Source organism: Ascidiella aspersa, chromosome 3, assembly GCF_963924565.1.
Source record: "Ascidiella aspersa chromosome 3, kaAscAspe10.2, whole genome shotgun sequence".
Taxonomy (NCBI): Eukaryota; Metazoa; Chordata; class Ascidiacea; order Phlebobranchia; family Ascidiidae; genus Ascidiella; species Ascidiella aspersa.
Genome location: NC_139449.1, coordinates 3880349 through 4002244, shown reverse-complemented (window position 1 = coordinate 4002244; position 121896 = coordinate 3880349). Strand labels below are relative to the sequence as shown.

General features: G+C 36.7%; 5 protein-coding genes across 5 annotated transcripts in view; 3 read left to right on the top strand and 2 right to left on the bottom strand.

The window, feature by feature from the left end:
* Positions 1 to 326: 326 nt before the first annotated feature.
* Positions 327 to 2818, bottom strand: LOC146158147 (BTB/POZ domain-containing protein 19-like). Its single transcript, XM_083384124.1, has one exon. It carries the CDS (start codon positions 2735 to 2737, stop codon positions 1865 to 1867), a length of 873 nt encoding a protein of 290 aa, XP_083240250.1. The 5' UTR covers positions 2738 to 2818; the 3' UTR covers positions 327 to 1864.
* A 3319-nt stretch (positions 2819 to 6137) lies between these two features.
* Positions 6138 to 29785, top strand: LOC146158146 (uncharacterized). Its single transcript, XM_083383825.1, has 11 exons — positions 6138 to 6330; positions 6826 to 6968; positions 7149 to 7212; positions 7559 to 7638; positions 7985 to 8161; positions 12713 to 13767; positions 18439 to 22325; positions 23564 to 23700; positions 25215 to 25372; positions 28486 to 28628; positions 28978 to 29785. Exons 1-11 carry the CDS (start codon positions 6216 to 6218, stop codon positions 29553 to 29555), a joined length of 6537 nt encoding a protein of 2178 aa, XP_083239951.1. The 5' UTR covers positions 6138 to 6215; the 3' UTR covers positions 29556 to 29785.
* Positions 29786 to 40638: 10853 nt separating this feature from the next.
* Positions 40639 to 57323, top strand: LOC146158145 (C-Jun-amino-terminal kinase-interacting protein 1-like). The gene is made up of 11 exons (XM_083383821.1): positions 40639 to 40951; positions 41535 to 41638; positions 43181 to 43305; positions 48438 to 48589; positions 50603 to 50649; positions 51668 to 51780; positions 52815 to 52930; positions 53799 to 53934; positions 54495 to 54604; positions 55226 to 55369; positions 56874 to 57323. Exons 1-11 carry the CDS (start codon positions 40853 to 40855, stop codon positions 57117 to 57119), a joined length of 1392 nt encoding a protein of 463 aa, XP_083239947.1. The 5' UTR covers positions 40639 to 40852; the 3' UTR covers positions 57120 to 57323.
* Positions 57324 to 110876: 53553 nt separating this feature from the next.
* On the bottom strand, positions 110877 to 117542 carry LOC146158144 (N-acetyltransferase ESCO2-like). The gene is made up of 8 exons (XM_083383820.1): positions 117381 to 117542; positions 116582 to 116765; positions 116119 to 116211; positions 115333 to 115450; positions 114673 to 114769; positions 113705 to 113818; positions 111874 to 112101; positions 110877 to 111260 (listed from the first exon to the last, which is right to left on the bottom strand). Exons 1-8 carry the CDS (start codon positions 117540 to 117542, stop codon positions 111162 to 111164), a joined length of 1095 nt encoding a protein of 364 aa, XP_083239946.1. The 3' UTR covers positions 110877 to 111161.
* A 3957-nt stretch (positions 117543 to 121499) lies between these two features.
* The window catches only part of LOC146158143 (alpha- and gamma-adaptin-binding protein p34-like), an 8845-nt gene continuing 8448 nt past the window's right edge, over positions 121500 to 121896 (top strand). The window contains exon 1 of the mRNA XM_083385344.1: positions 121500 to 121603. Within this exon, the coding sequence (XP_083241470.1) occupies positions 121525 to 121603 (79 nt within the window). The 5' untranslated portion in view covers positions 121500 to 121524. The remainder of the gene's footprint in view (positions 121604 to 121896) is intronic.

The window sequence follows — 121896 nt, the reverse complement described above, 5'->3', positions numbered from 1 at the left end:
TTTTTAGTATAAAACCTACAGATATAGCTAACATTTACCTTAAGGGACGTATGTCTGTTTTAGTTAGGTCTTAAATTTTCTTCATTGAAAAGAGTAGCAGCAAAAGAGAAAAATATTACATTATAATAAATTGTAAAATATTTCTCCGTCTTTGTAAATCAAAGCTATAAGTATGAGTTGTGAATACATAAACAGTTTCGACAGGCTAAAGAAACGCCTTCAATTTTGTAGGTGCTGATTCGTTGGCCAGTAACAACAGCACATAGCCCTGGGGGCATACAATAACTCCAGTATCTGTGATGATTGTTTTCACCTACAACTTTAACAGCAAAATTCACAATTTATTTGCTCAACGTGGTAGCATAAACTGACGGAACATAGCGCACAAAAGCATTTTAGAAGTCGTCATACTGTACAGCATGTACGACAAATAAAGATGGCAACAAAATTTACGAAACGGGCGTCAATTTGAAAGAGTAACAGGCGAAAATTACCCCTTAAACAAATCTAATTCACAACAAAACATTTGGAAAAAACTAGCATAAATTATAGCATATTTGTAATAAAAGCAAAACAAAGTAAAATGTTATGATACTGCTGGTAATGCTATTTAAAAAGCGGGTGGTATATTTAATATAGCAAAGTGAAATTTTAGCAGACATTTATTTTTCATCTTTAAAAAATGTTTTTGCCATCAAAAAGCTGATAAAGTTTTGCCGCGTTTTTACCATATAAATACAGAAACAAAAGGTTTGGTAATGTTTTATGTACTGCATGTCAGAACTATTTTCGTAAACACAAAAGTTCAACGCCGGTTATAACTGTTGGTGTTCAGATATACAAGTAAACGTCTTGTTTTCGCTTTGCTGCAATAATATAGCATATTTTAAAAGCATTTGTTTACACCAGGGGTTCTTAAACTGGGGTCCATGTACCCCTTGGGGGTCCGTGAACTAGTTTTAGGGGGTCCATGAAGGCCTAATTAAAAAACTAGTGTATACTTGAAGTAATTAATTTTCAAAGAAAACACTTTAATTAAAAATTAAACGGTTTTGCACTGAATGTATAGTTAAACTCCATTTAACTTTCACATTTTTCGGACCGAAATAACAGAGTCATGCTGAAATCTATTTGCTTTGTGACGTCAATTTATGACGTAATTTTGGAGCATTTCTTGTCTACCGGGGTCCATGAAAAGCAAAAAAAAATTTAGGGGTCCGAGGTAAAAAAAGGTAAAGAACCCCTGGTTTACACCAAAAAGCATATTTCAACCACTTTATAATTAATTAGTGGTAGGGATGTCCAATAGCCTACTTGATATTTTTATCCGATACCGTTACCCGATATCTTGAACAAAAATATCGCGATTTAATCTGAACCAAAGACGTCACTCCTTTTACAGTAGAAATCACTGTGATAGATCTTAAATCATGCTAAAAGTTGCCATAATAATAAGTATCTGATGGGCTAGTATCGGACGATAATTGACATGGGATATTTGCTCCGATTCGAAAGTATCGGACATCCCTGTTTGGTTGGCATGAACATAAATAAATTGAAAAGAGGAATTTGGCTTTTAAAAATGGGCTTAGTTCTCAGGCAAAACAAATACAAACACTGACAATCTGACATTACGCAATGAGATCGAATAACAAGTGCAGCAATTGTTAGGGCATCAATAACTTGCGCGCAGGCAAGTAAAGAATTAAACAACTAGTTGTCAAAGCTTTTGGTATCACTTTAAGGTTGACTTTGCGATTAAGCTAAGCACTCTAACTTACACAAAAAAAGCGTTTTTCTCGGTTTAAACAGCTTCGGAAACAAAGAAGAGCGATTTTCTTGGTTTAAACAGCTTCAGCAGCAGTTATTTGGTGGGCAGGTAGGCGTGGCTGTCTCTCTTCTTAGTACCGGCGCGCAAAACCGTGCTGTAAGTGTGCGGGGTGTTCTCTTTGAGCGCGTGAAACTTCCAAGCGGCAGCAAGCTGCTCGACAGGAAACAGACCGTCCTTTTTATTCTCCTCCTCCAATTTCTTAAGCTCGTCAGCTGACAGCAAAGGCAGCCTGACAAGGGCTACCACCGAAGCTCCTATCTCCTTAACAGGGCGGTTGGCCAATAGAGCATTGCTTCTACTCCATCTCTTAACAGCAGCTATCACATCCATTTCATCTGCATCCAGCGAATCGCTTCGCAGAAGAGCTCCAAGCGCCTCGGCGGATAGCTGCTGAAACTGCTCCGTTCGCAGCACCTCCACGGCATTGCGCGTTGCAAAGTCAAGCGACTTTTGTAGCATATCGGGCTGGGCGTGGGCCACTGCGGCCGACAGAACGTCGCAGGCCGTTTCGTTGCATATTCCCTCCAGAAGAAAACGCGAGCAGATCCGACGAAGCCCGTCTAGCTTGTACTCAGTGGCTAGCGACATGACGTCGGGCGCTAGGTCCGCCGTAAGCGTGCAGCAGTTGCTGTAGACGTAGTCCATCGCGGTAAGAAAGACTTCAGGGCGTACTTCGGGCAGCGCGAACGGCGGGTCTCGGCCGGCAACTGCGTGAATCGGCTGCGTCGAAAACATGCCGCGAAAGGTCTCCGACCTGGCCGCCAGCACGCACCTGTGAGCGTAAATTAGCTGCCTCTGCGGTCCCACTACGAACATAACGTCGCTGAAGTCCTTATGGTTGATGCAGCGCTTTCGCATCAGACTGTAAAATGCTGTTTGGTCGCCACGCACTAAACGCTCGCCCATTTTTCTTTTGGTTAATTTTCACAACTTTTGCTAACTCTGTAAAGGAACTGTAGGCTTCAGCTGCCGGCCGACTGTTGGCTAATGAACGCAGACCTTTTGCCCAGCTAGGAAAAGCGGCAGGTTTTTTGGAGACTTTATAGCCTCCGGCAAGCCATGGTGAAGTCGCCAGTCGAGTTTAAATCAGATAGTTGACTGGTTGTTACGTCTTTTCGGTTAATCCGCTGCGCGCATTAAATCAAGTTCACGCGAGAGACAACTCATTAGTGACGTCATTTTAAGTGTGCTTACAAATAAAGTGTGTAGCGACGACGTGGTTGTCGGTTCTCTGTGGTTGAAATCGATTTGTGAAAATGCCCACATACTCTTTATTGATTCAACCTAAAATCGGTAAATGAGTGTATGACTTTTCCATTGCGTGGATGACATTTTCTCTCTGCTATGGCGAATTTCACGCACGTTAAACGTGTATACAAGGTTTTCAGGAGGGAAACACGGTACGCCTACCCAATTACTTGATAGGCAGTAACTCTTTTTAACCCTAAATATTTTTACATAGCTACACAAAGTTAAATAAACTAAAGTTATTTAATCTTTTCTATTCAAGGGTGCACAAAGGTTCTTCTAACCTTAAATACGACTTTAAACTTGTACAACTTCCTTTGATTCTAACTTTTACTGTCAGAGTTTTTAAATCTTTTAACCCTAAGTTTTATTTTAAGGTTGGACAATTTCCTCTAATTCCGTAACCTAAACTTTTAGTTCAGAGATCTAACACCCCTGCATAACCAAAGAAAATCGATTTCAGTTTTTTTTTTAAAAACCGTTAATAAATAATTTCTATTTCCTTATTTACACAAACACTCGACTTTGACAATAAAAAAATTATACGGCAAAACAACATGTAAATTGTGGAAAATTTAAATTCTGGCACATTGATATAAGAATGGGTTAAAACGAATTTCACGCACATCAATTACTGTCGGAGGTAAAAGTTACACAAATAAAAAGAGAAAAGAAATACACTCAGAAAGGATATCTTATGAAAATCGAGGACAATTCTAACAAATTAAAAACGATATTTTAAACCTTCGTCTGCCCCTTATTTCTTGTAATCATATTTGCAGGTTAGTAGGCACTTCAGCAATAATTAAAGTATAGCCAAGTCAGCAGTAAGCCCACATTTCAAAATGACTGTCACCATATTTTCGCTTGACCTGTCTTCTACGTTTAGAAATTTTGAGATATTAACCTGGCAAACATTACCTTTGAACAATTTATTTTCATCTTTTTGGCTTTATAAGCATATTAATGACGCCAATATCGAACAGGATCGTGGTACTTTTTGTCCAAAATATCGGGTATCGGTATCAGGATATAATATCAAGTAGCGGGCATCCTTAATATTCAGTAACAATTTATCCTAATTATATTTTTCTGAAATAATTAACTTCGTTTTGAATAGCGCGATACACGTTATACTTACTTTCTGGAGAAGGGAGTATTTTAAATTTAGGGAGCACAAAGGCTTTACATGTAAACAAGGTTTTTTGTTATAAAGGATCATTTTTTTCCCGAATAACAGGCAGGCGAAATTGTTCTTATGAAAGCTACGAAGTTTACTCATGAATGCAACGGAATATAGCAAATCGATGCTGTAAAAAATAAGTACGCCCAGTTTGAAAAAAATGCATAATGCCGGTTCTCTTTCAGTGAACCCATGTAGTATGTCGCTGTACAATAAACTTTTTATTGAGTTTTTATATTTCAGTAATCCAAACCATTGAACCGCCTAGCCCTAATCAAAGTTAATAAATATACTACACGGGAGAAAAACACAAAGAGTTAGACAACTTTACCCTAGTGTGCCATTACCTACTAGAAGGGAGGTCATGTGGCATGAAATATACAAAATTGGCCGTGTGTATAAATTGTTTTAAGGTATCAAAAAAACTAAGCGGCTAAATAAAATTTGGCAATAGGCAGGCAGTTATTGAGCTGTTATTTTTCGTGAAATTGGTTAAACACTGCTTTGTTGGCCACATTTAACCATAGATAGAAGTATTTTTGCTGTATACCCCACACAACTGCACCTTAAAAGACTTGCTTTTGTCTCCAAAGCACCCTGTTACCTTTAGGCTTTCAAACGTTGCCCAAAGACTGATTGCCTGGCTATTAGGTTAGTGTACGTCGATATTGTGTTGTTTGTGTTGTTTCGTTTGGATTCTAGGCGTGTATGCTGTTTTCTTTAAAGCATTGCCTTTGCAGTAAACCTGTGATGAAACTAAAGTTGACAGTGCGACAGGTTTAATTTAAAAAACAAGTAATCATTACCATTGTTGTGATACCAAGGAAGGCTCCAATGTTGACTGACCTACTAAAACCACTCAAGCGTGTAGCCGCATTGTAAACCACGCGGAAGGCAAGGTTTGGAAATTAAAACTTAGAAAGACCAGCAGGTTCATGTTAGATTTGGAGAACCCTTCAACCAATAACTAACAGTGGCTTAAATCTTTCAGCATTGGAGACGAGTAAAATAGACAAACTTTCACTTTAGCTGCTTGTCACGATATCGTCTAGTGCGCATGCGCGTGAGAGACGTCATATTGCAAACTTTGATCAGTGAATAGGAGTTTATTTCCTTTCTAACGGCCGGAATAAAATTTTAGCGCTAAAGTTCATTTATTGAACGTTTTTTTTAGGTTGACTTGGTAGGTAGAAGGTTATTTTTTGTGTTGATGCCTTTGTTGTTGCAAATTTAAAAGCACACTTCTGTTGTGCACCTGTTAATGTCACACATGACGTATTTCAAGCAGTAGTTTAAGTCGTATTAACTTTTTCGCAGTAAACACCTGAAAATCTATTGTTTATTAAAATTTTTGTTACATTTTTACGATAAGGTACGTTTTTAAAATAGCCCAGGTTCGATTTTCAGCATAATTTTATCAAAAAATGCGTTTTTCAGGCGTATAATGCGTTTGCATTCCAACGATGAAATAGCGATTTACGATATAAGAAACCGAATCCTTTTTTTTAGAAATTTGTTTTTCCAGCAGTGTTTAAATAATCCTTAAAAAGCCGTTGTTGACAAAATAACATAAAAATGCGGTTAAAACGTGCCTTTTAGTGTTAACTTAACATAGAAAACTCCTCAAAACAAGGTGTTTGCCCAAATAATGAATCTAACTAATAAATTGTTGACATTCATTTGATATAAGTGTGTAATCTGCGCTAACCAAGTCTACTGCGACATGTAAAAAAGTAATTAAAGTTCTAAACCGGCAACGCTGAGTCAGTTCTTTAGTTTTCCGGCTAACGACTAAACGAGCAAAACGCGTTTGGCGAATTACTCTGAAACGAAATGTTTTGAACGAAATTGACGTGTTATATCGTTTAGGCAACATGGAGAAATAAAATGTTGCCCTTTCTGTCAGTTTTGGTGATTAATTTTATTGCCGAAACCCACTACTAAAGCGAGCATATGCGTTTGCAAAGCAACATGGCCGACACTGCGAACGGCTTGAAAAGTCAGAAAGCTGTTGAACAAACGTCAAGTTTTGAACCAAGTGGAATGGAAAATATTCTAGTGGGAGTTGGTAAGTGCACAGCTAATGTGCTAGTTTAGCAATTGGTCTAAGTTTATGCCCTTAATGGAATGTAAGTAATACGATATGCAAACAAGATAATGCTGCTATGTGACATGTAAGTTTTAGGTTGATGGGCAGCCAACCAAACTTTTATGATGGACTCAAGCTACCAACTTCATAAATGTTTGTGAAATTACCTATTCCACTTTAACTTACCACACCTGATTTTTTATCTCTTTAATATTTTGGCATTTATCATTATAATATTCCCCTATTTTGTTTGGTTTAATGAAATAGATTACCTTAAAGGTAAATCATGTTCTATCTAAAATATGTAATCATTGTATAGTGATGATTATTACCTTGTGTAAGCTGGAGCGTTACATGATTTCAAACCAACATTTTACTTATGTAATAAAAGAAAAGTTTAATCAAGATTCGTTATGGATTTGTTGTCATTTGTTTATGGCAAAAGTTTAGATTCTAAGTGATGTACCTTTTCAGGTGTGTGGAGAACACTAATGATGATCACTGAAGAATATTACCATGAAAACGATTCTTGTGAATCTTCGAAGGTTAAGATTGAAGGACCAGCGGTCAACGAAAAACTTTGTTCCACATGTTATGTTAGACAACAGATTTTATCGGTAAGAAAATTGATGTAAATTTAATTTTGGAAAGCATTTTAGTTGCATTTACTGACGTTTACCTAACATTGTCACTCTGCATTGTGTCAGATTTTATGACAGTTTAAATAAAATACTTTTGCAATTGAAAAACAAGGAGTGTGTTTTTTGTAATGGATTTGTATAAATGGAATTTTTCAGAAAGCCCCTAAACTGCAACTGTCTGACTCAACAAAGACACAGAAAACACCTTCATTTGAGCATGGTAAGGCTTGGTTGTTTAAATAAATACTAAAAAGGCTAAATGAGCTAACAATAAATTTAACTGTGCTAATTTTTGGTATTATGTCATTATGATATGTGTAATATAATGGACATATATAACTAAAGGCTCGGTTGTTCTAAGATTTACTAAAAAAGCTAAATAAGCTAACAATAAATGCTTAACTGTCCTTCATTTTAGTATTATGTTGACCATTATGATCTGTGTAATATAACACACATATATAAAAGTATATCTCCATGTGTGTTATTTTTTGTTGTCTTACATTGTAGATTATATATACATGGAATTATTCCTTATCTATATAAAACCTTATTTTTTTAATTAGTCTATCAAAGTTTTGTCAACCTGTTTACCACAAACACGGATTCGTTAAGCACTCTCAAGCAGACTTTAACTGATATGGCAGTAAGTTGTTAAAAACTATTTAATATATATTATTTTGTTTTTTAGTATATTTTTATGTGAGAAAACATTAGTTTAGTTTTCAACGAAAGCAAAAATTAACCATAATATGTATAATACCACATGATTGGTCTTCTTATTGTTTAAACTGCCAAAACAAGTAAATAATTTCTTAAATAATTTTGTTTGATTCTCAAATATTGAATAATTTTTGTGTAAAAATGCAAGTAAATGGGCCGTGTTGTAAATGTGTCATAAAACAACCGATTTTTAAGTCAATATTTTTGGTAAAATATATATATGTTCACATAAGATTTTAAATTTTAATATTTTTTAAATTTGTGTGCAGCAAAGTCTTCAGAAGGTTAGCGAAAGTTGCGAAGAGTGCATCCTCTCGAAGAATGGTCCAACCATGCTTCAAGTTTCGGTTCCGAGCGAAGTTTCTCATCAAAAGTTTGCAATAAATCCATTTCTCTCCGCACTTTGCCAATGGAAGAAGGCGGAGAGTGAACTTAAGAAAAATCAGGTAATTTTGAGCTATAAAAGCATTGTGAATTAAATGATAATAAACTTCAGGTATCAAATTTTGCTAATTTGGTTGTGACACCCAGTATACTATATCAATTAGCCCCAGAAATGTATTTTTCAATGTTAATACTTGTTCTTATAAGTAATATATATGCTTAAATTACGAAAAATAAAAACCATGTAAGTAATATGCTTAAACTAAGAAAGTTAACTGTTAACAAAATTATTTAAGTCGTGGTAAAACATTACGTCACAGTTTCACGTTTAAGTTATGACGTCATTCATTTTTTAATTGCAAACACACGCTCTTTCTAATTCGACCGTAACGTCTGTTTTAACCAGACGTCAAAAAATTATAGATACTTACAATTACCTATAAAGCAACTTTATCTGAAGCGCAGTGATCTATAATAACAATAGTATTAAACCTACGACACAGTACAGCCAAATGCGCAGTAATATCCACGACGGAATAAGATCCAAACTTGATCAAAACCGTCAGTGATTCACAAAACTTTTTTGCCTTGCCACACACTAAAAAAATGCAAAATTTCGCGGTCACTTTTAACCGATAACGCTATAGTAGCTTCGCAATCGCCCTTGAAACACAACAAACGATATGTAAATGCTTTAATGGTATCAATTTTGTTCTACTAAGTGCGTATTTAAGTCTCTTTTGTTCTACTAAGTGCGAATTTAAGTGCCCAGTTCAGGTGTATGTCTAGTTGTAGTACAAATAACTTGTTTTGCCCTTAACAATCTCTAGAGGCACACTAGTGTACCGCGGCACACAGTTTAATATCACTGCTCTAAACCGATCGAAACAAGATCTAAATAGCATCAAAATCACCTAAAACAGTAGGGAAGGTTTATGGGACGATTGGGTGCCGGCGTTCTGTCACTAGGCTTTCCTGCATGGACGTTTTAAAGCCGCTGTTTTGGCACCGGACTGTTTGCCATTGTTGGGGGTTAGGGGTGGAAAATGTGTGGGGTTAGAAAGTGGCTTAGGGTTAAAATTATTAGTGGGATTAGGGGTGGAGATTTCGGGCTACGTAAAATATTGTTTAGATCAGTGTTTCTTCGACTATGGGTCGCGACTCAAAATTGGTTGGCCAATTAACTGCAGTAGTTCACATGGTTATATTTATTAGGGTTGGTTATGAGCAAGATTGCTCCACAATGGGATAAAATAAACAAACCAATACGAATACATGGCCTATATTAGTTAAATTTAAAATTCCCAATGGTATTGTCCTATTAGTGTTTTTTCCACCTTAAGCTAACAAAAAGTTCAGTAAAGAGAATTGGGTCGCCACAGCTGCGCTGTAATACTTATACGTTTGGTATTTTGTCGCAGCGAAAAAAGGTTAAAAATCACTGGTTTAAATGTTATACTGGCTGTTTAGGTCTTATTTTGACGGGTTAAGGTTGAATTTCGTAATAGAATTTATTCCGACTATTGGGTATTAGTCCGAATTTTGCCTTATTCCGACGATCATGTTAGTCTGATTTTATTTTTTTTAGAAATTGGCAAACGCCTTGTGCATTTCAAAAAGCAAAATAAGTTGTCAATAAGTTCTGCTTTTTTAAGCCACGTTAAACGTGTAATTGTAGGGACCTAACGGTCAAAAATAAATAAACATTCACGCAGCACTTACACGAAAAAAAAAAACAAATATTGTTTGTCGCTCTCATAGCCAAGTCATAAGTGGTGCGTACAAGGCTAAAGTGGTTTAAAATCTTGTTGGTCGCTCGTCGAAATGTGCCAAGTTTGACCTCACAACTTGGTCATTTATGTATTTCACTTGAAGTTCAAGTCGTATTACAAAGTAAGCTTGTTCCGAAATTGCATTGCTACCTACAGCTATACAGGCCACATGTGTATGTAATTTTAAAGTAGAGAAATACCACTTTTTTCGACGGATACTGATTCCCGATTTTTACGTGGTGTGCCAACCGAAAGCGATTCTTTAATACCTGAAAGAGTCAAAATTACATTTAATTAAAAGGACAATTCAAATACTATTTCAGTTGATCTACCTATATTTATGTAACTCTTATTTGCATAATAAATTTTAGCTTGATGATGAACAAAAAAAAATTCAAACAAGATAGGAAAATCGTTTAATTTTTCTGGAAAAACTATATCATATATTCGTGGTAAATATCGGCCAAAATTTACCGATACCGATATTGCGGTAAAAAGCAAAATATCGGCCGATATTTTGGTAAACCGATATCCATCTCTATTCTAAAGCCCACTTTTGTAACTGTTTCCCACGTCTGCTTTGCCTAGCAACTTACAAAGCAAAAATTACCTGTAAAATTCAGTTGGGCGAAATTCTGCTTCGTAAAGCGTTTCCCGAAACTCACAGTCACGATTTTTATAGTTAGGTTTTGGTCAGCACAAAACTGAAAAAAAAACGAGCCCCTACGTTTACTAAAAATATTAGGATATTGGATATTTTCAGCCAGTTGTAAAGGTGTATGCTTGTTATAAACCGGGTAATAATAGTGAAAACACAAAAAAATGCACAGTCGTTATAAAATTTGGCCTGACCAAACTCTGGCTACTTTCAATACATGATTTTCTAACAAAAACAACGTAAAACTATTAATTAAGTATATCTACTATAGCCGTACGTATTTATTTTGAAAAGCCTTTGGTAAATCGAGTTAGCTTCATCAGACAATTTACCAATCTACAAAGTGGTTTTCCGGTGTAAACTAAACATACAAGAGTCAGGATATTGCACTACGTTAGCTAACGACACAGGTTTCATTTCCGTTTGCACTTTCAGCAGTTGTTATGCAATTGCCTAAAACCTAGGCTTTTAATTAATCACTTTGCAAAGCTGCTTTTAAACGTTACAATTAACACGCGAAATCGGCAATAAATTTGGCAAAACAAAATAGACAGGCTGGAATGTTTGCCAAAAACGTGGCTAAATACTTCGTTTATAGCAAAAAAAAAGCAAGGATATTTTTCTAGTTTGCTTGCTTGCAGGTGTACACTTTTAACTTTATTTATCCAATGGTCGTCATGCAAAATATAATCCTGCAGCCAAAACTCATTGGGCAGTGTTCACTTTCGTCACGTGTGTTCTGTTCAATTACCATCGGAAAGCCAAAATCTTAAAAAGTTTACTATGATTTATCGAATATTAGTTAACTTAACAGACCCTTGCAATCCCTCAATTAACAAAAAACGTCACTCAAAATAAACGCACAGTCGTTTATTAAATTTGACTTTAGTGACCGCTGGTTAATTTCGATGGAGCAAACTCCACTTTTTTTTTCAAAAAAACAGCAGCACAACAGATCGCCAACCGGTAATTATCTGCTTAGTTGCTGCTGTATTTGTTTTTGGACCTTTTGTTGAATAAAGCCCGCTTTACTAGACAATAGACCATTCTTTAAGGACCGCAATAAACATGCTGTTCTACCAGACGTAATATACCAAAAAACGCTCTTCTAGTAGTTAGTTATTTTATCTGACGTTGCGGCTTTCTAAGCAGGATGCCTTTATTAGGAAATAGGAATGCAACAATACTACGTTTAACGCCACCCCAAGTAAAACCACACAAAAAAATGAAATAAAAATGCGATACCCAAGGAACTAAATAAAAAGCTTTAAGGACGGACCACTTTTCTAGTGTTAACAAGGTTATACAGCGTTTTTTAGCAACAGTCACCTAAATTCTTCTGAACCAATGTATCCGCTGTCATCAAAGCGTAACCTGAAGCTAGTTAACCCGCAGTTATTTGGTCGCTTTTGGGCCTGAAAGACCAGTGGTTTCAACATTTATAAACCGCTATTCAGAACTCAGCTCGTTCTAAGAAAAAGGCAGCTGTATATTTGTCAATGTACTAAGAAAGTGCATAACCTCTTAAAAAGCTTAACCTTTTTAGCCGCGATATTAGCACCAAATTATTAGTAATCTACTATATGCAGTTGTAGTAAACAACAAAAAGCACACATTGTGCATTGTGACGTAATAATATAGGGGAGTGTGTAATTTTCGCATGCGAACAAAACCTGCGAAGTTTAAATTATGATGTGGAGTCTTCTCATTCCTAATTATTAACGTATTTTCCAACCGATGTCTCATAACGAAATCGTTTTTTTTCTAGTCTAAATAAAATTTCAGTTTATCCACCTATATTTATTAAACATTAATTTTGCATATTGAATTAAAATGGTGCTCAACAAAACAAAATTAGCCAAAAAAAAAATATATAAAGTTTGGTTAATTTTCAAAAAACAAATCATATTTTTTTTTTCCAACTGAAGATGATACAAGTTCGTATCAAAACGTCTTAATCAAGATGCTGTCGATCTACTCGACCTTTTTGGCTTTGAAATTTATTATTAAGCTACATTACAGATCCGTGCATAGTGTACCCAAAATCATATTTCGTAAATATATATTAATATTGGTAAATCGATGTTTCAGTCTATCTCTAGTCAAGAACCTCTGTGATAGACCACTATGGTCCCTTTAAAACGCTCAAAATGTAACATTTAACAGTAAAACCTTTTTTCCAGATCCACTTCTTGGTGTGCTCTGCTTGCCTCGAATCCATCAACTACTCAACAACAAACATGACCGGCGTTAAGCTGCTCCAACGCGCTTCCACAGTGCTCAAAAACCACGCCGAAAGCCAAAAAAGCAACCTACCAAAATCTAACGGTCAACCGCCACTCACCGCGGAGCTACAAAACGCAGAGAAAAACGACCAGCAAAAGCGGCAAAACGGTCCCACCCAAGTGAACAACAATTCCCACCTGAAAAGCTCCTTAATCAAGAAAGAAACCAGCGCGGTTTCGTTAGCGGCAAAGGCCTTCCCAAACGGGGCTCTTCTTGCGACAAACGGCAGTGCTCCCGGGATATTTTCGCACCTGGCGAACCGCCCACCCAGCAACGGTATACTACTGATCCGCTCTGCCACCAACCCGCCAAAAAGCGTCATCTTAAAACCGCGACTGGCGCAAAAATCAGCGACACACCGCCTACGACCGCAGATTAAATTCGCCGGCAAGCGTTTTAATCACTCTCCAAGCCTCACAGCCACCAGCGACGGTCAAAATGGCCAGGTCAGTGCTAAAGTGGTCATCAAAATGACCGACAGCATCGGTCAGTTGTCCACTATGTCGCGCGGGGACCGTTCTATGCTGCGTTCTGCCTTTACGAGCCGTTTAAACAACCCGACAGTCCTGCTGCGCAACGCAATACCTGGACTGGTGCCCGGACAACTGATATCGCTTCCAAATCAGTCGAACCAAAGACCGCAGCGCCTTTGTGCCATCAAAGAACACCTGAACATCGGCGCCATTAAATTCGTTCCCGATTCCGCCAACACCACAGCCGATACGAGATCGTCAAGTCAAAAAAGCGGCCAAAGTCCTGAAAAAATCGTTAAAATTGAGCCAGAAAAGCCCAGAACGCCGCTCAAACTTCGTTCTCCGAGGAAATCTCGGGCCTCCATTACTAGGAGTCCGGCTATGAAGAAAGCTGTCGCCTCGTTTCTGGCCGCGAGTTCTGAAATCGAAGGAGCTAAGCAGGGATCTGCTGGCAGAAAAACGCGCGCTCAATCTTCAAGGTCGGTGTTTTTTTGCTGTATTTTAGTATTGGAGATGTTCGATAACGTCGTTTTGACCGATATCCGATACTCACTGAGTAATGGTAATATCTCTAGTCGTCCGATACTGGATGCTATCGGTGCCAATTTACCAACAGATTCATTTGCGACATTCGTCCTGCTATATAGCTTTTTGGGCCGATACACTGAGTGATAGTATTGGTATTTGTCCGAGACTAGTGTGCTATTGGTGCCAACCCACTATTAAATAAATTTCCGTCACCTTTTTTAGACGTACAGTAGAGTTTTTTATATCTTTTTGTTGTTTTTTTAATTAAGAAATTAAAACATTATATACTTTACATTTAACTTTTGGATAAATAGGCCATCCCTTGAACGTCTTAGATTGGTTATTTGACCATAGTTATAAAGTGCCGAGGTCGATGGTTAGCCCTGGTTAAGGTTTTGAAACACCTAAGACTCAATCAAATACAGCCGATATCTGTAAAGCCGTGAGTGAGTGCGGTTGGAGTTTTTGATGGACAACAAAACACTACCTGGTTTCCCCAGCAGTGCTTTGTTCTTTGGTGGGCCGGCCAAAGTTCAAATAATTTTTCAATTTTTTAGCCAGTTATAGTTAACTTTTGTTGTTTTTAATAAATCCCTCCTCTGTAACGTCCGTGACTTATTTTTTTAAAGCGTGGGCAGGGGAAGGGGGTACAAATTGTTGGGACCTGCGGAAGGGCGGTCACCATGCGTGAAAATTAAGAACCACTGGGTCAGGGGTTAATGCTCGTAGCATAGCAGCTGATAACTAAACCAGCTGAAATAATTTAGTCATTTAACGTTTTTAAGCCAATAGTGTTGGTTATTTAACATTTCTTTGGGCTACTCAGCTATATCCAGGGTTGATATTAAAATAAACATTTTACTGGCCAGTCGTAACCAAATGTCACTTGCCAGAAATGTTTTCCAGATTATTTAAAGCTAGGACTCTCTACCACACGCGCCACGCTTGTTAACTTCGTTTTTGTTGTTGTGTAGTCTACATTACTTTTTTGGCAATATTTGGCCTAAGCGTTTTTTAAACATAAAAGAACAAGTTGAGTTGACTAGAAGTCTTGGACACTAAGTCTGTTACCAACAACCAATTTATGCTTTTAAAGGGCGCTCGGGGGTCAATTAGCACTCGCCCAAAACGAATTGCACTCGCATGGGCGAGCGGGCGAGTACAAAATCCCAACCCTTTGATATCCGTTAACTAATGGTTAACTTTTTGAATGTTTATGCTTCAATTACCATTTTGGCAATAGAATAGACCATACTTTTCTTTTCCTACACGGAGAATAACATTGCCTAATGAGGTTTTACTGCTGAAGAAGAGTTTCTAATACCATTGGATTAAAAAAAGTTGCTAGACCCTCCAGCTAACAAATCTAGAAAAAAGTGCAAAATCTCAACACCTGTATTTCGTAAATTATGTTGTTATTTAAAGTTTTTCAAACACTGCTGCATTTAGTTTGAAGCTTTTGTCTGAACCGAAACTGTCTTACAGTTATAGTTCACGTGACTTGTCATGTGTTTGCACGTGTTAAACATTGGCACGCCTTAACGAATCAGCGTTGAAAGTTCATTGACATGTTTACAGCACTATGCCACTTTTTTGCATGATCTGCAACACACGACAAAATCTACATAGCAACAATATCTAAATCATAATAATCTATAAAAAATTTCTATATTAGGACCAGCAATACAATAATGCCAAATAAGTAGAAATAATCACAACAGAATAAGATCTAAAGTCCTCTAAATAGTACCGAAGCCTGTCGAAATTAGTCCTAATTTTTTTGTAATAGGGTCTAAATGTGTAAAATAACGCCTGAAACTGTAGGGAGAGGGTATGGGACGATTGGGGGCCATCGGTCGGACATCGGCCGTTTTGCCGTCGACGTTTGAGCGCCCTAGTTTAAACGACGCCGTTGTTTTGGCACCGGATTGATTTTGCCTCTGTTTGGGGTTAGAGTCGGGTTTTGGGTGGGGTTAGAAATTGGGTTAGGGTCGAGATAATTATGGATGTTAGGGGTGGGGTTGGGGTTGGGTAAAATGTTGTATTGGCCTGATTCTCATCCTTTTAGTCTTATTCCGACGGATTTAGTACTTAGTCCGATTTATGTCTCATTACGACTATTAGGTATCAGTCGTATGTTTGTCTTATTCCAAACTGTGTTTAATTCCGACGTTAATCTTGTTCTAATTTTGGTCTTACTGCTAGAGTCCTAGATGATATCTGCTACAGAATCTGGTATCTCCTGTAGAAACGTCAGTTAATAACTTCTTTTACACCAAAAGATCGCCCGGTGCCTAGTGAATCTACAACTTTTAATGTTCAACTAGTTCAAAAAGCATGCCTGTTGCCTAAATGGTAGACAATAGTAAAAAAAAAAATTTCTAGTTTGACCCAAAGGGGTTTTGAAAGAAAACTTTAAATAGGTGAACTTATTATCGATTCGAAATTTGTTGGCAGTAGTGCCCTGAAATGAATCGCTTTCAATCTTATCTTTACAACCATCAAAAAGGCAATTTTCTATCTTACAATGAACGTTGTCTCAACCAAACAAAAGCAAAATTAAACGACTTTTGTATGAATCTCGACGGCTGTTACATTAGGTCACGTTACACAGTTTTGCGCCACGCTTTAAGCTATAAATTGAATTTCAGTATTCGGATGTATAGACAAGCAAAACACAATTCCTTTTTGTTCTATATAATCGTTGAGCTAAACCAATGCTTTCAACCGTTGTTTGCTGTAACATAAATTCTAAGCGTAAAGAGCGAAGCTTTGGCGAAGTAATTATCTAAAATATACTTTTTTTAAGTTATGACAAAAGGAACGAATAGCATAAATAAATTCAGATTTAATTTATATGCGCAATATTGTCGTATTTCTACTGCAGGTTTCTCAAATTTTGCCATGTTTACTGCTGCAGATGCAGTTCCCAACTATGCCGAACGGCCATTGATGGGTTGAAATACACTGCGTTAAAGCATTGTTTCTTTACCTGTGAGTCGCAACCCAAAATTGGAATTATATTTGTATAGCCGACTAACGTAGGGCTAGGGCCGTGGTTCTCAACCTTTTTTCTTTCTTGGCCCATTTACGTTGAAAAAAAATTCTGTGGCCCAATAGAATTTTTATGAAAGAAAAAACTGTAAAATAGGTTTAGAACAAAACACAGTAGAACATATTTCAAAACAGATTATTTATTCAACCGTGCATTAGTGAGATACTTGCCACTGAACAATAAATTTACATTCCTTTTTAATTCCTCCCCAAGCCATTATTCCTGTAATATTAAATAAAGTGACACAAATGAAACTAAATCTAGCTTTTTAAAATTGGTCTGTGGCCCACCTCAAATGTTCTTATGGCCCACCAATGAGCCATGGCCCACTGGTTGAGAACCGCTCGGGGATATAAACAACCGATTTTTTATATACGCAATATATGATAATGATTTTTATTATTAACTAAACGTGTAATTCATATAACATTCAATTCATTTGGCTTTTAATTCATAGCACTCTTTTTTTGCATATTGACATTTACATGTTGCTAGTGAACGCCATAAACCAAACACTATGTTAAATCAGTTAGCCATGAAAATGGAAGCAAAGAGGAAATTAGCAAGTTTTTTAATTGGGAAATTCTATATATGCCAGATCATTTAAGACAGAAAAAAATGAAACGAAGACAGAAACAATGATTCTATCAAAAGTTTAGGCTTTTATATTTAGATTCACGAGAGTCCTTTGTTGTCTCGCATTAGAGGAATGGCCCCTTAATACAATTTACCGAAACTCGTCCCTCTATGCAAATGATTAGCAGTATTTTCCGATAAATAGAACATCACAAGCGTATGGTTGTTTCCCGACTCGCTCCTCTATGAGCCTGTGTAACTCAGTTGGTAGAGTGAAGGTTCCAGTATGACCGAGGTCGTGAGTTTGAACCTCACTACAGGCTAGTTTTACGAACAAGATGCAGCAGGCAATGATATCATGGTTGTTTCTTGACTCGCTCCTCTATGAGCCGGTGTAACTCAGTTGGTAGAGCGACGGTCCCGGCTTGACCGGAGGTCGTGAGTTCGAACCTCACTGCAGGCTAGTTGCTTTTTTTAGCCTGCCTTGCTTGCATCATTGATCGATAGATTCGGTGAGTCTGCAATGGCTTTTGGTGTACTGGTGATAGTGCGTATTTTAGTCTAAAATGCTTGCGTGTAGGCCTATTGGTAATACAATTAACTTACTTTCCTAAATTACAAAACGTTTTTGCGTCACACTTCTCTCAAGGCACACAAAGTTTCGCGGCACCACACAGTTTGTCAATCACTGATACAACCTCGGCACCTTTATATCTTTTCAATACCTAGTCCTATGCCCTAGAGGTACGCACTGACCCATACATTGCCTTCTTTTTCTGCTATTTTTGTCCTTTTTTTCTTTCTTTTTATGTTTTATCGCGTTTATCTTCACTTGTATTTTCACACTGATGATGGCATATTGCCGAAACGTCTGTGAACTGCTCAATGTCGCTTCTACCGAATATTATGGCTTTAATATTTTTATTGAAGTTACTAAAAAACGTGTATTGTGTTCCAAAATATGTAAAGGAGATTTATTTTTACTTTTCAGGTCCGCACCGGTAAGAAAGACAATCCCAATCCCGTACGAAGCCCATTACCTCTGCCTGGACACCACACTCAACAAGAAAGGCTGGAAGGCTTACTGGTACAAAAAGTGCCGTTGCGTCAAGTCCCAGCACGCTATGCGCAAGGTTCAGGGGGTTTCCCAGTCCCCAGTGGTCCCCGTCGCCCCTGGGACCCCGATATCGGAACCGGGGACGCCCCAGAGCGATTTGGCGCCGTCTGGGCGCGATTCGAGAATTAAGCCGTGCGTGGTTGGGCTCGATAGAGACGAGTGTAAGAAGTTTCAGCCTTCGGAAAATTTGACGGAAAATGAAAACGAAAATGCGGCTGGAAACACAAATGGATGTTCTTTTGTGGATAAAGATTCTGGCGTAAATTCGGACCAATTACCCGCGGAAAAAATTGGCGATAAAATTAAGCAGCAAGTTGAAAATCCTGGAGAAATGAATGCAAGTCCCGTCGAGCAAACCGGCGAGAATTTAATGCAACAGGATACAAATTCTGCTGTAAAACTGGACCAAAACTCCACCAAAAATTCACACAAAAGTCCGCCGAAAGCTAGCGAAGATTCCGCGGACAAGGATGGAATTTCAGCAGTAAAATTTGATCAAAGTTCATCTGAAGAAATAAGCGTTAGTTTGGCAGAGAATTTGGACGAAGAATTCATCAAGAAATCGGACACAAATTGGACAGAAACAAGCGAAATTTTGGCGGAGAAAAACGAAATTTATACTCAGAAAGACAACGAAACTATGGCTGTTAGTTCGGACGCAAATTCATCAGTAAAGCCAAACAAGGGTTTTACAGAGAAAAATGAACAACCACCACTACCAGAGAAGGCAGACGAAAATTCGTCGGAAACGATAAACGAAATATCAGTTGGGCAAGCGAACGAAAATTTTGCGGAAAGGGCAAACGATTTTTCAACCACAGATTCCATAAAAGCTCTAGAAACTCACATAATGGGGAAAAATCATAGTTTGAATCTCGAAAACGACAATGTAGAAGCCAAACAGCCACTTGAACTTCCAAGCGAACCTATTACTAATTCCGAAAGTCACAATTGCGAAGAATCACTGACACCTGAATCAAACTACGAAGGCGAAAAATACTCAGAATTGACGCCAAATGATCACATCCAAGTCGCTTCTCCCCAAACCAGTCTAGAAGCCATATTTGACGCAGAATACTCTCCTGAAAATATTGGTGACTGTGAAGAGCCGCTAACTCCTGGCCCAAGCCCTTGCATTGACAACGACATTTCAGGTATCTTTGATATTCCTAAAGCTGAAATCAGCACTGGATGCTTAACTGAGACAGTTGTCGATATTCTTTCTAATAAAGTCTTAGACCAGCTACAGTCAAGTCCTGGCCGCCAAAATGACCTTGATGCTCATGCGGCTGAAAACTGTACTGCAGATTCAGGTGACACAGCTAAGATCGGCCAAAAGTTTCTCCAAAGCCAAACTTCAGCTTCCAAAGACCAACATCAAGTCGAAGATACAGTGAAATCGGCCTCCGACGATCCCAGCAGCACAGAAGCAGGTTTAAGCGAATCAAACTGCGCCGAAAACCCTCAAAACCCTCTTGAGCCAACATCAGCGCCTAAACTTTACCAGAAGCGGCCTTTACAACCCACAAAGCCGGTTATACGTGATCCCGCCTTGGTTGCAGAGCGTCGCGAAAAACTCCAACTAGCCTTGAAAACTCTCGGTGAAAACGTGGAGCAGCTTTTCTATGAGCGTCTCACGAGTCATGTGATGTTCACGCAAGTTCACGAGCCAGTCGACAAGCAGCCGGCCTGTTTAGACCTTGTAACCGTTCAACGGGAAAACAAGCCCCAAAACCCCGCGGAACAAAATTCGCGCACCGCGGCTTTGCTCAAAGAGAACTTGGACCCTGCTTTGCGCCCAGCACCCAAAGTGGCCAAACCCTGGCACCCGTTCCGCGATTTGGAGGCCATATGGAACCACGGTAAGCCGCTGGCATTCTTTAACCCACCGAAAATTGGCCGACCGATCCAGTCATTGTACAGCATCAAGCGTCCTTTGGCGAACGGGCTCAGCCGCCTTAAGAACATAAAGAGGAACTTCCAGCCCAGAAAAACACAGCAGCAGCAGCGGATTATCAGCAACAAACCTACACTTTTGTCGCCTTTAAAACAGGAAAACGCCCTAATTGCGAACGAATCGTTCAACTGCAAAATACCTCTTGAGATTTGGAAGGCGCCAGCTACTGGTATTTCCACAGTGGCCGCTAGTTTGTCGAGCCTGTGGGGCGAAACCGTTCCTTATGACGTCACCAGCCCCCCGGCGGCGGCGCCGAAACGCCCGTACGGCGCCGTCGGCATCAAACAACGCCAAATAGACCACGCGTTGGCCGCGCTGTGCAAAGACGATGAGATATTCACTTTCTCAAGTAAGCGAGTTAAGCCCAAGAACGGCCAGACTAACGTGCTTGTGATCAGACGCAAGCCGATCTGCGGCAATTCGCGGCCTGAATCCCCGCCGCCTGCCCAATGTCCTTGTTTGCAGATGAAAGCCGACGCTTACGACAGCGATTCCGGCGTTTCCGAGCCGTGCGCGAGTTCCGAGGGCTGCGGTCCGAACCCCGCCGCTTCCCCGAGCGCGAATTCGAGCAAGATCTTGCTGAAACTGAAGAAGGTGAAGACCGACAACGCGTCGCTGCCTGTCCTTTACACAACCGGCGAATCGGAAACAGAATTAGGCCTGTCGCAAACTGAAGACCTTAAGACCTCCCCTAGCCTTAAACCGATAGATTTTGAGACTACAAACACTACAAACGACCAAAATACCCTTCAAGATCACGAGGAAAGCTTTAGAAACACTCCAGACACAACGCCGTTGAATTTAAGCAACGACGCCGCCGCCTTGCTTGACGACTTGACTTGCGAGGTTTCGCGCCGTCTAGCGGCCGAAGAGCTCTACCACACGCCGCCACGCGGTGGCGCCACCGACAGCTCGCTTTTGGACGAATGGTCGACTCCGCCGACATCGCCGAAGCGCGTGGAATCACCGTTCCACTTCCCGCCAATCGACGCCAGCACTCCACACCACAGTGACGTCACCCGAAATGACGTCACAGATGACGTGTTTGGCGAGGAGCGCGACTACGAGATCGCGGACTGGGAGAGTGGGGTTAGAGGTGGTGACGAGGTTGATCGGTTCCTCTCAAAGTTGACAAGAAGCAGTCTGGACTTCCTGGAGGACATGTTGCTCCTCCGCGGGAGTCCGGATGACCTTCCCCCGCTCCGTTTCGTCATATCGATGCAGGAGTTCAGGCAGAAGAACGGGAGGTTTGACGTCACTCGCAAATTTTCAGAGTCACTGCCGATGGAGTCGCCCGAAGCGCCACGGGGAATCACCCGGTCCAAACCGTGTAGGAACGGTTCCGTGGCGGCGCCGATGTCCCCTGGAGTCAACGAGTTCCGAGGCAGCCCGGTATCCCCTGGTCCGTTCGTCGAATCTCAATCTACCCCTCTTGCAAACGGCGACAGCGTGCAGCTAATTCCTCCTGATCCTCAAAGGGCAAAAGAGCAGGAAAAGTCCTCCAAAGATGCGCAGAGCGCTTTTGCGCATCTCTCGCCGATCCATGATAGGATAAAGAAGACCTACAAGAAGAAACTCCTCCGAAATCACGCTCTTAATGGAGCCTACTGGAGCTCCGGGATTTTGCGTCCGGAAGACGGAGTTTGCTCTGAGGAGGAAAGCGAAGCGAAGCCCTGGATGTTGCGGGAACGGAGGAAACGTGGCGCTTCTTGGAGCAGCGCTGGAAAGAGCTGCGATCCGGCAAATGAAGAAGAAGAGGATGTAGACGTTGAGGAGGATTCTTTAGAAGAGTCGCAAATCAAACGTAAGTATGAGGACAAGTTTTCGTCTTTTATAAGACAGCTACGTTTTTGTTGTTAAAACAAACTCTGAGTTAATCTTTTAAATTTTGGGTAATCCATACTAGGGGTGTCTGATAGTATTGGAATGGAGCCAAAACTCGATTCCAGACTAAAATTGGTACTCGTCCAATATTAGGCTGGTATCAATGCCAATTAATGAACCACTAAAACTCTATTGATTATAAAAATACAACTAAAAAATAACCAAATGCACAATATAATCGCTTGACGTGCAAAATTTAGTTAAATACCTTAATTTTATAGTAAATTTATAAATAAAAAACACTTATATTCAACCCAAGGCATTTGACTTAATGGCCTGGGTCCAAGTCAAGTAAAAGTCAAGTCAAGGCAGTTAACAAAACGCTATAGGTGAAGTCATTTGGAAACAGTGACGAAGTGCACTTTACATTTTACTACACTGATTTAATTGAACAAAAAAAAATATGAACAACCTAATAAAACTTTTACTAAAAATAGGCTTTTCCTTTTTTATTTATTTTACGTTCCGGCTAGCTAAACAACAAAACCACGCAAGAAGTTGAAGCTCTCTTTTTTACCGTATTTTTTTTGTCATTTTACTTTGCGTGGTGTTGCATTCCCTGATGGAGGGATCCTGCATAGTTAGCTAAAACAAATAGGTACTGAAGAGCTTCTTTTTTAGTAAGAGTGTAATTAAGTTGCTCATAATATTTTAGCTGAACTTCTTGGTTTTAATGCAGTTCTACTTAGCATGCTATGCCTGGTAGGAACATGATATATAAATTAGAGATAGACCAATATATCGGTTTACCGGTAATATCGGCCGATATTAGGCTTCTACCGATATATCAGTATCGGTAAATGTAGGCCGATACTTTTGGCGATATTTTAGTAAAAAAATATGACATCATTTTTCCTGTACAACAAACAACTTAGCAATTTTTTTAACAAAAAAAAATTTGTTTTAGCATCACACCAAGTTAATATGCAAAATAATTGTTTAATAATTAATAAAGTATATAAACTTCAACATTATTAGGATTTTATTTTAAATTAATTCAAGTTTTGAACATTTCCCAGGTATATAAAAAAATCGGTATCGGCATCGGGTATTGGTTGAAAAGTTGTAAAAAATCGCGTATCGGTATCCGTCCAAAAAAGTGATATCGGTCGATCTCTAATTTATATATAACATTATTTTTATGTGTCCTTCATACAGCGTCTTACGGACCAAAACGCAAGCGCATAGGTCCAGTCGAATACTCACACTTGTCAGACGAGCTACTCACCAACCAGCTCTGCCGCCTATTCGATGCTTCCGATAAAGAACAACAGAAAGAGTTTGATCATAGAGCGGTAAGCTGTTCGCCAATGGCTGTCTATTTTGTAGTCAGACTTAAAAAACTAGATTTATTTTAGCATTTAAACACTAAATTAGGAATAAAATTAGAGCATTTAATTAGTTTTCAATTTAGATTAGAATTAGATTTGCCAAATTTTTGAAAACAAGAATTTGAAATAGAATTCCATTTAATTCAAATTCAAATAGTTTAAATCGCAGTATGTGGCCTTTTAGAATTAAATTAGAGCGCCTTTAGTTATTCCAAATTAGATAAGAATTACAGAATTCTTGAAAACTTGAAAATTAATTCGACTTTGACTGTTTTTCATTGTTTGGGCTTAGGGGCGAGTATGAGTGGGGTTATAAACTGTGTTAAGTGTGCAAATAATACTGAGGTTAGTGATCAACTTCGGGAAAGTTATTCTGGTCGTTCCGGTTTTATTAAGTGGAGTATAGGTATTAATCTGTTGTAGGTGTTATTCCGATTTATAGTTGTTTGTCTGGTTTTATTAGGACGTCGATGTTATTCAATTTAAGGTATATTTGCTGGAGTCCAATACAAAACTGTAGTGTGCGTATTTGGTTCAAAGCACTTGACCTTCTGCATTTTCCTATATCCATTAAGCCACCTTTAGTGGACGATAGGTATTAATCCGGTGTAGGTGTTATTCTGATTTACAGTAGTTTGTTTAATTTTGGTTTTATTCTGAGTTTTCTTTTATTACGACGTCGACGGTATTTCAATTTCTGGTCTTATTGCCCAAGTCCGATTCACAATTAAACGCACATATTATTTTTGTACAACTCTTTTTTTTGCTAAAACGAAGATCATTCTTCTTTTAAATTTTTTTCAGATTTTTAGCCTTAACTATTGAGTTATAATAACTTCACCCTGATTTTAATTTCTTTGCTTCAAATCGCAGAAAAAACTTCTTGAGCGGCTAAGCGTAAGGTCCATTCGCTGTCCTTGTGTTATTCTTTATGCTTTTTTTTTCAATAATTGCAAAGATGCACAAAAATAAATTGAATCTTTTCTGACGTAGCAATGAAAAGAAGGCAAAATTACAAGCCCTTTAAACTTAGCCTTCGACATTTTTCTTCATACTTTATTTCCTCACGTCCATTAGGCCACCTTCTCTTCCAAAGAAGTTATTACAATTTTCAGAATTAATGCTGGAGTCTGATATGCAATTTAACGCGCATATGTGGTTCAAAGCAGCGATTCTTAAACTTTTTTAATTTTATTCACCCCTAGCATCGATCTCCAAATTTCATTCACCCTTGTTTCATGATCTACTGTATGTATAACAGCACAAAATGACTTGGGTTGTTTCGATTTTTGTTGAGATTAACCCAAGCTAAGTTTTACCATTGCGAGTCTACAATTTCTCGAGTCCAGAAATATAAAGCTACCAAAGCACAAAACACAGTCACCAATTTTTTTGTACTGATACCTGGGGTGAATTCACCTGATTAAGAAACTCTGGTTCAAAGCACTAGTTGTTCACTTTTCTCACTTATCCATTAGGTCACCTCCTCTTCCAAAGAAGCGAGGACCTTCGAATCTCTCCTCGGGAGCCGAGTGATCCTGAGTCAGGTGAAGAGCTGGATGCTGGAGAGCACCTGCATCCAACCTCGTCCCCTCATCAATCCGCTTCTCACTGCCAGGAGGAATCGCATGGCGAGGTATAGAGTTTAGAACAGTGGCAGAAATACAATAATTGAGCGTATAACATAATAAGAATATCAAAGCCCATCTGAAGTATATAACCGTTTTTTCAACATAGTGAGAAAGTCACTTAGTGAGTGGGCTTTAATATTCTTATTTCGTCTTACTACAACCTCTAACCATTATGCTTCTTAACATATAATGTTAGGCTTTAAGCAGTAGCTGTACAGGGAACCCCCAAATTATAACATAACAGGGTGTTTTTGTTACCGGGCGCGTCTTTAACCAATTTCAAGAATCACAAGTAGGGCTGTCCAATAATCTTGGATCGGAACCGCTACCCTATGCCAAGAGTTAATATGGATACCCCTCCCATACTAGAGTGGTATCGTTGCCGACCCCATACTAGATTGCTAGTTAAGTTCAGCCGTAGTATAACGTCTTTGTAACATTATATACTGATAGCTAGGGATATTCAAAGTAGAATCTCCTTGTATTCTAGAATAATAGGTTTCGAATCTAGAATAACGAATCCAGAATAGCGAATCCTAGTATATTTTTATTAAATTATTGATCCTCGATTTTGTTTGGGAAAGGGATTAATCTTAATCTACCTTATAGGGCACACAATCACAGCAATAAATCGCCCAAACAATTTGCTAACACGTGTACATTATAAAAAAAATCTCCCATATGTTTAGCATTCTTAACAACTGTCATCTGAAGCCGTTCTGTAAACTGTAATATGTCAACTGTCCAGGTTGTGTCCAAAACTTATATTTTTGCCAATAGTGAGAAAATGCAACACTGCACACAGAAGTCTTAAGCAATTCGGTCCTGTTTTTGAAAGCATTGTTGAGTCTTAGTGCTTCTTTTGACTAACATGATCTGTTATGCAGTCATATGATGTTCTGCAAAGAATACAAAGTAACTATTGACTTAACGAATTCTTGACAATTACGCTGTGCATAACTGCATAACTTCACTGAATATTGGCCTAAAGTTGACCTTCAGTAACCCCATAGCGCATTTTGTGGACGGCCAGCACGTTTTGAAACGCTATGTTACTTTTGCAACTTAACGCATTTAGGGAAATTGCGAACTCCGCACCAGACATTACACGTTAGCCGCTCGCCCAATAACGCTTGATTGACACTTAATTATTAGACGAACGTTATCGCGAGACGCGGTAATTAGTCGCCCGAAAAAACGCTGACACTGCACTACGAGGTTACATTTAAAGCAAGCACAAATTGGTCGCCGCGGCGACAGGCCAACTTACCACACGCGTTTGTGCAATTAGGCGCAACAATCGGCGGTAAAACATTAAATTATATCGGTTCCAATTACCCGAAATAAACGGCAGAATTGGATTCGAATCCAAGGATTCGATATTCTACTTTGAGCATCCCTACTGATAGCTGCAGCTAAACACCGCAAATGTTTAGTATCACTTGCCATGTTGTTAGAGGAGAAATCGTTTTTACCATGTAAATGGTGGTGTTTTTGGGGACGCGGTTTCCCAAATTTTGGACTTGCAAATTTTTGGTATTTAAATGAAACACTTGCGGTCTCTTAAAACTACTTAGTGGTCACCCAAACCAAACCTTAAAAAAAACCCTGTATGTGCGCATTAAATATTTTCTGGTTCCTTTGACTTAGGCAAACAGCAAAAAAGTGGCATCGGTCGATCTCGAACATATATATAATATTTTTGATAATAATCTTCGTTATACAAATATGACTGTAATGTTTGTTATTCAAAATGAATGCCACAAAATAGCTTTTTAGGTAAAAGAGTATTATATTTTTTTGTAAAGGTACCAATAAATGAATACAAAACGTAAATACTAATTACTAGGATGATACCAAGTGGTAGTATCGGTACTTTTCCGCCATCTTTTGCGATCTAACGAGTTTTCTACCTTTAAATGCAATTTTCCAAGAAAGATTTCTTTCCAGCGCAAAAGTAAATTTCGGCTTATTACCTTAAAAACAATAATATTTCGCTTTACAGTTTGACCAATCTTGCTTGTTTGATCATAGTAATGACGTCATTTGGTACCGGATCGGACCGCGATGCTGTTTTGCTAAAAATATCAACTATCGGATATTCACACTAAAACAGGTGTTCATAAACTGGGGTACATGGACCCCTTGGGGGTCCGTGAACTAGTTTTAGGGGGTCCATGAAGGCCTAATCAAATATTAGTGTATATTTTAAAAGTTGCCATGTTTTCAAAGAAAACAGTTTAATTCTGAAGGCCTATGTATTTAGACTCCATTTCACTTTCACATTTTCGGACCGAAATCAGCAGATTTATGAAGTTTATTTGTTGTGTGACGTCATTTTTGAATTTTTTCCCCACCATGGTCCACGCAAGGCCAAAAAAAATATTTTAGGGGTCCGCGGTAAAAAAAAGTTTAAGAACCCCTGCACTAAAACTATCTAAGTTTTGTTATTCTATAGGGTCTTTAAAATACATTGTAAAAAGAATTGCAAAATTAAAAACACACGATTTCAATACAGAAGCTATCTTCATGATCAAAATGTATGCAATTTGCAAACCTTTACTTTTATGTTGTGGCGGAATGTGTTACCAAATAGTGCGTTATAATTAATAATAATAAATTTCCCTTCCTAATTAAATTCTGTAAATTAGAATCGTGATCGCTTGTCCAACACCATGTTCCCACTAAAACTATCTAAGTTTTGTTATTTTATAGGGTCTATTTTTTTTAAAAGATTGCAAGTAATAATTTTTAAAACTATAAACCCTGATATTTTATTAAGCATTACAATCTTGATGAATCGGCATAAAAACGCCCGATATTTTGTGGACCAATAATATTTGAATATACTGCTGCAAATTGTTTTTCCAGCAAATTTTTTTTAAAAAGACCAACGTTTCGACCAATTACCCGAAATAGGTGGTCGGTGGTCGAAACGTTGGTACTCATAACAAAATTGCCGGATATAATAGCAAAGGTTGGCCGGAAAATCATTTTACAAGTGGTCTAATAATTGTTTCAATTTTTTTACTTAACTCGCACGCTCTGTTTTTCTGCACCACGCCGAAAAATTCGCCCCGTTTCTCGCAACGCAATGACGTCATACTTGCTTTTGCAGCCTGGCCAAATCGAGCGGAGGTCGTTCCAGGCGAGCGAGCAGCGTCCAGTCTTCTACGTCATCAAGTACAATGGCCAGAGAGGCCGGGAGACCGGGGCGTCCCCGAAAGCACAACCCCGAAAGATCGAAGAGGGAAATTAAAGGTTCGTCAGTTTGCTTTTACTGTTTTTATTTTCCGATTTACCATTTTTTTCATAATTTTTTTCAATTATTTCCTGAAGTTTACCTATTTTCTCGGGCTATAAATTTTATTTGAAAAGTTTTTGAATGTCTTCCATTTTTTTGTAAATAAAAAATATACTTTTAAAGACCTAAAGTTATATTGATCGACGTTTTATCAACAAAACAGTTAAAAATTGTCATGGTCAAAAAAAAAATTGTTAACTGAGCTAATTTCACACATGAAATAAATTCAAAAACTATTTAAAGACTTTTGGAAAAACAGGGTTTTACAATAAACAGAAAATAAAGCCCATCATTTTCGTCCCTCAGCAAACACCCGCAACGACGAGTTCACCCAGGGAAATTCCCGTGAACGGGGGGTTTCCCAGCCCCACGACCGTGAGCTCGAGACCCTCCGGAAGCGTCTCTTCACCCTCCGTCACCCCGAATACAGGGGCGACCTGGCCGCCGACCCTGGACCCTGGGAAATACCTGGAATCCCGACCGCCCCATGCCGAAACCTCCCCAGAATTGACGAGGACGCCGCAAACTGCTCAACGGCGGCCGTTTTCACCCCTAACCTGCTCCAGGGTGAAAAGGGGGATTCCCGACCCCCTAGGAAGCGTCGAAGGGTATTCCCCGCCTGTCGCACCCCTCCCTCCGATCACGAATACCTTTACGAGGGGATTCCCCCACCCCCTAAAACGGCCCCCGCCCCAAGGGTGTACTCGGGTCGCGGTCGCCCGCCCAAGAACGTCCAGCGGGTCATCGCTGTCCCAATTGTTACGTCATCGCCAGCTGTGACGGAGGGCGCACGTCAGAACAGTCGGTTCGCCAACAAGCACTCGACCCGCGGCGCCTACTTGCTGAAAGTGCTCGAAGCGGGAGACTTTGACTGTTTTAAGTGAAAAACGCTTGGAGTTTTGGCGAAAATTTTGCGTTTACTCGGCCTATTTTTGTTTCTTGTGGCTTCTGAGCTTTTTTTGATAGTGACGTATCGTCCCTTCCTTGTGACGTAATGGTCCCTCACTTGTGACATAATGGTTCCTTGCTTGTGACGTATTCGTCCATTGCTTGTGACGTAATGGTCCCTGACTTGTGACGTAATGGTCCAACGCTTGTGACGTAATGGTCCAACGCTTGTGACGTAATGGTCCCACGCTTGTGACGGAATGGTCCCTCGCTTGTGACGTAATGGTCCCGCGCTTGTGACGTAATGGTTCCACGCTTGTGACGTAATGGTACCTCGCTTGTGACGTAATCGTCCCTTGCACCGACTGCGAAAGGGTTTAAGGGCAAGGATGCCTGATAATTTTGAATCAGGGCCGATACCTGATTTCAAGTTATAGTATCACAACTCAATATACACACAGCAACGTTGGGAAGATAGCCATAATAATTCCAGTTCAAGTTTCAAGTTAAACACAATATAGGAATTTAAATCTCATCCTGGGTAAAATGTCAAACAATTTATCCTAAAATTTCTGTTTTTAATTGGTTTATTCCTGTTTCAATGTGCTGGCAAAGCAAGGGCTTTGTTACTTGGTTGAGCCACGTATCCCCGTTTAGCTAAATGAGGGTTACCAAACTTTTTTCATACAGACCCGGATAACTGTTTGATTTAAAATTAGGTTTTGAACATGATTAATAAATACTTAAAACATTAAAAAGTGAAATCGCCGTTTAGTTTAAAATTTTCTTAAAATTTAGCTCGAATTTGAACACGATAAACTTTTCCTGTTTAAAAAGTACTAATGGCTGTGCTTTGGCATTACTAACAAATAGGCCGAAAAAGTTGAACTGTCGGCTCGTAGTTTGGCGACCACTGAGCTGAATTGTTCTAACCCGCCACGTCACTCATTCGTCGCTTACTAGACTAAACAGTTTTATGTGGCTCTTCGTGTTTGTATGGATTCAATACGATTGGCGATCGATGTATTCAATGCATTTTTGGACATTATTTGCAGAGCGTGTTGGGGAATTACTTGCTTAAAATTACAACCCATTGCTCAAAATCTTTAGCTATACGTTTCGGTAAAGCGACCAGGCCTTTTGGGGTGAAAATAGTCCAGTTAATGCAGCGGTTCCTAAACATAAGGGTACACGCACATCTTTTACTTTTAAGGGGTCAACAAAGGTACTTTTAGGGGGCTCATTCAAGGCCTAACGTTTAGGCATTTTATAAAAGACTAAAGTCTTAGGGTTTTCTGATAAAAAATATACGACCTTATCACAAAGATCAATGAAACATATGTACGCACATATGTGTGTTAACAACTGGAATATAGCCCTTCTGAATATCATAGTGCAATGGCTTTCAGTGAACTATGATATGTAAGCCGTAATTGTTGGTCAAAGAGCAGCTTCAGAAGGGCTAGATTCCAGTTGTTAACACACATATGTGTGTACATATGTTTCATTGAATAAATGATATGGTACTGTGAATCCCCTTCAATATGAAGCTGCCTGTACTAACACACATGTGTGTACATATGTTTCATTGAATAAATGATATGGTACTGTGAATCCCCTTCAATATGAAGTTGCTTGTACTACAGAGTGAGCAAGCATTGGCGCATGGTTGTTTCTCGACTCGTTCCCTTCTGAGCCTGCATAGCTCAGTTGGTAGAGCGACGGTCCCGGCTTGACAGGAGGTCGTGAGTTCGAACCTCACTGCAGGCTAGTTGTATTTTCTAGCCTGCTCTGCTTGCATCATTGACAGATTCGGTGAGTCTGCATTTCACTCCGACCCTCGTCCATGCAAACCAAAAACTAGGGGTCCGTTTATAAAAAAATGAAGGTTTAGGGATATAGTGCTAAAATACCTTTTGGTGACAATTGCGAACCTCGCATCAGAAACATAGCTCTTAAGTATTTCAGCAGCGTGACCCTCAATTATCTTACTGCGTGTACAATGCTTGTTATTCGCCTTAATAGGTAAAAATGTTACGTTTTGCGCAACGCTCTCCATTTGTGACCTCATATCTGTGACGTCATATCGTTTCGGTACGATTCTGCCGATTTCAGATCCCCTAATTTTACTATGATGAATTTGAAAAAAAAAATTTTTTGTCAATACCCAGCCATGATTTTAACCTTACAACAACTGTGTAGGTGAAATTTACTTTTTACAATATGTTCTACATTTCTCTTTCACAACTGATAGCAATCTTTGTATTTTCGACGTTACCAATTTTTTTTCTCAATAATTAGTACTTAGTTGTTAATTTTTGTTGGAACAGGTTTTACAAATCCTCTTAATAATTTGCAGCCACCAATGGCAACCTTACTTTATTTTCGACCTGGTGTCTATTCGTCTGGGTGAACTAATAAGCGACTTTGGCAATATGACCCTTGTTTTCAATATTCTCCTCATTTTTAAGTCTTTCGTTGTTTTTTTTTGCACGTGCCAATTCCCAGAAATCGTCGCTTTTTAAAGAACATTTTTTTTTTGACAGAACGCGTTTTAAAAACTGTTAAAACGGCCAATTTAATTGACAAAAAAACTTAAAAAGAAGTGTTTTTTAATTTTACAGTGTATATTAACTCGTCACCCTTCTGAAAACAATATCACAAAAACAAATGCTTTTTTAAGGTTGGGTTTCAAAAATGCAAAACCGAATGTTTAGAAGCCTTTGTTATTTTACATGTTTCGTGTTTACTTTCCTTTAAAGCATCACATTTTTGATGGTCCTAGATTCGAGCAAAACAGTAAGACTGTGAGAAAAATGCTGCCAGTTTAATTCCCCCAAATCGTCACTGTTTCAAACTTCTTTTAGAAGCTCTCCCCCGACAACTTTACTTTTTAATGCTCAATTCTCATTTATTTAGCGTTCCTGTATTTGTCAAATCTCTTTGTTAAGCACGCCAATGTAGTTCTAATTTGCGATGGGCATTTCTGAGGCTGCTGCCTTGCTGTACGTTTTAGTTGCTCCAGGAGCTTTAACGCCTTTTTCACTTAAAATGCCTGATTCTAAAATCGCTGTACCTCGCTACGTTTTCATTTCCTTTCGCTATTAAATGGTAAACTTCGAGAATAAGCTTTGCTGCGTTGTTTATAAACAAGCCAATTTGAACTTACTTGAGACCAAGTCAGGCCTTTTTAAAATATGTAAGTAAGCCTTTTTAGATAAATAACAAGTTAGGTCCTGTCAATCCACAATTAGAGCAAGTCAACTCCAAGTAAGTCCTTATCATAACAATTTTAAACCATTAAAATTGGTGAACTAGTCTGATTATGGGCAACAAAAAATGAAGATAAATAACCAAATTAAAAAACTTCTCAACGAAAGCAGATTATTTTAAACCCATATATTTTTTTCATAAGTTTTCAGTCAAGTCATTTGTCCGAAAGACTACTGGAATAGTTTCACCTTTTCTTAAGTAGTTTAGAATTAAAATAACTATTTTTCAGTTTTCACAAATTAAATTAAAATAACCTAATATTAGAAGTTAAACTAAATCTTGAACCATAACTACGTTTATTCAATTTACAATCACTTCGAGAATATGCTCTTGTGTTGTAAACAAGTCATTTTGAATTGATTAAGGTCCAAGTCGAGTCGTTTGTGAAATAACTTAAGTCCAAGTTAAGTCTTTTTAAATAAATAACAAGTCAAGTCCCGGTTAAGTCATAATTATAGAGCAAGTCAAGTTCTTGTCATAAAAAATACACGTTACGCTATTAAAATTAGTAAACTCATCCGATTTTGGGCAATAGTATAAAAAAAATCCTTAACGAAAGCAAATGATTTTAAGGTAAAGTCAAGTCATTTGTCCGAAAGACCACTAGAATAATTTCACCGCTAAACATACTGTGAAAACAAAGTTGTTTAAAGTCTAACTATTTGGCCACACGCACAACATTTTTATTTGGCCAAGCTGCTGTTTATTAGCCGAATATCTTCGAGCTAAATTTGTAAGATCTTAAATTTCCTTCTAAGAGCAAAAGTAAATTCATGAGTGAAATACGAGCAATACTGTAGTTTCGAACAAAGGTTGCTCACTCAGAAGGTTAAAACTTTGAGCAACCTAAAATCACAGCAGAATACTCTAGAAAAGCTAGCAATTCAGTTCAGACACTATTTAAAGATCTTAAAAGAAACTTAAGATAAATAACCAAAATATTTCGTAAAAAACATCTAACGCCGAACCAAGTTTTGAAGCATATTGGTTGGAGGTTGTAGTAAGACGTAATAAGAATATCAAATTCCATACAGAAGTAGGTATCATCATCATTTTGAACGTTTCGAATAACGAATAACTCTTTAGTCATTTATCTGATGTTCAAAATGAATAAAGAGTTATTCGAAACGTTCAAGATGATACCTACTTCTGTATGGGCTTTGATATTCTTATTACGAAACAAGTTATTTGACACAATGACTTTCAAAGTCAGATCATTTGTCCAAAATACTATTGACTTGAGCCATTACAACATTGTAAAGCCGAAAAAACCAAACACATTCAGCAACGGCAATAAGTCAAGTCGGTTATACCGACCCCCAGGTGTATAAGCTGTAGGCAAACCTGTTTTCCGCTAATTGATTACAACGCTTTTAAAACGCGTTGGAATGCAACTTAATTGGAAAAAACTCAAGAAACTAAAAAAACGGGTTGAACATGAACAGCAGCGTTAGTCAAACGCTTGTCAGGTTAATAACAAGAAAGAAAACGTGAGATAAAAAACTAGGATTGGCGAATTTAGGGTATTATATATTTGAGAAGAATTATACAACAAGATTATTAGTGCTAGCAAACGCTATTTTAGTTTTATTAAATTTATATTGCGCTAGTATAAAGATAGAATTTGAGGTAGTATAATAGCAATATTGACAGTTATAAAGCAGCGTTTTAAAACAAAAAATATCGCAATCAGTCAAAGCAAATTGTTATATCGGGGGTCGTTGCGTATTGGTAGCAATATTTTTGTGGCATGTTTACCCTAAATTATATTCCTAATATAAAACAACACCGTTGCAATTAACCGCAATACGACAAACTTTTACTAAACATAGTTTAATTTAAAAAATCCGCCAGATGACGCTGTCAAGTCCGGGGGAAATCCCGAAGATAAGAAGAAAACTTAAATGGATTTAACATTAATCCAGGTAGGCTAAGTTTAAAACGGAGCGAACAAATCGAAAAAAAATATTAGGTTATAGATTTGGTATCTTTGAAAATAAGTCTTATATAAACAACATTCAGTTTGTTGTAGTGTTAGAAAAAAATTATATAAACAACATTCAGTTTGTTGTAGTGTTAAAAAAATATTTTAGGGGTCCGCGGTAAAAAAAGTTTAAGAACCCCTGTTCTAACCGAATACGCAAGTTCGCATGCTTCAATTTAAACCATGATTTTGTAAAAATATCGTCAAAGTCAAGTCATTATTTTAAATTTTCAAAACTCGCCTGATTATGACCAATAACTGAACTAAAAAAGGACAAAACTCTACACAAGTAAATTGTACAGTCAAGTTAAGTATTTTTACCAAAACGAATTAATAAGTAAAGTCTTCAAAACCAGTGACCTATAATTGCACTCAAAGTCATTTCAACAAAATAAAACATCGTGGAAAAATGCTATAGATACTATTATGAATCTTTTTTTTTCAATAGCTTATCGAACATCAACACTTCATCCACTCGAAACGAACACTTTGTCAATCAACGACAAGACAAGTTTTCATCGTCGAAACCCAAGTGATGTAGCAATTTTTTTTTGTGGCCGTAGCGCGTCAACTTCGATTGTTGGATTTCAAAATTTCGTTTAAATGTTTAAGCCTTCAACCGTTAATAACCTCCAAAACACGATTTCTTAATCGGCAGTGGATTTGTAAAAATCCATTTTTATATTTGAATGCCGTATTTACCTACGTCACAGTTTGAACCGCGGTATTTCGCACCTTTGACGTATACAACACGTCACGCTAATAACGCGAATAGCTTCGTAAAAACGTGTTTTTACGTCTTGATTTATTTTGAACTGTGAAAACTTACGCGATTTCTCAGGCTTAATTAATAACGCGTCACTCTTATAAAAGTCGCTATCCAAAGTTCTTGTGTATAAGTGCAGGGCTCCGTATTTTAATGTAACGGGCGTTTTAAACGGTAAAATTTTTCGCAAAATTGTTTCGCCAGCAGCGTAATATTACACACATCTGCAAACGTGCGCACAAATATTATTTTACAAATGCCGATTATTTACTTACTGAATTAACTTATTTATGTACTTATTTCTATCCCTCAATCAAAGTTGACAACGGTTTATGACAAATTTATCAGGTTTTTAAATTATTTTTTTTACAATTTTTTTTATAATTTAGTTAACTTGGATAAATATAATTAAAAATAAAATATGTTTTTGCCAAAACTGCGCTACAGCCATCTTTTTTTATAACTGTAGGCATTTAATTTTCGGCTTTTAATTAGGTTAAGAAGAGTGGCTTACAAAATTAGTAATTAACAAAATTAAGTTTCCCGGGGTATGTACCACTTTTGGGGGGCTAATTATTCCATGTTATTACCCAATTCACTTGCTTATTAAACGAGGGTTCTAATATATAATTAACATGCAACTATAATGTAAAGTAAATGGTCCGGGTTTAATGTAGCGTAATGTAATTATTTATGGCTTTTAATATAATTTTTAATAGCTTTTACCATGAGCTGTATTAGATCATCGGGGGTTCGTAAAATGCTCTTTAATTGCTGATAAAACTTCCCCTGTCAATTTAGGCTTAAGTTATCTTCTACCAAATAAACAAATATAAATTAAAATGTTATTTAGGCATTTAAATTCATTTCGACAATTGTAGAGGGTTTAAACAATAAAAAAAACTTCGCTTTTGTAAACGACGCTTTTTGCGAGTAAAAGTTAAACTTGCGCCTAAATTAAAAACTAGGTAGTTTGGTAAGACAGTTATCAAGAAGCAAAAAAAGTCAGGGCAGGTCAAAAACAATGAAACTTGTAGTAAGAAGAAAAGTCAAAGCAAAGAGAAAGTAATTAGGACTAAAGAGGAATAAATGTGAAGAAGAACGTTCAGAAAAAGAACATTCGATAAAAGAGGACAAAAAAAGAACATCCGGAGAACGAAGAAAAAAGAACATTCGAGAAAAGAGAACAAAAGAAGAACATTGGAGAAAGAAAAAAACAGCAAGTTGCAAGCAAAAGAAATACATTAAGCTGTCAATCCATTGCTTCTAGTGAGTATGAAGATTTAATTTAATTTGCCTGTATTGTAATCACCTCATATTTTTTTTGCAGGCTTCCAACAAAACAGCGTCCTTTACTGCCTCCCAGCGGACGTGCAAACACCGGAGCATGAGAACTTGATTGAACTTATCCATGGTTGGTATACTATTTTTGGTAATTTTGTTGTTTGGTTTGAGTAAGAATGTTGACTTACAAGAATACATTTGGGCCAATAGCATTCCAATTTTACCGATAATTATACTGTTTAAATTAGGCTTGTTATTTATGAAAAGGCAAAATCCCGTAAAAATTCGGGCACTAATGTGTAATAAAATATATTTTGCTTAGATTCATTAAACACTTTACTAAACTGGTTTGGAGAAGGTTAAAAAATTCCTTCTGAACATTAATTATAACGCTAATTTCCTGACATTCAAGGGAAAATCTGTACGTATGGCAACCCTAGTTAAAATGAATTTTGGGGAATCAAAAGTAGGCCACCTGGTTTAAAATCCCTTGTTAAATTTTCAAGGAATGGATGGAAAAGAGTATCAAATCGAAGGAAGAAGCAGCAACGCATTTTAATGGACCCCCAAAGTCAAGGTGAATATTTACATCGTACTATCTCTAGACCTAAACAATGCCTTTATAACAAATATTGCTACCATAGATACTTGGGTGGTTTAGGTGCGCAAGTTAATTTGTTTTAATTTTAGGCGCTTTTTTGCAGTCTTAGCGTAACAGGCCAGCAGTTTCAGTTTGCAGAAATTGTCCATTCATTTACAGAATTTCAAAGTTTTACCCCCTTTGTTGCAGGTTCTTAACAACAGCTGTTTTTCCACAGGTTTAATATTATGCTTTTTTACAGGCTATAGAACTGTTTTACTAAACATAGGTTTTGTCTAAAATATCTGATTGTGGAGACAAGATGTCAAAACTCGTTAAAGTAGTGCGGTAAGTTTTTAACAACGGACAAGTAAGATATTCTTTCTAAATTTAAAATAAATAATAACTATAATGCTTTTTCCCTTGTAGAATGATGATCCCTTCCCATATTTTGTCACAAAACTGCTGCAACTGACTGAATACTGATTTACAACCGGCCAACGCCTTTGTTTAATAAACGAAGGTGTATGCTCATTGTTGTTGAATAAACGGGAAATAGATTTACAGTTTTGTTTTGTATGTAATATAGGACTTCTACTGATCTAAACGTACGATATTGAAGTGCCATCGTTTGTTCACTTTTTTGACTGCGTATAGTTGTTTATTTTTTATGCAAATAAAGAAACGATTGATTGATACGCTGGGTTGTGCACAATATAATGGAAGGCAAGTCTAACCTAGGATTCCGAAATATTTTTGTTGTTGTAAACCAACGTGGGTAGGTTTGGTGCAATATGTTGCTACTGGTGGACCAAGGGGAGGGGGTGTAAAGTTTCGATTTTTTTTGGATTACCATACACGAATCTTAATTTTATACCGTGGTTTGCCTCATCGAGGGTAACAGGCCTAAAACTGACTTAAGTAACAGTTCTCCCAACTTTTAAAACTAGATAAACTGCATTTATCCTAGTTATTGTCCGATAATATCGGATCTGAGCCAATGCCAGATGCCAAATGGTATGATCCTTAATTATTTCGATACTATGGTGGTATCCTTATAAGCAAATTTAAATGGAAACCAGCTGGTTCAACGCAGCGATTTCCACCTTGACAGGCAAATTTATCCTCTAATAATAGGTTAACAAAATAAAGAAGCAAATTTTGTTCTAGTAACTTAAAAAAAGATGTCATTCGTAGACTAAAACTATAAACCAAATACAGGATATATTTATTGTTCGATAAAAGAGAAATAAATATACAATTTCCGTTTTATATGCATTTCGCATGACTTATATTAAATTGCTATCGTTTGTTGATTTTGTTTTGACTTCTTATTTTGCTCTCACCATAACTATTTAACCCCATCTAAAATGCTTATTTCTATGTATGCAAATAAAAGAACGGCGGATTGAGCTACGTTAGGTCGTGCACAAAATAATGAAAGGTAAGTCTGTCATAATTGAAGTGTAATAAGTTTTACAAAAACATATCCTTAAAAGAAGATAAACCTAGTAAAACAGCAGTGTTATACATATATAGCAGCCAATATTGCCAATAAAGAATTGTTCGAGCTATTACAGACCGCTAAAATCCTAATTTAAGAAAATCTCGCTTGTTAAACCATTACTGAACCGATACAGTTAAATAAATATTTCATTAAAACACAGACATAACGGTAAATCGACATAGCGCAATAGCCTTATCTCATGTAAAATATTTTTACTTATAGGAGTATTTACTGGAGAAGCGACAATAATTTTTACTTCACGGAATTTACCTTCAGTAAAAGAACTGCCACGTAGCAACGCATCAATAATTAAGCTGTTTCTTTATAGCAACGCCATTGCAAGAGTTAAAAAAATAAATGATCAGAAGTTAAAGAGAATTTTTTAAATGTTGTCGTTGAGACTAATATTTTCTCGAAGACAAGATGTTTAATTTAACTAAACTTGGAATTAAAGTAAACTGACCTACAATGCTTAAACGAAACAAAATGCCCTAATTTTCAAAACTAAACCTATTTCCAGGCACTTAAAAATACGGCATTCCTTTTACTAATGAGAAAAACGATAAGGGAGCGAAGCAAGAGCTATTTTCAAAACGTTTTACCAATAACAAAACCGACCTGAATAAACGCATACAAAACTGCATTATACAAAGAACGGAAAAACTCCGTTACACAAATTAAAATACCGAATTTTCGAAATCACTTAACAACTTTTCGTAAACGTAAATAGCAGGAGGCGATGATTTAAATTTAAATGGAGGAAAGGGCGACTTGTTTAATTAAACTAAAAACTTGAATAGCCTTATTTTATTTCGCTATATAAAAACAGTTACAAACTACGATGGTTATGGACAAAAATCGTTACTGAAATTCGAACACCTAAAATTAAAAAAATATCCATATAAATATAGTGGATAAAATAATAATGAAAATTATTCGTATTGGGATCTAAGCCTGTTCCAACACTTCTAGTTGTTAAAAGAACCACAAACGTTAAAAAAGATGTAAAACAACTTTATTTAAAAAACAACGGAATGCTATGTAGTTACGCCGAAACGCCAACTTCAGGTTTACTTAAACTTTTTCAAATCTATTTATAGTATTTTGTTGTTTTAAAATAAACTTGTTTTAGATCTGCTAACCTTTGTGGTTCTTTCTGGATCCAGAAAAGTATGCTTTGATAATTTTATATCAAAAAGCTGCGATGTATTGCACTAATTATTAAAACGCAAATTTAAACAATGGTATGAATTAATCAAAAACAAAACTTAACAAAACCATGTGTGCACTAACTATATTACGGTTGAATGACATCAAACAAGCTGTAGCAAAATACACTTATTTAAATCTGTTTAGGATAGTAATCCGTTGTTTTAAAATAAACTTTATTTCTTTTTGGATCGATAAAAGTGTAGCTTGATATTTCAATATCAAAAAGCTGTAAAATTTTGCATTAATAAAACACAAATCTTTGTACAATGGTCTGAATTATAATTGAACACAAATTTTGACAAACAATTTGTACACTTTAAAACGAGACAGCAGCAAAACCAATTTGTCCTTACCTTGTCCGTCAGCAGGCCTTTGCAAAAGAAAAAGGCACGAAATAATAAAGCAACAGCAGCTAAAGACTGGAAGGTACAGTAAGAGCAAGAACACTGCAATCGATATCGACCGGCCCTAACGGCTTTTCCCTTGCAGGCGTACATAGGTGCTGTTTTTTTACAGCACTGGATTACATCATTGTAATAACTGCTGTTAGTTGTATGCTGGTGTGCATGCCCAGACCGCCTTGGCTTAGTTTAGTTTTTTGAGCAGTTTAGTTGCCTTTTTAGTTTGCCAGTGCACGTTTTTTGGCTTATTTTTTTGCTGGGCTCGCGGATACAGCAGTGTTTTGAGATGGATCTGTGTCTTGATGATTTTAACGACCTTGATTTGAGCGACATTTTGCAAGATAAGGAAATACAGGCACACAGCTATATCAACGGATCTTTCAAGGTAAAAACGCAATGCTATATAGGATTAATTTTTGACTGTAACAATGTTTTGATATCGGTCAGAATTCGCGATTGTGTTAAAACAGAAGTACGAATCTGTTGACCATAAAAGCATTTAAACACCGTTTATCTTTGAGAAACGTCCTGTAGTCACCCACCCGAAGTTTAAATTTTTTTCAATTAATCGCTTTACAATAAGAACACTAAGAATTACATACTTTCGATTGAAGGATGTCACAATACTGTTATCAAATTTAAATAAAACAGGAAAGGTACACTAGGTACGGAACTGTAATGTATCTTGAATATGAATAGCAAAGCCAAATAGCTAGAGTTAATCGACATCATCTTGATAGAAATATTTCTTTACGCACTTGTATCAATCAGTATATGATACGTATCGAAACTTCTCTATGAAGATATGTTAATTTACTCTACCTGTTTGACTTTGACATTGATTTTTAACTAAAATAGAAATCAGTCCTTTTGAAATAAGTGCAGTTACTATGTTAATACCTATTCACGACTGGCTATTTAGCGATATCCTTAACAATTAACGCGTAAGCTGTTCACATTTGTTTTAGGTTGCGAAAAGGCGGTCAAGTCGGAAAAGCAAACGAACCTGTTCAGAATCAGCGATTTCAGCCACGATTAAGTCGAACAGAACACAGACAACTCAAAAGAACAGGTAACCCGAATATAATAACTAAGGTTTATAGCGAATCTTTTTTTTCGACGTAGACTTTATTTTCCCTATACCAACTATTCTGTCAATTAAACGAACTGCATACAATCAAACATGATTTGAAAACAATGCTGAAAGTAAGCCGGAACGGTCCTGAAAATTTTCTGCAGATACGCCGCACAGGTAAATTATGCCCTTTTTTATCAGGCGACCACTTTGAATGCAGGGTTCAAAGCAGGGATGTCCAACCTTTTAGCAGAATGGGCCACATTGAAACTTTGAAATTTTCGATAAGCGGCAAAACCTATTACATTTAATGGGTGACGTCATAAGTTACGTCATATCTTGACGTCATAAAACAACTTAACTTATAAATAACTGCTCTTTGAGAGTGAGCTCGTGCGTAAATATGCAAGTAGATATCGGTCTTATCGCGCGTAGCGCGAAAAATTAAGTTTACATGCCGTATCATGTCATGGTAAGACACCTTTGGCCTGATGATACATTTCCTTAAAAAGGTCCGCAAAAACACACATTTAGAAAAACACCAATCTTGCTTAGCAATAATGGTGCACAAAAGTGTTTCGAAGATTAAGCCTACTTTAAACAGTGCGAGTTCTACACGTTTTGATGAGAGTGAAAACAATTGTTTTCAACAAACTGAAAGTGAGAATAAGTGGTGAGCCGCTCGTAAACATCAGGCGGGCCGCGGGTTGGACATCCCTGCTTTAAAATAAAACAATTTGCTTACCGAAACGATGAAACATTTTTTTACCGTGCGGCTATTGTTCGATTATTTTATTGCTCAAATGTGCAAATGAAATACTATTTTAACATGTAGGCTAATATAGAAATATGTACGGCGTACCTGTAAAATTATTTTACAGGAACGCCATTACCGACCGTTCCAGGTTGCTTTTCCACTGCTTGATTGTATTTAACCTAGAATTTCAGTTGCAAATTTGTTCACTATTACATGAAACGATAACCTTCGGTTTCCTAAGGTGGCTTGTTTTGAGGTTCTGTTATGGCGCAACTTTGTGACAAAAAATTATCAAGGGTTCCAGTTAGAATATTCTTTATAATTCCGATAAGAAAATTATTCTACTTTCACACAGATTTGAAATATATTGATTTATTTGAGTGTAATGAAAGGTACATTGATAAATCTTACACTGAATAATTTAGAAGCAACTCTGTGATTTGCAGCGAAAAACAAAAACGCCTAATGTTTGTTGCCATTAATAATATAATGTTTTTGTGTTTTGGTACAGTATTGTTATTCCTTTTGTTTAATGAGTTTTTAACTTAACTATTTATTTTAAATAAATTATATTTTTTAATTAAAGGTTCGATGCAAATTTTACATTGAAATAAAACAAACCATTATTCATAGATTGAAATGTATGTCAATTTTCCGCTTGTTTTTACTTTAATCCGTATCTCGCCTTTTTGAAGTATTTTGCCGACATTTTTCGCTGTGTTCACCGTTTTTCTGTAACGTCTGACTTCAAATTTTAACCTGTTTAAAACTTTCCAACTCAGGCCTGTGCCGGAACGAAGAGTTCGACCGAACACCCTCAAGTTTTTTGCGGAACCCGCCAGACCAGGACCGCTTCCGGTCTCCATAGAAATCAAACCCGCGCGTAAAACACCAACTGAGTATCGGGGTAGGTTATTGCGACTGAATTATACATCTCTGTTGTTGCAATAGAAAACTGTTTAGCAGTGTTGTAAACAATTCATTTTGAAATTACTCAAATTCCAGTCCGTCATTTGTAAAATTACGTAATTCCACGTGAAGTATTTTTGAATAAATAACAAGTCAAGTTCCAGTCCAAGTCATCAGTTGCATAGGTCAAAACCTTGTCACAAAAATTAAACCTTAAACTATTAAAATTAGTAAATGTGTCAGACTATGAGCTATAACTCGACTGAAAAGCGAATTGTTTCAGTGAAACGATCAGGTAAATAACCCAACTTTATAAAAAGCGTCATGTAAAACACTTTATTTCAACGCAAGTCATTCGTTGAAAAGACCTAATTCAACGTAAACAAAACAAGTAAACAAAGCTGAAGACACGAAAACTAGTTTGTAAGAATGCAACAATGTTAAAAATGAGATGCACACGGGGTCTTAAAATATTTTTGTATTATTTGCGTAAGATATTAATCAATGATCTAACACTGTCAGTTGTTCATAGTTTTCGTATCAAAAGTTTGGAACGAAATTCCTCTTGAGTGCACTGTCGAAACAGCAGGGAAGTATGAGGCGTCAATGAAATATTCATGCTATTATTTTTGTTTGTTTTGGGCGTACCTATGTGCCTGTCTCAACAAAGTTTTGCGTTGATCTTTTACGCGCAACTAAACCACTAATGATTAAAATTGTAACAGGTTTTCGTAAAAACAGAATGCTGAAATTACGCAATGGGTGCCATTAGAAATTCATTAGAAATTCTGATAAAAACTTGAAACCTTCAATAGAATCTACAGATCGTATAGCGCAGTGTTTATCAAACTGACACACTGTACTTTTTATACAGCCAATGTGAGAATTAGATACTCTATCCGTAAGATAACTGATATGGTATTTACTTAATACCCTTGCAGTGTAGTTAAGGTGATTGTAGAGGTTTAAATTGTAAGGTTTTATAAAAAGTGGTTCGCGAATGTTCTTTCATTGTTTTAGTGTGCCGAAGCATGAAAAATCGCCTGAAAATCTATCGAACATCGCTTAAATGAGTAAAGATGTTTATACGATATCCAAAAAGAATACAATCTTGTTTGATCTGCTGTTTAAAAATACCTATTCATACCAAAGTTTGCGGCTTTCGTGTACACTTCCAGCCCTGTACAAAATGCCACTTCGTAAGGTACACAAACATAAGCCAAATATCATAATAAGTTTGAATATAATTATTATGACTGATCTCTTCCTTTTTCTCAATGTTTTTACAAATGTTTAGATCTTGCGTAGAACCAATTTCAATATATCTAAGCATGTGAACTACTGCAGTCGGCCACCTAACAAAATCAAACGGTGACTTAATTTTGGGTCACGACCAATGGTTAAGAAACACTGGCTTAATCGTTTGAATGCTGATCATTTACACAAAACTTTCTGACCAGGCCCCTAAACTCGCTGCTACTTAACGGCTCGATTGCATAGTTAATCAAAAGTAAGTTTTACGACCTTGGTGCTTTCCAGTAAAGCGAATATTATCCTGAAAAATTATTTTGTCAGATGACATATGAATATAGTCGAAGCCAGTTGGTGTATAATCTTGTAACAGCAAATTAAATTTAAATCAGTGATCCAAGCGGTTTGACTTTTCTGGTTCAGGTTCGGTTCGGGTTTAAGGATTTTTTGGTAATTCGGTTCAGTTCCTGTTTCGGTTCGGAGCAATTTTAAAGTTCTGGTTCAGCTCCGGTTCGACCATTGTTATTTCAAAACCGGTTCATAAAGTTCCGGTTCAAATACAATATAACTTGCGTTAAATGTATAAAATGTGGGTCAATAAGCGTGTAGGATAATTATCAGCGTTGTAATGACTTAAGTCAATGACTTGACTTAAGTGCACTTAAGTCACTGTTTTTAAATGACTTGACTTGACTTAAGTCATTTGGGCAAAATGACTTGACTTGACTTAAGTCTTTCGGACAAATGACTTAACTTGACTTAAGTCTTTTGAACAAATGACTTGGGTTGAAATAAAGCATTTCTTTAAGTATTTTTTTAATAAAATTGAACTATTTGTCACGGTTAGGAAAAAATAGACCTAAAGTTCCGGTTCGTGTTCGGTTTGACTTACTGGTTTAAATTCTCTGCCTATGACTAAATTTTGTTTTTGGTAACAATCATATGTTCAGTCTGGGTCAAAAGACTTGCCAGTTGATGCTACATGAAATTTTTAATATTTGTCTAAAAAGGTTGTGCAGTTTTGGTCAAAAATGATAGATATTTTACACAACACTTTTGCTACAGATAAGTCTCAATTTATTTGTTATCCATGATTTTGTCTGATGTAACCTGAATGCAGCGCCGCGTTTATCAAACCATGAATTGTCTGATTTTAGCTGTCTTGTGACGAACGTGCTGTTTAGTCGGCGAAAAATATTACATGAATAATGCATCATTACAACGTTGAGAATGGTTATCAGACGAAATGTCTAAAGATGAATTCATCCTACTTAATTTGACAAACTATGATTTTGTATTAACATTGTGTGATAATTATTACCGTAAAAAAGGTTTTGAGTTTTTTTCGGCAATTTAAGATTTTTTATGTAAGATTATTTGAGCTAAGAAATACTTAAATTAATTTAAAAAAAAATTAATTTCTAAAATAATTGGAAATTTCTTCGTTGCATAGGTATAATGTTCAGTTTAACATTATCTAAAATTTGTCGCATCGTAGCAGTAGCAGCTTCTTTCTCTCAGTCGTCCAGACCAGTGGTTCCAAAACATTTTTGGCCTGTGGCCCAAATGTCTATTTAATAGCGATTCGTGGCTCACCACGTGCTCTAAATTTGGAAAAACATTCCCAACAACAAGAGAAAAAACAAGCCCAAAAAACACAATAAAAAGAAGAAACAAGCCCAAAACAAACAACTCGCAAGCTCAGAAAAAAAACAAGCACAAATTCGCTTGAAAAACACAAGGTTGGCTACTCACCCACTTTGAACTACTATCTCCAACACAGCAACCCCATTGTTAGGAGACAATGACCTTTCTTGCTAAATAATTATTGTTTTTCAAAACAAAGCGCATAATATGTACAATATAACAGAACAGTAGAATCTGTTCAAATGGCTCTGTGGCCCATTGACAGTGTGTTGGTGGCCTAGTAAAGGGCCATGGCCCACGGTTTGGGAACCACTGGTCTAGCCTGAGCTAGAGATTCAGTCATTCAGCATTGGTTGGTGACTTATCGCGCAGCCGTTGTGTTATCATATGCATAAGGAATCGATTTCAAGGGCAGTAGGTAAGGGTTTGGCGTGATGCGTCCACGATCAATTATTCATCGCCCCTGAGACACAAACAGACGCCATAGCGCGCAGCTGGAATTAGTTGAACATGTCAAACTTTTTGTGCTTTTTGTACTTCGATGTTTTTGTTATTGATCGACCTATATATTCAACTAAGAATGACCGATAAAATCGGATCATAGCCGATACCCGATGCCAAGTGGTAGTATCGGTACTCATCCGATAAATTTGTCAAAAAACAGTCGTTATCAGCTTGATGTAACTAAACTTCTTAAGACTAAAGAAAATTTTGTGCCAATAACCCTGAAAAATTACCTTTAAACGTTTTAATTTCATCTATAAAAATGTGAGCATGGTAATGACGTCATTTTGTATCGGATCAGATCGCGATACTTTATCTCCAAAATATCGGGTATCGGTATCGGAATAGAGTCAAGTATCGGACATCCATATAATCAACGTAAGTTTTGCAAAACGTTGTGAATTTTCTATAAAAAACGCCTGGATATGTCTCATGTCTGATCAAGTTTATAAGATATTGCTTGAATAAAAGTGAGGTAGTAGTTCCTTAAACGTTGTATTTTTGTTTTTATTTATTTTATTTTAACTGATAAAGCATTTCGAAACCGCTTGCGCAATATCACACAGTTGTATACCGGCTTTGATACGAGATACCGAATTAATTTTAATTTGATCACACTTCAAGACTAAAGCGACTTTGATTTGACCCGTGGATGAATCGCATTATCCTCCTAAAATAATCCGGATAACAAATGCCAGCTGTGAACATTTTAATACCGCTACACTAATTAGACGCCCACGTAAAGCCCGTGTTGACACATTTTAAAGGCGGACGCCAATCTTATCATGCACATGCTAAAATTCAAGTGTGTTGGAAAAAAGATAGTTAGATATTAAAATATTTTGATAAGAAAAGAACTACACAGGTGTGATTGTTGTTTTTTTCAAGTGTGTTTTTTTGTACTGAAAAATAATTGAGTGGCAAAATAATTTGAGTGGAAACTGTGGGGGGTACTTTGTTGCTTGATTGGGCATAGTCGTGGCGTCATTTTGTATCCGATAGGCGAAACGTTTTGTTAAAAATATCGGTTATCGCAATTAAATATCGAGTATCGGAAATCCGTAGACGTGGTACACAGTTTGAGGCAGGGCTGGGGAGCTACAGTAAAAAAGCATTGTCTCCTGGTTGAGCTCCGGAGCCATCAAACACATAGCTACTGTTTCAACGCAGTCTAAATTAAGTTACATTTGCTACACTAAATTGTTAATCAAAAAATGGCTCCATCTTAAGCTCAGGCCCACAAAAAAATAAAAGCTCCGATTCTGACTCCAGCAAAACGCTTGGCTACGCAGCGTCGAAGCTCCCCGTCCCAGGTTTGAGAACCAATGCTTTAACAATGTCAAAGCCAATACAGAAGTAGCTATGGGCATTGATTTTCTTATTACTACGTCTTACTACAACCGCCAATCAATTAAACCAGTGTTTCGCAACTTTTTTTTAGCTTGCGGCACCCTACAGAAATTATATAGTTCGCGGCACCCTTGCTTGTATATTTGAGTGGTCAACTGTAACTGTACAATAAACGAGATTGAAACAGCACATTAACGGTGTAACAAGGTTGAAAAACCTTTTTAATTTTTTGTCACTTTTATCATACACAAACGTTGCATAAAGAAATCCTAAAGAATTTGAAAATCTCTTGCCAACCTTGAGCGCTAAAAATGGCACTCTAGAGTGCCGCGTCCTCCCGGTTGTGAACCACTGTCTTAAACGCTTATCATTCAACAGACGAGAGCACTCCAGTGGCATCCCAACCTTCTGTGTGCAACGGACAACTTCTCCAACAACAAATTCTCACCCAAAACGCGTCAGAAGACACGATAAGGAACAACAACGTGAAGCAGCTTGAAGAAACTCCGACGTCCAAGGCAGCTAATGAGGTCGGAGAATGTTACAAGTTTATTTATTGGTAAAAGTGAACACGTGGTTTGTGTATTTCTTGGTGCGATGCCTTAAAAGTGTTTCTCAATCCTTTTTTTGTTGGCGTCGAAATATTCAAAAGCATGACAGAAAACCTCTTACGTTAATGAAAAAAAAAAATTAAAAAAATTAAAAAAAAATTAAAAAAAAAATTTACGTCACTAAATGTTTTATAAGAAAATAAATCAGACGTTACCATAAACTTAATTGAATTTAATATGATCCAAATAATGGGAGTCTTTCTTTCTTTTACACATGTGTGATGAACAATGTACTTAAGTTTGAGATGAAATTCAAATCAAGAGTTAAAATAATTTAAAAATTTCAGAACAAAAGTTTAAATTTCCAATAGCAACAGAGTAATAGAAAAATTACCGATGTCGTAAAACCGATAATTACGTTGTCCTACAGCATCCATTTTGAAAGTAATTTTTTTCTGAAAGGCGACCAAAATTATAAATTATATGACATCTAATGAGATAGCTCACTATTTTAGGCAACAAAAAATCGAGCTGCAGTGCAGGGCTTCTCAAATGTTTTAGTCTGCACTTTTAAAATACTTAAAAAATAGATAAATAACAAACTTCCGCTCTCACGTCACAACGTGACAATCAAATATTTCTTTCATTTGTCTCAGCCAGTGCTTCTTAACCTCACATAGTTATCTCACATAGTCAAGTGATTCTTCTAAGGTTAATGTAAACCAAAGATTTGAGCTAATATTTAGAATTATATACGTCGGTAGCCCCAAGGATTGACTTTGAGTTTACGTACAACTTATTTAGTGCTTTTGTTCTAAGTTTTGACATTAACATTAAGCAAGGTAATAAAAGTAAAAATATATAGGTGTATGACTTTTTGTGAAATTAATGTGGGCATACCAGGGACCCACAAACTCGTTTACTTAGTTCGGTAAACTTTGCTGTAAAAAAGTTTAAGACATGAGATGTACGGTAATGTGCAATCAAAGGTTGAAGTTACGATAAATTAAGATAAGACATAAATTATTATTGACTTCCGATAAAACAGCATCAGTGATATTCTAGATCAGTGGTTCTCAACCTTTTTAGTTTGCGGACCGGTGAAATTTCCAAACAAATTTTGCGGACCGGCGGACCTTCATAAATCAAAATCAACCCAAAACTTATTTACGACACAAGTATGCAAATTAAAAGCAAAGAACGGAACTTCTATTCAATGAGCGTGTTTTTGATGTCATACGTGTTATACGTGGTTCTATTGAACTTTTTAACATACAACTGGTCCTAAAATTTAAGACTAAAACGAACTGTAGCCTACTTTTAAACAGTTGGGCACAACACTTCAGCATTGTGACGTAGGACTACGATAAAGTTCAGAGTAAACCATTATCTCTATGTTACGTCACAAAGCTACAAATTACGGAGCTGGCGAAGTTCTAAATTTGATCTTCAACATCTTGCCTTTTGCAATTGATATATAAAATTGTAATATATTTGGCTGACCGGCAGGAAAGTTGACGCGGACCGGCGGTTGAGAACCACTGTTCTAAATAATATCGAATCAAGAGTTGAAATTTTTGAAGTAAGATCAAAACTTATATATTTTCGATAAAACAAGATTAATGATATTCCAGATAATGTTGAATCAAAAGTTAAAATAAGTTCAACGTTTGACAAAGTTAGATCAAAAGTTTGATATATTCGATAAAATAGATCAATATTGGGCCAATACTGGATATCTAAGATAATATCGGATCAGGAATTTATTTTTTCGGGATATTATGACTATCGTATAATCAAAGTATTCTTTCGAATAACAAAATCTGCCTGAATCCGAATGGTGAAAACAAACAATTCTGGTTGCACATCAGTGATAAAGATTAAACTAAGTTTTTTTAAACAATATTATTAGGAATGCTTTTTATGCTTTTTTTGTTTTGTCACCTATTTGTTCTAGTTACAAATTAACCATTTTTATATTTTATTTTGTAGGTTGCTTGTCCAAATAACGAAGTCAGTCAAGCCGACAAAAACATAAAGTAAGTTGATGTAAAACTTAAGCTTAAGTAGACTTGGGTTTCACATTGCGCTTTCGTGTCGTGTTTCAAAAGAACTGAATTATTAAAATGTCAAAATTCCCGGAAAGAAAACGATCGTTCGTTGCTCAGACACCAAATAATTACCTTGTTTTCAAAGTCGATAATTTTTCCTAACTTTTGAGCATAATGCCCAGAGGTTGACGTTGGGCGTATATTGAATATAATAGTAATGCAGAAGTTGCTAACATTATGTGAAACTTCGCATAACGAGTTATTCCTGTTCAACATCTATAAGGACTAGATGTTGAAAATAAGAATTAATGTAAAACGTTTACAAAATGTTACCTATTTCTGTGTGGGCTTTGATATTTATTCTAGGCTACTACTGTACGCCCAACCAATAACTCCAGCTATTATATCAATTTATTAAACTTTAAAAACATTCTACCTATCTACATCAACTATGATATTCCTACCATGTTATTTAAAATTGTTTTCTTCTGCAAATTTTCAATCCGCATTACAAATGTTTATATTTTTTCGAACTCAATTAAACTTGGGTAGACTATGCGCAAATGTAGCTTGATAATAAATTACAAAGCCAAAAATGTCGAGTAGATCGACATCATCTTGATTATTAAGACGTTTCGTATCAGGATGATGTCGATCTATTCGACCTTTTTGGATTTTTAAAACAAATTACCAAACAATTTAAATAACAAACTTTCAAGAAACTGTTTTTAGGACCTGTTGAAATGAGTTGTTTGCCAGGTTTGTATTCTACAAGTTAAAGCATAAAAGTCTATGTTTCTTTGTTTTAACATTTTAGGTCAAACACGCCCATGTAGAAAATCGATAAAGAATATTCCACGACGTTCATTCTTTGTTAAACTGCTTTTGAAATAAGCAGTTTAACTTCTATGATTCACACGTGTTATCTTTTTGCAGAAAGCAAATCGGCAAGAATGTGTGTACTCACAGACTATAAGAGTTTACAAAGCAATTTATATTTGTTTAGAAATGTCAACCCGAAGCTACGTAACCAGGCACAAGTAAGCAATCAAATTCCTCCAAACAACGTCGAAATTACTTCACGTTATGTGGGTCTTACCAGGAGCGCATCTGAGTGGTGTAAGTTGGAAATATATTCCACACATTTTTGAAGTAAAACTTTCTTTGTAGTTTACAATAATTTGTGCCAGTTGTGCCTTTTTTGTTATACTTGATCACTCTCTTCTTAAAGAGCAAGATAACTCTAAATATTGTAATTCACGGGCCGGATGTAAAACGATTATATTGACCTTATTTACCTTGATTATTTTTTACGAAGAAAACCAAAACGATTTTTTTTTTATATTATGGAGTGGGCTTTGTGAAATTGTCGTTTAGTTTGAATTTTTTTTAAATTTTAACCTAGCTTTTCATCTGACAAATATTCCAAAAAATAAACTATTAGTAGCCTTGTTCTGGGAAATGTGCTGTTTTGGACCTGGAGAATTAAACTGACGGGCCGGATTTGGCCCGCAGTCCGTTTCGTTTGTATCAACGTAAAATGATAAACTATTACAATTTTTAACCCGCCTGATTTTGGGCGATTTTTTGATTGGTATACAACAAACAAGTGACATTTCTTGAGCAAACCATTTTAGAAACAGTACTTTTGACAAGAAAAACAACTAAAAAAACGCTGAAAAGTAGTTCCATTCGTTTGAGTTAACTTTACATCCCAGTCAATTTATTTTGCCCAAAAGACTCAAGCTATTTGAAAACAATTAAGTGCACCTAATGATAAAGTCATTGACATTGACTTAATTCAGAACATGAGTTATGAATACCTATACAAAGAAAATCAGAATTAGGCCGCAATCGTATGTTGTGGGATATCAGCACTAATATGTTAATTCCTTATTAAATAGGGGAATGTTTTAGTTCTTGCTAAACGAGCCTTGGTAGGCCTTTTTAACTTTTAGTGTGTTCTGACAAACCTGTGTTTTGTTATAATTAATCGACGTTTCGACGTCCCATTGAGGACGCCTTCATCAGGATAATGGCATATTATGCAAGACAGATTCTTATAAAGCGAAAAATTGCAACCAACCACACATATTGATTATAATAAAACTGCTGGATGAGCATAGCTGGGTTATAACCTATGTTTGTTGCAGCTATAAACGATCCAGACCAGGTGGAATATTGTTACATCGACGGCCAAATAAAGGAACAGACTCACAGCGCAAGTTTCAAGTTCGTTCCAAGACACAACGATGAAGTGGCGCTTGAGGTGATTCCTACACGTGATTATTGATGTAACCTAAAGTCAATAAAGTTACTTAATAAAGCTGCCAATAAAGCTTGTCACAGTTTTGAATATTAGGCCAGCGATTATAACTCAAGGACTCTGTTTCAGTTATCTGCTAGGGTAGGTCAAGCCCTCTCCCCCACTAGAAAATGTTTTTTTTGGCATTTTTACTACTTAAATGTGCTTTGTGCGATTTTGGATTATCTTTATAGTAAGCCCAATTTGATAAAGTAGCCTAAGCCTAAAAGCGTCCTGCACCTCATCGCACCTCAAAAATATAACTTTTGGCTTTTTAAACATTATAAAGACGTGTTTTTCGTTTTGACAAATACAACTTGGTAATGCAGTTTTTGTATGGACCTCTCCAACCTAAAACTTTAACAAAACTGTACCCTATGATGTCACGTTTTGACGTAACTTTTTGACGTCATCTCTGAAAAAAGGTATTCCATCGTAAGCAATACTCTTGAGATCCGACAATTTTTTTGAGTTCACAAACCATAGTTTACACACAAATATAGTAGACGAAAGGCTCTTGCTGTCTAGTATTGCCTGTCAATTAATCCATTACAGATTCATTTACAATTCAAACTAAGGTTAATTAAAATCAACCACGTTTTTCTCCGTAGCAACGACACAAAATAGGATAAAAAAACTGTTTTAAAGACTAAAATAAAACTGTTTTTACAAAATATTTTATATCACTACAAATCTTGCATACTGTCAGAAGAACCTATTTTAATAGTTTATTTTATCTTAAGAACATGCAGCCATGGCCAAACAAATAAACAAAATAATTTGTAATAAAAACGTTGGTGCGAATAGATTTCAATTTTTATGTTTTTTTCAGATTAACGACCCGATTCACGTTCAAAAGCAAGACGACGACTTCTGGTACGAAGGGATTAACATGAGGACAGGACAGAAAGGGGTATTCCCCGCCTACTACGCACACTCGACCATGGAAGACTCCGATGATGTTTCGAGTGAGAAAAACTTGTGTTGTTTTAACGCTGGGGTCATCATACTACGGCCTGCTGGCCAGATCCGTTCCGCGGCATAGTTCCTTAATGAAGATAAAGTACACACTTGAGTGGGACCTATAGTCATATCACAAATGACTTTACTGGTATTATAGTCATTTCGCAAATGAATTTACTTAGACTTAAATGACTTGACTTGTACTGACGTTTTTCGCAAATGACTTGACTGTGACTTAAGTTGTTTGTTTGGCAAATTACTTGACTGTGACTTAAGTTGTTTTGCAAATTACTTGACTGTGACTTAAGTTGTTTTGCAAATGACTTGACTGTGACTTAAGTCATTTTGCAAATGACTTGGCTGTGACTTAAGTTATTTTGCAAATGACTTGACTGTGACTTAGGTTGTTTTGCAAATGACTTGAGTCAGACCCGCGACATAATACCTTAATAAAGAGAAAGTACAGTTTAAATGTTTTCAAAGCGATTAAAATCTAAATTTTGATGACAAAGTTACTTCAGATTTGTTTACAGGAAACCGCGGCTAAAATGTTTTCTTTTTTTAGCATTCAGTTTCAAGGACGAAACGTGTGAACGATTCAATCTTTACTTTCTCGGTTCCATCGAGGTTTTAATGCACAAGGGAAATGACGTGCTTTGCCAAGCGATGCAAAAGGTAAAAAAATAAAATAAACCTGTATTCAGGACTGTGTAGAACGCAATGTTTTGTCTCACTGTGATATGTAATCAGTTGAATAAGGAATTTATTTCGGTATTTGTGTTGCACAAAATTTTCATAGCTGCGGCTGCGAGAGACAAAAAATTTGATATAATATTTGGCCGCTTTCAAATCTGAACAAGGCAGGTATTTTGGCAGGTCTTTTTTGTCATTATTACGTCACAAAGCACTCTTTGTGCTCTTTGCATTTACTCATATTTAATTGGATTGTATATATATTGTTTTCATTAAAAATCAGCCAAGTAAATTGCTTATAATGTGGTACGAACATGGCGCCTGAAAAGCTTGAGATTTTAAAAATGTTTTATACTTTATTCGTATATAACCAAATATACAGGTTCTGTTTTCCGTAAGGGAAATTGAGTTTTGAATAGCGGTTGAAGGGGTCCCGGGATAAAAAATATTGAGAACCACTGACTTAGTCTAATAATATAGGTAAAGGTAATAATAATTCAATGAAGCTTTTTAATTCTTCTAAAAAGTCCCGCAACCTAGTAAACACAAATTTCAGCTTCTTACGTTAAATTTAACCCATCCGTTGTTTCGTCACAATGCCAGGTTGCGCAATCGCGTCGCAACACCCTCCACAAGTCTCCCCCCGCCTTCGTGTGTCTACTCGTCAACTCGTCCGGAATCAAGATGATGGATCAATCGATGGTGAAGCACAACACATCAAACAACTACTTTACCTCCAGTTCACAGGTCAGGGCCTATCAACGATCCTATACCAGCGGTTCCAAACTTTTTTTTCCTGGTGGACCCTTTGCAATAATTTTGATATTTCACTGCCCTATAAAAATTCAAGGGTCAGTTGACCCATGTTTCTTGTAGTACACTATAGTGCATTCAAGATTCTTTCTAATGTAAGAACTTTCTAACTAATGCCAACGATTCGCTGAAAGAAGGTAGTACAGCATAATAAATGCTTTATGATGTCACAAGAGACATCCTAAAACACGCGGAATTATCGAATAATAAAGAATAAATAAAAACAAATATTGATGACAGATAGATGTTTAAAACATAATCTAATGTTGTTTACAAAAGACTAATTCTCATTGCGCACCCTCTGAAACTGCTGCACAGACCCCAGTTGGTCAAAGGAAACCGTTTGGGAACCGCTGGTCTATATATAAACGCTACCAAATGAAAAAATATTTTGTTTTTTGGCATAAAAAATTTCAATTTTTAAAACAAAAAGTATCACAATCCGATGTTCAACGGCGTTATTGCTATGATCAAATAAGCGGAATAGATATCGAAAGATTTTAAGGTAATTTTTTCAGATTTGTGCCGAAATTTGCTTGAGTGTTATGGAGGTTAGTTTTTTCGTTTTGCGCGAACGCTTCGTGTTTGTTTCCTTGAAAATAATTGCAAATTTTTCAACTGCATAAAAAATCGGGATCAGTCCCTGATTGGGAGAACAACAAAACCAGGAGAGAAATTTAGTAGACAGCCCACCGAGACCTTGCTGAGTTTGTGTTGACCGCGACCGGGAAAGGTTGCCCATCCCTGCTCTAAGTAGTAAAAGCGAGGTCACGTAGGGCCGCGAAGGCTGTCAGCTATCACGCTTCTCGCATATAGGTCGCGAACAAAGGCCGTTTTTACCACCCATGCTGTATTAGGCTACATCAACCTGTTATCACCTCAAAAAGTAATACTGCCTCTACAACAAATTATGAAGTTGAAATCAATTTTAACTCCGATTCGGGCTAAAAGCGATAAAAAACGGAGTTAAAGTTTAACACTATGAAAGTGGAATAAATAGCTGAAAAACGTTCGCAAGTAAAGAATCGTCATTTGGTATCGCTTCTCGCATTTACGATAAGGTGTGATCAGTTAATGTGACTGAAATCTGTTCCAACTTTACTTCTAAAAGGTGAAAGCTTTTTTATCAGTTGGAGTTTCGACCTTTTCAGCTTTGATATTCATTATCAAGCTATACATGACCGATCCGTACAGAGTGTAGCTAAATAATGCAGATAGTATATGAAACAATGTATGGGTTACATCAAACGATATTTTATAACCCTCTCCACCAATTACAGAATACATTAGAAAGCTAGCAACTTTTTTGTAGATGTTAAAATAGTTATATATGTTTCGCCAGCAAAGGAATTATCAGTAAATCTAAATAACAAACGCAAGACTAGAAGTATTAGTCAGAAATTTCAAAACGTAAATAAAAAATATATATATTCTCCAGATCAAAGAGCGAACTCACTTCTTCACACTTCGAAACGTTTCATTCTGCGGCCACCATCCGAGAAACGACAAGTACTTTGCCTTTATCACGAGGCACCCAGACTGTTCGTCACGCTTCGCTTGTCACGTCTTTGTCTCCGAAGCGTCGACGCGCCCTCTAGCGGAGAGCGTGGGCCGAGCTTTCAGCAGTTTTTACCGCGACTGTATGGAGTTCGCACACCCCGCCGAGGACATCTACATCGAGTGACGGTTCGGCATCGTTTAGTGGTGGAAAGGAACCTTACAACACCTACATCGGAAAACGATCAATCATTTTTCCTGAAGCAACAGTCCTTAATTACGTTAGTTATATCCAAAAATGGATTTAAACGATCTTGAATAACTTATTAAGAAGAAATGCAGAAATCCTATGGAAACAATGGCTTTGAAGTACAACTACACCAACAAAATACCCGGCGTCGTTTACAATTCTTTCAAGGCTGGTTCTTAAAATCCACATCAAGAAACGTTCCGGCATCGTTTACAAGGCTTTTTTGACATTTACATCGAATGGCCGTACGGCATCGTTTTGCTGTGGTAGAAAGGAATGCCACACCTTCATCGAGAAACGATTCGGCATTTTCTTGAAGCAACAGTCCCTTACTACATAAGTAATATCAAAAAAGGGCTGCATATGACGTTTAAAACGCTATTTCAGCTACCTATTTAGAAAAACACAGAATTTACACTGAAAATGGCATCTAAGTTCTGTTTCTTGCTCGCGCAATTACAACTACATCTGCATAAGATCCGGCGTCGTTTACAATCCTTTTAAGGCTTGTTTTTGACAACTTCATCGAATGACAGTATGGCATCGTTTTGGTGGTGGAAAGAAACGTTATAACACATACATTGAACAACGATCCGACATTTTTCCTGAAGCAAATTCCTATTTCGAATGATATGTTAAAAAAGACCTGTTTATACCCATCTTGAAAAACATGATAAAAACAATGCAAAATCCTATGGAAACAACAGCATCGAAGTAATGTTTTTAGTGCACACAAATACAACTACATCAACAAAATATCCGGCGTCGTTTACAATTCTTATAAGGCTTGTTTTTGACATCTAAATCGAGTGACTATGCGGTATCGTTTTGCGGTGGTAGAAAAGAACGTTACAACACCTACATCGGGCAACGATCCGGCATTTTTCCTGAAGCAACAGACGTTAATTACAAGTAATAAAAAAACGGTTTTAAACGATCTTGGATAACTTAATAAAAAAATAATACGGCGACCCTTTTTGAAACAATTACAACCATATCAACAAAGTTTCAATGTCGTATAGAAGGATTTAAGGTTTGTTCTTGACAACTATACCGAGTAACAGTGCGGCATCGATTACAAGGCGTATACGCCTTACATTTAAATCGAGTTATATTAGGGCATCGCTTCTCAAGATGTGCTGGCGGGTTACAAGTTCATTGAGTTACGATCCAGTATCGTTTATAAAAACTTTTTAGTTACGTCTACATCAATTTGAAATCCAGCATGGTTTTTGAGTATGCGCGGTTTTGAAGCCATCTCACGCCTACACCTACATCAACTAACGACTTGGTATCGTTTGTAGACGCGAATGTCAGGGCGTTATATTTTACATCTACATCGAGTTACGAACTGCCACTATTCCTCAAGCTCAACTAACACCTACCCTACGTTACGATCAGGCGTCATTTTTAAAGCGTATTTTAAGTTCACGTTTACATCGGGTTATGATTGGGCATTGTTTTAAAGCACGCTTGCTTTACACCTACATCAAGCAGCGGTCTGGTGTCGTTTGCGTTGTGGTGTAGGTGACATCTACATCGAACGACGATCCAGTATCATTTTAGCAGGCGCGTTTTACACCTACATCGAGAATCTATCTAGCATTGTTCCTCACGTCTACTAACTTCTACACCGACAGCGAGATATGATCCGGCATCTTAAAAGCACACAAGCAGTTTACACCTACTTCGAGTCATCATCTGACATCGTTTTTTAACCCACCCGTTACCACTCCGTCAATTTAAGATCCCGTATCGTTTCAAGTGTCTGCAGAACAACATCTACACCAAACTACTATCTAGCATCGTTTTAAGACGCGCATCAAAACGTGACATTTTACATTTGTATGGAGTGATGACCGAGCATCGTTTGGTTTGCCACCAGTAACATGCAGTTCGCATCGTTTGCAAAGCTCACATTACACTATCAAGAAATGTGACATCGTTTGGAAGGCGCCAAGTGGTAACTAACTGCTACAAGGACCCAGCGTATTGCCTACAGCTTCACCTTCAACCAATTAGAGCTTTACTAAACTAAAAATGGGCGTTATTGTTGTTGTTTAAAGTTGACTTAAATTTCGTCTTTTGAAAGCAATTCTTGTATGCGAAAAAGCTGGTTTTAAACATTGACCAAGCTGGCTTGTGAACGTGGGTTTTTGTAACCCCAGTATAGTATGTTTAAAACCTGGCCTATTCATATCTAACACACATAACATTTTTGAGCATGTATTTAAGAGTTATAACAACGCTAGCTTTGAGTAAAATAAATCGCCATTCGTTCACGACCTTTGGCTTAGTGACTAATTTTGTTTGTTACCCATAGGCCATGCTTGTGTAAGAGACCCAGGATCCGGGTATTTTGGGGCGAGGCCTGCTAAGGTTTTAACTAGTGTTTTTAAAAGTGATAATCTGTACCCAATTTGCATAGTAAAGTCGGTGTACTTGTATTATAATTTTCATTATCGGTCTTTTATTCGGACAAATCGATTAATTGAGAGAATAATTGAGCAAATATATATTCTGGCAAATATAGCTTATACTGTATAAATAATATATATATATAAAGCTACATTTGTTAATAAAGTACAAAGGAAGTTTAACAATTCCATGCCGAACGGTATTTTTTTTTTATCACCTGTGTTAAAATGCTGTATGAATTATTTAGGACCACTTAACGTTGCACCAACTCGTTTAAAATCTGACGTCATGAGTAGGGATTTCCGATACTTGACATTTCATTCCGATGCTATGCCCAAACATGAAAAATATATGTAATTGCAACGTTTAGAGGTTGTGTACTATAGGCTACAGTTTGCTTTAGTGTCAAGAATTGTTGTTTTACCACCAGTTGGTAACCTGCTATGTTTTGTTGTTTACCTTTCAAGGTAGAGTCGGTGTTTAGAATCGAAATTCAGTGCTAAAATTCGTTTAATAATTTGGTATGGTATTGACACTGATACCACCCTAGTATCAGACACTTACCGATACTAACACTTGACATCTATTATCGGTTCCGATCCGATATTATCGGACATCCCTAGACTCGACTGCAACTTGCAGATGTACCCATGAATGTGGAGAGCTGGTGACATCGGTGTTTATGACAATATTAATTGTTTACTTCAATTTTATAATAGCCTCGTTAAAAAGAGTTTGACAGTCAAAATCCTACAAACTAACGTGTAAAATATACTGATCCGTAAGGAAGCCTTAATAAGAAAGTCAAAAAAGACTGCCCAGCGCAAATGATGTATAAAATACCCTATTGAATCTGAATTTTACTATAATGGAGACCCAAGTTATGCTGAGTCACCTTGCGAGAGGAATCATTATTGTGATTAGCCGCTAGCTGGAGCACTCAACGTGTTTGAGAAACAATAGGATTCGTTTGCCATTACGAGCAGGTGTTATTTGCATTATCAGTTTATTTGTAAAAAATGTGAATGTCCATACCTTACGAAATTCTGTATTCTTTAACAGTTTTACGTTTTTTTTACAAATACAAGTTAAACAAGTATATGTTAGCGATTTCAGTTTTACTGAACATTTTTCAATTGCCTTTATTTTGCCAACCTGTAGTCAAAATTTTGCTAAGGAAACAACGCACACGCTTTGGCAATTAAAGTCTCCGTCAATATATTTTTTTAGTATTTTTTTTATTGCGCGATAAAAAATTACACAGCGGAATAAACAGACGCACGAGAGATAAAGATAGAGAGTAGTAGAGTACCTAAGATGCGACAGATAAACGTTAAAAAACTGGCACATTTGACGCGGAATGCTGCGAGATGCTCATTTCCTAGCGCAAAAAGGTTTTCCGATTTTTCAACTGTTTTAATACACACCCAAGTCGAGAAACGACCATAGCACCGTTGCCTGCTACATCCTGTTCGTAAAACTATCCTGTGGTGAGATTCGAACTCACGACCTCATCCGTACGGATGCGTCGCATTACCAACTAAAAACCCCATACCGACATCTAGCGCCTAAAGTTCTTCTCAAGAATTGCCGCTGGGTAGCGGTGTCGACCTCTTTCATCAACGTGAATTTGTCGTTCGTTTGAAAGCAGGTGCTACTCGAATTGGGCGTTTCTTTGTCGTAGGGGATTCCCCAGAATTCCAGCAGATGTTTTTCTCGGAACGATTTCTAGAGTTGACTTTCTTATCGCGCCTTTCGAGTGAGGGCAATTAGGGGAGTTTTCTCACTTGAATGTGTTGTAACGTTATTTAGTGCCATAAGTGGATAATAACTATTCTACTGCCCTTTCAAAATGAAACATTTATCTTTAAATTTAGAGACATGATATACGGGTTGGAACGAATTGGACCAATATTTAAAAGAAATATGTTAATTGATCGTAGTGATTAACTTAAAAATAACACGCCGCTCTTACTTAATAGTGACGTAACCAGATTAAAACACGCACAACTGCAAAGAGATGTTTGGCTTCAAAACACTATATTGACATTTCGTTTTATAGACATTATATACAGGTTGGTGCATAACGAATTAAACAAGCATTGCGAAGAAATGTATTAATTGATACCCGATACCAAAAAATAAGGCCAACTTTTCTAATATAAATGTCTTATATATACGTTTGGACGAATTGACTATTTGCCTCGGCTAAACGTACAAACAGGGTCGAGGCTTCTTAATAGATACGGCCCTCAGATAAAACACACGCACACGTGTTAAGTTAAGGAATGCTTGATTTCAAAGCAAAATAATGGGCTTCAATTTTAAAGACGTAAAGCGTAGGTTGGTACTTATCGAATCATAGTATTGCAAAGAAATATATTATTGATAACAGGCATTACCTTAAAAAATATGGCAAAACTTTTACTTAGAGTTGTGTTAACGGATCAAAACACACAGCATCGGTTCAGATATTTTCACTTTATAACGAAATATTCTCCTTAAATTTTAATAACATTTCATTCTGGTTAGTATATTGAAATCTAGTATTACAAAAAAAATACACTAATTCAGCGCTTGTCAACCCGTGGGATGGTATGCACTTGTGCGGATGAAGAAAAACGTAATGCGAATGACAAACGTCGTGCGGATGAATGTGCGAATGAAAATGGTGAATATTATCATTTTTTGTTATGTGTAATACAGTAATAAAAAATCTGGTGCGCCTATGCGTTACAGCTACAGCAATATTGTCTCTCATTGGTTCATTGCAACTTAAGCCGTCTACTTTATATTGGTTAAGGTCAAGGTTTTAATACATATTACCTTTAATTGTTATTTCGCAAATAAAACAAAAGGATTTCAAACTTACCGAGCTTGTTTTGTGCGGATGGAAATTTTCCGAAATAAAAAAGTGCGAATGGAAATTGTTAAGGTCGAAAAGCACTGACCTAATTGATGCCTGGGATTATTATAAAAACAGGGTGAACCTTCTTAATGGATATGACCCCAAATTAAAACACACACCACCGCGAAGCGCGCTTTCCAATTCTCATGTTTACAAAGCACATTTGTCGGCAGCGCCAATTCAACTCGCCCCCCCCACATGACCCCCCCAAACCCCCTCAGAAGCGAGACAAACATCGCGGGAGCGCTCCGCAGACGGGCGGCGCGCGCGCGCGGCTACAACAATGGGCCATTATCCAAACAATCGTCGGCGTTCGAAAAGCGGTTGAATCGTTCCTAACCACGGCGCTTTGGAGAATACATCAGCCCGTCGTGTCTGCGCGCTTTCCCAAATAGAAGGCATGCGAAAATTTAGCTGGCAATGGAATTTGCCGCGACCCTGGGCCACTTTGTTTACACAAGACATCACGCCTTCGCGCCGCACCGCGCTATAGATTAATTCCACGCGTTCGCGCGTATTTTTATTATTCCTAACGATCAACGTAAACAGCCTTGTTTTTTGTTGTTGTTTTTTCGAGCGAGACGCGAAATCTTGGCGGCGACGCGCGCGCGCGAATTTCGATTTTTTTTCTTCGGTGAACGTTTGTTACGCGCAGTATTATTTTATTGTTTGTTTGTTTGTGTGGTATTGTTTCGATATTTTATCGTTCGCATCAGGGGTGGGAAACTTTGCCTAGTCGCGGGCCAAAACCAAACCTAGAAAGGCCTTTGCGGGCTGTGAAAAACTGACACTAATGTATTCGAATACAATGAATTGGCGAAACTGCAGTTGGTAATAGCTGTATTCCTGGGTATAGACATTACGCCTTTAGGCTGAAAAACGTTCGCATTTTTCTATAGTTGAAAATTAAAATAGCCAAAAAATATGAGGAATGGCCTTGTACTCATTTTGTAAAGGATGTGGCGGTTCAGATTATATTCATTGCTGGGGTCCACTCCGTAGGTTGCCCACCCCTAGTGCTTTGCAATCCTTTCCCACTTACCGAGGAAAATGAAGGGAGTAGGAGTTTGGAAAAGCCTATGTAACATTAATTGGAGTCTTTTACAATATACGTCTATGCCCCTTTAAAATAGAAAAAAATCAGAAATGAGCCAAAAACAAACAAAAATGGACGTCATAAATTGACGTCATAATGCAAATAAACTTTATAAATCTGATGATTTCGGTGCAAAAATGTGAAATTGAAATGAAGTCTTAATGCATTGAGTGCAAAACCGTTTGATTTTTTTTTCTTCGTAAAATACATTACTTCCTTAATATACACTAATATTGCAGTTTAAAACCCCCCGGCCTATATCAATAGAGTTTAAAGAAATTTCGTGTAGCGCTTGGCATCCGACAGGCCGTTAAGCAGGGATCCTGGAATTTTGGTGTAACACGTTTGCTGATCTTCTCAATCGCGCACGCGAGCGAGATGTTTGTCTTCTCGTTTGATTAATTGCCGCGACGTTTAGTTGTCGGACGATTAAAGGATTTGCCATAATGGCGTCGACGAGATATCCATCATATTTCGACTAGACACACACTCACGTCGAATGAACGAGAAAAAATTAAATCGCGCGTTCGTTTTAAGTGGCTCATTAAACTTTATGGCATTTAGGACAAATATACTTTAACGAAAGATGGGCAAAATTTGCAAACGTTTCTAACCAATCCTTTTCATTTATTTCAGGGGTTCTTACACTTCTTTTACCGCGGTCCCCTAATTTTTCTTGCTTCGTGGACCACGGTAGGCAAGAAATTTCAAAAAATGACGTCATAAATTGACGTCACAATACAAATAGGCTTTCAGAAATATGCTGATGATGTAAGTAAAATGGAATCTAAATACGTTCAAGGCTAAAACGTTTTATTTTAATTAAACTATTTTCTTTAAAAAAAATTTATTTCTTAAATGTACACTAACATTTCGATTAGGCCTTCATGGACCCTCTAAAATTAGTTCACGGACCCCCAAGGGGTCCATGTACCCCTGTTTAACAATCCCTGTTTTATTCACAAATATGTACACTATACACCGGTGTCTATAATGAAGCTAATAATATTTGAGCTACGTTAAATACCGGGCATCCTTTTAGTCAAACATAGGTCCTCTGGTAATTTTACAGTAGTTGTTATCGATACGTTGGGTAACAGTTTAAATGACCAAATAAGCTATTTTGACCGAATAGAGTTAATTTAAGGAATGGATTGACGTTGCTTGTGCTTTTTATTTCACTTGATAAGCTTTATCGCAATTTGACGGGAAAACAGAATATCAATCAGATGCCGTTTCAGAATCGTTTTAAAAGTAAAAATCTTTTTTGATTTTCAGGAATTAAAGTACAGTTAATTAAACAAATTAATTACAAATCCATGTGCAAATGGTTTTTAAAGTTCATTTCACATATTATCGAAATCAGATTTTCACAACATTTTAGTTATAATAGGGTAAACTAGGTTTGTCCGATAACATCAAATCGTAGCCGATACCCGATGCCAAGTAGTAGTATCAGCACACGTTTGTTTAGAAATCTGTGCCGAAGCAATACCAAACTAATATACGAATTACAGCAATGATTTGACAACGAACGAAGCGGTTCAATCTTAAAACGTAATTTTTTTAAATAGGAATTAACAACAGAAGGCATTTTCAGCTTGTAAAGCCAATTTTAACAAACGTAGCGGTTCAATCTTAAAACGTAATTTTTTTAAATATTGAAGTTAATAACTGAAGGCATTTAAATCTTTTAACATTAAAGCAAATTTCAACCTAAAAAAAAAACCTCTTTGTTAACAACAGCTTATTCAATTGTCGGATACAGACGCTATTGTTGGAACGGCGCCAGATAGTTTTTTTTCCTTTTCGTTTCGAATTTACAAGATCTTCACTTGCCAAAGTCAACTTTTAAGAGCCATACACGCCCAAAGAAAATCAGAGACAAAATACATTTCGTTTGTTATAGCTGTGTATTCCATTGGCCCATTACTGCGAAGCTTGTTTTTTGCTTTTTTAATATTTATAATTTTGACCCAGGACAGAAAGCTTATACTCAGTTCGCAAAATTTTTTAAACAAAAAAAAACTCATGAAAACCTCACACTCACATGCCATAACGCTGTTCTTTTTGTTAGTGTGCCTTTTTAGATGCCATATAATTGCTGTTGGCTAGATTTTTGTTCGTTTATTACAGTGGTCGGCAAACTATGGGCCGCGGCCCATATGTGGGCCGCAAAGCCATTTTTAGTGGGTCGCGACTTTTAAATAGCTTTGTTTTATCATGTATAGTTGTGGCCCGCTTGATAGCCGTACATTTATTGTACTTTATTTTAACAGTTGGTGTGGCATAGATTTATTAAATTGGCTCAGCTTGGAAAAGCTCACTTGCCAAATGTGACCCTGAGAGTGTCTGTCGTATTATTTTTGGCAATTTTAACTTTATGTAAGCGAAAAATGTTTCGCGCTTCGCGCGTTAATTCTTTTATAGTAGAACATACGTTTAATAGTATGTTTTACATTATGGCGTGGCAGTGTTTTGGGCATCGAGGCGCAGTCTAATACTTCACTTTAAAATAAAATCGCCTGAATCCGCCACTGTTTTCGTTGTGGTTTTACGTAGTGGGCCTTTAACAACCCTGAAAAGAGTACTTTGGGCCGCGACAAAAAAAATTTGCCGACCACTGGTTTATTAGGTGAATTTCGTACAATGTTTTTGTCCTGGTAAAGATTTTTTTTTTCCTCTGTCGTTTTAGCCAAAATGTAAACACGATAAACAAACGCTTGCTTTTCGAATCTTCCGACGGAAAATATTTGTTCAAATACCCACGTTAATCGATAAAGATTTTCAGCACACGCGCGTGAAAAGCGTGTGCGTATATTTTGAAACGTGTGTTTTTGTTGAGCAACGCTAATTTAATTATCGGCGACGTTATATTATGGGCAAGGCGACAGATTTTTATCTGTGTTTTTACAATTCCAACACAATGCGATGTTTATTTATCACAAATCGTTTTTTCAACCCCAGGTGAATTAGCACAAAAGGTCAAACCATTAAATTCTTCCCAGCAAAATCACATTACGTCAATTATTTATTAATGACCTTGTCGCGTTGTTATTTTTGTGCGAAATATTGTTTGCGCTTTTCAGCTCTAATTTGAAGAGAAGGTTGTTTTTTCTACTGACAAAATCAATTTACGGCGCGCTAAACCATCCTCAAAAGTAAACAGAAACGTTTCTTAAACTAGGGACCGTGATGAAATTTAATGGCCTCTACAAAATACAAACCTCTAGCAATTTATTGAATGATATATTGCATGAGGCGGACCAATTTTTCTTATAAGGTTTAAAAGGTGTAATAGTTCGTGTACAGTAAGTATGGTTTCTATATAAGTATACTGATTTAAATGTTTGAGTATAACTGTTGTGATTTGTGAAATAATCCTTGTTTGACAACCAAAAGAGTTATTCATATATATTCAACGAAAAAAAGAGGTCCGCAATGTCATTTTTGTATAAGTATACTAAGTAATTATTGTGCTGTAATTTCTTTGTTTTTACTATTATATTATTTATGTTTAAAAAAACTTATTCCATTTTTCAAATAAAACACTAAGATTATAATTATCCTTCATGGACCCCCTAAACATAGCCCACGCCCCAAGTTTAAGACCGTACCACCAAATTTAAGAACGCCTTTTCTAGAGGTTTGTAAATCACCAACTATAATAGGAAATCGCAGGAAAAAGAGAAAAAATACCTGTTCAAACACGAAGGCTTCGCGCGACTCTCTACACAGGCTCGCTAGCACGTGCCGTTTAAACACGCGTATGGGTACAAAACACGAGCGGGCTTTACGATCTCTTAAATATGGATTTTCGCGCTTGATGACGTAACAATGTCCCGCCTCCCATCTGCCACGCGACCCCCTCCCCCAAATTTCGACCCGATGGGCATCTTGGCCGCTGAATCTTTCTACCGAGGCTGCCAATGGCGATAAGCATCTGAAGTATTATACTTAACCTATACGCTGTTTGTTGCGTAATTATTGTGAACGTCAAAGGGGTTAAAGGGCGGATGAAAACGCATTAATTTTACTTATGTCTAAACCTTAAAGAGCGGAAAAAATCGTGTTAATTTTTTTTCTAATGTTTTTGTTGCTAACAATATGTCGATTGAGTTCATTTTAGTAAACATTTAAATGCATAATTGCGAATTTTGTTGGGACGAAAGGTAGATTACATAAGATCCCATAGGCGCTTAAGCATATCATTTTGTTTATTCGGAGAAATGCTACCTAAAAATATATCTTCGCTACCCAACTGAAAAACGTAGGTTTTTTTGTTGAACCTTCATTTTTTGGTAATTTTGCGTAATTTGTGGAAGGGTTAAATCGTCTTATAGACGGAAGGCTCATTACTTTTAGTTTTGGAAAAACATTGTACTTGCAACTATTTAAGCAATTTTTAAACATTAAGATGACGTGTTAATATTTGGTCGTAATTTTTTTGATAAATACAGGCTTTTTATAAGTACATTATCAAACTTGATATACCTTCTACAATTCAACAATGCAAAACGAGCAACATTTCTCCCAAATTTGAGAAAATTGCAGAAGCAATACGAAACATGGCTTATATAAATTAAATTAGGATATAATAAGGGTATTATATTATTAATTTGATTTCATCACTTTAAACTTGGTTTGAGGAATAGAATTTGGTCGCCAAGGCTCTGCTGTTAAACTTACGTTTTTAGTCGCCGCAAAAAAGGTTAAAAAACACTTCAATATAGTCATTATAGTGTTTGACTCATTTCCTTCTCTGTGTTCTTCAAAACACCATTTCCAACCGTGCAAAAAGCTCGTTAGCGAAATCGCTTTCTATCCAATCGCCGTGCCGAAGGAGCGTAGAAATTGTGTTTAGCCTTTCTATCTTGCCAACGTTTGATTTTTAATCCGATTCCTCGCATACATTAGAGCGTTTATAATCGGCGCGTTATCGCAACAGCAGATATAACGTATTGTAGGCTTAGCGGCAGCAAGGCGATATAGGCCGCGAAATTCGGCGCACCACGGTGATTTGAGAAAGCAATTTTCGGGCAATTGCCGATTGACCTCAAAGGATTTGGATGATAGGCAGCTTTTTAAAGCTTGAGCGTTTTGCTACAGGTACACTATATTTTCTTATAAATCTGTTTTTTCGATCTTCTTGTTTTATGCCTTTATTTTGTGCTTTAACAGTGATTCTCGAATTTTTACCATTTTGGAACCCTAAATAATAAAGCACCATGTTAATTTGTCAAACCTAAAAAAAGCACGTTAGAATAATTATTGTTTTGTCCAGGCGTTCCGGAGAAGGATTTACTGTCGGAAAAGTGATCTGGTAAACCATTGAAATAAAAATATTCTCTTTTACCAGGCAATGTCCCCCTTTTTTTCCCCCCTTTTTTAATGTTTTAGATCTACAAAGAAACGACGCCTGTCCGTATTTCTGGTTAATCATTGAGCGTCGGTCGTGCGCTATCCACGCGAGAGGCTTTATTGTAGGCTCTTGTATGCTTTCGGCTCGCGCCAATGTTTGCTTCCCAATCTACGAGTGATTACAGGCGCCATACCTTGAGTGAAGGCTAATTTACGGCGGGGCTGTAAACAAGTCATTTTTGAAATAACTTGAGTCCTACTATAGTCGAGTCATTTGGAAAATAACTTCAGTCCCAGTAAAATCTAGTCATTTCATTTTTCAAATAACCTAAGTTCAAGTTAAGTCTTTTTGAATAAATAACTTAAGTCCCAGTCAAGTCAAGTCATTTTTGAGATAATTTAAGTCTAATTCAATTCTTTTGGAATAAATAACTAAATTCCCAGTCAAATCGTTATGAGAGCAGGTCAACTTCAAGGCACATCATTGACATACGAATAAAACATCAAACTAATAAAATTAGGAAACGTTTAAAAGTAACAAAAAGCAATACACAGCCAGCAAATTATTTTACGTGGAAAATAGAGAATAATTGCCCGATTTTATTAAAACGAAAATAATAGAAACACTTATTTTTAACTCAAGGTATTTGACAAAATAACTTTTGTCCAAGTCAAGTATTTTGCCTAAAAGACTTAAGCCAAAAAGTCATTTTTGGTCAAATTACTTAAGTCAAGTAATTTGAAAATTGTTACTTAAGTAGACTTAAGTAAAGTATTTGGCTTAAGTGATTACAACACTGATTTACGGCCTCTAAATGTTTAGCTAAAAACTGGTAAAAAGATAGCTGTGTAAACTTTGTGTCGAAGAAGGATACAGCAGTTGCACCGAATGCGGGATTAGTTCTGAAAAGAGCTGCATAAATACAATTGTTTCGCTTTATTTTATATCGTGTGATATACGGCAAACAAGTATCAACAAACTGACAGTCGTGCACAACTGACAGTTGTGTAACATACATCAAAACAAACAGTAATGAATATGGCGATTCTCCGAAAGTTCTGCCGAATTTGTTAATGTTTTATTGATTCCAACGAAGATATAGAAACTTTTACTACTTAGCTATGACCACATCATTCGTACCATGTTGGGCAAAGCCAACCCATGCCAAGTGTTTATCCTTCAACGGGCAAACCTGATTTACGAAATCCAATAAACCCAATGGATCGATATTTGAGTTCGTGCCGTGGTATGTGTGTTTTTTACGAGATTGGTGAACTGTAAGCTCTACAAAATCACAAATAGGCGAATAGGCAGGGAAAAAAATGTAGGACTAAAAGCTAAACCTTTGTATGTCTTGCAAAGCATGTCGATAAAATTTGAGTAATTTAGCACAAAATTGGGAAAATTAGTTTGCTGTACGAAAAAGACTTTGTTTTTAAAAGCCTCCCCATTTCCTTAGTCAATAGTTCTCTGATCAATAATGCAACGAAAAAAGTCCTGAACTTCAGACCAAAACTTATTTTACAAAAAAGCGAATAAATATAGCCCCGAAAATAAATGTTGCTTAAATCAAAAAATGAATTTGACCAATGGCTAAAGATTTGGCCATTATAGCTGAAAACTTAACTTAGGCTATGATAACTTTCAAGGGGAAACTTTGTAAATATAACAAAACGTTGTGTTCTCTTTTGTTTTGGACTAGTACCGGGTTATATGTGTTTTTACGAGTGAATATTTGTGGCAAAAAGCCGAACCTTTGTAAATCAGCTAGTAATAAATCACCCCCTTGATTCCCCTGTCAATAGTTGTCTGACCAATTATCCACGAAAAAACTGCTGTACTATTTGTCCAAAAAGTAACTGACAAAAAAGTTAAAAAATATAGTCCCCAAAATTAAATGTAGCTTAAATCGAAAATTGAATTTGACCGATGGCTAAAGTTCATTTTTCCATTAGCAAAACACATAATTTAGGTTATAACAACTTAAAAATAACAAACTTTGCAAACATAACAAACATCTTGTGTTCTGTTTTGCTTTATTCAAATTGAAGGCGACGAAAGAAAAGTGCAAGGAATAATTTAGCGGAGTACGATTTTCTTGGTACAGCAGTAACAGCAGTAGTAGTACGCTAAATCGCTGGTTGCGGTCTAAAAAACACAAAGCGACCAAAAAAGCGACTTCGAAAAACCTCCATCTGTTTCAATGGAACGAGTTTTGAAAAAAGTCGCGCCAAAAACATCGGAAAAGGCTGCAATTGTTCGCTTAATCGAATTACGGGCTGGCGCGCGGTTGAAAAAACAGCGATGTACACCATATGAAAACAAACAAGGCAGTTGTAAACGTAACGAGATAATGGCAGTGCTGGGAGCTTTCGTACTGACGCGGGAAAAACTGATTTTGGCGAATCTGGATGTGCAACAAAAAGCGTATACGGGGAGAAATTTCCCACAAAAAACAACTGCATTAAACTGAGTGTGGTTCGCGATTCGGTAAAATCTAAGGCAACACAGCTGACAAAGGGCAGTGAAACGGTGAAGTACGTGTAAAGGCTACGCTAGCTTGGTTTTTGTTTTCACAGAAAACAGGTTTTAAGTAGTTCAAATCAGGTGGCGCTGTTAAAAAATTGGCAAAATTTGAACAGCATTTGACGATATAATCCCTATCTTAAACCTGCGTAATACTCGGTAGCGCATACAGTTTGTCTTTTTTACCAATTATTTCATACTGGGTCGCCTGATTTATAGTATTTTAATTAAACTAATGCGACTTAAGTTTAAAATTGGCAGCATTATATGGATATTGATGCAAAGGCTGAATGGCAGTAACTGGAAATGTGCAAACTAAATCAAAACATACTGAATACAAAAGAAACATTTTTTAATGCTTTTTTACGTTTTGGTTACTTCGTATACTGCATTGTTTTGTTTTAAGATTTTGACTAAATCTCTGTGTGCAACTTAAAATAGAACATCGTTTTTCAAACTTTTTGTTATGAATTCAAAGGTTTAAAAAGTTTTTGCAGGTTTAAAAACCCTTTAAAGCATATTTTTTTGATACTTAATTTTGTTTTACCGGCATTTTTAAGTACAAAGCATAGGAATATGGCACTGAAAAACAAAGCGAACGCTAAAAACAAGGCTCTTTGGTGTTTTTAAGGCGGCTTCGTATAAAAGTGAAAAAAAAAAGATAAAAAAACGCGCAGAAAAAAAGTCCGAGGTTTGATCAGATCACGAGATGTAGAGCGACTGGACAAAGGAGGAAGTATGATCGCCATGGATACGGGCGTAGTCATAGCAACCGTCGTAGGGAGTCGGCTCCGGGAGGAATCGCTCTTCCGGATCAGAGAGGAAGCTAAACATTGGATTTATGGAGTCCAGATCCGTGGATACAGAGGAAGTAGAAGAAGGAAAGCTGCCATCCGGACTTTGCTGGACGTTGCGCTCGCATGGAGACGCAAGGTATCCTCCAGTTTCCATTCCTCCTCCTTGGAAGGACGCAGGGAGCTGGTGATGAGGATTAAGAGGAGGTTGTTGCTGCCAGGAGGAGGACACCGGGTTCATGATGCTGGAGGTAAAGCTGGGATCGGATGCAGCCACTTCCAGAGTGGGAACAAAGTTCTCCAGCTGGCTGAGAAAGGCTCCTTGATGAGGAGTTTGTTGCTGGTGATTCTGATCTCCGAAATCGGATCCGCAGAATATGGGAGAAGCGCTGAAGTCCATGGATAGAGGATCAATTGCGGAGGAGGAGTCAACTGAAGACTGACGAGGTCTCGGGACGTTGTTGTTGTTGTTGTTGTTGTTGTCGATGTTGTTGATGTTTAAGTTGTTCAGCTGCTCGGCCGGGAAGTCCTCGTCCTTTGAGAAGAACTCTGAAAAACCGCTGTCGCATCCAATTTGCGAAGAAGACGCGTCTTCCGAAGGAGCAGAGAAGAGCTGACAGTCTCCTCCTGAAATTTGACTGGTAGCCAGGCAGGACACGTTCTCTTGCTCGCATTTTGATCCAACCTCTGAAGACTTTTTGCGATCGGAGGCGCACTTCTGTATCATGACGTCGAACGCTTTCAACATAGATTCGGTGAGCTCAAGGGGGCGTGGCTGTTTCTTGGCCGCCGCACAGGGGGGCGTGGTCTTCTTGGCCAGCTGCTTAGAACCTTCGTGAACCTGGGCTTGCTGCGTTGCCTTCACGAATACGACGTCTTCCGAATCGGCTTGTTCATGTTCGCTTTGTGTTGGAGATTTCGGGTTGATCTTTGGTGATGTCGGGACGTTTTCTTTGTCTTCTTCGGTCGAGTTTGTTCCCTGTTTGCTCCTTCGGCTGCGGACCAGCTCTTCTAAGGCCTTGATGTACTCGATGGCGGATTGAAGGGTGTCCACCTGGACGAGAAAAGAAACAATCGTTAAAGAGGTTCACTATGTTAAGAAAAGCTTGAAATGCTGTTGAAGTAATTGATTCACTGTATATGTGGAATGGTGTTCAAACCAGTATCTTTTTGAAAAAAGCAATGTTTTGTAAAAAAAAGCAATTTTTTGTAAATGTTAATGTGGCAACCGGTTAAAAAGGCGAAAAGTTCGATGTATATTACCAAACTCAAAGTTTAATACTTGAGTATAACGAAAATGGGCTTTCACTTAATCGAGATTAAACACAGGCGATGAAATGCAATACGTATGTCATTCTTTTAGAATCTGAAATCTCACCTTACAAAAAAAAACGATTATTGTGGAAAAGCGTATGGTTTGGCTTAATACATAGGGGTCAAGGGTTATTCAGTGGGTGTCACGTAGTCATGTCCCAGCCTAAGCCTTATTTTTGCTTTCTGTATTTTATACTTTTATACGTAAATGCTTTTTTATGACATGTGTTTGTAATACTAAGTACAATTGAACAATTATCGAGGCTTTGGCAGAAGCTCTCTACAAATCTAAATCTATATCGCTGTGTGGCCAAGGGTATAGAGAAAACAATGCAGACTTTTCCCTAATGACTTCTTGTATGTCTTTGCGCTAATGCGTACTTTGGCGCACTTTTTTGGGCACGTATTATGAGCCTTATCGCCTTAGCATCAGTTTACATCCGTTGACAGCACTGTTTGTACTTCGATAATGAACAAGCAACCTTATCGCGCAAGACAAACCTATAATAATCGACCGTATAATGCCATTATAATGTTGCATCAACGCATTAAGGCTGGTTACACTAACCGTTTCAAATATGTCCATTTAGCCATGATTTTGATGATTTTTTAGCCTGCTACAATAATAAGTCGTAAGTGCAATTTCATTTATTTAAAAAGTAAAATTTAGTCTTAAGCCAATGAATTTTTAGAAAAATAGTATGTCATGTCTAGTTTAAACTGCGAACCTTGTCTAAGCTAAATCATTTGGCTTTAGTCATTTCACGTCAACACAAAAGTGAAAGTAATTTAAAAACAGTCGCTTCAGTGCGGTAAGGTCAATCACCAAGTAAATAAAAGACTTGCCGCCAGTAAGACGCTAAGTTGTTTCCGAAGAAACGTTTTTATACTAAGTGGTTTTAGGTTCGATAATAACTAAATATAACGACTTCATACGAGTGGAGTAATGTGGAACAGTGACTATAGAGTCCACATTTATAAAGATTCCAAATTTTATGAAGAAATTTTAGCCATAAATTGCGACTTAGCCCAGCTATTCTACCTTCCCCACATTTGTTCAAAGTGTCGGCTATCGATATTGGAATGAAATGTATCGAACATCCCATACACACACACAAAGCAAAATAACCTCGCCTTGCTTATTTTCTTCCTGTTTGTTTTATGTTGTCGTTTAAAAAACGACATAAAAAATAACAATAATAATATACAAAAAAAAATAAGATCAATTTATAAATTGTTGCTACCCGGGCATGGTAATATAAATTAAAAATAAAACAAATTGCAATTACCAGAGGAGCTAATTTTTTATTCAAATTACATCAATATTAAAAATACCAAAAAAAAATTTCAAAAAAAATACGAACGACATCAACATAACGCCAAGTACACAAACTCAAAGTCACCTCACCTTGCTAATTTTCTTCCTATTCCTTTCCCCATTAGGAACGTGTTGCCTCAGCTCGTCAAAAGCGCTGTTTACATTTCTTATCCTCCTTCGCTCTCTTGCATTCCTCCTGGCCACACTTGTAGGGTTCTTTCCTCCTCCTGGATGCTGTTCCGGAGGACCCTGGACGTTGTTCCGGAGCTGGAGGGCGTAGGAGTTATTGATGACGTCATCACTTGGCGTCGGGGAAACCGTGGCGTCAGGTTTCCACGCCTTGTCGAAGGCCACTTGGAAGACGCTGTTGTTCTTGCAGTTTTCGTCGGCACTCACTTTTAAGAGGGTGGGGGTCGCCATTTTTTTTAGTTCGGTGCGTCAGCGTTTTTTTTAACGACGCCTTTCTGCGAAGATCAAGAAAAAAAAATTAATTTAATTTAATTTAAGTTTAAAATTATATATTTTTTTTCATTTTTTCATAACTAGGGCCGTAAACTTTGGAACACAATACACGTTATTTTTTTTAGGAATTTCAATGGAAAAATTAAAGCCATTGTTATATTCGATAAAATCGACATGAAAATTTTTCAAAAATTTACAAAACGAAAAATTCCGATTTGAATAAAACGATCTAAAGTTTTCTTAACTGATTGACTTTCTGTACGTGATTTAATACGAAAATAAATATGCATTTATTTGGCTTGTGAAGGTTGCCGCGTTACACAAACAAAAAAATATATTTTAAGAGTCGGATACATCGTTCTAAATCGATCGTAAAAAGTAGTTAACAAACTTCAAACAATTATTGTCTCTCGTTTTTTTTAATTTAATTTCAGTAATAAGCTAACTTTTTCTCGCTTGAAAATCTAGAACTTGCGAAATACAATGTACCTAAGAATATTTTTTATGTCGCTATATTACTAGCGGTTTTGCAAAATCCTAACCTAAAAATCTTACTTTGCAATTTAAACATTAGCAGACACTACACGCTGACATAAGAAGTACTACAATCCACGGTTGAATTTGCATAACAATCTTCTGTCAAATACTCAAAACCAAGCAAAAACTACATTGTGTGGGGTACGAGTGGGCTCTAAACGCCCCTACGGACAGACCTCTCCAAAAAGTCGATTTTAAATCGAGAGACGGCCTTATTTCGCACTAAAATCCACTACTGATTCTGCATAAAAAGCATCTATAAAATACTCCTAATCAAGCAAACGCGACATTGTTTGGGGTACGAATGGGCTATAAACGCCCTTACGTTAAAATCTCTCCAAAGGCGCCGATTTTAAATCGAGAGATGGCTTTATTTCGCTTTCGCGGGCTCTCAAAGCCCCTTATGAAGCAAATCGCACCTCAAAGCACGTTCCGCACACGTGCGCCGCAATCGCGAGCTGGTCGCAAGACTGGCGCGTGCCCGCGTTATATACCCGGGCGAGGCGCGACGCTGATTGGTCGAGCGCGCGCGTGACGTCGGACGTGCGACGGACACGTGCCGAGAGAGCCGCCGTTTGCTTTTTTCTCTGTTTTCTCTCGCTCCCTCCGTTTTTCTGGGGCGAGTGATTTTTGAAAAAAGATGATGTTTGACCGCAGAGGTATGCGACATCTTTACAAGGGACTCTTAAATAGGTGGAGCTTTTTTTTTGCCCATTGTGCTCTTGATTTTCTAAACGAGCGACCAAACTTCGCGGGATTGCGCAGGCCATTTTAGCATTTTTTAGCAAATATTTTGACTTTGAATAAGTATCGAAGCCCAATGTTTTGTTAAAGTTTTGTATAATTCTACTCTCTCTTTTTGAATGAACTTTGATATTGATTCAATTCTAACTACAACCTCCAGCCATGATTTTAAGGTTTGTTTAAAACTTTTATAAAATACCTCTCACTCTCGCATGGGCTTTTAAATTAATTCAACTACCATCATATTCCATTATGGGAAAAAATATTATTTTAAAATTGCTCAGTTCAATTTTGCGTGTTTTGTACTCCTGAAACGCAGAGACTTTGGCCAAAACAAACTGTTATTTATTATCCTTATGTCAAACGCCTCAAATTGAAGCCACATTTTAAATGGTCGCTTCATGAATGTCTTCCAACATAATTTACGCCTGAGATTTGCCACGAAATCAACTTTTTGCGGATCAGTATTCGATTGGTTATTTTCATGGCGGACAAATAAACGTGAAAAACGAATACAATATTTCGTATGTTGGTTGTAAACTCTCGGTTGTTTAATGAATCATTTGAAAAAAGGCCGAAAACTAACTGAAATGATTTTTGGATCCGGACAGTATTTAGTTTTGGCGCTTAAAATAATAAGTAGTGGCTAAGTTGGTTCGAAAAGCATTAAAAACAGCATGTCCACTATGGTTCCAGTTTTAATTCAGGACAACCGCATATCTACGCGGGAAAGTAATCAAAGCAAAGTTTACTGATGTTTGCTTTAAAGAACCAAAATTCCTTTAATGATGGACAAAAAAGTATAGCACATAGAAATCTCGAAATTACTTGGTTGGCACCAGAAGATCGACTTCGATCTATTTTTCCTGGTCAAGCAATTTTATTTAAGACAAACACATACTTTAACGTTTAGCAACGCTCAGGTAATGAAAGCAGGTGAGACAGCCTTAAAAAATCCAAATCCGCAAAAAACTCCGGAAAATGAGAAGAAAAAGGCAATAAAAAAGAGAGAGTGACGTAGGCATTTTTTCTCCAAATGTGCGCGAGAGAGCAGCGCCTGGATTTTTACGAGCCGGGAACCTTTCTAAAGTTACTTCGCTTCGACTTTAAACGAGAGTTTACGATTGGATCGTTACATCTCATTTAATCCGGCGAAACGGCGCGACACGCGACACGCGATAGCCTTCTACCCCTGCCTTGTGTATTAAATTTATTCGCCCAATTCACGATCACATTTGGACAACTAGAGATGCTTCTTGTGTGCTATAGTTGGACGATTTAGAGCAGGGGTAACATTTGTTTTCTTGTAGATATTCTCGTTCCGATTGGTGCTTTGGAACTCGAATTTTACGCTATACTCGTTGGAACTAAGGGCCGCCCTTATAGGACCATATTTATGTAATATTCCTTTGAAACAAAACCCTTATTTTAATAAGATCTAGATCAGGGGCTCGTAAACTGGGGCCCATGTCCCCATGGGGGTACGTGAACTAGTTTTTGGGGGGTTCATTAAGGCTCTATTGAAATATCATTTTATATGTAAAACGTAATTTCAGGGAAAAGGGTTTAATTAAAAATAAAACGTTTTTGCACTGAATGTATTTATACTCCATTTCACTTCCACGTTTTTTGATCGAAAAAGGCAGATTTTGGAAGTCTATTTCTATTGTGACGTCCATTTACGACGTCCTCCCCAAAAACGCTATTTGCCTGCCCATGGTCATTGCGTAGCAATAAAAACTAGAGGTCGGCTGTAAAAATAGTTGAAGAACCCCTGAATTAAAGCGATATGCAGGGTACTTATATAAATGGATTTATGTTTTTCGTAAAACATAAAAAAAAATATTTTTTAATCATTTTAAAACTAACATTGGTTTAGTGCAAACTAAAGAAGCACGAGATACTGAACAAAAAAATAAACGGAATTATACACGTCGATTTAATTCGATTATAAGCGCAATTTTCCTCTAAACCATTAGCAGCGAATTTCGGGTGGCCTTTTCGACAACAACAACAACAGAAACCAAACTTTACTTTAATTTGAGAAAGAAAACTTTTTTAAAACCCAGTTTAAGCGGCGTTACTTGATATGGGCGTATGCCGATAGATACGCGCGATATGGTCGAGGTTAAATCGAGCCGATTTCGGATTGGATAAGTGGCGTTTTCTCGCTTTGTGCAGCTATACTTGGCATAACACAATCAGCGCTCGCGCGTACTACGGCCTGTCATTACGCCGAAGTCAAAATACTTAAAATGGGCTTCAATCAGGTGTTCCAACCGTTTTGACTTTTCCGTTTTAGGTTCGGTTCGGGTCAATGGATTTTTTCGGAATCCATTTTTACATAAAATTAAAGTATTTTTCCATATAATTTCGAACATGGCGTAACTTGACTCTAAAAATACAAGTTGTGACGTCATGCTGGAGTGAACCGCTTTTGTTTACCGGTTCGGGTTCGGTTAAGTTTCAGGTTCTTTTAAATAATTCGTTTCAGTTTTGGTTATGCTCGGTTCGGAAAGTTATTCCAAAACGGTTGATAAAGTTCCGTTTTTTCCGGTTCGACTCTCTGGTTTCAATTTGCAGCACAGATCTATACTGCAAGGTGAAAGCGCCCACCAGTCGCACTCATTGCTACAACATTTCTAAAAGAAAACTTTTTTTCATGCATTTTGGAAGGTTTAAATGTTACCTTAATTATATATGAAAAAAACAAATATCGATGTTTTGTGCAATATGCAACTGACATCTTAGTTCAGAATCTAAATACATCCCAGAAGATTTTGGCAAAACACAATTGCTAACAAAGTAATTATAGACTTAAAAAACATACCTTCTTACCGGTTTGGTGTTCCGACAGAAATTGGTTTGCTGGTGAAGAGTTTGTTTCCGCATATGATCGTGTGTGCTTTGGCAGGTGGTGATTCCCGATCCAGTAAAACAGACGGAAGTGTTCCATGTCCATACAATTGTAAGTCCTCCAAGTTTTTAAGTTTCAATTACGCCGATTGCCTTGTTCTAAGAGCGATGTTGTTTTTGTTAATAACATCCCGTAGCTCCCCTGGTATCTAATAGTCTTAGAACAGCGGTTCTCAACCAGTGGGCCATGGCTCACTGGTGGGCCATAAGAACATTTGAGGTGGGCCACAGATCAATTTAAAAAAATATAGATTTGGTTTCATTTTTGTGTCACTATATCATTTGTGTAACTACATTTAGTTTTACTGGAATAATGGCTTGGGGGGAATTAAAAATGAATGTAAATTTATTGTTCAGCCGCAAGTATCTCACTAATGCACGGTTGAATAAATAATCTGTTTTAAAATATGTTCTGCTGTGTTTTGTTCTAAAAACCTATTTTACAGTTTTTTTCTTTAATTAAAATCTATTGGGCCACAGAATTTTTTTGCGACGTAAATGGGCCACGAAACAAAAAGGTTGAGAACCACTGTCTTAGAGCGAGTGTTCTCGTAATTTAGTATAGGAATGTCCGATACTTAGCATTTTATTCCGATACCGATACTCGATATTTTGGATCCGATAGCAAATGACGTCATTACTATGCTCAAACAGGTAAAATACGCGGAAGGGTAAATTTTCCAGGTTTTAAACACAATATTTACATAAACCTTAATAAAGGTAGTTGAAAACCTACTATTTGTTGACAAATTCACGTTTTAGGGTAGAATAGCTGCATTTAATGGTAAATCACGGCTGAAATTTGTTATAAATAATTTTTTATTGTATCGGACGATTACCGATACTACCACTTGGTATCGGGTATAAGCTCCTATCCGATATTATCGGACATCCCTAGTTTACCATAGTACGACTTAAAATGATCCAACGTAAGTTAGTAAAGAAAGGGGAGAGTCTATAAATATCGCAAAAGTTCGTCGTGTTGTGATTGTAATGACTTAAGAAAATGATTTGACACAAGTGCACTAAGGTTAGTGTTTTTAAATGACTTGAATTAACTAAGGTCTGTTGGTTAAATGACTTTATAGCAATTTATAATAAAAATTGGCAAAAAAACGACCTAATTTTTACAAAATTATTTACAATGGAACAACTTAAAATGAAGAGCGATTTAAACGTAAGTTTGCAGATTAGAAAGGGGCGAGTCTAAAATATCGCAAAAGTTCGCGGTATTATGTTTTCGGTCCACTCTTTTGGGATCGTCGCCCTGTCCCTTCTAACGAGCGCAACAACTCAAGTGTTGTAGTGACTCAAGTCAGTGACTTGACTCAAGCATTTTATACAAATGACTTATTGGTTTGAAATAAAGTGTTTTGTCTTGCTCTAATTATAATTTGACTTGACTGGACTTGTTATTTATTTTAAAAAGACTTGACTTTGACTTAAGTTCTTTTAAAAATGACTTGACTTGGACTTAAGTTGTTTTAAAAATGACTTGACTTGGACTTAAGTTCTTTTAAAAAAGACTTGACTTGGACTTAAGTTATTTAAAAAAAGACTTGACTTGGACTTGAGTTATTTAAAAAATGACTTGACTTGGACTTAAGTTCTTTTAAAAAAGACTTGACTTGGACTTAAGTTATTTGAAAAAATACTTGACTTGGACTTAAGTTCTTTTAAAAAGACTTGACTTGGACTTTAGTTCATTCAAAAATGACTTGACTTGGACTTAAGTTATTTAAAAAAAGACTTGACTTGGACTTAAGTTATTTGAAAAATGACTTGACTTGGACTTGAGTTATTTCAAAATGACTTGTTTACAACACTGGTATGTGGTACACTGTTTTGGGGGCCGTCGCCCTGTCCCTTCTAACGGGCGCAAATATCGCAAAACGACGGCCGTTGGATTAGCGCCAGCCAGCGCTCAAAATCGTGCGGGATTAGGTCGTCTTAATCAGGTTGTTTGCCTGAAAATCCCTTCGCTTGTTGATAACACGGACGATCATCTTTGTAACTTTTTGGTCTCGTCGAAAATGCGACTTCTGGTTTGTCAAAAGCCGACTTGGACGATTTATTTTAGCTTTTTGAAATTGGATTGGGGCTAAAATTGGATGATTTAGGTTTTTCTAAATTTAGAAATAGAATTACCGAATTTTTAAAAACTACAATTTAAACTAGAATTACATTCAATTAGTTACGATCAATTGAATTTAAATCGCAATTTATTCTAGTAAGAATGTGAATGGTAAAAGTTTGTGTGCTAAATAGTATACATTTTAGCATAGCTTATGTTTTCTAGACCCTCAAAATCACTTACATGTAGTTACGCCAAAAAAAAAATTTAATTCACAAACTTTGTTTCGACTGAGAGGCTAAAAATTCCTGATGGACAAAATGGAGTTTTTGGTAAAATCCGAACTAGATAAGAACTAGCACACAATGTATTCATAAATTAAATTAAAATTAGAATTAGCCACATTTGCTTTAATTCGTTAAATGAAAAAACCTAGAATTATCTGTTTGTCAAAGTCTGGTCTAAAGTCCATCGCCGGCCGCAGCTTAACCTTTCCAGCTTTTTTGTCGTGTTTGCCACAGACTTACGATTAAAAGTATCGGATTCAGTTCTGCGCAAGGAACGTGAGCCATTAAACCAGCACCTTTTGAGGCTTGCCTTGTTTTCTTCATGAAAGTTTTTACGAGAATCTGATCGGCCCAGCACGATATGCGACGTAGTTCGCGATAAAACGACAAGAAAACGTAAAAAAATTGCTGACTGGTTTTGGTAAAGCCTTTTCGAAAAGTGTATTATTACTTCAGTGCTGTTATCGTTTATCAGCATACGATTTCATTATGTTGGATTTTGTACATGCATTTTATAAAAAACAAATAGTTTAATTTATGGGTCCAAATCAAAAACTGTCTAAACTGCTACATATTTCACGAACTGTTACAAGATTCTGTTTTAATCACGTAATATTCACTTTACAATTGTTGGTTTTCTGAATAATAGCCCCCCCCCCAAAAAATCGTTCACTAACTATTAGTTGTAATACGGCAGTCCCCCAAACAAAAATATAAAAATGATTTTTTTGCACTTTTTAATGATCTATTAAGGTTAGAGAAGAACAATGTACAAATTGTGTGATAAAAAAAGTTGTCGGCCATCAATTGCATAAATTGCACCAATCCATTAATTAAAAACAAAAACTATAGCGTTTACATTTCGCAAAACATGAACCCTTTGATTATTATCTTTTGTACGTTTTCGTTACGAGCCTAAGAGCATTCGAAACAGATAATAAACAACTGTAAAAAAAACCTTCAAGCAACCCTGCCATTGTTAATGTGAGTTTTACGGGCAATTCGCGACATAATTGCCAACCCATTTGGCGCCTGAAAATCTAAACGGCCGATCGTGAGTCCTATAATCACAGGGCATAAAATACTCGCTACATAAATTTAAATGAGAGATTGTGTGTGTTTTAATTCGGCAAATTTTGAGTAACAGTCATATTTCGATCACCCAACTAAATATACCGGCCATCTTTACAGAGTGTAAATATTTCATGTTTTTCCTGAAAAAAAAAATCCGTACCCAAAATATACTCTTGAAAATGCCCTATGCTTATTGAAGCTATTAGGTCTCGGGGTCTTCAGTTAGTTCTATTTAACCATTTTGTTAAACCACCAAACCAAATCGTATTTTTTCGACTTTTAGGTAAACTGTTTTTTTCTAGAAAAACAAATCCGTATTACAAAGAAACGCATCGCATTAATAAAACCACAGGGCACCAAAATTTGCATTGAATTAATGCAAACGTTACGTAATGTTGACTGCAAGGCATCGGCGCGTTTCGCAAAGCACGCTTAATCGTGTGTCTAATCGCACACGCTTCTACAAGTATACCTTTTCCCTATCAGGTGAAGTTAATGAACGATCCTATGCCACTCAATACTGTTTGACTTCGCGGTGGCACAAGATTTTGGGCAGGAATAAGAATTCGGGCGTGAAGGCGCTTGGCCTTATCTGGCAAAGGCAAACAAGGTGCATTATCTTGACGTTTTTTGACGAACGTCACATTTGATACACTGCTTGCCTTATCAGGGCTGATAAGGTGTGTTGGCATAACCGCTGTTTCTCAAGGCTATTTTCTTACAAGATTAACTTGGGAGAACGAGATTTTTTGGAATTTGCTGACCTTTACAGTTTAAAATCGTTGATGCTCTGTGTTCTGTGTGGCTTGGTTGTCACCAGGGGTGATTCACAACCCCCCCAGTGGATTTCTATTTCGGATAAAACAAAAACAATGGTGGCCATTGTTCGTATTTAATATTGGGATTTTTTTAATTTGCCTATTGGCTTCTTAAAAATTCCAACGTTAAGTTTATTTTTTTTATGTTAAAGACATGTTTTAGCCGTTCTAACTTTTTTTGGACGTTAAAATAAAAACAAACTCAAATCCCGTAAGTCTAACAGAAAGCCTTGACAAGTAGTTGGTTAAATATTAACGTGACAAAGTAGTGAAATCGCTATTAATATCAACGTGGTTATGAAACGGATTTCTTGTGTTAAATAACTTGTTTTTGGCGTTCTAATTTTTGGGGCTTTTTACTGAACACGAAAATCAGCCGTAAAACTGGCACAGGGTTATTTACAATCTAAAGTAATGTTGCTTAAACTTATTTTGGGAAAGTTTATCTTAAAAATAGCAACGTTTAATTTTCGTTTCCTGGTAAAAGAAAAGCAATCACAAGATTTTTGCGCTTGTCGAAAAAAGCTAAGTCTATATAACGAAAGCCTTGACATGCAGTTGCTCAACGTGATAAATTAGTTAAATCGCTTTTAATAAAGAAATGCAAGACTTATCAGACCTATATCCGTGACTGAAGTAGAAATACGTGCCGTTTTTTCGATTTTTCATAATGGCGACTTTACCGTGATAATCACTTGTTGATATAAGCTATCAGTGCGTTCATTACATGACCAAATCCCGTCGACTTAAGAGTGATGTGTAAACAAATTGGATTGACAGCTCTAATGATTTCTATACGGACAGGTATTAATCGCTCGTGTAAGCAAAGAAAGAAAACAAAGTTTGTAGACACTAAAGCATTTTAAAGTACACACAATCAGACATTGGTTTAAAATCTGGGCGAATGTTATTTTTACTTGAACTGATGAAGCACTTTAGGTGTAATGTATTCCTTCGAACAAATGTATGATATGGATAACGGAGTGTTGCTCTTCCAGCAGTATATATAACTGGAAGAGCAACACTCCGTTATATATTATGTCTGACAGCAATAGCTTAGCCGAAAATTTTGGGGTGGGCCAAAAAGTTTGAAATTTTTGTTTAGCTTTTGTCATTGTACTATCTGCCATAACGAACACGAATAACAATGCTAGCAAACCGTTTCAAGCAGCAACTGACTGAGTGTTAACGCAATACTTAAAAAACATTCAAAGAGCAAAAACTGTCTAAAAGTAGTAAAACTACATTAATGTATTGCAGACGTAATATTAACTATATCGTTTGTGACGTAATAGTGTATGACAAATATTAAGAGAAATATATTCATTTTATTATTTTTTTTTAGGGGGGGGGCATGGCCCCTCAGGCCCCCTGGATACGCCTATACCTGAAACCTCCCAAAAACATATATACCAGGTATGTCCTATAATATCGGATCGTAGCCAATGCCCGATGCCAAGTGGTAGTATCGGTTCTTGTCCAATCAGAGGGCTGTATCGGTGCCGATTTGATGCGAAATTAATATCGGAATTTCAGCCGTGATCTGCAATCCAACGCAGCGACTCTACCTTATTCAAATATTTATAAACAAAGATAAGGTTAATAAAAATAAAAAAAAAAGATTAGGCCTTGATATGTTTCGCCGAAAATTATGTAAACGAAAGCTAAAAAGAAAAAAAACAACGATGTGTAATGTCTTCGTCATTCGAACACATATTCCCCCCGAGCAGTTTAATCGCTTAAGGAAGCGGCAGCGGTGAACGAAATGCGACCGCCAGTGGTTCAGCATTGCCGGCGGCTTCTTTTATCTTCGACAGGCGACGCGCGACGCTTGACGTCACAATTGCTGTCTTTGTTGGTCGCTCGGGCGTCCGAAAAGCCGCAGAAATCGATTTCGTTTTCCTTTTAGGCCGATTTCAATGTTTTAAGCAGCCCCATAGATTTTGCGCGAAGCAAAAGGCAAAAAAACTTAAAAATTCACGTAAAAGCTGAAGATTTATTTATTTGATTGAATTTCTTTCTAATTTTCGATAAATATTTCGTCGTTTTTTGACCTTATGCGAAAACTAGATTTAGTTTTAGCCCCTAGGACAGTGTTTCTTGAACTTTTAAACGTGGAATCCTCAAAAAAAAAAATTGTTTTTGTTGTGACGTGATATTTTTTAAGATGACGTCACAAAATAATTAGCCCTATTTTCGGTAAAACTGAAATAGAGTCAAAATATACTCAAGAAGAAGGTACCAAACCGCATCTTCAGTCGCCCACTAAATTCGTTTCAATAATGTTCAAATTATTCACTTAGGTTTAAATTAGGCTTTCATGGACCCCCCAAAATTAGCCACGCACCCCCCAAGGGATCGCCAGACCCCAGTTTAAGAAGCCCTTGTTGGTTTACTGTAAACTGTTAGTTTTAGTTAGTTTTTGGGTGGTAGCATCTCCTTGGCGCCTAATAAGTGGTTTTATTGCTTTAAATTGCACCCAAATGTGGGACAATAAAACTCAGAAACAGTCTAGCCATACGCGTAATGACGTTTTATTTATAGCGATTTTACGATTTTCGTTTTAACCACATCCCCGAATCATATAGAGCATCGCTATTAGAGGAATTTATTTCAGGCAGGATTTCAAATCATAAAAAAAACATTTTTTTCCTCGGTTTTTTTTTGACCTTGCGCTGCTTTTAACCACATCCTTGAGTCATGCCTATTGACTAAAACAGGTACCTTTTAAAAGCGAAAATTGTACGGCGAAATAGGCTTGTTTTTTTCCCAAAGTGCGGTTGATTTTGTTTTTATAATTGAAATTCTCGCCAGACAAAAATCCACAACCCAAAGGAAGTGCCATAATACCCTTGAAAGCCAGTAAGAACTTCAATGAAATTCATCGTAAGACCCCATTTCAATTCACTGTTCTATTCGTTCTGTCTACTAAGTTTCAACCGAAATGTTGAAAGCAAAACAAAGTATAGAATAATTCTCAAAGCACATACAAAAGTAGGGACAATTTTGTGAACGTTTCGAATAGTTCTTTAGGATAATAGCTGGGTGTTGTACTTAGACGTAGACTGAATATCAAAGCCCATACACAACTATAGAACTATAGGTATAGTATATTGTGAACGCTTCGAATAAATCGTTAGAATATTGGCTGGGATTTGAAGTTAGAAGTATAGATCAAAATATCAAAGCCCATATGTAGGATAAGTGGCAGTTTACGAACAATTTAATCAAGCAAATGTTCAGATAATGGTTGGAGGTTGTAGTTAGACGTAGACTGAATATCAAAGCATGTGCACAAGTAGGTAGTATTTTGCAAACAATTTGAATAAATCTTAAGATAATATTAACTGGGGTTTATAGTTGGATGTAGCACAAATAGCAATGTAGAATTTACGTAGCAGTTTATGATTATTTCAAACAAATTTTAGGATATTGGTTGGAGGTTGCAGTAAATCGTACCATAAATAACAAAGCTCACATAAAAGTAGTTGGCATTATGTGAACGTTTCGAATAATTTCCAAAAGAATGCCTAGAGGATGTAGTTAGGCTTGAAAAATAACAAGCCCATGCAGAAGATAGGTAACAATGTTTTAAATGTTTCGAATCTGTATTTAATTCACACATTTACAAGGCAACTAAAAGAGGCCGAAAGACAATCTATCTCAAAGCTTATTTCCTAAAAACGACAGTGTAAAAGGCATGCTATCCCCGATCTGTTAAAACTGCGCCCGAAAAGGCCACACAAGGGTTAAGCTGAGGTGATTTGCGCGAGCTGCCTGGCATACTTGTCAATTTTCCAGCGCCGCAAACGGTTAATAATTTACGCGAGCCCTTACCCCTCCTCCCCAAACCAAATGCCTGTGTCACCATTGTTATCGCGATGTCTGGATTTTACGTGGCTGAATATGGAAAGGTACGGGGATCGTTTTTGGCACACGTTTTTCACAGCTGAAGTGCAAAACGGTACTAATTGAAGATCAATTTTTGACTATAAGATAAAGCTGAACTATCTGTTAAAGCTGGGCCTTTTTTTATATATATTATCCATTTCCAGGCCAAAATATGACAAATATAGTGTCACGGGTTACATTTTCTCAGTAAAGATTTTGACGTGTTCTTTTTAGCACACATTTTATCTACAGCTGAAGTACAAAACGGTTCTAATTACAGATTATTTTTAGGTGAAAGATAAAGCACGGCTTTTTTAATATTTTCCATTAACAGGCCAAAATATGATAAAATACGTTAACGGGTTACAGTGTCAGAATTTCAGATAATATTTTGTAATAATAGCCTAAATATGACAGGTTAATCGGCGTTTATTTTCAAAAAAAGGCCAAAATGGTAAAACTAATACGTAAAGGGTTTAGAAAATGAGTTTCAATTTCGAATCATATTTGTCAAAAATCGGTTAGAAAATAGGCTAAAGAGTACAGAAATTAAAAGTCAAAATGGTCTACAAAATCGGCCTATATTTGCAGGAAATTCCTATAATTTTTTGCCAAACATGGCCTTTAATCTAATCTACAAGTAAAAGTCAATTTTCGTTCAAAAAATTATACAAAATGGTGCAACAAACGCGTTATAAGGGTCTTAAATCGAAAACGCAAAAAATAGGCCAGAAAACAGGCAAAATCCGGTACAGTCAAAACGGTATAAAAAAGCAAGCCAAAAATTAAAGTAAACAGACGGTTTTATGCACACTTGTAGGCAGACGGCTGCTATCAGGCGAGCTGAGTGTTTGCGACTTTCTGAGGGGGCTGTGGTCTGTTTACCCCTGGCAAACTTTGGCCGTCCTGGCAGCCCAGGGCACGCGACGAAGACCAAAAAACGTCCCTCTGGCGCACTTTTTTAATTCCGCCCTCGAGCGATAAAATCTTGGCAAACAGTAGCTGCTGGAAATAAAAATCTGATTCCAAGTTTTGCTAAGTGATCTATAGTCACATTGTCCTTACAGCCTTGTTCAACATTGCGGTCATATTGTTGGATTGAGGAATGTCTTTGTGCGCCGTGATAAGACCTATTTGGGCGGGCAAATTAAAAAGCCGCTCGCGTTCTGCTGAGGGGGATAAAGCGCGGATGGACACCTCCAATGTGTGTGATTCTATAACAGGCGGATGAATCTTAAAGCGCGCGAAAACCAATGCTTCCTTGTCTTGCTTTAAACTTAGAAAGAATACTGTCGCTTTTTTCAGCCTTAATTTATCATCGTTACAAATATTTAACGGGTTGTTCTTTTGCAATTGTGAATTTTATAGCTGGGTAAGTAAGCCAGAAAATAGGGCTTTGCAATCGGGCCTGATTAACCATGTTTCAAATTCGTATACTTTTCCTTTTGTCTGAGGTAAAACGCGGACGCGTGCCGTTTCCAATTGTACTTTTGAAATGAATCATGATTCTTTTACGTAACGTTTCTATGAACCATAAAATCACATCAGCCGAAAAAAATCATGTACACAGTGTATATAATCTGTGATTCCGATAAGGCCGACTCATTTCGCTAAACCTTTCGGGTGTACATTAAAATTACAAACAATAAAACTCAAAGTTTAAAAACCAGATTCATTCGAATTAAGGAACTGGCGATGCCAGTATAGTCAAAATATATATTCCTTTTTAAAAAAATGTCTGATCCTGATTTTACTCTGGTTTTTAAACTTTGAGTTTTATTGTTAATATACGCGTCAGCGGAACAGTGATCGACAAGCAGAAACCTGCTGCCAATGGTTTTGGATTCCATAAAGATGCGCCCTTCTATTAAAATTACAAAGTATGACATGTAACGTGTAACATTGAGCTTTTAATATATAAACTGTTGCTACCAGGCATGGCAGTACATGCCATTTGTTTTTGATTTATATTGAGCTATTAAGTCTAATGAATCATTATTCTTTTACGGTTACGCTCAACCTGAATGGAAAATCCTTCAAAACGCAAGAGTACCTATGCCACACGTAAATCATACCCAACAAATTGCGTGTACTGCTGTGCGTTTCAAACTCCGATTCCTATTAAACATAAAATTACAAAGCATGACATTTAACTAGCATCGGGCAATGGAGCAGTGTTGTAACTTTCCAAACTACCTGCTGTCCAATGTACTCCGTAAAATCACAGCAGAATGCGGTCCATAAAAGTCGCCGTCCACTGTTTTTTTTTTAACTGGATCCATTGGGGTTCGTGGACTAGTTTTAGGCGGTCCATGAACGCTCTTTTGAATCTTAGCGTTTAACGTGAAATGGAAATATTCTTTCAAACGAAAAGACGTAGTAAGAATGTCAAATCCTATACAGAAATATAGGGTCGTATTTTAGACGTTTTGAATATCTCTTTGTTCATTTTCAACATCAAGTTACTCGAAACGTTTAAAATTCTACCTACTTTATTATGCGCTTTGACATCCCTATTTCCCTATATTTATGTGATAGGCAAATGCAGAACTGCACATATCGCACACACACACACACACACACACGCACACAAACTCATATTACACAGCACCGATTGAAGGTAAAATATTTGGCAACGCGTCACTGAAAAAGGGCACGCCGAATTTCTGGCGGATTAAAGAGCTCCGTTATCGATATGAAGCGAGTCGAACACCATCTGTGCCTTGAAACACGACTCTAGTATGCCGGGGTCACATAGCATTAGCTGATAGGCCCCATTTAAACGCAGACGGCCGTGTTGTTGATTGGTACTAATTGACAATAAGGATAGCTTTTTACAATTACCCATCATGCGTTTTTCCCTAAAGGGGGTATTTTGAACGTTTGTCTATAGTTGGCAATTGAGATCGCTTTTTGTACCTACCCAAGCGCTTTTTTTGCCAAAATGCTAAGCAAAAAAACGATTTTGCTGATTTATTGTATAAATTGGGATGCCAAATATGTAAAATTATCTTCAAAAATGTGGGTCGAGATGAATTCGTAATAGACGGGAGGCTATAAAGGCACAAAGGGTGTTTAAAACTGTGCATTCGTGTCGATATTAACCGAAAAAGTGGCATACTAGGTTGAAAACTGCTCGAAATCAGTTAAAAGTGGAAAAAATTCTTCTAATTGACAATTAAGATCGCATTTTCTAGGTACCCATTCGTTTTTTTCCATAAAATGCAAAAACTTTGATTCTCATGAGTGACCGTGTAAACTGGACTGTAAAAAATGCACAAATGGGCAAAGATAGTTTCTATACTTCACGAGGGGAACAGTAAAGTAACAAAAGATGTTTAAAATCGACCATTCTTGGAGATTAAGTGCAAAAAATGTGGTCAAATGGGTAAAACGAATGCACAAAATCGGTTAAAAGTCGAAATGAACTCGTGAAAGTCGGCATGTCGAATTTGCGACTCAAAAGGCCTAAAAATAGCCGCCCGGTTCTCCAGTCGCATTGAAACTTGACACTCAGAGACGGCGGCAAAGTTTCGAAATCGCGCACAGCTGTTGGTATAATCGCTAAATCCGCCAACAACTTAACAATTCAGCACCTTTCCCACAGCAGCAAAGCCAAGTCTTGCCGATATCAAACGCAGCCCTTTGTACACAGCTGAGGCGAATATCCAATGACCGAGTGGAGTGTTCAAAGCAAAGTCCGCGGCACGAAAATTGTTCGAAACACGAACTGTACGTGACAGGGACCCTATTGGGTTCGCGCGAACGGCTCATTAGGGACCCCTAACCCCCCTGTGTCGTGTGTCGTGTTTATTTATTCGGTCAATTTCGTGACTGGGTGGTCGGGGACATTAACGCCGGGCCTTTCTGTTGGCGCGCGCGGGCTAAACGCGTGTCGCCAAATCCCTGCGTCAACAAGACGTTTTGATGCGTCGCTGATTTGATCGGTTGCGGTAAAGGCATTAGGCGCGCCTATAGCAAGGAACGCGCGGGTAATGCTGTTCAATGTGTGCTATTGGGCGAGATAAACGGCCTGAAACTCTGGCCGCTTTCGGTAGATCTGTTTTTAGGGCCTTTTTGAGATGCAAAAATAGAATTAAATTGCACAAAATTACGCTCGGTGAAGACTAAATCCTGTACAGAAATTTATTACTATACTGTGTACCTTTGTTAACCTGTTATTTAAAGCCTTATATTGCTGTTAAATGCGTAGTTTGGGTGAGAGATAAACGGCCAGGGAAACTGGGACACTTTTGGCGCGTCTGGCACTGTTTTTAAGGCTATTTTCGGAGGCAAAAATAGCGCAAAAACTTTCTTAGATACCCCAGGCGAATGCTTTAAAACAGGCTACAGAAACTGGCTAACCTGTGCACTTTGTGATTAACTTGTGGAAGCCCTTAAAATGTAGTTTTTAATGTGTGCTTTGGGAGAGAGATAAACAGCCTTGAACACTCGGCCGCTTTCGGTACGGTTGGCACTGTTTTACAGCCGTTTTGATAGGCAAACATAGCACGAAATAGCGTGAAAAAACGCCAGACGAGTGCCTTTAAATGGGCTGCTATGAGATTTGACTCGAAACAAACAAAAAAAATATTTTGGAAGAGCAACTTTCGGAAGAGCAAAAAAGGCTTAAAAAATGATGAAAGAAGGTTATATACAGGGACTAATAAAAACAGCCACAAATTACGGTTTAAACGGCCATCATTTAAAGTGATCGCATATGCTGAAATATCTCCAAATATTCTCAAAAAATACCACAAAACAGGAATGAAAAAATATAAGGGGTTCTAACTTAATAAACCACGCAAAATTTGTTTTTTTAAATTACGCACATCACAATTTAAAACGGTCATATACCTCTATTTACACTTGTCCGGCCCACTATAGACGCAATTTTTAGTCTAGCGGCCTCCTTGACAAATCGGGGAAATACCGGGCCCGGATTAATTTGTCCGGGCGTCGTTATTTGTCCGCCAAGCTTCGCCCATTATGCCGGGCCGGATACGCACCTGATCCTATTTACCCGGCCCCAGAGGGCTTATTTACCCGGCCACAGAGGGCTTTCGCTAAAACAACTCGGTTTCGCTGGCAAGACGTCTCCGTTTTAGAGGAACTGTTTACTTACTGATTGTGGGATATGCTCCCGATGGCTTGAATAATGTAAGGTATAAAGTGCCAAGAAATGACTCAAAAAAAGTCCAACATTCCAATATGTGTAAACGAAAACTATATGTTTTTCGATGATTGTCTGGCGCCCTTTGCTGTTCAATAGGTGTACTAATGATACGCAAACCGTAATTGTTGGTCAGAAAGCAGCTTCAGTAGGGCTATCACAGTTGTTAAACACGTATTTCTGTGTATCTTTCATTGTGGATCATAAATATGTGAAAAACGCTACGGCCACGAAACGAAAAAAAATCTCCTAAATGCGTTAGCAGAATAAGGCACCCGTCGCAAAACAAAAACAGTTAGAAAACGCCAAATCGTTCCGTTAAACTTTATTTTAACAAAGTTCCTTAACAGACGTTCGCCCAAATCTACACCACGGTATTGAAAAAAAATGCGGGTCATAACAATACAATCAGTCAAACCCAAGTGTACCACGATTTTCCACCTGCCGTTATACTATACGCACACATACATAGTCGACAGTTAATAATTAATCGCCGAAGCAACAAGAAAAAAGAGGAAAAATTCTTCCTGGCTGTAGCCGCTCCTTACCGCGAAAATGCGCTACGTGACTCGAAAAAAGGGAAACTATAGAAAAAATAGGGAAAAAACGGCTGCTGTGGCCAAAGCAGCAAAGAGTAAAGTACACACGGGCACACATACAGGGGCGTACAGGCCACGTTGTTCGTCCGGGGCAAGGGCTTCCCTTTCTATGTGTCACCTGTCCCTATGAACGTCGTTGCCCGCCTCCCATCTGCCTCGTTTATAGAAGGCCTCGTCTCGCGCTAGAGAGAGAAAAAACGCCCTGATTGGATTGCTCAGAGGCACGCGCGCGATAGTACAAGGTTTAGTCGCGGGCCGAGCGCGTGGCAAAATCACGGGGCGTTTTTCTGATGATTTTAGTCGCTCGATTGGCTCAGCTGCTGCTTGGTGGAGATTGCGTAAAGCATGTCGCTCGCATGCTATAAATTTAAATTTGAAAGCGTGTCTTGTAAAGGCAAATTATGCCCAACGGTCAATTGATCTAATACTTTTTCAAGTCGCCAAACAGTATATTTGTGTAGCTTTATGATACCATACCATGCACATTCAATGCCTCGAGTCTAACAGTTTGATAAACAACCAAATCCATCACACACGGAAATAAACAAAAAAAAGTTTTCGTTTTTTTTAAGCACAAACCTTGACAGTTTAATTTGTTTTTGTCATGAAAACGCTTTCAGGGGAAAATTATTGACTTAAAAACGTGTTCACGACTGTAGAAGGTATGGTCGCGGGGCCGATCGCGTGGCAAATCACGGGGCGTTTTTCTGATGATTTTACTCGCTCGCTTGGTTCAGCTGATGCTAATGTTGGTGGCGATTGTAAAGCGTGCTGCAGCTCGCATGCTGTCAATTCAAGTCCATATAGCTAATTCTTGCTCAACGGCGAATTGATTTCATACTTTCTAAGTCGCCAAGACTATATATAACTTCATGATACTTTGCAAACTTACAGATACAATGCCCCGAGTAAAATTAATCACATTTTTTCAATCGCATTTTTTACGGTTACACTAAAAAAATGTTTTTGTAACGAAACGCTTATTAGGGACCATTTAGTCACTTTTAATCCAGAAACCGCCAATAAATTGTTCAAATACACGCGCAAACGATAGTAGAATGTGACAGTCGCGGGCCGAGCGCGTGGCAAAATCATGGGGCGTTTTACTGATGATTTTAAGCGCTCGCTTGGTTCAGCTGATGCTAATGTTGGTGATGATTGTAAAGCGTGCTGCTCGCATGCCGTAAATTCAAGTCCATCATTTTGCTCAACGGCGAATTGATTCTACATTTTGTAACACACCAAGGCCGTAAATTTATGTCGCTTCATAAAACCTTGCACATAAAATGTCCCAAGTAAGGGATTGGATTATAAAAGCGCAAAATTGATAACAGTTTGGCAATAACTTAATTCGTCGGGTACGAGAATTTAAAAATAAGTTTTCACTTTTTCAGGCGAAATCCTTGACAGTTACGGTAAAAAAAACTTTGGTTTTGACATGAAAACGCGTTTAGGAGGAATTCAGTGGTATTTTTACCAGAAAACCGCCTATAAACTGTTCTAATACACGTGTTAATGCTAGCAGAATGTGACAGTCGCGGGCCGAGCGCGTGGCAAAATCGCGGGGCGTTTTTCTGATGATTTTACTCGCTCGCTTGGCTCAGCTGCTGCTGATGTTGGTGGCGACTGTAGCTCGCATGCCGTAAATTCAACACGATACTGTGTTTTGTGTTGCGTTCCTTTTCTTTTTCTAAGGTAATTGATTTAGCAATTTAGTAATACTGTATTTTTATGTAGCTTCATGTTACCTTGCACATAAAATTCCTCGAATTTCCTCGAGCGTTTTGGATTTCTAAAGCGCAATCAATAACAGTTCGATAATCACTACCAAATCCATCAGCCACGATAATATTACAACAAAATAAACCAAGTTTTCATTTTTTAAAGCGCATTTTCGGTAAAAAAACTATATCATTGTCACGAAAACGTTTTTGGGGACGATTTATTGGCTCTTAAATCAGAAAACGCCTAGAAACTGCCCTAATACACGCCTTGACGACTGTAGAAGTGTATAGTAGCGGGGCAAACGCGTGGCAAAATAAAAAATCGAAATAAGCCCTAATTTTTTTCAAGCGCAATCCTGACAGTTATTTGAAAAAACACCGTTGCTTTTAGGGACGATTTAATACACGTGTTCACGATTGTAGAAGGTATGTGGTCGCGGGCCGAACGCGTGGCAAAATCACCGGGCGTTTTTCTGATAATTTTACTCTCTCGCTAAGTTCAGCTGCTGCTGATGTTGATGACGATTGTAAAGCGGGCCGTGGGCATAAAATACGGTAAATTATTTTAGCATAATGATAACTCACAACTTACACACGGAATGCCTGGAGTTAGAGTTTTGATTTTCAAAGCGCAAAATCAATAATAGTCCACAATAACCAAAACGATCGGTATCGCGAATATTATAAAAAATAATAAAACAGTTTTTATATAGCGGTAAAAAAGCTTTGCTTTTTAGTCATGAAAACGTTTTTTAAAGGTAATTTGGTGGTGTTTGAATCATAAACCGCCTATAGATTGTTCGAATACTCTCACGTTTGGAAGAATCTGATGATCGCGCGGCGAACGTGCGGCAAAATCACGCGGCGTTTTTCTGATAATTTTACTCGCTCGCTTGGCTCAACTGCTGTAGCGTAGGTGCCGATTGTAAAGCGTGTTGTTTGCTTGCCGTAAATTCAATTCGATGTCGCGTCTTGTGTTTGCCTTTTCGTCTTGAAAGGTTTAATAATTTTAGGCCGCCAAGAGTGTGTATTTCAGTAGCTTCATGAAAATAAGTTTACACATTTCAAGCGAAACTCTTGTCACTTACGGTAAAAAATCTTTGTTTCTGTCATGAAAACGCTGGTTAAGACGATTTAGTGGCTTTTAACGTGAAACCGCCAAGAAATTGTTCAAATACACGTGTTGGCAAATGTAGGAGGTATGGTCTGTCTCGAGCCGAGCGCGTGGCAAAATCACGGGGCGTTTTTCTGATGATTTTAGGCACTCGCTTGGCTCAGCTGCTGCTAATGTTGGTGTCGATTGTAAAGCGTGCCGTTCGCATGCCGTAAATATAAAAAGGGTGTGTTGTGTTTGCCGCTCGCATGCAGCCTTATGATGCATTGTACACATATTGACTCGCGTTTTAAATTTGAACGCGTAAATTCAGTAACAGTGTACAACAAAACAAAATAAAAAACATGTTTAGACGCAATCCTTGGCAGTTAATATTATAATACCTATATGGATTTCCGTTACTTCGCATTTTATTCCGATACTTATAACAGATATTTCGGACAAAACGTATCGCGCATGCCAAAGATTTAATTCGACAATTTCCTGCTGTTCCACACTAGAATGACCGGTGCGCTTATTTTGACCGTTTTTGATGTTAAATCTTTTATATCTCCGCTTAAGTAACCATTAGAATATTGAAACTTGCTGACTTTTCCTAAGTCTAGGTCACCAGAAACCGCGTAGGAACTGTTCTAATACACGTGTGAAACCTGGTCCGCGCAGACAAAAACGCTTAGGGCAGGGATGTCCAACATTTTATTATGTCGGGCCGCATTGACACATGAAATAATTTAATGGGCCGCAGAACCTATTAAGTATTAGGATTAAGTATTGGCCTTTAGAGTTATAACTACTTGGGAAAGAAAATGACTAGCGGGCCCAAAACAATTTCAGGCGGGCCGCAGGTTGGACATCCCTGGCTTAGGGTTTCTGGTAAAAAAAAGTTTTAGAATCCCTGCACTAATCGATGCTTCTAATAAGGCTGCCGCAATATAATTGTATTTTTTGTGGTTTACCCTACGCCCAACTTCCGAAATTCAAATGGCAAACGCCTTCAGATTGTTTAGCATGAAGTAAAATGTCAACCAAAACTTTAAGTCTGTCTTCATAGTAAAATCACAATCTTTTTATGTAATTCAAAAGATTATTTTTACACTTTTTATCTCATAAAAAGACTGAATTATCGTTAAAATGAACCATTGGCAGCAGGTTTCAGACTTATGTCAATGATTTATTTTTTATAATTTTTGCACATAAAACAATTTGCTTGCTATAGGTTGCTTTTTGTTGGTTTTTAGTCAAGGTATTGCTCATGTAATCGGACGTGTTTACCGATTTTAATAGTTGAACGTTTTATTTTTTTTAAACTTGACTTAGTTTTGCTATATGACTTTTACTTGTTATTTGTTCGAAAATACTTGCTTTGAACTTTATTTATACAAGTTACTTGACTGGGATTTAAGTCATTTCAAAATGTCTTGTTTGCAATACTGCTAAAAGTACAACAACCCTACTACCTTTCTTTTGCTTTCAAGTTTTAGAGGTCCACATATTATGTTTTGCTTACTTTTGCAGCAAATTTGCGGCAGTCACAGTACATTTTGGTGTTCGACCGTTCATTACCGAGTCTGTATACATTCCAAACTAGCTCGCGGGCCAAACTCAGATTTAAATCAAGACAAAAAACGCTCACGGTCGGACATTTTGTTTTGCCTGGATAAAATATGTATTTCGCCGTATTTGCGCCAAATCTTCAGTCGGTGATCGCAAGATTCTCGTTAGAGAACCCACCAACAAACACATCATTAGGCCTGTTTATGCAACGCTGCTTTGAAATCACCAAGGCTTTTTTCGCAGTTTTGATAAAGTAAGCGTGCCCGTTTTAAATCCTTAGGTGCGGCTGATTCAGAGATACATGACATATATATTAAAAAAATATTATAAATCATATAAATATAGTATATGTTGTTTTTGAACAAATTCTTAATCTATTTTATTCGGTTTTAAGCTATGTAATTTAGATCTTTTTATTGAGGATGTCAGATGGCTTGAGGAGTAATTCCATTTCTTTTTAAATCTAAAGATTTTATTTGATTTGATCTTATTTTTTCATGAATGGTAAGTTGTTGTGGTCACTTATATATTATTTAAAAAGCGAAACTACATTTAAAGTACTGTATAGTGGTATGTGTTTCCACAACAGAATCTTGCCTTCCAACAGAACACATAATGCCGACGATAAAAGTTCTAAAATTTAATAATAGCTTGGGAATCTTCTTTAAAGATTCATTCGAATTAAGATAAACTGATGATGACATTTATTTATATGGCGAAACGCATATTTAAATTAAAAGTTTAAGACCCTTTGGACTGATTTTTGTTCGAAGCGACGCGCCTCACAAGCTATTACTTAGTGGTTGTAGAATTTTTGTTGTTGTTGCATTTTTAGGTATGTTTACTGTAGTTGTGAAAGCAATTTGGTCTTGTGAACATATTTGAAGAAATACATTAAGAAATTTAGGCTTCATTTCGAAGCATCGAAACAATTTACAAACACCCACCTTTAAAACGCCTAATCCGACATCAGGCATTTAAGTTGTTTACGAAGCCATAAAATCTTGAAGTGCAAAAGCGGCAGTTGATTAACTGTTCGACGCATTAAACATCGATTCGCGCTTTTAGCAACTTGGACTGTACGCCATATTTAATTAAGCCAATAGGCTGCGGTTTCTTTGGGCGGCTTGCGAAACTTGCTAAACCGATAGAGAGTGGATTAATTCAGAGCGTGCAGCGAACGCGACAAAACCGCGGCACGCGCGCGGCATGCGACACGCGCCAACATAAACGCGACACGAGCACGATATTTGATGCGACTTTTTGATAAACCCGAGCGCTTTGAAAATCAAGACTTTGACTTAAAATATAAGAAGCTCTCGACTGTTTTTTGAAACAAGCCAACGTATCAAATAAATACTTTTGCTGTTTTTATTTTAAACACAAGTCGAAAATTTATTCTTTTAGCAAAAAAACAAGTAAAAAAAAAACTACCTTTCAGTTACGCTAAGTGTTTGGACTGGTAAATGAAACTGGCACATCCGAATAATAAATATAAGATTTCGAATATGACTTTGTTTATTAAACAGTCTTAAGTTTTATCTTTTCGATAAACAATAAAATTTAAATGAAATTCATGAAATAAATGTGTTTTAACTTATAAAAAATACTTTTTGTGTATTATCTATTAAAATAAAATGTTGAAGTATATGAATCATGTATTAAATCTATTTTAATAATTTTGGTTGAAAAAATTCGGAACAATAAAAATGTGAAGATTCAGACTCTTTAATAAAGTGTGACTTATTACTTTGTTCCTGCTTTACTTAATTTAAAGAAACTGTTTGAAAGATACATCCTTTAGATAAACGTTTAATTTCACGTGAAATCAAAGAAAAATTCTTGCATAAAATCTATAGATTAGATTCTGATTAGGCTAACGTTTGATTTTGCCCATGTTAAAAAATGTCTTTCGGGTAGACAGTCTGGAGATTTATCTACGACTAAACACGTGATTTCCATTTTTGAGGCTATTACGTCTTTTGATCTTTACAAATATACTGACAAAAAACTGTGTCATCCAAGTTCTCCAAAATGTTGGAACCTTCTAAACACATTGGCTTAAATGCATGCCTTACCGGTAAATGATGAATTATAAAGATTGTGTCTTCGCTAATGCAATCATAACAACAAAAATTCAGAGACATTAAAATGTATAAACATCTTGTTCTGTAAAGTTACGACTGGTTTTGAGTTGAAAACACGAATCCCCCATTTTTGAAACAAGTTTGTAGTTTGCTTTTATATTTCGCAAATTATCACAAGATCTGTGAAATAAAACATTGCTTGTCCAATATACACTTTAGTATAGTCTATTATGAAAAAAATAATCAACATACATTTAAATATTTTAGTTGTGTATCTCATCTATGCGATATTGTATTAAATGTATCCTAAACAGTACACTATACACAGGTATTAAGAGCAGTGTTTCATTTTCAAAATAACAAAACTATTGTGACAGGGTGGAGTTTAGTAAGTCTCTGTATGCAAAGACTGATATCGAAGAAATTCGGATTTTGGTTGTACGTTTTGGATTCTCAAAAACATAACGGTCAAATAACAGTTGAAAGTCAGATTGTTAAACGTAAAAGATTTGTTTTACATTTTATAAAAAATTTCTAACATTAGAAAAGTGACTAAATTATAGTCAAAACCTTACAGTTAAAAACTTCAAATAGGCTACAGTACAGGACTAATGGCGCTATGACTGGCGTTAAAATAGCTTACAGCAAAACGCAGCTACAAGTCTGGCGCCATTTTACTTGGTATTTAAGTACAGCGGTGAGGTGCTTTTCGATCTTTTTTGAGGCACGGGAAACTTCATGCACTAAAATAATTTTGCAGGACACCAAACAAAAGTTTATCAATAATAATGCATTTAAACAAAACAACACAGCAATTTATTTACTTTAAGTTTTTTATAGTGCGGTATCTGGGCCTGTTTGAATGACACAAAATTCATATATAGAGGCTATTGTGTACTTAAAACAGTTCTAGGCCCAAGCCATTAAAATCCTAGTATTACAATAACGCTTACTCTTAAATAACAAGACATTAGGCAAATCGCAATACAACATATAAGTGACAATATTAATAGATAATTACTTTCTAGAAAATAAATGCTACTTAAGTCCATGATGTTAAACCAGTGATTTTCAACCGGTGTTCCATGGAACTTTTGAAACATTGATAATTGTCTTGAAACACCTGTTGGACATCACCAGTGCTGTAATGACTATAAATGACTTTACTGAAGTGCACTTAATCACTGTTTTCAAATGGCTTGACTTGTGTGGTTTCGGTAAAATGACTTGACTCGACTTAGGTATTTAGACAAATGACTTGGCTTGTGGATTTAATCATTGAGTCAAATGTTCAAGTCATTGAGTCAAAAGGGTTGAAATTAAGTCTTTTCGTTTAAAATTTTAATATAAAATTGAGTTATTTATCTCAAGGTGTGCACAATAAAACGATAAGATTGCTATATGTTGTTTTTTGGTTTGTTATTTTTTAGTTGAATTGTTGCTTATAATCGAACGATTTTACCAATTTAAGGGTTAATCTTTTTATTATTATATGAGTTGTTTGACTTGGAGACGACTTAGGAAGCTGATGACTTGGACTTACTATTTTTTAAATGAGTTGACTTGGTCTTAAATTATTTCGCAAATGACTTGACTGGGACTTAAGTCATTTCAAATTGACTTGTTTACAACAGTGTAAAATATCGATTTTGCAAGTTACTTGACTGGGACTTGAATCATTTCAAAATGACTTGTTTACAACATGGAAATTCACTATAGCAGAGAACAGCGAAATTCTCATCAATCTAATTGCTCCATCAAAGCTACATTTGTATCTCTTCGCGCGCAGCAAAAACTTATTTATTTTGCGTCCGAAAAACGCTAAACACCGGAAAACTCGGGGTTGTCAAACACCTTCACGCCTCTAATGACGGAAGCAAATAAAAAAGAAAGAAAATCAAGTGCCACCCAACAGCACTGCTGGTAAATAGGGAGGAGGTGCGAAAAAAAAACTTAGTTTTCGAAACGCGTGGCACTATCTGTTGTAAATAAACGGCGCCGTGTAAACTAGCACTATAAGCTTCGTGTGCGGCCTGACACGAAACGACTGGTTTAGGGCTTCTGCTTACAAATCGACCAAGGGTCGGAACGAATCGATCATCTGACATGAAGGGTCAATTGATGTCGGATGACACCGCCAAAAAAAGCTGGCAGTTGTTCATATTTTTTTGCTTAAAGGCATAAACGCCACTACTTTTTCTAAGATTTTTTTTTAAATCTATGGAAATGGAGATAAAACGAATATTTTAAGCCTACAATATTTTTTAGTTTTTTAGTTGAAAAGAAGTAATAAATTTTCGAGTTTAATTTTTTAACTGGACCATATGTTTAATTATAAAATCGCTCGTAAAATCAATTGTAGCGGTAATTTAGATTTCTTTTTTGGTAAAACAATTTTAGCCCAGCTTTATTTTAGGTTTCACTAACTTTATTTTTTCTCAGTAAAATATTTTTCAAATAATATTTTTCGTTAAAAAATTGTTCGTGAAATAATTTTTAACTTGTTCTAATTTAATATTTTGGGTAAAATTTGCTGGTAAAATAGCTTATTCAGCTTTACTAACTCGCAATTTTTTGTGCTTAATTTTTTTGGAAAATAGCTTCTTAAGCCTAACTTACATTTCTTAGGTTAAAAGTTCAAATTAAAATACGTTTAAGCTTAATTTGAAATATTAAAGTTCCAATTTTCCCGAATAATTGCTTTTTGAGCTGAATTTTTTTCCATTTAAATTTGCGTAAGGAATAAATTTTCAAATAAAACCCAGCTCTGCATTTTTGGGGTTAAAATTTGTTTGTAGAACTTACAAGGCCTAATTTTCGCAGTTTGGTGTCGAATTATTATTATTCGAACTATTTGGTTTTAAGTTGTAATCACAAAAGGGTTCTTGTTCGGTTGCAAACTGTCCAATGCAAACGTAAGAAGCGCTATTTTTTAAATCGATCAAAAGCCGCAATGTCAAAGCGAGTTTTAGGTTGTCAAAAAAAAAAAAAAAATTCTTGTCGGGTCGAAAAATGCCAACCTTTACGCTCAGAAAAAAGCTGCTGAAAACCCGCTCAGTCATCGCCCAATGTTCAAAGCTTCAAAGCGGAAGGCAGCAGCAACAACATCAAGCAAGCAACTAGTCAACTACACACACACGATTTCAGCACGGAACGCAGAAGTGTGCGCGAATTGCCAAAACAGCGACGATAAGACGAGCACGGGCGTTAACGGCGCCTGATACGCGATGTTAGCCGCCAACGCAGAAGGCATGTTATCACTACTGTGATCGGGGCGCAACGGACTGGCAGTTTACGTTATACGGCCACGATAAGATCGCATTCAGCCGGGGCAAGTAGGTGTTACAGGTTAGAAGCTCTCCCCTTGCTAATGCCCTAACCTTACACCGGGCGAGAAGGCGCTAATGGCCGGCAAGCACTCGGTCTTGCTTTTAGGGCGCGAAAATTGCCTGTAATCTCGCGTAATGCGCTGCCAAGTGTAAATATGTCGTCGTTGTTGGGATGGGATAATTTCATTTCGCTGAGAATATATCTTAAATGACTTTTGCAACGCTAGAAATGGCCTTTAAGCCGGCTATTTTGTCATTTTGCTTACTATTTTGGCCAATTTAAATGTATGATTTTTGGAAGCGCAAAGGCTTGTATTTTTCAGTCTTAAGTGCTTGAAAAGTCGACGTAATCCAACAGGACACGTTTCCAATAATGCCATAAAGCACTTATATTTTCAACCCTAGCCCATATATATGCCAGTCTGTCATGCTCCATTGGTAAAATTAGGTTTCTGTATTTCGCCATTATTTCTCGCAGTATTTGTCTATTTTTTAAGTTTTTAACCCCTTAACTACCTATTTTAAAATATAATTATACATTTTTTTTCCAAGTTATGACATTTTTTCCATTTTCGGCGATTTCATGGCAAAATATTTGTACGATCGCGTACAAAAAAAAATATACCTCCTGTCATTTGTGTAAATCTTAAGTCAAAACTAAACACATTTTTTAAAATGGGATATGTTTTGTTTTCTTATATTTCGTCATTTCGTAAGCGAAATAAAAAACTGTTTCACAAACTCTAAATTAGATCTTTTTTGAAGCGGGCAATGATAGTTTTTTCTTTTTTGTTCAATTATTTGACTCATTTAAACAAAACAAAAAATGTTTCACAAACTTTTTCGTCATTTTTGTTCCCACCCACGACAAATTTTACGCGTTTCTTTCGGGCTTCTCATTTTTGCCCTACGGAGTACAGACCCGTCTCCCCAAACTTAGTGATTCCCAGTCATTTTGTATTTCGAAAGTAACTATTCCAAAGGAGGCTATGTGTTTCCCTATTTTGTTAAGTTGTTTTTCGAAACATCAAAAACTGTTTTAGCCATGACAAAGTGAACGCGTTTCTTTTGGGAGACTGCCTCATTTTTGCCCTATACAGACCCGTCTCGCATAGCCAGCGTGGCCAAAAGTATGCCCAACTTATTGATTTCCAGCCATTTTGCATTTCGAAGTGAAGTATTTCAAAGTAGGCTATGTTTTTCCTATTTTAGTGTTTTACTTATTCAAAACATAAAAAACTGTTTTACCCATAACAAATTGAACGCGTTTGTTTTAGGAAAGTCTCATTTTTGCCCAATATCAGTGGTTTTCAACCGGGGTGTCGCAGCACCCTGGGATGCCATTTCTACTGCCAAAGGGTGCCGAGAGATATTTTAGAATCTAATTTTCGCTTAACTTTTACAACTTTTTGTGAAGGATTAGAGTGGAATAAATCCATTTGTAACTTCCTACGTTGTGCAGAGTTAGTGTGTGTTGTTCCAATTCCGTTTATTGTGACATTCTTGTGATTTACCTACAAAAAAATCTTGTAGGGTTGCCGCAATTAATTTATTATTTCTGAGGGGTGCCGCAAGCCATAAAAGGTTGAGAACCACTGCCCTATACAGAGTACAGACCCATCTCGCATAGCCAGCGTGGCAGTAAAAAACATAAGCTTTAGAAGCCAGCACGGCGATGTTATCTGCTGCGAGGCCCGCACGCGACTAGCTTGCGTATTGCGGCAACTCTAGCTGCTAAACCGCAGCAACTGGCATTAGACAGCCACCCCGGGCTAGCTTTCGCCGCCGATTTCGCTCTCTAGCCTTATGAGTCGCGCGACTGGCATTTTTCTGACGCGTGGCGCTAATATGCGATGTTTTTTCGCGACTTTTCGCCTTCAGACGCCGGTTTTTATCTTGTTTTAGTCACTTTTGGGCGGATTTTTTTGTGGTTTAAGCCTTTGAAGTTAAACGCACCACACCAAAGTAGATTCACAATAAGTAGAATTTCCAGTGGGATATTTTTGCCGTTTTAAAGTCGTTTAATATTTGCCTTGGCCCGAAAATATTTTTAATTGCGCTATTTTGTTTTACTGTTTTATTTTTTTATTTAATTTTAACAATGGATATCACACAACTCTTTATATCATATAGTTTTCAGTGAACATAACACAAAACACAATGTTGTAAATTATAATTTTTTTTCAAATACACTTTAAAGACATTTTTGAGGCCAATGATTCACTTTTTACAAATATAAATGTGTTGTAGATTTGGTTTGCTTAATTTTTTTCTAAATACCCTGACTTGGACATGGTCTAGTCATTGATTGTGGAAAAAATTGCACAAACTTTCTTTGAAAAGGATTTGGATTTAAACTTGGCTTGCATTTAAAACGACTGATTTTCTGTCAATTGGTATTACAAGTTTTTTTTAATGGTGGTTATGATTCAATAAAGTTAGTCCTACGCTATCCCAAAATTGACCCAATTATGACCTATAACTTGGTATACGCATGCGGTTTTCTAATAAATTTATATAGGTTACTTTTCGATTGATAAGGACTGATTAAAATTTCTGTGTATGTGTATCTGAAAATCAATTTAAAAATAGCAGTTTTCAAACTGTTATTTCAAAATTCGCTAAAAGGTATACAAGCGAAAATTGCTGCCATCGAATATCGACATGTCAAAATAGCATAAACACTTGTGGTATGCGCACCTGTTTGAACACCCTTCTGTGTATTTAACCCAGCACTGTAGCACTGGATAACTTTGCAATATAGCCTAAAATATTAGGTTTTTATTTGTAGGCCTACAATAAGCGAATACGTACGTAAATTGGTTCCGATTCTTTTTTCGTTTTCCAATATATTTCATTTTTTGAAGACCAGTTAATAACATAGATGTCTTGGCGCAAATTTCGTTGCTCAGATTTGCATGCGAATCAACATTTGGCAATAAATGTAGATTTAATGAAAGCATATTTCTTAACTTAAAATAGATTTCGGGAATTTCTAAAATCAAAGATTTCGTTATCGTTTCAAACTTTTTCCTACTTTTTTATCAAAACCAAAATGGATTTATTGATTTTGAGTGTTTTACAGTTTTAGTGATTAGGCATTGCTAAAGCATTTACAAAAAATATTTTAATAACGTTTTCTTCTGAATTTACCTTCCATAGCTGGAATTCGAGTTTGTAGTCTATTACAAAGCTTTAGGTAAGCGATACAGGAATAGCTGAATGTGTTACACAAAATGGCTGCCAGATTTCAAATCCAGCCAGTCATATCAGATAGTGTAGTTATTTTAGGATTCCAAATTACACAAAAATTGTGTCGTTATAAATTGCATTGATCCTAAAACTGCATATAAAAAAAAATGCAGTATAATAAAAAAAAAATGTATGGTATAGAAAATTTTCTCAATATTTATTACACAAACTAAAATAAAAACACATGTTGAACGCCATATTACCGATTTTTTTTCTTCAGCAATCAATTAGACGTTTGGCCTAAATTTACAAGTGTCCATTAAGCTGCTGACTTAAGACTGCACCGCGTTATCTAAATCCTGCACCAAGTAATGGTACGATACTGATCTCTAAGTTTACTTTGAAAATTTATGACATTCGTGTTATTTTATGCTCATCAGCGAATAGCACTGTTTTGGGTCGAGCTAAAATTTGCTTTTAATCGATTTTGGTTCTATTTAATGGCTGCAGAATTGATAATAACGTTTACAGCAAAACAGCAATTTTCTTAAAATTTTCCTAAAGTAGAGTTTGGTCGCATTTACGATCGACATCTGTACGACCTATGACGTAACAATACAAGCGAAATTTGTGCCACGTTTTCAGTTTTTCTTTGAGGTTAATTTTACAGATTTGTTCTTGTTAGCGTTTTTCAGGGGTGCCAGTTAGTATTTTTAAAGCGAAATTTAATAACTTTTTTTAACCTCTTAAAATAAAATTATTTGTCTTTTTTTGTTTTTTTTCAAAAAATTTTATGAGTGTTATGTTAAGAAGAGATCAAACTAACACAAAAAAAGAAAATTTGTCAAAACAAAATCACAAAAACTAGAACATGGCCACGAAAAATTTACAAAATGAAAATAAATTGAGAGAAATTGCCACAAAAAGAGAAATTCAATGTAGCAGCATGACCCATATTGCATTTATTTTTATTTTAGGAAAAAACATATGCTTGTTAGAGTTGGTAGTACATTTGGATTTTTTTTAGGTCTGGCAACCCTGGCGTTTTTAAAGTTTATTAAATGTTGCATTTTAAGATCTTACAGAAACTAATGATGCCGTTTATAGCGAACTAAGGACATTAAAAATAAGTGTAAATATTTGATATATTTGTTTAAGGCAAAAGTTACTTCATAAGTTAGTTAGTATACTGTCATATGCATATTAAATTAATATCTACCAAAGTTTGGCGTGCCACAATATTATATAAGTCCAATATGAATTAAGATAACAAGCTGCCTGACTGTGCAAGTAGTATTAGATTTACTCACGGAATGTCCACTTGCATGAACCAGCAAGTCGAGAAACAAGATAAGGTAAACCTTTTGCATGCCGCCTTCGGCTATTGAAACTTTCAGGCGAAGGTACCTAAAACACATGGGCTTGCTGCTGCTGATGTCAGCGTATACAGCAGTCTAAAAATTTCGCGTTTATCGCACAAACATTTCGGCCATTTTCAGCCTCTCATTAGGGCCCTGGGGAAGGCGAATTTAATGGTCTTATCGCTACAGCCTTGCAATTTGGGCAGCCTTTGAGTGCTGGTTGTTGCTTGAAAAGGTTATAGGTCACCCACAATTAGCGAAACGCACCTTAAAACGACTGCTGTCGCCCAGTTTTTTTCTGAATTGACGATTTTGTTTAAATTTTTTTAAGCCTACAACCACCAGTGTTGTAATGACTTAAGGCAAAATGACTTGAGTTAAGCGCACTTAAGTCACTGTTTTCAAATGACGTGCTTTGACTTAAGTCTTTTGACCAAAATGACTTGACTTCACTTCAGTCTTTTTGAAAAAAATGACTTGGCTTGACTTTCTTTTTAACTGTCGACTCGGGTTCAAACGAAATGTTTACATTAGGCATGTTTTTAACTAAATTGGGTTAGCCTATTTATTTAACTTTTGCAAATCAAACATTTTTCTTAAATGTTAAATGTTACGTTTTGTTCATTTTTAGTTAAGATGATTGCTAATATCGCGCAAGACAAACTTGATTATTCTTGACAAAACAATGAAGCATAGACCCTTGGATTAACTCCAGTAATCTCGCATTTCCAAGATTGCCTTCTGTCTGGCGAACAAAATTGAACTGAAACTAAAGTAACGAAATCGAAACCGTTTGAAAAATTTGCGCATGTTGCCTCTCGTGTAGCTTTGACTTACTTAATTGCACTGAGGAGCTGTTTTAAAGAGATTTGACTTGGAAAGGCAAAGCAAATTAAGGATTATAATTGTTTTCAACTGATGTGGTCCTCTGTTATTAAACTGGTTCTGTTGGTTATTTCCAGTTTGTCATTTCGTTATAATCGTCCGATTTAAATTTAGTGTTTTGGAATTTTGAACTGTTTCACACTGTCATCTCCAAATTAATTTTGACCACGTATGTTTTTTATATTATAGACCGCTTTTCCTCGTATTATTGGATCATTTTCAATCCCTTACCAATGTAACATTTGCCCCCGGTACTCTATCCTTCTTTTTATATAAAAAAGGCAAAGTGTGCATGATTTGGCGGAATTACAGTGGAAAGTTCATCTTACTGCAAAAGTTTAATCTCTAATACAGCGGTTCCCAAAGGCTTCAAAAAATTTTGCCTGGCGGACCCTTTGCAATGATTTTAATATTTCGCGGCCCTATAAAATGGGGCCCATGTTTCTTGTAGTACACTGGTGCAGTCACGATTATTTTTAATGTAACAACATTCTAACTAATATGAACGATTAGGAGGTATAGCAGTACAGCATAATAGATGCTTTATGATGTCACAAGAGACCTCTTACAACGCGCTTCATTATAATAATAAATTAATAATAAAGCATAACTGATAAGTGATAACAACGAATTATGGCAGACAATGTTTAAAAACATTCGCTAAAGCCTATAATGTTTATAAAATAATAAATAATTCTCCTTGCGGAGTTTGGGAACCGCTGCTCTAATAAGACTGTATTCAAATTTTTGTAAATTATGATTTAAGTCTCTTAACTCAAAATCCTGACGTGATGGACAAAAATGAATGCCAGATTTGAACTCAGCACCCTTAAATTAGTCAAAAAAGCTCCTTGGCTTGAGCAAATTTGCTGTAAACCAGTGTTATTTATCTACCTTGTTTCGCGTTCAATGTTTGCTACGCGAAATAAAGCTTGGAATTAAACAATTCGACTAATTTTACTTATTTGACACTTTTTTTGCTTTCTTTGATTTGAATAGCTTATAATTTGCTATTTACTACAAAATACTTGACTGAGACGCAATTTTATTTAGCAAATGACCGCACTGAGTATATGTTTTAAAATGTCTCGTTTAAGCTGAATGGCTTACGTGGTCAGTTGCCTAATCACGTCTGATTTAAATATTCGCTTTTTTTAGACACTTTTCCTACAATGATGCCAGTTTATATTGTACATTTTGACCATTTAAACGGTGCGATTTTTAGGTCAAAAAATGTAGAAAACAAAACCCAGCGGTATTAAAGTAAGTTTGGTTTGCCCTAGTGAACGAGGGCCTAGTTGTTAACCTACAGCGGTGTAAAAGTTCTCAACCACAAACTGGGATCACGCTTTTCGACTTTTTGGTGCTTGTCATCATTTTTCACAGTTAATGTAAAAAGGGCATTTTCTTTTAAAGTGAGAGTAAACTGCTATAAATAATCCATGCTTGAACAAACTCGAACATAAATTTACTCGAAGAAATTTGTTAAACATCCGTCTGACCGCTACTTTCCAAAACCAGATATTTTGGACAAAATTATCGCGATCAGAACAGATAACAAATGACGTCATTGCTATGCTCGATGGAGCAAAATGGATGAAATTAAAACGTTTCAAGTTTATTTTAATTTAGTTATTTGGCCCTAATTTGCTTTAGCGTAAAAAGTTTGGTCCAGTTTTAAATTACCCTTTAAAGCAGTAGTTCTAAACCAGGGTGCTGCGGCGCTCTGAGGTGCCATTTTTAACGTTTAAGGGTGCCGAGAGATATTTCAAATTCTTAGGATCCCAATTTTTGCTCTATTGGCAAGCTTCTTAATACAATTTTTTGTGTACGATAAAAGTGCCAATAATTAAAAAGGTTTTTTCCACAGTCTAATGTGTCGTTTCAATCTCTTTTATTGTAGCGTTACATTTAACCATTAGCAAAAATACGAGCAAGGGTGCCGCACCCAAAAAAGGTTGCGAAACACTGCTTTAGGGTACAAACCACTTCTTTGGATCGCAAATAGTAGTTAAAATACAGATATTATTGGACATTCCTAGCCAGTGCCAAGCACAACAATTTACTGTAAGCTTGCAAATTTTACTAAAAACAAGGCGGAATTGGCAGCAACGATAATAATATCAGATTGGTGCAAGAATAAAAGCAAAAAAACGGACGCCATAAGAAAAACAGCAAACGCACAACACACAAAAAAACCGTTTTAGGACTTCCAACGGCAGTGAAACATACTAAGAGACCAGCGCTATTTAAAAACACTTTTTTCCTTTCGAAACAGCCGCAGTTCAAAGCGTATTGTACTACACCTTCAAACAACATAGTGTTGTCACTCGCCATTTTTGACAATGTTTTGTAGTGGATCACGCGCGCCACCTCGCGGCAGGAATTAAAATCGATATTGCGCCACCGTGCGGGCGTTGCTCTAGGGCTGCTGAAGCATGTTGTAGGTGAGAAATTGAGGCGTTTGACAATATTTGGCGGCGAAATCCCTCCCGGACGAAGATGGGTGGGAAAATGCGATCTAATAAAAAATATATTGTTTAAAATTTGTTTTTTTCAAAGGTCGTGTTAATATAACTCTTTTAAATTTTAGCATACCTTTTAAATCACTTATTAAACTGCTGAATAAATAATCAGCGTTAATAAAAATTAATGAAAAATTAAAGTACAACCAGGAGTCTTTAAGGCCGAATGCAGTCCATTCAAAGATTTTTCTGCGTTTTTTAAGGCACGAAAACACTTTTTCCAAAAATCATAAGTCAAAGTCAAGACAATTCATTAAAAAAACACTTACTGAAACACGGGAAATAGAGCAGCAAATAAATTCTGAGTCATTTGTAAAAAAATCGTCCGATTTTGGGCGATAACATTATAACTAGATAAAAAACGTAACATTTAGTAAGCGGAAAACTGTTTTAAAAGCAAAAATTAGGATGAAAAACCAAACTAATTTTACCGAAATCGGTAAATAACACTTCAAGTCGCTTAAATCCGAAAAAGTCAAGGGAGGTCATTTTGACAAAAAAGTCAAGCCAAAGTCAAGTCATTTTATCCGACAAGACTTAAGTCAATTCATGTCATTGAACAAAAATTACCTATAGCCATGGGAAATAAAGTAGCACAAGAAAACTCACCTGATCTCTTTCGAGTTCAGTTCCGAGCACAAAGGACCTTCGCAGCGCGTCGCACAAACGACTCGCGATGCCCCGCCTTCTAAACCGCCCCAGGGTCCAAATCCGGGAAACCCCGCAGCTGGCGTTTACCCCCTGGGTCTCGCACTGCATGGGTGAATGGGGGGCCGATGTAGGGGTCACGAAACGGTATGCAAGCGATATAGGCTCACTTATCAGACAACCAATCACCTGTAAAGGAAATAAATAGACACGACTGTAAATGGACAAGAGTGGGACAAAAGACTATATGTAAAATACACCGTAAAGCAGGGGTGTTTAAACTTTTTAAAAATTTTTTTTCTTTTATTTTGTTTTAAATTTTAAATTTCAACTTTGTTATTTATTTATTTATTTATTTTTTCTCTATTTTTTTCAACTTTTTTCACGATATATGCTTGCTAATCAGACAACCAATCACCTGTAAAGGAAATATATAGAGGGTAAAATAGAGAAATGGACACGACTGTAAATGGACAAGGGTGGGACAAAAGACTGAATGCAAAAGGACAACGTAAAACAGGGGTGATTCAAATTAAAAAAAAAAAAATTAATTTTTACGCTACGCGATATAAGCCCGCTTATCAGATAACCGACTACCTGTGAAGGAGATTAAAATCAAGAAATGGACACGGCTATGACTATAAATGGATAAGAGTGGAAAATAAAGACTGTTTGCAACTTGACACCGTAAATCAGAGGTACTTAAAACTTTTATAGTTGGGCTCGTTGATCCGACAAACAATCACCTTTAAAAAAGATACCTAGAGGTTAAATTGAGAGATCGACACGACTGTGAATGGACCACAGTGGGACAAAAAGACCACATGTAAAATACACCGTAAAGCAGGGCTATTTTAGACGCGAACCCCAAAACATAACAGCCAAAATTTACCGATACCAATATATCGGTTGAAGCGAATTACCAGCCGATATAAACCGATATACAGGTATATCTCAGTGGTTCTCAAACGTTTTTTTTAAAACTTACGCATCAGTCCCCGAGTATTTTTTTTAATTGCTCACGGTCCCTTAAAAATACACACAAATTCACACAAAATAATAATGGTATCGAGGGACGGGTGCACTTGCTTTTTTGCTATCAGCTCGGCTATGTTAACCTCTCTTTATTTGAGTGAAGCAATCACGAACAGTTGTAAAACCACGACCGTACAGTCCACATTGCCAGCGCAGCAAGCTGTTACAACGCGATTCTCATTAGCGCAACGCAACACTATGACGTGACAATGGACAATTCAACTTGAAGCGTACAATAATGTGAATAAACAATTAATGATAATCAACTTGGTTTGGTGAAGTAATTTCTTCAATTAGGAGCTTCGTGTTAATTTTTTGTTGGGTGCTTCGCGGTCCCAGAAAATTGACTCGCGGACCCGAAAAGGACCGCGGACCCCAGTTTGAGAAGCACTGGTCTCTCTCAACAAAAAAAATGGTCAAATTCTTATCTGCAAGGTTTTTTCTTGAATTCGTACACATAAAGGTAAGAAATGCTGATCAAACCTAAAAAAATACAACAATGCCCTAAAGTTTGAGACATTTCTTCTAAGGCGATCTTTGTAAACTCCATAGTGCCACCGTGCGTTTAATATTTGCAAGGTAAAAATAAAAGCTTTTTTTTTAATGATTACTTGTCGTTAACTTGCTTTAAACAACATTGTTAAAGCGAATGTGAAGTTACCCTTAATCTGTTTTTCTTTCATAAAAGTGATGACGCCACGATCAATCAGTGACGTCATACATACGTAACGCATTTCTTTGACGTCATACTACGTACCTGGTTGCTATCGTCCGAAACGTATAAATACGTCACTTTGGTCTTGCTACAATCATTGCTCGTATTTCGATTGTAGCCGAGTTCGGTATCGATAAGCTTCGTCATTTCTTCGACCTTGAAAAACGTTACAAATAGGTAAGTACACCGAAAGCAGTCGCAGACTCACCGAGTCTGTCGATCAACGATGCAAGCAAGGCAGGCTAAAATAACAACTAGCCTGCAGTGAGGTTCGAACTCACGACCTCTACACAGGCTCATAGGGGAGAAAGTTGAGAAACAACCATGACGCCAATGCGTGCTACATTTCGTAGACAACTGTTATCTAGCCCTTTTGACGCTGCTTTTTGACTAACGATTGCGGCTCAAGTCATTTGAATTTCCTAAAGCTTTATTAGCCGAAAGTAAAAAAAAATAGATTGCTACTATCGCCCAAAACATTTTTAGGTGCCACATAATTTTTTACTACAAACTATTAAGTTAGTCGGTAAATATATTTGATTACAATGCAAAAAGTACACCGAGAGCCTTTAATAGAATAACTAGATCAGTAAAACAACTCAGGATTATCATGCAAGCAATGCGTTACATAACAATAATCTTACAATTAAGTATAGTGATGGCAATACCCATAAATTACAACAGAAAATCACATCCTTCAAAATAAAAGTAAAATGTCTTCACTAATAAAATAAACCATATTGCTTTTAACATACAGTTGGAACTACGCCAGCCGAGGTGAAAACCTAGCCTTTTTGTAAACTCACAACCTCGGTGAAATTTTACTTGACTGATTGGATTAACCTATGGAGGCTCACGGTTTACTTTAATAAGTATACGTTATGGATGATCAAAGGTGCTAGATCACAGTTGTTAAACACGTACGATAAGTGCATGTATTTTTCACAATACAAAAAGCTTATGTAAGCTTTGTGTGTGTATTGTTTGTTCGCTAGTAAATCAGCAAATACCTTTTTGATTGCAAATTTAGGGTCCGAGGGAAGAACTTTTAAAATCCTCCCGTTCATGAAGTTGGCGACGATCCTTTCCTTTTTCCAACCTGGAAAGCTATAAAACAAAATTATTTAACACTATGGCTCATGGACGGCGAATTTGGGGGTTCTTAGAATGCTGCAAGTAAACATCTGGGGGGCCTAGCTTCCCGTGAATAATTATAAATCTTCCTGTAAATGCTTAAGAAAGAGTGTTGTTCCTTTAATGGGTATTCCCTAAAATGCGAGAACCGAGAAGTGCCGGATTTATCAACCAATATAACGGTAGTAAATACCAAAAGCTAAATAAATCTTACTCCACATCAAACACATATGTTCAGCGGGCATTTAAAAAATGCAGCACCTGTGGCTACATTCGTGCTAAAAACGCCTTACTACATAAAAGCTGCATTGCACTCAAAAATCTTGTTAGACATTACAGGGTTTTTTTAAGGTTTGGTTTGGGTGACCGCTAAGTAGTTTTAAGAGACCGCAAGTGTTTCATTTAAATACCAAAAAGTTTCAAGTCCAAAATTTGGGAAACCGCTGGAGAAATTTGACGGTTCCCCAAAGCACCTTAAAAAAACACTGCAATAATTTTTTTGTCTAATTTAAACAAAAACGTTGAATGGTTTTAACCTGACAGAAGACAAAAACTTGCTGTGGTGAAATTTGTGCATGTCTTTATCCTCTGGGTCGCTTGCAGAGTAAATCATTCCACAAACATCGCAGTGCATTGGTCCGAAGTTTTTTTGACCTGTAATAATTAATGGTTAGGATTATCTGTATTTCAATAGCTTTTTAAATGTTTCATACTAAAGGCCAGTGTTTCTTAATTTTTCACATCACGCGCAACTGTAGACCTTATCTGGCGGCAAACCTAGCGAGCTCTATTTTTTTCGTTAGACCAGTTTTTCTCTTGAAATGCAAGTTTGTATTTTATAGGCCTCATAGTTGCTTTGTTTCTAAAGACCTGTGGGTTAATGTGCTAAGACGAAAGAGAAAATAAAGAATGAAAAAAACATATGTTTTATTAAAGCCTTAACTAGTAAAAGTTCCCCCGAAAAAAACTTAAAAATCAATCCGACAAGTAATGATTTTCGCCCAACAAGTCAAGGCAGTTTTCACCTCATAACTAGTTCGATACTAGATAAATATAGAAATTGCAACAATGTACGGTAGATTTATCAAAACACAACTCCTGGTTAATTCATGCTCGACAAGTGCTTTTAAGTGCTGAACGCAAGTAACCTTTGCTAAAACACCTGTGCAAGGTTTTTCCGTGGGGATTTTGTAAACATCTACTTAGGACTGAAACTATAGTCCACATATACTTTACCAAAATTTGCTCAGTAAAAAACAAAACACACTACAGTATTGACACTATAGCTGCTGAAAACTGTCGTAGAACAAAAGCTTACTTACCAGCATCGATAATAAATTGTTTTGATGTTTCATTTTTCGGGGAACTTGACTTTTTCAGTTTACTTTTGCGGGGACTAAAAAACTGTGACTTTTCTGCAATAAATCAGAAAACGTTTTAAACACTTTAGAGGACAACTTTTGGTGCCATAGAAATGAAAATCTAACCCTCTGTTGAAAATAAATTATCAAGCTAATACCATTTGTTTACAGTTTAATTAAACAATATATATATATGATTATTGGTAAAGACATACCCTCTTTTTTATATAATATTTATTAATAGGAATAAAAATTTATAGAACATTTATTGACAGGAATAAATGTCTTACAAATAAACTTAGCAGTACACAACCAGTATTGAAAATCCAATTAAAAGACTATTGATGCCATTTTCAGATAAATATATTATATACTTTTTATATCAAAAAATGACTGAATTTGAATATGCCTGAATATTACTTGCCATTATTGGGCTTAAAGTTTTCCAGGATTTTGCTTGATTTTCTGACGGGAGATTGATTGGTCACATTTTTCATGATTGAAAATATCGGATAAACGTTTTTGTTGCTCTGACATATTTTCCTGGACTCCCTTTTTTCAGTGAAAGCAGTTATCTTGCCTTTTCTGTCAAGTTTGTTGGCTGATTCCTGTGAAACCAGACAACAGAATTATTTTTGCATAAAACAAGACAAAAAACAAAATAATTCATTATATATATATTTTTTAATTTAAAAGCTGTCAAGCTGAACATACATTGTATATATAGTTAGCAGTCCATTAACAACGAAAATTAGTGTATACAACTACGCTGGAATTGCTAAAAAGTAAAGTTACAATTTATTTACCATGCTACATTTAGTGTATGTGTATATCTATAAAGACTTTTTAAAGAGGATTTATCAGTGTTTAAAGGATTAAATATAATTTAAATACAAAACAGTATAAATGTCATAGTCAACACAATAACAAAAGGTTTAAAGAATTGTTTTAAAGTCACTATCAAAACAGGTAACCTAGGCTGCCTATACATAAAATAAACTTAAACATTATTCAGACTTTTCAATATGCAAAATAAATAAATGATAATAAAAAAACTACATTTATAAAAAAATTAATATTGAAAAATTAGGCATGTCCAGTCATTTTATCACAAACTTGTTTCTCTAATAAGGATTATTTATAAAAAAAACAACAGCGCATCATATATTTAAAACTTATCGAAACTATTTGGATTTGGAACACATTTCTATAGAGCATCATACCTTACTCCAGAAAGATTGTTTGGAGCAATTAGAGTCACTCGAACCAGATGCATTGAATCCTGGTTTTGAAGGCAACGCTAGCTGATTGTACTCCTTCATGTTCAGGATATCTTTCAAAACCACCGTTGGATTAAGATTACTTGCATTAAGATTTGAATGCATTGCTTTGAACTAACATAGGACTGAAAATATAAACAATTTTTAAGTTTTCTGTAATAATAGCAGTAAATAGCAAAGAGTTATCATCAGAGATAGACTGATATCTAAGTTTACCTATAATATGGACTAGTATTCCAATTTTATTATCAAAATTTTGGAGCATAATGGTTGGAGGTTTTAGTAAGACGTAATTAGAATATTAAAGCCCATACACAAGTAGGTATCATTTTGAACGTTTCGAATAACTCTTAATTCATTTTCAAGGTGTGAATAAAGAGTTATTCGAAACGTTCAAGATGATACCTACTTCTGTATGGGCTTTGATATTCTTATTACGTATTATCAAAATGTTAAATAATTTAACCTTAAAAACAAGCGAAATTCAAATTTATTAAACTTGCAAACTTGTGATTTGTTTTCATTTTCATTCCTCGCTGGTTTAACACCTTAGTGCTTGATTTATTGTTTGTTATCGGCATCATGCAAAAGTTAATATGCAAAATAAGAGTTGCATTAATAACAAATAAATAAATAAACTGATTGAAATTTGCATTTTACTTTCAATAAATAAAATTATTTGTTACTACTTGAATAAAAAAGTGTTATCAACCAATCTCTAGTTACCATTTCTTAAACAGCAAAATCCTACATAATAGATTCATGGGAGTTTTAAAGACAAAGTGTAGAAGTACTAATATTAAACTCTTACAAGCATATTTTTTCAGGTGTGTAGACCTGTGTACAATCATTGTTTGTGCACACCTAGCGTTTAGAATCTTACCACAACCCAACCTTTTTTTCTAAAGTTTAGGTGTGTACACAAATGCCCAGGGTTGTAAACAAGTCATTTTGAAATGGCAAAAGCCAAAGTCAAGTCATTTGTACAATAACAAGTCAAAGTTAAGTAGTTTTGACTAAATAACAAGTCCAAGTTCAAGTCGTAGTAAAATCCTTTTTTTGTCATAAAATTTATTTGTTGAATTAAAAAAAAAATGTGGTAAATTAGTCGATTGTCAGTTATAACTCATCTGAAAATAAAAAAAGCAACATACAGCAAGCAACTTGTTTTATATGCAAAAATAGAGGCCCTTTCGTTCTAATACATAGAAAGTAGCGCAAAAAACAAAAGGGCATGGTCTACAAATTATGCTCCACATTATTTGGGTTAGGGTGGGTCAAGCTATGATATTTAAAATAATACTTGACCCGCACCCACACCCAAATATTGTGTGTGAAGCATAATTTGTAGACGATACAGTTTTATTGTGTATTTTTTTGCCCTTTTTTTACAAACCAAATTAAAAGAGCCACCAAAATTAATATGAATATTTAAATTTTATGAAAAATTGCTGAATGAAAGACTTGAGTCAAGTCAGGTTATTTCCTACGAACGACTTAAACCTGCTCATTTATAACATTGACCAAGTCTTACCACGCTGTTATTTTAGGAAATTGGGTGTTTACCTGCCACAAAATGCAGACTGATTGTTGGTTGCCAAAATATATATACCAACGAAACGATTACGTGCAAATCAACTGCGTTTTTTTTTTTTTTTTTGCGATTTTTTAAAACCGATATGGTTCAACAACAAAAGAGCTCAACATAATCTTTTACCGTTAACAACAACCAAGTCTAAGTTGAAGTTAAAGAAAAAAACATTTTTGTAACTTTGAGATTTCGCGCTGCACGATAGTAATCAGTGATGCGTGAAAAAAATTTTGCAAAAAATTCTAGTATATTTTTATATTGGGCGTAAACCTTCAGTTTTATGTCCATATAAGTATTCTGAAATAGAAACAAATTAAACCCAATGCAAAAAAAGTACAAGGAAATATACTAAGATAAATATTGTCTAATACAAATATTCGCCACATATCCCATTTTTGTTGTCTTTATGTTTTGCCAAAATGAATGAAAACTACCTAAAGCGTTTCTCGCGTTTGGTTTTGGGGTCTATAAAGTAATATTTAATCAATCACGAACATATAATATTTCAATTAATAACCGCCTAAAATCAAATTGTGGCTTTCGTATCATATTAAGGGACCTATCGTCACTTTTTAGCGTCAACAGGAGAGCCACAAGGTATTTAACAGCCAATAAAAGAGAGGTCATAACGCAATAAAGTTTGAGAACCACCTCCTTCTATGAAATACTTCGAAATTCTATCCTTTTTAACTGGAAATTGATATTTTTTTAAAGGAACTAGGATCCTACCATTTAAAAATATCAATTTTAAAAAAATTAAAATTTATAAAGGTAAATGGGAGGATGAATATAGTTATATACTTAACACCCCATCCGTCAGAAGTCAGTGCAGTTTTAAACAAAAAGGTCTACGACAATCAGTGCATTCAAAGGATCAAAAAGTCCGACTTTTAGACTTTGAGTTCTTGGACAATGCACTAATTTGCATTAACAAATGTGCATAACAAGATTAAGTTTAACAATCTTGACCCAACCAAACCCAAACGCTAACCAGCGCCCTTAACAATACTTGACCCAACCAAACCCAAACGCTAACCAGCGCCCTAACCCAAATAATGTGCAATAATTTAATAATTAGAACGCTTCGGGCCCCAATACCTCAATTTGTGACGTAAAAATCTTAAATACAATGGACAAGAAACCATCCGAGTTTGGGCTTTTTCCCCCAGCATTTAAAGAATTATTGAAATAACGCACATTATTTGGGTTAGGATTTGGGTTAGCGTTAGGGTTTAGGTGGGTCAAGTGTTATTAATCCTATCTCATATTTTTTGTTATCTTTTCTGAACTTTTAATGAATATTTTTAATTTATCTTTGCCGGGAGTTTACCTAAAGGTCCAAATCAGTGCATTGCCACGACCTCAAGGTCTAAAAGTCTAGACTTTTCTGCCATTGGATGCCCTGATTGTCGTAGACCTTTTTGCTTAGAAATGCACTGATTTCTAACGGATCGGGTGTACTTAACCAACCCTAGTCCCAATGATAACCCAAACAATTTGCGTTAAACAAATGGTCGTTTTATTTAATGTGTTGTTGGATTCTTAGACCAGAAATGACACAATTTAAATGATAAAAAACATCTAGAGTTATTCTATTGCCACTCTTTGAAACTAGGGTTAAATTATGAAAATCACAAACTTTTTCAGTAAAATACTATAATCATAAGATATATTACACAGTGGTCAACCTTTTGTTACTGGTGTGCCATTTTTTAGTTTCAATTCAGAAGCACCACATAAACTGGTGCCATATAACTTATCTTTTCACTATACATGTTTGAAAACTAAACGCTGGTCTAAAATCCTACCACATTTTTTTTCAGTAATGAAACGAGTTGTTGAAATTGCCAAGAAGAAATAAATATGGAAGAACAAATATAAAAACAATACTTGACCCAACCGAACCCAAGCAGTAACTTGCAGCCTAATGCAAATAATGTTAGAAACATAAACACCTCAACGAAAATGTGGTAGGATTGTAGACCAGTGCTGAAAACTATTCTACAATTACATATGCTTCCCACCAAACTACAATTTACAGTAACTAATTTTTGGTACTGTGCATGCGCACATAGGACTCCGGTTTTGGGTAGTCTTACTGGAGTCCCAGAGTTCGACTCCAGTAAAATTAACCAACTAAACTGAGTCTAGACTCTGCTGCCATTATAGAAGTTTTGTAAACAAGTCACTTTGAAATGACTTAAGTACACCTAAATTTTGAAAAATAAGTTAAATTGTTGATAAGATTCCAAACTCTGGTGTGCACAAAATATAAGTGCACACTTGTGCACCTCAAAATCTGGAGCTGATCACCTAGATGTCAGCATGTAGTGCCATGCAATACAGACTGATATCGACATTTGCCAAATAACTGAAATATCAGTGTAGAATTGTTAAAATCATTTAGAGAAACAGACCATTGCAGTTCAGGTGCCACACAGTTTACTTCAAAACTATTTTTTATTTATAATAGATATCTAGACTTTCAGTTTTGCCATGTGTGACCAAACGGCAGTTGTAGTAAAAGTCGGTGAATTCTTTTCGGAATCTGCAAATCCTGAAAATGTGATTAAAGGTATTTGTTGCTTAAAAATTTTTATTGCATTTCATATACATATTAGGTGTGGGTAAAGTGATATCACAAAGATACTAGTTGAAATAAAACGTATCTTAATATATATCTTATTAGGATTAGTGCAACAGTTTGTAAATCATGTGACTTTAAATTGCTTTTCGTTTATTCCAAGTCAAGTTTAATTAGGGACTAATTTTTTTAAATTTTTTATCCTGTTCCACTTTGGAATCATGGCAAGTGTACTCATGCGTTGTTTTTTTCAACAGACCCCTGTTAAACTTGCACAGAAAAAA

Coding starts and splice junctions, on each gene's coding strand:
- LOC146158147 (XM_083384124.1), bottom strand. CDS start 2,737: ATGGGCGAGCGTTTAGTGCGTGGCGACCAAACAGCATTTTACAGTCTG.
- LOC146158144 (XM_083383820.1), bottom strand. CDS start 117,542: ATGCATTCAAATCTTAATGCAAGTAATCTTAATCCAACGGTGGTTTTG. Junction 114,770..115,332: donor AAGTTTTTGTCTTCTGTCAG/GTTAAAACCATT, acceptor TTTGTTTTATAG/CTTTCCAGGTTGGAAAAAGG. Junction 111,261..111,873: donor CTGAACTCGAAAGAGATCAG/GTGAGTTTTCTT, acceptor ATTTTTTATTAG/ATCGCATTTTCCCACCCATC.
- LOC146158145 (XM_083383821.1), top strand. CDS start 40,853: ATGGATCTGTGTCTTGATGATTTTAACGACCTTGATTTGAGCGACATT. Junction 40,952..41,534: donor ATATCAACGGATCTTTCAAG/GTAAAAACGCAA, acceptor CATTTGTTTTAG/GTTGCGAAAAGGCGGTCAAG. Junction 54,605..55,225: donor TTTGCCAAGCGATGCAAAAG/GTAAAAAAATAA, acceptor TCACAATGCCAG/GTTGCGCAATCGCGTCGCAA.
- LOC146158146 (XM_083383825.1), top strand. CDS start 6,216: ATGCGTTTGCAAAGCAACATGGCCGACACTGCGAACGGCTTGAAAAGT. Junction 7,213..7,558: donor AACACCTTCATTTGAGCATG/GTAAGGCTTGGT, acceptor TTTTTTAATTAG/TCTATCAAAGTTTTGTCAAC. Junction 28,629..28,977: donor ATCGAAGAGGGAAATTAAAG/GTTCGTCAGTTT, acceptor TTCGTCCCTCAG/CAAACACCCGCAACGACGAG.